The sequence below is a fragment of the Epinephelus moara genome, chromosome 6 (genome assembly GCF_006386435.1).
Source record: "Epinephelus moara isolate mb chromosome 6, YSFRI_EMoa_1.0, whole genome shotgun sequence".
NCBI classification, from domain to species: Eukaryota; Metazoa; Chordata; class Actinopteri; order Perciformes; family Serranidae; genus Epinephelus; species Epinephelus moara.
In genome coordinates this window covers 37,439,681-37,544,086 of record NC_065511.1, presented here as the reverse complement: position 1 = coordinate 37,544,086, position 104,406 = coordinate 37,439,681, and the positions used below count along the sequence as shown (strand labels likewise).

At 41.5% G+C, this 104,406-nt stretch overlaps 4 protein-coding genes across 6 annotated transcripts in view; 2 read left to right on the top strand and 2 right to left on the bottom strand.

The window, feature by feature from the left end:
- znf385d (zinc finger protein 385D) overlaps positions 1-4,592 on the top strand; it is a 128,151-nt gene extending 123,559 nt beyond the window's left edge. Inside the window, exons 7-8 of the mRNA XM_050047600.1 lie at positions 777-878; positions 3,330-4,592. Of these exons, the coding sequence (XP_049903557.1) occupies positions 777-878; positions 3,330-3,578 (351 nt within the window). The 3' untranslated portion in view covers positions 3,579-4,592. The remainder of the gene's footprint in view (positions 1-776; positions 879-3,329) is intronic.
- A 34,940-nt stretch (positions 4,593-39,532) lies between these two features.
- On the bottom strand, positions 39,533-53,350 carry rab5ab (RAB5A, member RAS oncogene family, b). 2 transcript variants are annotated; one of them, XM_050046539.1, is made up of 6 exons: positions 53,159-53,350; positions 50,971-51,197; positions 48,906-49,057; positions 45,809-45,931; positions 45,483-45,576; positions 39,533-41,430 (listed from the first exon to the last, which is right to left on the bottom strand). In XM_050046539.1, exons 2-6 carry the CDS (start codon positions 51,134-51,136, stop codon positions 41,315-41,317), a joined length of 651 nt encoding a protein of 216 aa, XP_049902496.1. In that variant the 5' UTR covers positions 51,137-51,197; positions 53,159-53,350; the 3' UTR covers positions 39,533-41,314. The 2 variants fall into 2 exon arrangements, with proteins under 2 accessions (XP_049902496.1, XP_049902495.1); XM_050046538.1 differs by having other exon boundaries at positions 53,163-53,349.
- A 1,045-nt stretch (positions 53,351-54,395) lies between these two features.
- efhb (EF-hand domain family, member B) lies at positions 54,396-80,224 on the top strand. Of its 2 annotated transcripts, XM_050046268.1 has the most exons (14): positions 54,396-54,611; positions 54,759-54,818; positions 55,881-56,024; positions 56,467-56,596; positions 56,812-56,922; positions 57,025-57,154; positions 57,288-57,368; positions 57,459-57,526; positions 57,666-57,820; positions 58,075-58,282; positions 58,427-58,651; positions 59,178-59,359; positions 60,186-60,281; positions 80,100-80,224. In XM_050046268.1, the coding sequence occupies exons 1-14, from the start codon at positions 54,537-54,539 to the stop codon at positions 80,154-80,156; spliced, it is 1,722 nt and encodes a 573-aa protein (XP_049902225.1). In that variant the 5' UTR covers positions 54,396-54,536; the 3' UTR covers positions 80,157-80,224. The 2 variants fall into 2 exon arrangements, with proteins under 2 accessions (XP_049902225.1, XP_049902222.1); XM_050046265.1 differs by lacking the exon at positions 80,100-80,224 and having other exon boundaries at positions 56,419-56,596; positions 60,186-65,104.
- Positions 65,257-72,223, bottom strand: si:dkey-82o10.4 (uncharacterized protein LOC797793 homolog). The gene is made up of 5 exons (XM_050046269.1): positions 71,673-72,223; positions 70,079-70,150; positions 69,657-69,783; positions 68,467-68,611; positions 65,257-66,141 (listed from the first exon to the last, which is right to left on the bottom strand). Exons 1-5 carry the CDS (start codon positions 72,075-72,077, stop codon positions 66,057-66,059), a joined length of 834 nt encoding a protein of 277 aa, XP_049902226.1. The 5' UTR covers positions 72,078-72,223; the 3' UTR covers positions 65,257-66,056.
- Positions 80,225-104,406: the final 24,182 nt, after the last annotated feature.

The window sequence follows — 104,406 nt, the reverse complement described above, 5'->3', positions numbered from 1 at the left end:
ACGACATACGGGGCATGAGATATGCCCATTCAAAGTTTGCAATTTCAGTCGGTTGCTATAGCGCCCCCCTTTGGCCAATTGATGTAATATTGCTTCATTGGCATCCTCCCATGACCCTCTACCACTGTGCCAAATTTCACATGGATTGACCAAGTCAGTGAGGAGAAAAATGTGGAACAGAGACACACACACAGTTTTTCGTCATAGTAAGATTGTTTTAAGTGAATGAAAAAAATAGGATGATGAAAATAAGAGTAAAGATGCTAATAGAGTAGTTGAATAGGAAAGAATACTCTGTATCTCCATGTCAAACCAACCCTTCACCTCTCCTGCACTACAGTCCCCTGCATCACTCTCAAACTTACAACAAATGATAATATGATGCAGGAGGGTTTTAGGACCAATAAAGACTATGAAACATTACTAATGCATATTCTGCTTCTCTGCTTTCAGCATGTAAATTACATTTGTGGTGGAACATGTGATGAGTAGTAACAAATGTACTTATTTTAACCCAAACCATGATCTTTTCCTAAACCTACACAAGTAGTTTTGATGCCTAAAGAAAATGAAACCTTGTGACTTTTTTAACACTGTTGGATATGCATCTGCTGGCCCACTGATAAGAGCAGTTAGCCCCATCAAAAGCATTACAGTGGTAGTGATTACAGCTAATAACAGTCATGTAATGGGCTGATGATATCTGAACTGGGCCGTACAGTGTGACTCAGGACCTGCCTGCGTCATCTGAAACTTGTTTTCTGTCTCTGTTTCAGCACATCAGCAGCCGGCGTCATAAAGACCGAGCAGCAGGTAAACCAGCCAAACCTAAATACAGCCCCTACAGCAAACCGCAGAAAGGCCAGACCAAGCAGCCGGTGAGTCACTGCACGCCTCAGTCATCTTATCAGCGACAGAAGTCCTGGTGTCAACACAACAGTCACAGTGACTCAGTTCTAATGGCCTCTTAGGAGACACACGTAGCAACCCATGAGAAACAGTTATTGTTTGATAACTGAGATTGAGTTCATTGTCACTCTCCCGTTCCAGCCGCTCTCTGCACTTTGCAGTCACATAAAAAGCACAGGCCTGTGCCCAACCTCAATATGTACCACTCTGTCTTGCTCTATTTGCATGGGAGAGAGCACTGCATGTAGATATCTGGCAGTTTAATGTTTCTTTGCTTAATAACAAAAAATCCCTCACACCTCTGCTTAAGTGTCTGTTCTGTGATAAGCCACGTTTAATCCGCTTCACGCCACCTTATTCAATAAAGTGTCAACTTTCATGACCAGATCACCTGTTACCTGGCTGTTATTAAAGATCCCTGGCAGGGAACAGCGGGATTTAATTTGAAAACTCGATATATTATTGACAAAAACGGCGTGTATCAAGGCTCCTCCGAGGCAGCACGCTGCAGGCAGAATGCAGTCTCTGGCCCAATACTATTTATAAGTAATTGTAAACGTCGGTTTTAACTTATTCGGAGAAGCTCAGCGTGTGGTCTGCCGCATCAAGGCAGAATTAGTGTCAGGCAAGTTGACAAACCGCGGAATAAGAGAAGTGAACTTCAAACACTTTCCTGGAGGTGATTGTTTAACTTTCTGGTTCTCGCTGTCCTGTGTGGCCTTCTTGCACTCCAGGAGTTAAAACAAATGTTAAAAATTGTTTTTTCGAGTGCCACATGACACAAGATTGGTAGGATGCATGAAGGAGCCATGTGGCTTCAATGTGGGAGAGATAGAGGAGAGCCCGACTTTCCATTTTGCAGACGCTCTCAGAAGACGGCATTAATCACACCCACTGTTTGCCGAGACGAAGCGCGGGGGTTACCAGTGTGGGGGAAATGACTTTTTCTGAAACCCATCATTGACTGAGTTAACGGAGAGGAGCTTCTTTGATGAGCGGAGAGTAAAGAATGCTTCCCATAGGGTTACGATGCCTGAGTCAGTGATTGATAACCCATGACAACGGCTGCCATCCTGGTGCTGTGAGACCGTAGATTTTCCATTACTGATACAGAAGATTAAGCCAGATAACTTTGGTGACCTTTTCACCCGATTAGGCTGTTTCTGTAGGTTGGGCCCTTTTTTCTGTTTGTCCTTTCTTATTCTCTCTCAATAAAAAGGACAGAACTCAATGCCCTTTGAGCAAGTCTTCTATTTCAATGTGCAAAAAAGGACTTTAACTAACACAAACACTTCTGCCAGCAGAACCTTTGTCAGATATAGAAGAGATCTGGATTCACCCTATTTTCCAAAATGCCTCATGCCCAAATTGCAGGTATATAAGTTAAGCCATTAAACAATTACATTCAATGTAAAGGGCTTTGCTGTCTATGGCTGTTTCCTGTTTAAGCTCTGGTGTCTCACAGATCACCTGCAACACTTTCAGCAATTAGCAGCTGATTTCTGGCACCTGTTTGATCCCCTGGCCCCGACTCTCACTGTGCCTGCAGGCTTCACTACAGCAGCAGTGCCCTCAGCCACCGAGCGTTCTGTTTATTCCTGTTTCTTGTAATAAATCTCATGTTTGTGACACCAGCATGCTGTCTCTGCTGATCCTGAATTGTAACAGTTGGGGAAATCAACAAAATGGATAAGCTGTGTTGACAAAGAGCAGATTGTAGGCCATCCCAGAGTCCGACGTGACATCTTCAGATTGTATTTTTAGTCTGATGAACAGTCCAAAATCAAATCATCCCATTTGAGAAGCTTAAACGATTACTCACGTATTAAAATTGTTGTTGATTAACTTTCTGTTTATCTTTGGCAAATCACTACGCACTAAAAATTCAGCCCAGTCACCAGAAGAAAATGTTGGCACCATAATGTGTCTTCAAACTGATTTAATATGTTACATTTGCACATTTCATACACACCATATCAACTTTTAAAGTGACGTAAAAAACAAGCTGAATTTGTCATCAGGAGGTGGAGGGGCACAGAGGAAAGGAAAATTCAAAATAAGAGCTCTTCTTTGTTCAGCCTATTTCTCCTAGAAATGTGTATTTGTCTGAAATAATCAGTTCTTGAGACAACAGTACGATACAAACGAAATCTTGATTGGCTGATAAATTAGGCTGCACAGTTAAGACATTTGTCTCTGTCTGTTTTCCCCTCTAACTGGGTATTTGAAGAAAAATACAATCTCTATTGGTTTTGGTATTTGTAGTGCTGAAAGGATTTCTAGCCCAGGGAAAAGCATGATTATGCTTTTGTGGCAGAATTTGCAATGTTGATTTAGATCTTTTTTCAGGATGTGTTCACATTATTTTGTCCACCCTGTGTACATGTAAACTGTACTGACTGTGTCTTGTCTTCCTACAGCTAAAGCTGTCCCTGGGTAAGGAGCGCCAGTGTCCACCTCTGACCACGCAGATCATACCTGCTCACCTGGCGGCAGTGGCAGCAGCCGCCGCCATCGGCAACACATTCACACACCGCACAAACCATGCCACTACCCACGCCCCGACCCCCACCCTCTTCCAGACACAGACCCTCACCGCTGCACTGCTCCGCCCGGCCCCCGGGCCTATCAGGACCTCCCACCCACAAGTCCTATTTGCCCCTTACTGACCTGTTTGACCCGGGCGGGTCTGCGCCGCCTGTCAAGGACCAAACCATGTGCTCCACCCTGACGAGGCCAAGGAGTCGTGACAGCATCTGCGCTCCTTCTATGCATCCAGGAACACCTTCTCACCTCTCCTCATATGGATTATCCCACATTTAAAGCTGAACCAGACTGCAGCGCAGCACTGGGCGCTTTCTCATACTGGATTTATTTCTCTAATCCCACTGAAAACCCGGGCCACAGCATAACTGCTTTCTGTGCCATCCTGCAGCCCATGACTCATTCTCAGACCCCGGACCCGGACCTACATTGTACCGCAATAATGTATAAGACTAACCCCGTGAACTATGCAGTGTCATTATTTCATGATGCAAGGCACAGTTTGAGCTAAAATATGGTAGGGATATGCTTTTTGTAAAGATACAGCGCGGCACTAAGATCATTGCTTTAGCGGAGGATTACTGTCGCTCATAATTTAAAAGGCTGTGACTGATCATAAGAGCGAGACAAGGCCCTCCTCTGTTCCTGTATGCACTTTAAGCCCCTCCTCTGTTGATGTCTACATTAGATGGCTAGGCTGTGTTAGATTGTTAGAGTACGTGTCGTGACGTGTGTTTTTGTATCTGTCCTCGCATATCTGTGTGTGTGCAAGTGTGTACTTCTGCATGTGTGCTTGTCCATGTGTGTATGAGTGTGTGTGCAGTGTGTGTAGGTGTGTGTGTGTGTGTGTGTGTGTGTTTGTGTGTGAGAAAGAGAGAGCTTCCCATCCACCATAAGCCATTCTAGTTGATATCCAGCACACATTGTCACTGACCGTGTCTCGGGCCAGAGGGACCACAAAGGCTTGTGTATATTAACTGTCAGTGTGTAAAAGGTGAACAATTTCAAATAAAAAGAGTCCTAATTTGTTACTGCTGGTGATCCTGTGTAGTTCAGCACATGCACGACTTCAAATTAATCTGGGTGGAGAAATATAAGTGGAGTGTACTGTATGGAAATACCAAAATATACTGCATAAAGATATTTATCTCTTATGAACTGCAGGATGTTCACTTTCCTGGTACAAAACACAGTTTGGTCTCAATAGCTAGTTTCAACATTCATGACAGCTGTACAGGGGGTGAATTTTATTATTCACTCATTAACATTTTATAAAGGCTCAAAATTAAGCATACTTACGTGGGATTTATACTTGTGCATTAGCTCTATGCAGACCCTACGGCCTGGCCTATGCACGTGGCCTACACCAGTGTGAGCATTTATACTTGTGTGGTGGTGTGTCTGTCACTCTGCAGTTACACCTCCAAAACATTAGTTGGTGGTGGGTTTTCTGTGAAGTGCTGTAAAGTTTAGTTGATTCAAAACACACATTAAACACACATTAAACATGACTTCATAGAGACAGTTTCAAACACAAGTACACAAATCAGCTTCACTATAACTCGCAGCATTCACAGACAAACACTTGTCTTTATCTGGACACATTTTCCCCACAAATACAACATGCTAACATTATTAGCACAAGCCTATGGCATTTTACATTGTATAAATTGGCCTAGTGGCTAGCGAACATTTCCTCTCCTTACATGAAGCCAGGGACAACAGCAACATTTAACAAAGGTAACATTAGAAAATTTGGCTCCATTACAACTCACAAGGTTCACTGACAAAACAACTGTTTTATACTAAACACGTTTTCCAAACAAACACAACATGCTAACGTTATTAGCACAAGCGTATGGCATTTTACATTGTATAAATTAGCAGAGCGAATAACAGATAGTTACTCATATGAAGCCAGGATAAATCACACACAAAACTTAAAATGCTGTTTTTGTGGAGGCTTTATTGTCTTTGCAATTTATTGTTTCTTATCTGTGAAATTAAAGTAAATAAAAGCTTCGTTTCCACTGAGGGAAATGGTTTCAGCTGACAGAAATAGACAGGGAGTTTGCATTACTGCGATGTGTAGTGACATTTCTGGGGAGGTGCCTGGGCAGAGCTTACGCCATAGGTACAGCGCAGATTCGACACATAAGTATAAATCCCGTTTTAAGTGACAGGCTGTCTGCGAGGCGTTGCTGCAGTCTGTGAGTCAGATCCGCCCCTCCCAAGGTCACCTCTGGCGCCAAAAAGCCAAGATGGTGACAGCCAAAATGCCAAACTCAAGGCTTCAAAACAGCAGTCCACAAACCAATGAGTGACCCCACAGTAGGTATGTCTGGTATTATGTACTATATATACTGATGGATGTTCACTCTCCTTGTTTGTAGCGCTGTGTGTGTGTTTTTAACACAGAGGCTAATCTACAGTAATACTGATGTAAATATTCCTGCTTGATTCTATTAAATTATTTCCAGCACCATATTGTATAGAGTGAGCAGGCAGAGCAGACGTGTCCAAAAGTGATGTGACATATTATATTTGTTATTTTACATATTTTCAGATGTCATAAGTCATTTCCTTAATTAGGTGGGCACTGTGGTTTTTAGGAAATGTCATCCAAACAGGTGTAAATAGTGCATTTGTTGGGGACTATTTTCAGCTGTGGATGAGTACACAACTGGTGCTGTGGAGGTGGGTGTGGTTAGTAGTACCAGGTGGGTTGACTGACACAGCTGCTGTGGATCTGTGAGTCCCCCAGCACAGACACACAGATTCACCACGCTGTCTAAATGCAGTACTTTTATTGAGGCAGTGTCCTTCTCCTTGGTCTTGGTCAGTCCTTCGAGGGCCAGCACACTACTGCATGACAAAGGGAGAGATGTAATGAGAGCAAACCAACAGCAGCTGTGTCAATCAACTCACCTGGTACTACTCTCATGAGCCATCCCCCCACACCTCTCCCCTGCAGCTGATCACTAACCACACCCACCTCCACAGGTGCTTTCGTGAGTATTTGGGGCAGCAGGATGGTGTATGTGGGATTGAGTCTAAATTACCTACAGTGTGTGCTCATGGTGATGAAGAAACATGTCACCCAGTGCAACAGTGTGTCTCACTGATGTGCTTTTAATAGTTTTTGAACAACAATGGAGTTCTCTGGCGCAGAGGAAGAAGATTTCAGCCTGTCCCCGTTGTCAAATACTATACTAAATACTACTATTCATACTTTGTCAGTGATTTCGGCGTCGACACTGATGCTCTGCAACATTGTTTTGTTTTTTTCTCCAAGTGAGGATTAGAATATATGCAGTTCACATAACCCGGTCAGAATCAATATATATAAACGCTTGAAGATCCACTCATTACTAAAAGTGTGTAACATATAAAAACCAAAGTGATTGTCAGAGTTGTCACAGTGAAATTTAAGGTGTGTTTATGGATTCACGTCATCAACTCATGCATTGAGTAACATTATAAGTAAATGTTCCACCTTAAAAGTCGCCGGCAGTCGGCCCAGTGAATTAAATTGTTTTTTCTGCAACTCCAGCTGCTGTGAGAGGCAGCAAAACATCCTTTCATTTTATAGTTACAGTTTACTAATAAAACTCTCCACAGTATGAACAGTGGTTACATGAGCCTCAAAACCAGACACAGCTCAGCCCTGAGCAGAGTGACCGTCCTCTACTGACCAATCAGACTGCAGTGTTCACAGCTCCACCTTTTAGTACCAGATCTGTGTGCTAGGTACCCCAACAGAGGGGGGACCAAACATGATGACGGTACGGAACGGTTCTATTGGTACCATCCACAACTTTCCACAGTGGAAACGGGAAAAAAAGCGTACTGAACTGAACTGTACAGGGCTTAAGTAACTCAAGGAGCTGGAAAGCCCTTATTTGGTGGGCAGGAGGGGTGGTGGATGAGTCCAACAAACCCTGGACTTTCACCCGGGGGCCCGTGTTTTTCTAAACCTAACCACATGCTTTTGTTGCCTAAACGTAACGTACACCAATGATATCCTGGCATTGGTAGCGGCGTCCAGGAACATCAACAGCAGACGCAGGATGATTCATAGTATGAAATAGGTAGACGTGAAAGTCCACTGACAAAGCAACGCTACGTGACGACTTTGGATGAGAACACGTTGAAGATATTTATTCTTTGGCTACAAACAATACTTGTTAGTGAGAGAAATGTGTCGCTTGTTTTGGTCTTTTCATGGGATCCGTTGACAGTAACATAACTTTAGAATATTAGCAGCCGTATCCTTCAATGATCCTGGTCTGTGGAATTTGTTTTCGGCACAGCTGAACATTCCACAGTGTTAGCAACATCGTTCAGACACTGACATCAATCTTGTTTGTATTTTCAGAACAATAAGCCAAGCGAAAATCTGTTTTCTCCCTCTTTTGGACAAGACTTCTTCGTCTTTGTTCTGTAAGTCGGTCGTAAACATTGTGCACCACACTGACTCAGGACGAACAGAACAAAGCACATCTTCAACTGGCCGACATAACCATGATGGATACATTTGTCTGCAGCCATTAATCTGTTTCTACTGAAATAAATCTGACAGAGATGCAATTTGTTGTGGTAACTACATTTAGAGGTTTTATTAAAAGGCGTACACGTGGCAGACAAACAACAGCCCATACTTTACCTTTTAGATAAAAAAAAAAAGTCACTGACATTGATGCACGCACACCCCATAAATACATCCATGACGTCTGACATCTTAAAGCCCAGATGGCTTTCTTCCATGCAGGAAATAACATCACTGACAAGCACAGGTCTGAGCGCCTTAACTCTGACTTTTTGGAAGGACCCCAATCCACCACAACACCATAACTCATACGGTACATATTAAACTCAGTTGTTCAGTCTGTGAACTTTTCCATGAACCCTAAAGCTTATTCATCCATCCCTCGTTTGTAGCACATCTACCCCAAACTCCCCGACGCATGAAAGCTGGACATCCAGCCAGATGGAGGGAGCTTCTTTCCACCGTAGCCTCTGCTCGCCCTCCAAAACCAATACAGAATCTCTGGCCACCATCTCGCTTCCATTTAATCTCACTGGAGCGCTGATCACAAACATCTGTAAGTGGGATGCGGAGCCTCTCCTCTATCTGCTGTTCAGGAGAGCTATCAGCAGAAAAACACTGCCTGACTCCTTTGCCGTCAGCGGGGAAAATGCTGTGAACAGCTGGATGTCCAACCAAGCGCGCGCTGGAATGTAGATTACGACTGAGTGTGAGTCAGAGAGGAGAAAATCTCAGCCTTTGGCTCCAGTTGATGACCTGACTGATAGTGAAATCAACTGAACCTCAACTGAAGCGTGTTTCAGGACAATGAACACAATAATGATGAAAAAACACTGACATAGAGTGTTTCTCAGCCATTTTAGAAATTCAATAACCAACGGTCAGTAAATAGAAAATGTACCTGGAAACAATCAACATAATATACTGTATAAAAATACTATCCAGTGCCGACCCTGGCACATTTGGTGTCCTGGGCGAGCTACATTTTACAGGATTACACTGAACACATCATGAGAACATTATAATTTACCTTCACCCAATACGCATTTTTACTGTATTGAGCTTGAACACAGCTGTAGTGGTTAGCACCGTTGCCTCACAGCAAGAGGGTTCCTGGTTTGAACCCAGGATGGGTGTCGAATTTGCATGTTCTCCCCATGTCAGCGTGGGTTTTCTCCAGGTACTCCGGCTTCCTCCCACAGTCCAAAGACATGCTGGTTAATTGGTGACTCTAAATTGCCTGTAGGTGTGAATGTGAGTGTGAATGGTTGTCTGTCTCTATAGCCCCTTTTACACTGCCAGATTTTCCACAAATGTTGGGCCGTTTTGCCGGCAAGCTGCGAGCATTTAGACACACAGAGGCAGATTGCCAAGTTGATTCCAGGTGCCCAATTTTCCGCCTCGTAGGGGTAGTTGTGTTGGTGGAACCCTTTTGGTTTAAAAAGAACGAGGCACCCTTCCGCAACAGGAGGGGCTGTTGATGACTTGTGGGAGGAGCTGTTGATGACGCCGCACATGCGAGCCACTGGCAGTGGATAAACAGGAAACAGCTGATAGTAGGAATTAGCGAGCAGCTAGTAGCAAGAGGGAAACGCAAACCTGACAGACACTGTAAAGATGGAATTGCGCGCCCTCCTTGTCCTCACAAACGAAGACGCCATTAACCGTCAGATGACGTGGACGGTGAAGAACTTATGAGAGAATTGACCAGCCGTTTACGTCACACGCTGAGCTACACGTTTTGTTACTTGCTCACGCCCCCCATTGCCCCGAAAAAGGCGCATTCTGTATAAACAAAAGTAGGCAGGAGGCATTTGCTGCACTCCCCAATTTTGTTTTTATACTGCCAATGCTGAAAGAAGACTGATTGGGCTTTCCTGCAAATTTGCACAATTCCTATCTAAAAAGGGCTAATGTGTCAGCCCTGCAATAGTCTGGTGACCTGTCCAGGGTGTACCCCGCCTCTCATCCAATGTCAGCTGGGATAGGCTCCAGCCCCCACAACCCTCTCTCAGTAGTGTAGTGAGAGTTGAGAGGGCCCCAGAGAGCTATTGTCTTTTTGACATGATAACGATAACGCGTTTCGGGGTTCATGTGTCGTCAGATAACTCCCCCAGATAAAAAGGCCTCTCTATTATTTAGTAGGCTTTGGTATGTACTTGTGGCCTCGTGTAATATTTCAAAATAGTAGTAATAGTATTTATAACTATAGTAAAAGATAAACATTTTGATTTTTTTTTTCTTCCCCCATTTGTGGCGCCCCCTATGGATGACTGCGCCCTTAGCATTTGCCTATACTGCCTATGATACATGCCGGCCCTGAAACTGTTGATCTATATCCAAGGTCATCAGGCTGTGGAAGTGATTCCAGCAACAGTTGATATTCTGAACAAATATAGTCAATATTTTTGCATTTATCTAATTTATACTGAAAGTCAAACAATGTAAAGTAAATACTACATAGTAAAACAAAGGAAGATGAAAAATAGAAAGAAGAAACGCGACTATACTGATGCAGAAATTTCAGATGGAGGACAGGAAGTGATAAGTCCATATGAACTCTACTGCATGAAATGGAGATAGAGGAACATGACTATGCAAAAAAAAGAAGAAAAAAAAAGGGTTGGATGAATCTGCAGGCAGCAGATATCATCAGAAAATTGAAACTCATGTTGGATTTGATCCATAGAAAACTGCAAAAAGGGCTTTTTTCCCACAGCTTTGCCCGGTGTGGACATGACCATCGTTACAAATAACCTCATCCTCCAGACCTCCTTACATTACTGATGTTACTAATGTTAGACATGAATGCAGAGATGATCTTGCTTGTAGCTAACATGAGCTAACTTTAGCTACTACCAACTAGATCAGGGGGCGGCAACCTTTACTATCATAAGAGACTTTTTTGACCAAGGATAGTAAGAAAAGGCCGACTAGAAATGCTCACATCTACGTCATCAAATAACATAGTATTTTTCTTTTCAAAGTTTAAGGACACACACAATGATATTAAAAAGAAAATGCACTAATAAGAACATGTTATTATGACTCATGATGGTGTGAATACATTGGCAGGGATTAAATGCTTGGGCAGAAATGCTTAATAATGCTTAGCTGGAGTCTAAAAATATTGATGGTAAAATCACTTCATAAAATGGCCAACACATGACAAAATCTAAACTCTGCTCATGTTTCTAAAGCCCACAAATTATAGGTTTGTTGTTGTGCTCACTGATGGCCGTTCTCCCAGTTGTAAAAACAACAGCGTCTATCATAGTTTTGTTTGTTGGATTAAAAAATGGGAACGCACTGTGTTCGTGTGCCAAAAGCCCGAAAAATGCCACAAAAATGTTAACGAGCATAGCTGAGGTTGATACAGCTGCACGGGCTGCAGTAAGCCAAATACGAGGAATGATGACTCTTGATTTGTAATATTTCTTTCATCAAGTTTAAAAAGAAAAATGTTCCAAGCAATCCATGTCGACCGAAAACAAAATCTGATTAGAGAGAACAAGTCAACTCCATGCAGACAGCACATGTCTAACATGAACATGTCAGTCTGAAGGATGGTGTGAAATTAAATAGCAATTCGGTCTGATTATCAGGCTAAAATTATAGGCTGCAGATATTTCAGATAAACATAATTCTCACTTTTTAAATGGCAGCGAATGAGTGAGGCAGAAATGGTGATAAGAAAACAGTAGACATGTGGAAAAAACCCTCTCCATTAAAACATATTTATACACATATTTATAGTTTAAGAGCCTGGGAAAACTGAAGGGGTGTGAAAGTTGTTGTTTTTTTGTTCATTTCATCTGTTTTTATGGGCAAAACCTGCATGCCATTATCAATAGACCTGATGGAGCTATAGGCAAAACACAAACTCATTATGATCCTAAAATATAAAAAGGATTCCTTGCCAGAGAGTCTGTTGTCACGGATGTCGAGTCATAATTACGTGGCATTTTTAGCTCCGGTGATCAAAAAGTGCCGTCCCAGATACAGCTGACATTTCCTCACACACACTGACGCACAAAGAGAACAATGGAACACTGGCATAAAAGCATCATATTGTTGTCTTATTATCTGACTGAGTTACAACAAGCACTGCTCAACCTGTAAAATAATAACAGTCTAATAACAACACAAAGTCTGACAAGTTATTTATGACCATTATTGGAGTTACAAGCCCCGCACTGAAGTTACAAGCCCACAGTAACATTAAAGAGCGTGTAGACATCTGTTTTTCTAATACTGGACAACACATACTTTTTTAAATTTCCAGTGGGATATTTACACATTAAAAAGTGAGTGACTTGTTAAACAGAATTACAGCAATGGTATTAATAGCTTAAAATAAAGCATTAAAGGAGCAGTGTGTAAGATTTAGAGGCATCAAGCAGTCAGGATTGCAGATTGCGACCAGCTAAATTTGTTCTGAATTTTAGAATTTCTTCAGTGTTCATTGTTCGAGAGGTTTTATCCTCACCAAAACAAATAAGCCCAGTGATTAAGGGTGCATTCAGACCTAGAGTTGTCTGCTTTGGTTCGAATCAGAGACTGTTTTGTTCCAAAGCTGTATAATTGCCTAGAGTTGGTTCGTGTTCTCACGGCAGCATTTACAAGAGGACCAGATCAAATGCCTTGTGTGAGAAAGCTGCTCTTGATTGGTCAGAATTTCCATGTGGGAAAAATCCAGGAAGTAAAGCAAACGTTGAAGAAGAGTACACTTGCAAGATAAATGTGACACTTTCTAATGTCACAATGGAGGGACAACTACGCAGGTTGATTTTAGCGCTGGTCATCGTGGACTATATTGCTGTCATTGTTCATTTTAGTCAAACCGTACAGTTTGAAAACGAGGCGCAGCTCCAACTAGAAAACAATGTTTTGATGCATTGGATGTGCTGAATGTGCATATTAAGGCAGTACAGGAGGAGGTGCACATCAATAATCCTCCAGGACTGTAACATGCTCATGTTTAACCCAAACAATGTGTCATGTGACTGCAGTTGGTTCAGGTCCAGATCGGAACACCTTCTCACCACAAACGAACCGCACCAGAGTTCATTTGTAACTGGACCGAGACCACCTCTTCAAGAAGGTCTCAGTCTGGTTGTTTTGGTGTGTTCACACCTGCCCAAATGAACTCCACTTAGGGGGCAAACAAATGTGACTTTGATTGAACCAATTCAAACAGGGCAGGTGTGAAAGCATCCTAAAACTGGTAAAAATACTGAATAGAGCAGTTTCATGAAACGATAAGGTACCGTAACAAGCTTAGGTGCAAAATCTGACAAGCTGAGCCCATCTGCAAGTCCAAAGAGAAGTCATGACTTTTGAACAGAAAAGTGTCTGTAAGAAGGACAAGACATGAGAGAAACAAACAGGTAAATAAGAGTAGCAAAGCTCCCTAAATTAGATTCCTTTGGCTTTTTCATAGACAGTTACTAGTGGTGCGTGTGGGCTCCTTATAACTACTAACTAACTAGTGTGCACTAGGGCCTGTCTTAAGCTGCGTTCACACCAAATGCGAATTCGCAAATTCGCGCGTCAAGATTACATACAAAGTCAATGCAACGACGTGATTAGACGCGACGCGTTGGACACGATAGACGCAAGATTCGCGTCCAACGCCTCATCGCTCGAGTTGAAAATATTGAACTTTTGAGGCGAATTCGCGTGACGCTGTGCCGCGAAAGCCAATCAGCGTTGAGATTCTCCCGACGTCACTGGCGTGTGTCAACGTCCAGTTGTTGACACAACAATAAACTGCTACTCACCGGAGACAGATGGTCAGATGCTCCGCAGCTGAAATGGAGCGCCTGTAGTTGGTGTCCTGCCGGGAGATCCTGGCGCCAACCCTCGCCAACAGGTCCTCAAACTGGGCCCCAGTCAGCCTGAAGTACCGCTGAAAGCGGCTATCATCCAGACAGAGTTCCTGGAGGAGGTGGTGAAACTCGCCGAGCTGGATAGGGTGAACCCAAAAACGACAGCATTTGGCCCTCCGACGCATCTGGGACTTCCAGAGCAGGTACAAAGCAGCGATGGTGGTTATGCCGAGATGGAGGAGAAACTTATCATTGCGGTGTGCGGCTACCCGGAGCTATATGATGCTACGTGTCTACTCTACAGAGACCGCAACAAAAAGGAGCAGGCTTGGGTGAAAGTCGCCGAGGAGACTGGTCTACTTGGTAGGTTCTGTAAATATGTGTCTTTAATTAGTTTGCAGAATGGTTGTACTATGAACGTTAGCACTAGCTTAGCTCCAGTTAGCACAGCCGGCTTCCCCGCTACTCGCGCGAATGACGCAATAAGGTCAATTAACAAAATGGTCCGGCGTCTAAACTCACGCGTTACGGGCGGCGCGTTACGAGCGAGTAATTCGCTTCACTCGCGCCTGGTGTGAACGCTACATTGTGCTTGTATCTTATGCCACTGTGTGTGCCCATCTATTTTTTCTGATAACTGACACATTATTTCTGATCTAGATGTTCAGGAGGTTTTAACCATGAGCAGAATTATCCGCAGAGGTCTCCTCCTCTCTAAAATAACCTGACCTGGTGATTTAAACCAGTAAAAACACAAAATAAAGCAGTTTCACATTAAAAGTCAGTGTTTTCCCTACACTGTTTGGCATGTCAGAGACGTGCCACTCAGCCAGCACTTGTTAATGTGTGTTCATGTATTTTCTCTGATATGTTAAAGTCCAGACGGTTTTTCCCTGGAGCTGAATTCCTCCTCAAAACAAACTCACCTGGTGATTGAAAGCGGTAAAAAAAAAACTGAATAAAGCAGTTTTATGGTGTTTCTCCAATGCTGCTCATCACAGAGACTGCTAATGTCGGCCGTCGTGATAATTCAAATGACCCTGTTTAAAGCCAGTGTTTGGTTTGTCCATTCTGTGCTACCATAGAAACATGGTGGTGCAACGTGGTGGACTCGGTGGATGAAGATCTGCTCCCTATGTAGATCTAAATGGCTCAACCTAAGGTTACAAAAACACAACGATTCTTATTTTTAGGTGATTATAAACTAAAGAAAACATATCATATTCCATTGCTGCCAGTATATCCTCTTAAATCCACACAGGACTTTTAAGTGAGACAGTTACATCTTGCTATAGATTCACCTCCCTGTGGTCTTTATTTCTGTAACCCTGTAAATTCATCTCACTGTATTTCCACTGTACACGGAGGTGATTTATATGCAGGCTACCTGCTTGTGCTGGCCAAATTCCAGTCCGATTCATCATTTCCTGCTCCTCTGTCACTGCAACAAGAAAGAAGTTCATTGCTTTTCATTAGTTATATCGAGTTGTATTTCATTTTTCATTTACAGACCGTCCAGAAGAGAAACCCCTTAAGGCCACAGAACTCAGGCGGGATGTTGTAACTGATACTCGACGTGAGCTGCACTGACAATGCCCTCAGGACTCCCGGCAGGGCCGTGCAGATCCAGGCAGCCCGTTTCCAAGTCCGTGTAAAAGCTTTGATTTGACATCATGATAAATGCTTCAATTAACATTCCAGTCCATTAAGGCTTTGACATTTTTACTTTATCCGGACGTTTACAAAAAGCATCGCTCGCGGGCAGCGATCTTTTTGAAACACGGTGCCGCTTGTGATTTTGACTGAACAACTGCTTTTAAAGCGCCCTGGTTTTAGTGTCCTGTGTGTTTTTTACAGAGTGCTTTTAGGCTCCAGTAACATAAGATAAAGATTTAACGAGAGAGGAGGTTTGCAGAGGAGTCACTGAAAGGTTTGCTCACCGGTTGCTCTCTGAACACCTTGGCAATTTTTTCAAGTGACTCACTGAAGCTCAAAATAGGTTTAGAGCAAAAGGTTGAAGACTTACTTAAAGGGCACACACACATGCACATAAAGCACTCACACACACAGGTACTCACAAATCTACCATCCACCCACACCCACACACACTAGATTAATGTACTTTATATTAAGTAGCAGTGTCTGTGCAGTGCAGCTGTAGATTTGTGGTGAAGATCCATTTTGAAACGGACATGAACACTGAGTCAGACAATAAGTGAGAAGGTCACTCATACTGGGCCACTGTTTTCAAATGTTTAAAGGGATCTATGATGCTTTTCCTTATTTTCTGTCATATATATAATGTTGTATTGAAGGTAAACGTATGTAGAAGTGAGCAAAAACCTCAGGATTCAGGCCATTCTCCCACCCTGTCAGAATGCCTCACCAAAAAGCAGGAGCTCCTAAAAGGAAAGCCAGGGTACCTGTGATCTGCAGGGTTAGCTTCAGCTCCTCTGCAGTCATGTTGGTTTGTGATGGGAGGTCTGGGGAAGGGGCAGGAATACCAGCAGGTCCACCAAGCTCAACTCCACCTGCAGGCTCACCAAAAACAGACCTCTTTTATTCAGCTTAGTACACAGGAGCTCTTAAACAGCTACTCCACGCCAGGTGCAATGCATCTCGTTAAGCAATGCAGCACACCTGGACAGATCTACAGTGGAAGGGAGAGGGACAGCAGTACTGTAACAAAGGAGGACAAAAAATAAAAGGAGCAGAGAGGCAACGGACAAATGTCTGACAAAAAAAAAAAAAAACGTTAGGAAACACAGGGTGTGATGGACGAAGCTGCTGATGGTGAGGAGTGAGGCAGACAAGTTTATACCTTGCAGTAATTTTCTCAATCAATCTTACTTTTCTGTAATCACCCATTGGAGGGTATTTTATCAGCCCAGGACACACATGTGACTAGCTCTGCTTTTCAAAGTAAGAAAATAAGGTCTTAACACAATATAGTATAGTATTATCACCCCCTTAAAGCGACACTTACCTTTCTGGAAATTCTACGCTCTTCTTTGTTTAGGTTAAAATGCTATTAATAGGCTGATGGCACACTGAAATGTAAAACTCCGACCAATTTGGTCAGAGTTTCCTCCTGTCCTGTCTGTCTTCCCCACGTGGAGGCCTCTGACTGACATAACCACTCTCATAGACTGATGCAGCTTCATCCTGACCTAAAAAGGGACGAGATGGTCGCAGAGTTTCTGCTGGACAGGTATTTTTAGTTTGCCTCTAATGTAACGTAGGCTATAACGTTATATATGGCAACACAGCATCCAGTTGCTGATGGCTAACGTTAGCCTACTGTAGCGTAGCCTCTGAAATATTAATGTTATCTTCCTTGTGCGTTTCCACTTACTAGTAACGTTAACACTACTATCTAACGTTAGCACTGTAACCTTATTCTAAAACTCATCAGTCATCACTGACTCCGGTTGAGTTTTAAAACTCCAGGGTTGCGTTTGACTGTCTTGGTTGTAATGTTACACTCGCTCTCCTCTTCCGTGTGTCTAACGTTACCTTGCCTACATCTATCATAGACGTAATGAGGACGTAATGGAGTAGGACTTTGGAGGGAGGCAGGAGTTGTGGATGTTCAAATTTTTTCTAAGTGCTGTGTGAAATGCAAGAAAGGTAAGAGTAGCTTAAACTTGTGTCGGTATCTGGCCAGGTTTCCCCCTCACGCTGCCAGGCACTGTTACACACTAATGGCTTCTACCTGTGTGTGAAGCCGACGTGAAAGGACGACTTTTTTCGTTGGTGTCTGACACAGAAGTCACAACCCAAGCGCCTGTATTCCATGACTTTGGAATTAGACCGAGTTGTGGATACGAGCCGGTCGCCCAGTACCTGCTTGTGTGTCCTTACCTACTTTCTCTCTGATTATACACTTAAGACAGCGTACTTACTTTATTATATTCCATTTGTGCCACTTTATCCCCTTAAATCCTGCACACTGGACTTTCAAGGTGTAAGCATTATAGAGAGGGCTCACCTCTCAGTGTTAGTTACTGTTTTTCCGGGGTGCAGAGAAAGAAGCTTTCTTTTCCTAGGTTCCTTAAAAGACACTCTACAGTATATCAGCTTTAACACTCCTCTTCACAATCTAAAAAAAACATAAAAACAACACTGAACCCATGCACAGTCCACCCCACTCTTCCAAACTCTGCATCATTGCTGCCTAAAATCAGAAAAACAAAACTGTTAACACTTGTTTCTAGGACTGGAAAAATGTGGACAAAACATCTGTAATATACAGCAAACAATACACGAGGCAGATGGTGCCTTGAACTGTGGTTGTATTCACCATCTTTACAAGAAGAGTTCATATGAATTAAAGAGTGAATGTTGTTTTCTCAGCTATTTAAGTGGAAATTTTGTAAAAGTTGAGTTGGGACATACTGTATGCTCTTTCTAAAACTGTCACAGCCAATCAAAGTTACTCTTATGATTTCCATGCAAAGGCAGAAGACGCAAAACCCTTTTTTATTGTCAGTCACCTAGCAACAGTCTTCCCACGACTACAGCCACTCAAATGCTAAGCACACTATGAACTTCCCTCTTCAAAATACAACCTGAAGGGCTCCATTTGGAAGCAGAAAATGTCAACAAAGCAGCTTTTTTTTTTTGGCAGACAGAATCATTTCAGCAAAATGTCCCAGTAAAGGAAAACACATGTCTTTAACGTATGAGCGACAGAGCCTTTTAATGGACGTACTAACTATGACTCTTGTCAGTCAGAAGTCAGGTGATGTAAATATGAAGCCAAAACGTCATGGCTCCATTTCTCTCTAACAGCCAAACACATTGCTCCTCTTTATTTACTGTTTTAGTTGGCAGGGGCTCCTGGGTTTACTGCAAAATAATCATTAAAGGGTACGATTTGGATCAAATTCAAACTTAGACAACCCACCAATATAATTGCTTCTTGCATGCGTAGGTTTAGCAGCACGAAACTACTCAGACTGCCAGACATTATGTCAGTGATCTGCTTGTAAACAGTACACAAGGTGACGTCATATCGCTCTGCTTTGCCATTGAACTTACAACTTTGAATTTATTGTCCCTCTGAAGTGTTTTGTGTAAATAAAGTTGCCTTGAATGCAATTCATGCAGCATTTAATATTAGAAAACTTTTTATTGGCACAATAAAAACAATTGTAAAAAAACTTAATGTAAAATAGATTTCAGTGCCAGTGCTGGGCACGTCGCACAGGAAGGAGCCCCCGAGGTAGACCCGGTACGTGCTGGAGGGATTACATATCTCATCTGGTCTGGGAACGCCTCAGGGTCCTCCAGGAGGAGCTGGACATCTGGAATGCTTTGCTTGGCCTGCTGCCCCTGCGACCTGGCTTCAGATAAGAAGTTGAAAATGGATGGATGGATGAATGGATGGATTTCAGTACAAATCAAACAGATAAACAATGTTTTGAAAACCATTTCACATTAGAAAAATTTTCGAGAATAACAAATTTTTAAAATAATTATACTTATCTGAGCATAACGATAAAAAGAATGTCTCTCACCACGTACGACTCGGTTCTTTTCGTTGGTACCAAAGAACCGAAAAGAATCAGATTGTTCGCTAATGTTAGGTCATTAGAAATTTAAAGGGATAGTTCAGATTTTTTGAAGTGGGGTTGTAGGGCATAGTTACACATAGACATATACAGTAGATGTCAGTCAGCACACCCCCAGTTTAGAGAAGCAGTCTGGACTCTGACATCGAAGCTGAGCAATCTAATCTAATGCTGAAGACGGGTCGGCAACAAAATGCATTTTAGCCACCTAAAGAAAGTCACACCTAAAAAACGTACAATTATTAAGTGTACACTGAATTTAGAATATTTCCACTGCTTTACGTTAATGTCAGACAGTGATTTCCAACTGGAAAATGAAGCTGTTATGTAGATCTCTTCATAGCCAGACTCCATTAAGAAAAACTGTGATTTAACATTGCTGGACACAGCGCTGCCTCAATCAGTTATTTAGTCTGTGTGACTGTGACAAGGGAATGAATGGGGAACTTAAGCTGTTAACGGCTTCCTCGTTGGAACAGGCTGTCTGCAGCAAGGTAAAGCGGTGAATATACCAACCCGGTCTCACTCCAAAGTTGTCGAATTTCGGCACTTGGGCAGTGACTTCTGGCATCAGACACCGATGAAAGAAGCTGTCCTTTAACATCGGCACAATACATGGCCAGTTGACATTATAGTTTAATGGCAGCCGGCGGCATCAGGGGGAAATGCGGCGGGACAACAACAAAGGTTAAGGTGGTGAAAGTCCTAGTGGGGTGTGCGGGAGAATTGATGGATGGGTCCAACAAACACCGACTTTCACCTGGGAGAGCAGTGTTTGCGTCCCGTAAGATTATATATCCAAACCCTGTTCTTTTTCCCTAAACCTAACCGCATGCGTTAGTTGTTGAAGGGAAAAATGCTGGCTGACATCTGCTGAATGTAATACACCAATCTGGAAATCCATCGGTTAAAAAACAAAACAAAAAAAACCCTCTTTTTTTTTCTTCCTTTACCTCTGGAGGCACAGCCCGGAGTTTTTCGACTAACAGAAGTGCAGGGGCCTCGGCGATCGCTCACGCCCTTCACTTCCGGCGGTGCCCCCAGGGAATCGCTGTGTTGTTTACAAATACTTCGGGTAGAAAACCAGAGTTTAGATATCACATTTTTCACGTCACAATATCACCGTGTAGACTAATGTTTGTTAAGTCTATAAACACAATGATTGAACAAACGTTACTATTTCTGTGTGCACGTTTTGTAAAAATAACATGGTTATCGTAGATTAGCTGGGCTAACCGTTAGCTGTTAACGTTAGCCGTTAGCGGTGTCTGTAATAACCATAGACTGTATAAAAATAAGGTAATAACTCAATAAACGGTCCGTGAATAAAATATTTTTTCCAGCGGATATCTTAGTTACAACATGATTGAGCTAGCAAAGCAGTTTTGTGTTGCTATGTGTGGTATTTATTCAGTTTTGGGAAATCACGATGTCTAGAAAGCATCAGTGGCTGCAGCTGACAGGGACAGCTAACAGCAGCAGCAAAGCTAACATCAGGACGTCATCTGTTAAAAGCCTCCCGTTGTCGGATACGACATGAAACTACTCCAGTTAGCTCAATCATGTTGTAACTAAGACATCCGCTGAGAAAAAAAAAATATTTTCATGTTGACGAAATGGCATTTTGGGTGGAGCGGTCGCTATGGACGCAGACCTTGCTGTTTCTGTAGGTACACATTTCCTGGGGACACGTCTCGGCCACGCCCCCTCCATTGTGATTGGCTAAAGCGCAGCATTGTTCAAACTCAAAGCCCGCCCCCCCCCCTCTCTAGTCGTCTTTCACACAGGGCTGCCGACAGATTCTACAATGTAAATTGCAGAATCTGTCTTGAGAGATTAGTAATACACTGACTATGGATTGAGAAGTACCCCATACAACCCCACTTCAAAAAATCCAAACTATCCCTTTAACCTGGGAGACCACTGTTTGTTTCTTGTTTCCCACCAAAAGTCAGCACTGGTCTCTTTTAACTATGACCACAATTGTCCCGTTACCATAACCACGTGTCTATAACCATGAGGACAAACATCCCCTTACCTTAACAAATAAGCAACTTTAATGAAACCTTACCTGAGTATAACCTAACTGTAACCAAGTTGTGTTTGTGCCTGGATCTACAAACCCTCAGCATAGTGTTGCCATATCATAAAACAGATTTATTTTTCCCACAGTGAAATCAGAAAACACTCATTTTTGTTGTTCTGGAGGGCAGTCACAAACAACATATTTTGTCGTTTAATTTGGAGGGCCTGTTTTTGTTGTCAGCTTGCAATGAGACACATATTGCCTGGAACAGAGCTTTGGATACTCTCATCTGTGGTCCCTGGGCTGTCAGTGTTTCATCCCAGCATTCTGGGTAAACATAAAACAGAAACACATTAACATTCACGTTACTAATAGGGCTAAGTATTGATAAAATAAGGTTGTTTCCCAGTGAACATTTCAAATTAGGGTTTCTTCTGGGTTTCATGCTTCTTCTGATCATCGTCAGTCACAAATATGTGCTCCGTGAAGGTGGAGTAAGTGGACTTGTCAGTGACGATTTGCCTTTAATCCGAACTGAATTGATGCTCCACGTCTCCCTGTACCCAAACTTTTTTGTGTTTTGTGTAAGTAGACCAAAAAACAGATATGATTTGTACCTCGGTGTGATTGAGTTTAATAACACACAGCCTGTGAAGTGTCTCACTGTCAGATGCCGGTTCGCATCTGGCTCTTGAAAACTCTGGGACTGTGCTAAGAACAGGGGTACATGAACAGTATGAGAGCAATCCAAAACATTTCAAGGACTTGTCTGACAGCTGTGTTATCACAGTGCTCATGAATATAGACAGCATTGCCTTCTCCTGTTATTGTGACTCACACTAAGCAGCTGACACAGAAAATCATTCTCGCAGTTTAACCGTTCATCTCCCTCTGATTCTGTTTGTAGTCCGCTAACTACACTAAAGCCATTGTTTTGCAAGTCACAAGTAATCCTCAAGTCTTGGCTATGAAGTCAAGAGTCGAGCCGTGAAACAAGACAGTTGAAGAAGTAGTTCAACATTGTGGGAAATACACTTGTTGGCTTCCTGGTGGAGGTTCACATGGAAGACTGATACTGCTCTGCCCACTAAAATTCCTCTCAGATATGGATTAAACCCCTAAAAACGTATCTCAGCTCATCAAAATTACATACAGTGTTTACAATTTACCATGAAATAATCCATTCATGTCTTAAATTGGCTGAGATTCAATTCTACACCTTGTCTCATTTAGTATCTGAATACAAATATGCAATTGTCACGTCTACCTCCACCAGCTGCTGCCTGCAGCTGAAGAATACCCGCTCACCTTCGACTCTGCTCATCCCCCTCTATAATGTTAGAAACATATCGGTAATAGATTAGCCTTGACCATGAGCCTTCAGCTTGGCTAGATTATCAAACAGATAATAAATAATGTGTTGGGTTGTTCCAGCTTTGAGAAGTGAAAGTGAAAGTTAACTTGAAAATACAGACACACCTGTTTCCCCTCTGATACCCCTCATTTCACTGTAATGTTATGCCGATGATATGGTAATCTCAGTGGTGTAATGTAACAAAGTAATAATTCTTCCTTATCTACTTTTATATTTCGGTCAACTTTCACTTTTACTCCAGAACAAATGTACAATAATCTTCTTTACCTCTTCTTAAAGGGAAATTTCGGTTTATTTTAACCCGTCTCCTATCGTCCTAAATTTGTTTGAAACAAATTAGGACGGGGAGATTTTCTTAGTACCAACTGAGCATGGTTTAAACACCACAGCCTACCTGAGTATTGTTGCTGACCGTGTCCATCCCTTTATGACCACAGTGTACCCATCTTCTGATGGCTACTTCCAGCAGGATAACGCACCATGTCACAAAGCTCACATCATCTCAAACTGGTTTCTTGAACATGACGATGAGTTCACTGTACTCCAATGGCCTCCACAGTTACCAGATCTCAGTCCAGTTGAGCACCTTTGATTCGCATCATGGATGTGCAGCCAACAAATCTGCAGCAGCTGTGTGATGCTATCATTTCAATATGGACCAATGAAATTTAATTCTTTTTCTTTTTGATTTTGCCTTCTCAGCTTTAATACATAAAAAATTAAAGCCAAGCTTTTTCTTTTTTTTTCTGAGCATTTTGCCTTTAATGGACAGGACAGGTAAGTGTGAAAGGGGGAGAGAGAGAAGGGGGGATGACATGTGGCAAAGGGCCACAGGCTGGATTCGAACCCGGGCCGCTGCGGCAACAGCCTTGTACATGGGGCGCCTGCTCTACCACTAAGCCACCGACGCCCCAAAGCCAAGCTTTTTCATTGGTTTTAGTCCTTGAAAACTTTCAGCCAGCTCTGTCATGAGAACAGATAAATAGTGTTTACTATATCAAAGGTAAGTCAGATGATTAATAGTGAAATATTCATCACCTCAGTCCATGTACAGTATCCAATACTGCCGAGGTTGTTTGGTGACCTCTCATTAGCATGCGTCAGAGACTGACCTGACCTCGCCGGTTATCTCCTCGCCCCATATGACGGGCACATCAATTATTGAGCCATTAATTATTGGCTCAAACAGATGTCAGTCAAGCGAGACGGACACTTTGACCCTGATGAATAACACAGAGCTATAAACACACACTGAGAGTGTCTGACCGTCCGGCCATGAGCACTCGTGTGTGAACACGTTTGAGAGGTGCTATAAATTTCAAGGACAGCGAACTGGTGTCAGGAGAGCTTCCACGACAATGACTGGCTCATATATCAGCCGTGTGATGGTGTAAATACTTACACTGCTCCATTTCACTTCAAGGAAGCACATAAGCATCCCGGTAAGAGACATTAACACATTTAATTTAAGCCATATGGAGGGAAAGTATCTGTAAAAGAGTTGGAGATACTGGATGAAAGATTTGGTGGTGCTATGCAAGGTGGTGGTGGCTGGAAGATCACAATCTCTTAATGTAACCTTCCTGGAGCCCTTCAGAGTGAAAGCTCAGCTTAGAGAGTGATTTTATCTCCTGCTCAGGCTTATTGAGCTTATTTCAGTCAGTTCACTTGGTAGAGAGCTGCACTAAAGCTCTCAGAGTTCAGCCTTTTATTCCCTCTGGGGCCTCTGACGCTGACTGCATGTGTTCATTTATCATACTTGGATTAAAGTGTGTTACGTAAAGTGGATATGCTAAATTAATGGATGCTACATTTACTGTTCAGAAACTGCAGGTGAAACTGTGTCGAAGGATAAGTCTGGTAATATTCTCTATTTTCTTAGTGTCAAAAATAGACCAAAAGTACTGTTTGTGTATCTAAAGCCTGATAAATCTTATTCCTCTGTGCCAAAAACTATTAAAACACATTAATAAGCCACAGAGATAAACTTAATCCCAGATATAATGTTCTGCTGCGAGAATACTCACACTGGAGCACAAAGTGTGTATCAGTCCACAGCTAAAAATAGATCCTAACAAACACACAAGTCACATATTTCAGTGAAGTTTGCTAAAAAATAACTTTCAGTGACTAATGTGATTTTTTTTTTTTTTTTTTTTTCACATTTGACCGAAAACTGTATAAAAATGAAATATGAAGTATTTAACTTCCAAAAGATTTTCTTCTCATCATATTATCTGTGAGTATTTTCAGTCATCCAGGTCAGGGTATATCCAGAAGGCTCATTTTGTCACCAGTGTGGAGACGCTGCTGAAATATAATTGGAAAGCTGAAACATCCCATGGAACAGATGAAAGAGGATGAATAGAATTAATTCTGGCTGGTTTTTAATATCCACTTCAAATCAATGACTGACTGTCAAACTACTGACCGGATACCATGATATCTGCCATTACAGGTGGAGAAAAACTCTGATCAGACACAAACTTATTCACATTTAGCAAGCGGCAAGATTCTCCACAAGGGGGAGCTGTTGAGTCAGATCACCTGAGAGCTCAGACACCACAAGAAAATGTCGGCATTGTATGTTTCCCCAAACTATGGATATGTTACATTGTACGTTTCATACGTATCATGACGTAGTGACGTAGTAGTAGTATATGAGCTGACTTCTTCACCGGTGTGGAAGTGATGGTGGACGGCGTGCTGAGAGGCCTGCCAAGCTGCAGACCACTGTTCGAGACCAACAAACATTGGTGTACTGTGAAATGCGCTTGAGATTCCAGCTGGGATTGTTCTTCACAGGTCCATTTTTAAATCCGCACCAAATCCATAAAGCTCATTACCCGAACTGAGCTGTTACCCATCATTATGTCTAAGTCAAAGACGTTAACAAAAGTCCTGCGACTCAACCCGCACCCACGATTAAACACATATAGGCTACAGTCACTCACATTATGCTTGGTTCTCCGTTCTTGAATTCCAAATCCAGCAGAGGAAGAGTCTCTTTCACTGGCTGCACTCGATGCTGGGACAGCGAAAACATTCCGTGCAATCACTGTTAGGTTAGGAAACATTTTCGCATGCTCCTTCCACCACTATTAATCTCAAAAGGATCTTCATTGGGTGTCTTGAACTCGACATAGGCTGCCACTTCATCCTCAGGCTGCAAAGCTTCACTGCTGGAGTCCCTCCATGTCGATGATAAATGCGATGACAGGGTCAAAGGTTCGACTTGTGTCACTAGCCATGTTTCCATCAGCCTGTTTAGATGCGCATCTAGAAGTATCGCATCGGAAAATTATGATGGAAACGCCAAAATTCGAATTAAAATACCCTGATTCACACAAACTAAAATACGCTTGCTTTAGCCGGGTTTTGGTTGATTCGAAAAATGTTGATTCAAAAAACGGGGGATGGAAACAGTTATGTTCGAATTAAGTCTGACGTAGCGCACCTCTCTCCATGGTGATATCCACACTCCGGGCCAGGAAGGCGGTAATGCATTTACAAGCTGGTTGCCAACCGCCAGAAAACGTAGAAGAAGAATGCGAGACTTGTTTTGTTTCCGGTTCTGCGGAAAACTCGTGTGAGTTCGCAGTTTTCACCAAAGTCGGTACATTTAATGGAAACACACAGGATTCGTATTTCTTTTAATGATTTTAATTATTTCCCAATGATTCGAATCACTTTTGGATGGAAACATAGCTACTGACTTCCAAAATTTAAAGAATTGACCTGTGGCTAAGCCCCGCCCTCAAACGCGATGAGCCAATCACAGTGCGTATAGCCATTCCCATACACTGGGACATTCTCTGCCTGGACGTCCATTGAAATGCATTACAGAAAGTGAGTTTTGTTCGGTTTTATGAGCTTTTTCTGAGATTTGAAGTTTAAAAATGGTCAAACGGTGTGCATGGGGTACATGCAACTCTGACACAAGGTATCCTGAGAGGCTGGGTGACGAGGTGTATTTTTTACACTTTAAACCACATCTCAACCGAGAAAAGTGTCTCCTTTGGATAAAGTTGTGTGGTAACGTTAGACCACAACATCAACTCAACGTGAATAAGATTAACAATGATGTCTACATCTGTTCTAAGGTAAGTCAACATTGTGTTTGAGGCAACATATTGTCACTTTGCTGGAAAGAAATATAAAGTTATCTTTAACATCTCTAGCTAACGTTAGCTAAAGTTAGCCTAACGTTAGCTCCTAGCTGCGTTGTTCATCATGTCACCTTGTTTGCTGGGAGTTCATTAGCCTATTTTGTTCTAGTTTTGTACTTTGGTGATCGTACATCATTTGTTAGCTGTTGTCCAAAGGGCTCTAGTTAAGCTAACGTAACTTCTGGAGCTTAGATTCATTAACTTATCTGTAATGGCAGAGATAACAAAGGTTGGCAAACGTTATGCTGAATGATTCAGTGTAAATACTGTAGCACCAAACTAACGGAGAGACACTCTTGGTAAAGGGAAATGCGAAATGCCGTGTACTGTGACACTTGCCATAGCGCCCGATCACTGAATGTTGATATATTTTGTCCAAGTCTGTGGAGGGGGGGCGTGGCTTAGCCATCGGTCAACTGCAGCTTGATAAAAGTGATTTAGATGTCAAAATATTACACATATACTGCACATCTTTTTCATTTGTTTTATTCCAAAAGGTAAAAAATATATTTTTGTTCTCATCTGCTGCCGGCCTGTGTGTAGTTCATTTTTACTCGTGCCCGTACCTGTGAATTTATATATTTATGTTGTTATCCATTACACAGTTCTTTGCTGGTTACCCGTCAGGTACCCGACCTGATGCAGGACTCTGCTGTGCCCCCAGAACTGGGTTTTTTTTTTCTAATGATAACCAAGTGGGTTTTGTTCCTAAACATAACAATACGTCAACCACAGAGTTATTGAAATGTAAATAACTTAAAGTTTCAACGTATCAGCTGCTCAGTAACGTACAAATTCACCGCATTTGTGGTTTGCAGAAATGTACAATGGCCTTGACAAACACTCCACCTGTAGGAAAGGAAAACAATAGCAGCAGCAGTTTAGAGGTATCGATGTTGCCTCCTTGCTGCAGTTCTAACACTTGCACCACCTGCAGGCAATGAGGCAACTGATTGCTGCTCTCTCCTTTGTCTGTGGTTGTGAGTTTCTACATTCACGCTTGTTCCTCCTGTTAGTGGATGTTTAATTATCAATGATACAGTTCAGCTTGTGATTGAAAAAAAAAAGAAAAGTTAGCTTTTAAATATTTTGTAAATTTAATTTATTTCCAAATCTAAACACCTGTTAACTGCAAAAACATCTTTTGGGCACCATCGGATAAAAAAAATGTGTAAATATAGTCACCAGAGCTAAATATTTGGACAAAAATAATGAATATGATTTTTAACACACCTACAATTACAATTATTTTAATTATAATTTTATTTTATTTCACTTTATTTTATTGTCCTCTGCAACCCTCATTTAACACTATCCTCCCACCCTATGACTTTCCTTGTAGGGCACATAGGGAAAATAGTAAAAGGAAATAAAAATAAAATGCAAGTACTATAAAGGCCAAAAATCACATCAGTGGAAAATAGAAAATAAATACAACAAAATCAGAAAAAAAATAAAATACAATGATATATGTGTTTAAAAAGAAAAGAGCTGTGCAGTGTTTGAAAGGAAAAGGATGTACTGTGCACAACACTGACTAAGGCATAGGAGTAGATTTTGGGTGCATTCTTACCCCTCCCCTAATAAAAAATGAAAGAAGCAGAGGACCTTTATTTCAACAACATAAATTGATGCAAAAAAGGTGCATAAAAATGACCAGAATGGAAGATATTTAATGTTTGATGCTCAAAATTTTCTGGTAGAGGACCCCAAACCCTGTGTTTTATATGTGTCCCCCCATGTTCAAATAAAACCTACACCCTTCAACCAAGGAATGTTTAAAATGTCACAGTATAAAGCATAAAGAATATTCAGTTCAAATGATGTGCGTTAATGTAACACACTGGGTCAGATGTGGAGATTTTAATGGAGTGTGTAGTGTCCATGGGGCAGGATGAGAGTTGGTGCGGGGCAATGCTGCTCATGTAATATCAAGGTATCAAATATCAAAGGATAATATTTTAAAGTACAATATAGAGGCCTTTTTTAAAATGTTATTTTTATATGCACATATAACACCATCTGACCTGTTTGCTGTCAAGGTGTGAGCCGCCGCAGAGAGCTGGGTGGATTAGACAAGCATCATCCACATAGTGATAAACCACAGGAGCTTATGAGGCAGGGCTGCTGAGGTTTGTCGCTGTGGTAACCGCTCTCTCTGCCCCTTCCTCAGCCTGCAGGCCGCGTACGTGGATGAAATATCTCAAAAGTTTGCAGAAGTGATCCCCCCGGTCATCACCGGAACACTGCACATCATAACATCACGAGGAACATAACGGAAATGTTTTTCAGCTGGGCCGAGTTATCACTGTAATGAGGCTGTCACCGTGGCGACGTCCCAGGGTTACCGGTGACAGCCAGGACAGGTGACGCATGCCGCCAGCTATGGAGATCACAGCGGGCAACAGCCGTGACTTTCAGGAGGTCTAACCTTGTGTTTTGCCTCGACATATCAAATGCAGGCAGCCAAACAGCACTCTGATGGTATCTGTCTGCTGGTGGAGACGGTTAAGGTGAATTGTTGTCTCCCTTAAATTAAAGATAATTTAAAACATTTTCACACTTCTCTATAATGATAGCTTACAATGAAAATATTGACTCAGACTCATATTTCTGAACACGATTTTTCCAAACAAAAAGTCCTCAGGAAGTCATGCATTTCATATGTCTGGCAGTGCCAACAGCTTTGTGTTTGGGATAAGTGATATGTGATAAGTGCAGTGTAAACACACCACAGCAGCAATCACTTAGAACCAAGGTTCTTGCAATACTAGATGGAATCATGTCATTTTATTGCCTGTGCAAACATGGTCAGTGACTCATTTGATGACTAATTTCCCCAGGACGTGGAACCAAGTGGACTCGCTTCTCTCCATGTTTTCCTTATTCCTGTCAGTGCACACTAGTGTGGCTTCATTACAGCAGCAGATGCACGCAAAGACTCTAACTTGTGCATTCAGGTCATCTGTAGTGCTGGGGCTCATTTGCAAATGATCCCTACATCATTTTGTTTCAGTTTGAACTACACTGTGACAAATGCGTGAGTCTCTTGTGGGTCTCTGTTAACTTTCCATTGCTGCATTATCCTTTTTGCAATTCCCTCAGCTCAAGATTTGACACGTTATGTAGCTGCTGTTGAAACTGATGTGCTGTGAAAAGTGGATATCAATCCAGCAGGTCAACATTTTAAGTGCAAATGCATCATTTTTGTAAGAGGGTGAATGAGGGATGTCATTTTGGAGGCTATTTTTGCAAACAGACTTTTTTTTTTTCCTGGAGATGGTTGAGCTGGTGGGAATACTTCAGAGGTACAGTGCACTGCTGCCCCCACATGGCAACCAGAGGGAAATGCAGTTGTACTGAACCATTAGTTTCTATAAAGGCAGCATGCATGGTTCAGTTGAGCAACTAAAATATATTTTCTTTATATGGTGATTTAAAGGCCTCATGGGGAGAATGTGACATGAAATAAAATGAATTTATCAAGTCAGAACATGCAGCAAGAAAGTCACCTGAACAGTGTCTTAAATGACAACTTGCCTGTCAACAGAATTACACTCAAGTGAACCTGCCTAGAAGTACACCCACCGGCCACTTTATTAGGTACACCTGTTCAACTGCTCTTCAACGCAAAAAGTTAATTATCACGTGGCAGCGACTCAATGCATAAAAAGTTAATTATCACGTGGCAGCGACTCAATGCATTTAGGCATGTAGACATGGAGAAGACGACCGGCTGAAGTTCAAACCGAGCATCAGAATGGGGAAGAAAGGTGATTTGAAGTTCAAACCGAGCATCAGAATGGGGAAGAAAGGTGATTTAAGTGACTTTGAACGTGGCATGGCAGGATAACACACCATGTCACAAAGCTCACATCATCTCAAACTGGTTTCTTGAACATGACAATGAGTTCACTGTACTCCAATGGCCTCCACAGTCACCAGATCTCAATCCAATAGAGCATCTTTGGGATGTGGTGGAACAGGAGATTCTCATCATGGATGTGCAGCCGACAAATCTGCAGCTACTGTGTGATGTCATCATGTCAATATAGACCAAAATCTCTGAGGAATGTTTCCAGCACCTTGTTGAATCTATGACACCAAGAATTAAGACAGTTCTGAAGGCAAAAGGGGTCCAACCAGGTACTAGTTAGGTGTACCTACTAAAGTAGCCATTAAGTGTATTTTGAGAGGCCGTTTACACTTACACGGTGATTTTGATAAACGGAGACATCTTCCTTCATTTGTGCCCTTCGTTTACACGCAAACGAAGAGTTCTCCTCTGAAAACGAGTCTTTCAAAAAACTCCGGCCAGAGTGGAGATTTTGGAAAACTCCGGTTGTGCGTTTGTATGTAAACTGAGATAAACGGAGATAAATGGAGTTATAGGCAGTTGACGTCACAGTATGCGCCGGGAATTTGCGCCTGTGTCAAAAGTGCGACCTATGTTGCTATGGTGACAATGGATACATGGAAGGCTTGAGCTTCTCGTTACACTGCCACCTACAGGTTTGGCATGCTCTTGTGTATATATACACAGGTAAGTGTAAACGAAGATCTTTTTGAAAACGGAGACGGTGAAATGTCCGTTTATGAAATAGCCGGCAACGTGTAAACGGCCTCCGAGTCAGGCCAAAAGAATCTTCGTCCGTCTCAAGAGTCTCAGTTAATTGATTGACCCAGGTGTGTGTGGTTTTTTTTTCACAGCACAGCTCCAGCAGGAAAAGCACAGGTGCTTCTGAAGACCTTAACGATGGCTCTGTTCTACTCAGGTGTCCCAAGAAACCATGAGAACGAGACAGTGAGACAGAGCACACAAAAGCAGGACCCTGAAACTGAAGCAGCTAAATACAGTTCTGTGCTTTCTGTATTCTTTGTATTTACATGGCTGCATGTTAGACTGAATTTTTAATCAACTTAATTCAGATTTTTTCTTTCGGCACGTTACACAAGTTTGCAGCTGACTGACTTCTTAAGAGTTTCTGCCCCTCAGCATTTGTTGACTACAAAACAATCTTGAGTGTAAATTGGAGCTGATAAATTGACAATAAAAAGAGATCTGGTCTGAGGTATTTATCTGAACAGGTTTTACAGAAGTGATGATTAATCAGTAGAATTCTGTCTTCAGAAAATGTCTTGCTTTTTTTACCCTGGATTTCCATTTTTGCTGGAAATGCCAAAATGCTTCAGGTCCACTTGAGACAAAGTGAGACCAGATAGTCAGTGTTTGGCACTTTCGAAACACAGTGTTGACACCCTCTAATCTACTGTTGAAGAGGAGGTTTATATACAAAGTGAGTATTATTTTCAGTGTCTTTCAAAAAGCGTATTTTCCACTTCCACCTCCAGAGCTCTGCCAGAGAGTGTGAAGGGCCAGATTTGGAGAAACAATCAACATCAATTCCAGCTATGACAGACGGCACTGAGGACTAATACGATCAGTCTCGACCACTGAGAGAATTCAGTGTGACTTATGAAATCCTTTCAAAAGTCAAAACTTTCTACACTTTAAATGTAAAAAACTCTGACACAAGTTGTTTGCAGGCCAAAATGTCAAAACACTCTCAAACATTTTGTCCCCACTTTATTCTCTGCTTTGGCTGCAGACAGTCGCTTCATGCACAGTTCAGAAATTGATTTTGTTGCCAGGGAAACTGTTGAAAGGTCGGCAAACGGCTAATTCAGTTCAAAAGACTTTGATATCTTCAGACAAACAGAGGTGGACTCCACCGTTATTGCTTTACATCCAGAGTTGTGAGCTGCAGCAGAGTCTGAGGAGTGCATCTGCTCATTCAAAGACACATCTATCCATCAGTTTCAAGATCCATCCTTCTCACACCTGAAAGTCTGAACCAAGGCTTACGTTGTGTACATATGGTCCGGTTAGATTTGGTTTCACATTGCAATTATGCGAGCTCACCGAAGAACTACATGACTGAATGTTTTCTCCCACTGACTCTTTATGTAGTCGTCTCCTCCTCCTCTTCCCATGTGCCACCATGGCTCATTTTGTTATGTTAAGTTCATAGACTTACTGAAACCTACACTGTACATTAACTACCACTTGACAATTTTACTGTTAATTTCTCACACCTGTCTGCTCCATCTGCAGCTAGCGTCACTCTCTCTGTCACTACACCACACACACACCACACACTGAGTCGCTACACTACTCAGATCACTTAATGATAGCCTGCCAAAACCTCCTGTAATTGGTCAAATAGTCTGAACTATCAAAAAAAAGTTTTCAAACCAGAAACTATAGTTTTCTTTGATCCGGACCAGATCAGATTACATACACACTAGTATTCCACTATTATCCTCCTGAGACCCTGAGTCCTAGGTTTATTCTACTTAACTTAGACCTGTTGTCTTTGTTCGTGGACACTTTTTGTGCCACCTAGTGGTAGTAAGAGCACAATACACTAATCCATGTGAAAACAAGATGGCAGCCATCTCTACCAAATCAGTTGAAATGGTAAATGGACTTGCATTTGTATAACGCTTTTCTAGTCATCCGACCACTCAAAGCGCTTTTTACACTACGAGTCACATTCACACACACGTGGCCGAGACTACCATACAATGTGCCACCTGCTACTCAGTTCTTAACTCACTCACACACCGATGGAAGCATCATCAGTAGCAGTTTGGGGTTCAGTATCTTGCTCAAGGTTACTTCGACATGCAGACTGGAGCCGGGGATTGAACCGCCGATCTTCCGATTGGTGGACGATCTGTTCTACCTTTGAGCCACAGCCGCAGTTTACAGCTGATCCCGACACAGAAGTGGACAAGGTCCAAACCCTGATCACATTTTATGGTTGAAACTTGTTAATTATGATATGGCAACAAAATTGACCAATTTTAGCAACAGCAACAAGCTAAGACGCTGTTAATTAGGAAGTACTCGTTTGAAGACATTAGGACTTTATGATGGTCTCGTTTGAGGACGTTGGGGCTTAATTATTGTTAACATGTTTAGGTTTTTATACTTATCGGATGATCCCAAATAGCTAGGAGAAAATAAAAATGCATACTAAACAAAAGTTCAGGTCTCAGGAGGAGAGTCTGAATATGACAATATCACGAATTCGATATGGGTCATGTAAACAGTATAACCTGTTAGGATATTCTAAATGGGTTCTTGGTGTGAATTAAGCATTTTCCGATTTAGACGAGTGTGTTACGCTGCTATCTTTCAGGTTTGGGAGCATTCTTTGGACATTTATATCATGTATTCGGAATATGCATCTCAAATGGAATTTTCACCATGGTTTTTAACATTGTCTGTTGGTTTGGTAATCTTAGGCTGAAAGACAAGAACAAGTTGGGAAAAGTGGTCAAGTTGTGCTGTAAGATCACCGGTGTTATTGAAGAGAGGGTCACCTTTGAAGCTCGGCCTATTGTCTCAGACTCAAACATCCCCTCCATAATAAATTTCAGATGCTTCCATCAGGGCGGAGGTTTTGCCTCCCTAAATGCAACTCCAAACAGGTTCATGAGAGCAGTGTGAGTGACCCAAGACCCAGACACTTTAAGAGCTGTCATAAATGAAAAATAAAATATGTAAAATACATCTTACTGTATGGTAGAGCAGCTCTTCAAACCTTCCAGATACTTTCTGTCCCACTTTAAAGGGCTGTTTCAAAGGGAGAGGACCATCAGCTTCACAATGACAGTTCAGCCATAGTGGGGAAGGCTTTTGCTACTGTCTGCCATAGGATGAACCCCATTCTTTCACTAAGCAGAATTAAATTTCCAGGGTTTGTTTGAGTGGTTGCACAGAGTCCGTCTGCCTTATCGACAGTGGGAAAGATCAGAGGTTAGAATCTCCCACTGGAAAGATTGTAATCGAAAACTGTGGTCGGTTTGAATGTTTCATCAAAGGCCTGTGATTTAACTCGCTGCACAAAGTAGACGGGCAGCTCTTCCAGCAGAGCAGCGTGCGACATAGTGACTCATCAGGTCCAACATTTGTTTTAAGCTTTTCTGGCAACACGCAGCGCTGCTGTGATGAAAGCAAAACGCCGTCCGACTCGTGCAGAAAGTTTCCTTGTGCATCTCTGTGGTTAGCGGTGGTTGTCAACATGAACAAAGGGCACACTGTGGGAAAGCAGAATACCACATAACTTCTGAAATGTCTGTAAATGCCATTAAACGCATTTATCGTAAAATAGTCACTGCTCCATACAATCAACTGAACTCTTTTTTTGTGATGCAGTAAGTTCCAATAGTGACCTGCAAAGGTGAAGAAATATTTGCATCATTTCCAAGCATTAAAAGGTCAGTTCACCAAATTATTTTTTAGGCTACTATGTCTTCAGTTGTGTTTACCCGTACAGATAGTCATGGTTTAGAAGTTCAAAGTTAATTTGTGTCCCCTGAGTGTCTGTTTTATGGATTTTGATCATATCATAACCTTCATCAGCAGATGGAGTTCGCCCAGTTGTTATAGAATTGAGTTTCATCTTTTCAGACTGACTTTGAGAACTTTCCATCTGCTGATGAAGATGTGATATGATCGGAGGCTCCAGGAATTTTGATTTTATTTTTCCAGGTCACGATTTAAAGGTCCACTGTGTAGGATTTAATGGCATCTAGCACCGAGGTTGCAAATTGCAACCAACTAAAACTTTGCCCACGTGCCAAACATGACGGAGAATTACGGTGGCCAATGCAGAAACGCAAATGTCCCTATCTAGAACCAGTGTTTGCTTTTCCATTCTGGGCTACTGTAGAAACATGGTGCAACATGACAATCTCCACAGCTGAGGACCTGCTCCCTTTGTAGATATAATCGGCTCATTTTAAGGTAACAAAAACACAGCAATTCTTATTTTCAGGTGATTATACACTAAAGAAAAGAAACTGATTATAATATTTAACATTTCTGCCAATAAGTTTTTTTTCATGGGGCTTATGGACTGAAAAAATGTAAGACAAACAAATCTTTTCAGAAATGGTGTCCCTCTTAAACACTGGTGGTGTGCAAAAATTTTGAGCATAACTATTCATACCATACTGAAAGTTGTTGTATAGCCTAAGCTATTTTATTGAGTTTCTTTTAGTGAAGTGCTCTGAGTGAATCTGAGTCCCCTAAACAGTTGCACGGTGTACATGTCAAGGGCTTTCATTGTGGAAGGTAAGAACAGAAGGAGTGGATCTGATGGATCTATGCATCACCTTTGTCAAGGTTAAAAGGAGTAATAAAGTTGGACATCTTGTTTCGGACTGCAGAGCCTCCCTGTTGTTGTTTGATGATACTCATAAAAGTATAGGTGCAATGTGATTGGTTGATTCCTTTATTTGCAGTGCCAAAGCTCCGACGGATCAACCTCATTCCCAAAAAACTATGCTGCTTTTTCCCCAATGAAATGTTTGCATTCTGTATGAAAGTACTCATGACAAAAGCAACAGTTTGATGAAAGCTATTGAACGCCCCCGGTGTGTGAAGGCCTTTACTCAAGATGATCCGAGGACCTCAATGTGACCAGTTTTCGGGGACCAGCTTCTTAGCTCCAACTGGTAATACCTGTCTGCTCTGAGCACAGGGACCAGCTTAAGGCTCATGTATGCTCCCTTTACGTACGAAAATGTATACGTCCATTTCAAACGATGTTACCGTCACTGCCCACATCGTCACTGCCCACATACTTCCATGCGCCCTTTACGTTGGTATGGATGTTAACCAATATATCCACCAAAAGGCAGCCCAGCGTCAAAAGTTTATGACAACAACAAACTCAAAAACAAACATGGCGACTGTGGAGGAGATATTGATAATGTACCTCTTGCATAAAAGACAAAAACAGAGGCAGCGTTATAGGAGGCGGTGGTTGGTGAGGCCGTTAAATACATCGCGACTGGAGGACGGAGAATTCTTTTCTCTAGTACTGCTGATGAGAGAAATTCAATTATTTCTTCTTCGTGTCTCACTAGAGCTACGTATCAGGTAGTGACAACACTGCCTCCATGGTTCCCGGTGGTACTGCTCCGTTTGGCCCGTATCCGTAAGCTTTATGGAAACGTGCAGAAATACAGATGAAATGAACGAGGAGCACGGACAGAAGGCTCCGTCCGTATCCGGATCTGTATTTAACGTTGAGCATAAATGGACCTTTAGAGTCCCTCTAAGAACTTTTGTCACCATTGTTATGTTGTGCATATTATTCAGAGAAACAATTGTCTTGTTTGTAGAGAGAGATGTTCCTGTTGAATTCTTTAGAATACATTTCCAATGCTTTAAAAACAAAATTCTCCACCATATTGGCGTGATGGCAAAAATCTCAAAACCTTGGCAAACCTCCAGAATAGATACCACCAGGGATAAGCTTAAACATGTTTTGTAATTTTGGTGAACTGACCCTTTAATACACAGCACTGTCTGCTCATGAGGGACACCATCAAGGCTACCGTGAAGAGCTGAAGACCGTGAGTTTAATCAGTTATTGATCCCTGTGCCGTATCTCCTCACGACTCCTCTTTCTGTCCACTGACTGTTGCCTGCAGGGTTGTGTGGGCGTCGCTGGATGAAGAGGCTGTTAATGAGGTTGTAAGGACTTTAATTGACAGGAGCAGGAGGTCATTTCTGCAGAGAGATTTGAGTCTTGGCCAAACATGTGATAAGACTGGTTGAGAGTTCAGAGGACTGTTCTACTTTGAGGATGTGGAGTGTGTGAAGTGTCAGCGTGGAACACAGCCAAGAGCTGAGAGAGGAGGCAGATGGTGGAAACACTCGAAAAACACGGGACATGGAACTGAAACAGAACTCGACTCAGAAAGTAGCGTGGTGGTCAGGAGTAGAGCTGCAGCTAACGGTTATTTTCATTAGCAATCAACCGACAACTGGTTGGAGCCTATTACATGTGACATTGGGTTAGAGGCGGGGTACACCCTTGATAGGGCTGACACATAGAGACAGACAACCATTCACACTTACATTCACACCTATGGACAATTTAGAGTCACCGATTAACCTCCATGTCTTTGGACTGTGGGAGGAAGCCGGAGTACCTGGAGGAAACCCACACTGACATGGGGAGAACATGTAGGCTCCACATGGAGGGGCTTCCCCACCCTGGGTTTGAACCAGGAACCCTCTTGCTGTGAGGTGACAATGCTAATCAATGATGCTACTCAAATGTATTTTTTTCTTGAGCACCACAAGCCGAGTGCTATCTAGCTCTGTCATATTTGAGAGAAGGTGGGCATCTCTGTGGTCACTATTAATAGCATTACTTCTGAAAAACTCAACAGCAATGTCTCTTTCATTTCTTACCGTATCCATCTACTCAGACGGGAGGCTCATGGTTGTGACAGCACGAGACGTGAAAATGAATGGCATCCTCCCCAGCTGAGCTGTAACATTAGCCAGCTCAATGGTCCTAGCAGTAGATGCATGCTTCCGTCTGCACAGTGATGCGGTTGATGGGTGTAGTTTAGCAGAGAAAAATAGACCCTACATGAAACTGCTCACAAGGTCTGTGGAATATCTTGTGAAACCAGGTCATGATTTCTAGAAAGAGACATTTCTGTGGAGTTTCTCAAATGTATTTGTTTGCCGCTCTAGCTCTATTATATTCAAGAGAAGTCAGACATCTCTGCAGCCGATATCTTTAACACTTGGCACCTCACACTAAGGCCTAGTCCACATGGACCCGTGTACTTCTGAAAGCGAAGTTTTTAGTTGGGGTAGCTAGCAACAGGAGCAGCCTCCTTCTTTGGTCGTTCAGGCGCCTCTGCTGTTGAATTAGGTCGACCAGCTGGATATGCCATCCAAAGAGAGCAGATAGCACGCTCACAAATAAAGTTAGCACCAGCATGTTTGTTTGGTGTGCCATTTCACTTGCTATTTACCGCTCTGATGTCAAACAATGGAGACAGGTAATAAAATACTGTGGTTATCCTATCTACACGCAACCGCTGGCACTGGAGTCTTCCAAAGACTTCACCCTGGACTCCGGTTTCAAAGAAACACAGGGCCCAAAAGTGCGGTTGCGTGTGGCCAAACAGCCAAATCGCATAGAATAATATACGGTTTCAGAAGTACACGGGTCCATGTGGACTAGGCCTAAAACAATCTAGGCTGATAGATGGTACTACAGGTAAGAGGAAAAATGTGTTTTGGATTTGGGGGTGAACAGTCCCTTTGACATGCTACACTAAGGTTGCAAACTTGGTAAAATGACCAGCTAAACTTTAGCATTTAGCTGAGAGAATGTACTGTGCCCAATACATCCTCATAGAACAGCAACCATGTGGCTGTAGACTCTTGGTGTTGCTTGATAAATGATTTTGTGAAATGAAGTTGTTAATTGTCTTTCTATTACTCATTGCAGCTCTAGTTAGAAATCCTCCTGAGGACTGTGAGAACCTTAATGCTCAGCTCTGCACAGATTTTGTGGCGACAGTTGTTTCAAAATCAAAGAAAAATATCTAAGATGTGGTCAAACTACTCAAGGGGTCAGACTTTCAATGAAAAACACGGATGAACTTTACTCCCATGTGATCCCACCGACATATTCAGAGCAAAAAGGCGTACAAGAGACCTCTTTATTGAATTTATTAAGTTGTATTCAGACACTCAAAACTGATCAGCCCATCACTAGTAATGCTGTTTTACATCATTAAAATTCATTGAGCTGTAAGAGAGACCACCAGTAAGGTTAATTATGCTACCTGCTTACAGCTGTAGGTTAGCAAGTCCAATACAGTCCGTCATATAAAATCGAAGGGCAGTCATTAATTAAAACATGATCAACACTGTGCAATGCAATAAAAGTTCCTTTCAAACATGACCATGGACCATTTCTGAGAAAAGTAACAAGACACCAGAAAGGGATTCTGTTAATAACACTACATATACCTAAAAAGACCACCACTGCTTAACATTTGACCAGTTTGTGACAAGGTCTAGGATGAAAATTAAAAAAAAAAAAAAAAAAGCAGACCTATATTGAACTGTACAATTGTTCGGAATCTCTAGATAATTTCCTGGTGAGCTCACAAGCCCTGCAAGCTGTGCTAAAGGAGGAAGAAGACAACATTGCAACATTGCACCCTATAACAACATTAGAGTATATTTTTTTTCCACAGACTTGTGACAATGGGTGGTAATCCAATTTTCTGTTTGTGTGCTGTCTGAACTCTAGTCTAAAAAACAACCCCCCCCCCCCCCCCCCCCCGTTTGATTGAGATCACCCAAATTGATGCAGGTTGATTACTGGCCTGGACAGAAACAGAGCGGATCAACATAGATGAGTAGAACTAGTCGTATGTTCAAGTCTTTGCAACCCACAAAGCAGGATGTTCAAGGTTCCTGTTGATTTTCTTTTCCATGTGAAGCCGTATCAGTGTCCGAATTTAACTTCTGTGATGGACTTGATGAAGAATTTTTAAACGTCAAAAGCTCATGTTGACCTGACGATGTTCCTCATGTTCCACCTCAGTGTTTTCTGCACCATGACTTTGTTCAGTATGATGTACGGCGATGTGACGAGCTCGTATTGCTCTACAGATGGTCATGTGTTATAGGAAGCCAGATGTGTATCAAGGTGGTTTTTCTTTACAATACTCTCAAAGACTTTTTTTGTGTATTTTCCAGCTATTTCAACAACTGGACAGTACCAAATTTATTTTCCGCACTTTCCATCCTTGGATGAAGACGACTTCTTGTGTAACAGATGTGAGAAGGGAGGGAGGGAGGGAGTCTTGGTTTGCGCAACAGTCCTTTCCTGGCACCGTCTCAACGCATCGATGCCTCACAACAGACGGTCCGGGAAGCCAGGCGTCTCAAGATGGGAACAATTTGGTTTTCTTCTGATTGTGAGCATAACTTAACCCGCACACAAAGAGCACTACAGGCAACACCATTCGCATCCAGTCAGCCCTGTGAAGTGACAAATGAGGCTACACCTTCTCATCAGCAGATCACACTTGGAAATTCACACACGACACAATCACACGTTCACAGGTTTCTCGCTCGCTCGTCTTTCTTAATTGGGGTTAGTCTTCCAACTGAATAAGAGATAAAAATGTGTTTTTTTAGGCGTTGTAGTGATACATGCATCCATTATACTGATATACACTTCTTAAAAAAAGTTAAAAAAAAAAAAAAGGAAAAAAAAAGAACATCAACAAAAAAAAAAAGGTATTAGAAATGCAGCTATACAGAGTCTTTTAGCTATTCCAGGGAGGTGAGGTTGACGGTCAGGTCTGACGTCAGGAAGCCAAGGAGCCCGATGTCCAGATGTTCAGTTGGGAGGGAGGAGGGGGGGAGGAAAGGAGGGGGTGGCGGGGTGTGTGGGAAGGATGAGCAGGAAGAGCTGGGTTAGTTACTGCAGCAGGGACGGCTGGTGGGCTGAGCCGTCTCCGTCAGGTCCACTCCCCGGTTCCGCCCGCTGCTGGCTCCGGCCGCCTGAGGCTCGTTCTTGGGTAGCTTCTTTGCTGCAATGACAGAGCAACAAGATCAGCGATGACATCAACACAGATAATCAGATGACCTCAGATACAGTATGATGACACCAAATTAATTCTGAGAAGAATACTGCACCCACACAATGACTATTTGTGTATGAATTACTCACCATGTTAACTTGAATTCAGGAAGAAAATTATTATTATTATTTTTTTTTAAAGATATGTTTTGGGCATTTTGCCTTTTATGGACAGGACAGCCAAGTGTGAAAGGGGAAGAGAGAGGGGGTATGACATGCAGCAAAGGGCCACAGGCCAGACTCGAACCCGGGCCGCCGCAGCAACAGCCCCACACATGGGGCGCCCGCTCCACCCACTAAGCCACCAACGCCCCAAAATTTTGTTTTTCTCACATGCCTCCTTCAAATATGCATAAGACTGTACTGACGTGATCGTAATGTTTTAGTGGAAATTAATGTGTTTGGGAAGTACTGAGCATACAACTGGACAAATGAAACTCAAATTATACTGCACAAGGTGTGTAACACCCAGTTCAGACCAAAGATTCATGACGAGACGAGTTGAAAAAGGCAACTACTTGAAATGCGCCGTTCTGCAACGTTCTAAAAACCTGCCGGTTCACACCAATGCAACTAGATGAGACGGTGTATCATCGCTATGCAACAACTCTCTGTATGTCTGCGGTTATTCTGACTTGATCAGCAGACTTCACTACGAGCCAATTGGCTGTAGAAACAGATGACGTGCTTTATAACCAGCCGCTGGCGATTTGACTAATGGAGTTGCAGGTGACACCATCAGCCAGCTTGAGTCGAGCTCAGATCGTCTAGTTCACACTGCTGCAACTTTTCTCTGTTGTGTTCTAAACCGTTGTGTCTTGTCACAAGTCATTGGTCTGAACTGGGCTTCAGAGTTTATAAATGAATGTTTTGATATAGTTTTGCTGTCTGTTCATGAAGAATGTTTTTTTTTTTCTGTCTGGATTCTACGCTCACCATGGAGGCATACAAGACAAACAAAATTATCTTCACAAATTCAACGTAACACATGGTGAGTGACTGATATAGAAATGGTCATTTTGCAGGTGAACTATTCCTTTAAGACAGGGGTGTCTAAACATTTAAGAATGGGGGCCAGATTAGATAATTCTGAAAACACCTGGGGGCCAGCTGTTTCTTTATCATACGGGTTTAAAAAAATCCCATACAAATGAGACGAAACATCTTTAAGTGGAAAAAGTAATAATCTCTCCAATGCTCCTGAAAGCGGCGGCCCCCACTGTCAACTTTATGCTTCTTTGCTACAGCCATGTCTGCTACCTAACATGTCTGCTGCTTGCTTGTTTACTGTCTACATATAGTCACGCTAAAAAAGTGCAAAGTGATCTTAATTGATTATCCAATATTGTGCTATGGGCCATACTTAGTACATTCTGAACAACAAGCAGCCGGCGGTTTAAAATCATTCTGCAGGCCGAGACTGGCCCCTGAGACGGACTTTGGACGTGCACCCTTTGAGAGTAGCTTCACACTAAATCCTTTTTAATAGTAAATTACATGTATTACACTTTTAATTGATCCTGATCCCAGTCTGAGAAAATTAAGTACTATTTTTGTCCTCTACATCCCCACAAAGACTGTGAAAACACTATGACGTTCTCCAGAACATCACACCCTGGATTCAACTGTTATCAGTCTGGATAGTACGGAGATGTAATTTTGCAAAGACAGGTCCAGACTGTCACTCTCCGTGGCCTCTGCTGCACCTTCTCAAGTCTCTTTAAGCTCAGCTAGCAGTTCGGTTGGGGTCGGGCAGGGGGTCTGCCTATTGATGTATTTTTAGGCTGATATTGATATCAATATTTGAGTTTAAAAAGTCTGATTAACTTTAAATGCAAATTGAGCTCAAGGTTTCAGATGCTGCATCCCAGTTCAGGGGCCACAGTCTTCAAAGGCCACAGTGTTCTTTAGCCAAGCTGAGGGTCCAGCTAAGTCTGTCTCTCTTCCACATATGAGATGGCCTGAAGGGCAACGTCTGACCAAGTGTACCATTACTTCAACAACAACCATCAGGAGGTTTCCATAAAGAGCGGTAAGGACCACAACACTTGAGTGAACATTATGGGCTGTGACACTTAATTTCATCGCAACAGAGTAACTGTTAAACAATGTGTCAGCTGAACAGTAAATGCTGTGTACAGGGATGTCCAATACTTCTATCATCCTACAATACAGCTGCACAGTGCACACTCCAAGTACTTGAAAAATCAATCCCATGTATTTGCTTGACAACTGAATAGCTGTGTAAAGAAGAAAAAAAATCCCTGCACCCAAGCTGTTCCTTATTGCGTTTCTTTTTTTTCCCTTAAACAAAATAACAAACCTTCTCTGTAACGTTTTTGGCCTTGCCGCTGTCTCGAGGGAATTTCTGTCCCTTTAAGAGAATATTCTTCAGTGTTTGTTGCTTCAGTGAAGCCTTCGCCTCAGTGTGTATGTTTCTGTCATCTGTATAACTTTTGTGCAGACTACATTAATAAATGACTCTTATTGCAGTGGTGTTACGATACACTAATATTGACGGTAACCGTGATAGTTAAAAAAGTAAAATATTGATATCATGTTAATAATCGACATGATAATATACATGACACAGTAACTGGCTGGCTGGTTGCTTTTTAAAGATGAATTTGACTTACAGCTTAATTATTATTAGTTTATTGAATTTTCTATAGACATTGTGATAAAACACCTAAAATGACATATCCAAATTAAAATGACTGTAGCTTCTGAACCGCTCTGACTACATGCATGCACGAGGTCTTGCCAGAAAGAAAACTCTCTGAAGTTTCTTGTGAAAGTGTCAGAAACACTCTAGGTGATACAGAGACAGAGTAATGGGCCTCTGAAGTCAGTAAAAAATGGAAGATTTTGCCTAAAATAAAATAAAAAATGTGTTTCAGGATGAATAACTGTCTGTGGCTTCATGTGAGCAGGTAAATGACACTGTGGGGCTGTAGGCACACTATCAATGAACATTTGTTACACATTTGAAGAAGACTGCTCAAAGTATGACCATTCTACAGTGTTTTTCCATGAAAAGATCCAGGCGGAGCTCCAAATGACAAGTCGGTCACTCGGCTTCAAAACAGAACTATCAGTGATCAAACAACACTCAACCAGCTTCAAACATTGTATCTTATTGAATCAGGTGTGATTATGATAGCTGATGTTGTTTATGACACAGAAACACCATAAAATATCACCAAATAAAGCCATATGAAACGTGAAAGTTGTGATCCCACTTTCTAGGCGGTATATCTCAGCCAGAAATAGTGGTAGGAGTGAGACTCTTACCTTTTATAAACCAGCTACGTGCCACTAACGGCTCCGCATAATATCGCAAGTAATCCTTTAACTTTTCCCGTCGAAAAATGGCATGACATGACTTCAACACTGACATCACCAGTTATCGCGATTTTGGACTTTTTGTGTTTAGGCTGCTCTGGTGCAAAAAACATAATAAATAAAAGAAAAATGATGTTATTTTTGAAAAGTCGAGAGCTTCCTGAATCCGGCAATACCAAACATCACATGGTTTGATGACGTAGTGCACCTGGGAGATACCATTTAACAGACGAGGGGGGGGGGGGCATCGGCGTCCTGGCGGAGTTAGAGAGGTTTGCGTATGTAAAAACGCTTACACTATAATTTTGTTTAATATTGTTTTCCCACATAGTAGTTTACAAAAGAAAAAGCGTCCAGAAGCAGATCCTCTCTTTCTCCCTCATTGAGAAATTTTGCATCTGGCCTCTGCCCCACTCATCACCGCTGCTTACGCTGGGTTTCATCAGTGACTTTAAACCCCTCAATAACAATCTGTGATACTTCCCAACATTAATTTATGAGAAGAGCCTGAATGCACCACTGTCTGTCCACAGCTGGTCAGGAGTGTGGTGTATCAGGGCTCTTACATTAGGGAGGGTGGTAAACAGATTTGTTTCATATGAATACTGTTAAAATCTTCATATAGTTAAGACTGGGGAGTATTAGATATACACTTACCAATGGCCATGAATATCTCATTGACGTTCATAGAGGTCTTTGCTGATGTTTCCATAAAAAGCAAGCTGTTATCATCTGCGTATGACTGTGCATCCTGTGAAAGAGAAACCAACATCAGGAAATCATTAATACAAATGACCTCACAGTTTGCAATGTGGGGGAAGCACAGCAGCAATGTCCCAAGTAATTGACAGGGTTAGAGTTTGTGTTATCCTGACAGCATGTTTAATAAATCATAACCAGTCTGTGAGTGTTTAATGTTAGCTTCAACAGACATTTTCTGGCTCTGCTTACATAATTAGTTAATTTATTTAAAGAACACAAACCTGGAAGTCCAGTGCTCTCTTGTTTGCGAGATCAGCCTTGTTCCCAGCCAGAGCTATTACAATATTTGGACTGGCTTGTCTCTGAAGCTCTTTAACCCAGTTCTTCGCCCGTACAAATGACTCCTGGCAAACAAAACAGGGAGGGGTGGGGGTAGGGGGAGGGGGGGTGACTCAGTTAGTGAAAAATAACAATAAGACCCATGTGACAGACAGACGAGGACAGCAGGAGCCATTTCTCTGATGTCTGGCTATGCCTTTGTTCATCTTTTCATCAAGGCCCCTTAAAGAGACACATTAAAAAGATGTTTTTGATGAAATATGACATAAAATCTGTAAAGTAAAAGCAGCATGTTGTACAGTACAGGAGGTGAGGTTATGCTATATTGCCATGCACACGTTATGCAGTGCACACAAGACAGAAAGAAAACTTAAATGTGGCCTACAGTACAAGCCTGTTCTGTGAATTGTGAAGAAAAAGGGACTTTTTGTTCGAGACCTTGTCTTTAAACGGTGTCTACTTTAACATTAACTCTTTCAGCAAGTTGAGCAGAAGTGTCAGAAGGTATTTCACTACTTTCTGTCCTTTACTTTTATTAGAAAAGTTAAGCTGAATGACAGAGGAATAGTCGTAGCTGACAGTAAAGTTGACATTCAATTCTCCTCATCCTATTTTTGTGATTCTTTCAAGTACTTTTTACAAACAGAATATAACTAAGTCCGCTGCTGCCTTAGTGGAAGCTTGTTTTTCAGTGTTAAGGCCATTTTCAGACGCAATCATCGCTGTCATTTCCAAAAGACAGTGGAAAATGGACACTTGCTGTTCAATATATATAGTCTATGTGGAGCATGAATGTAGAAGAGACCTGGATACAGTGTTGTACGCAAGACCCCGTTCAATCTTATGACAGTTGCTCAGTGGAACATGAAGCCAGAAACACTCAGTTTCCATGGCATGAAATGACCTGGATCTTCTGATTTGTGCCCACAGAGCAAGCGCACTAGAGATTTATGGCTGATGAGCACAGCCGCAAGCATGACTTCCAGTTTAGAGCTCTGCTAATTTGAATAGAGATGTTCTAGACTTTCGATAGATCTAATTCTGATAGTGAAACCAGTCATTTCGCAGGGGTTGTGACGATCAAAAAAACTGATTTACAGCTGACTCTTTCCCAAGTCTATAGGACAAAGTCTTTTTGGGCCCCATGGCATCACGTGATGGACCTGGATGGTGTTTTGAAGCCACTAAAATTGGCTTCAAAGCCCGGGAATGTTCTTGGGGGCTTGGATTAAAGGCCCAAGCCAGTCAGTGTTACTTCCTGTATTTTGGTTAACGTTCTTCCTAGTGTAGCTATGATTTCACGTCAGTATCATTAGCAACGATAGCATGGTGATTAGCAAGGATAGCGTGGCACATGAGGGGGAGGATTTTTTCTTCATTTTTATCACCTGAAAAGAGGACCCTAATAAGATGAGGGTCATCAGACCATACACACTGGAAATGGGCATTACCACAAAATTTGGTTTCATCCCAATACCAAGTCAACAGGGCCAGAATTGTAATTGAAATGTAACATTAACCAATTCTGAAGATCTGATTTGACTAAAATATTACTTTCACCCCTGTATACTTGGATATTCTTTGCCTCACCCACTCTGAAAAAACAGTCATACAACTCTGTCTCTGTCTCTGTGTCAGGAGTTTGTTTGATGCTGAGGCATTTCTCTCCTCCCCCCTTCTTTTCAGTTGCAGCTCCAAGTTCTCCTTCTCTTGTTTTTTTCCACTTTCATTAAGCCATCACTGCTATTATGTGTTGTATATAAACTAGTCAGGTGCAGACCTGCTGCGCGTGTGTGACGCATATGTTGTTTGAGTGCAGGCAACACAAAGGCAGTGGAGAAGTAAACAGCATGCACTAGATGTGTTGACGACAATGGAACGTTTTACTCTTGAAATACAAACAGGTATGATGTAGGAGAGAGGAAGTGATCCCTTTTTGGTATCGAGCCTGTTGACTCCAGGATTGATCTTCAAAATAGAAACATAGTATCTATAGTGTCAATATTTTGGTATCGATCTGACCACCTCTAATATATACTTGAGCAAGTGGCTGCTTGTTAACCTGCAGAGCCAGTGCCTCCACCCCAGCTGGAGATGTGCGATGCTCACACACATCTCATCAGCTGAGAGATCGCAGAGCATCTGAGCAGCTGGTTCTCTACGTTCCACAAGATCTCGTAGCTTTTTTGGACATATAAGAATACATAAACAACTGTTACATGCCCCAATCATATCAACACAAACACAACAGCCGTCATGAAAGTACCTTTTGCTATTTCAGTTTGAATTGGCTATCGTTCTTCAGCTCAGAGGGTGTGATTTATGCTACTGGGTTAGCCTGCTGAACGAGTGTCACTGAGCAGCGGCTCGCAATTCCTTGGCACAGTGGGTGTGTGCTAATGAATGAGTTAACTCAGTCATGGCCCAGTGTTGTGCTCATGACAGTAACTAGCTAGCTCGCATCAATGTTGATCAGTTTTGCCTCTCAGACGCAAAGAAGTTCTGTGCACGCTTGGAGGATGACGTATGAACTGCAGCTTCTAAAACAGTCATATGTCATCTTCCCGTTTTAGCAGCTAGCTTCTTCTTTTGTGTTTAACTTTGAGCACAAAAATATTTGTCAAAAAACATTTGGCGAATAGTGTGGCTAATTAACGTTGTCAGGAAATGTATCATAAAATGTCAAAATACACTGGAGTGGGGCTTCTAAGTCCAATATGTTTTCTTTGTTATCAAAAATCTATCTGCATATTTTATATATCTGTACATATTTTTGCGTGTTGTCATGTGTAACTTTGTGGAGTCAAGTGACTGATGTACTTTTTAGGTTTATACAGACAGTTTCGTGATGACCATTTATTTGTCAGTACCCCAAATTAAGGTTCTTTTTGTTGTGGCTTGAGTGCTACTAAAAAAACATCAGTTAGAGGTCCTCCCTCGATCTCTTCTTCATTCACATCAGTATTGTTCCAGCTATGGTTAGTGAAAGCAGCACTGATAACAGCAACCACATGACAGAAAGCCTGGCACCTGACTCACCTCATTTGTTATATCATACACCACAATGGCTGCCTGGGCACCTCTGTAGTACATGGGCGCCAGACTGTGGTAGCGCTCCTGACCAGCTGTGTCCCAGATTTCAAACTTGACTGTTGTGTCGTCCAAACATACCGTCTGAGTCAGGAAGGCAGCTGCAGGGGCACAAAGCACAGGAACCGGTGACAAATGGGCATGGAGCTACGGAGCTGCACAAAACGTGTTTCTGTGAAGGTAATAATTTAAGACCAACGCTGGAGGCACACACTGGAGGATTATCTGGTTGACTTGGTCCACATTTGGAAAACGGGGCTTGAGTGATATCAGACATGTTTTATACTGATAATCCACAATCTGGATGGGTGCTGAAGCATGAAGTAGGGTGGGATTCACTCTAACACTTTTTTTTTTTTTTGCTTTAATTCACTCTGGATAGATTAACTGACAGCAAAATGCTTTGTTCACTTTCAGTCAGTTACACACATTCACACCTGGAAACTGCACCACACAACTTTGCTTTTGTCTTTCTGGGGATCATACCGACGACCTTTGGGTTACAAACCTGGAAGTTGATTAAAACAAACTAGAGGTTGATGGATAGGCCAATATGATAATGACAATGATAGTTTGGAGCAGGAAAAAACTGAAGCTGTACTCACTAATCAAGCTCCTTTTTGGTTAATTAATCACAACCCTGCCCTTTTAAACTTCAGTCTGTGATGTATGTGCGTGACTGGTAGAGGCTGGGCAGCCATCAGCCATTATCAGAACCCAGTTCTGCAGCTATTGACAGTTTGTAAAATGTCCCATAGGCGCCAAGTAATCAGCAAAACTGAATAATTGGTTGACCTCTCCACCACATGATATCCAGCAGGCAGTATGTTTGCTAACGGGAAATAAGTGCAAGATTACGTCGATGACTACTGACTGTTCTAACCTCACGAAAGCTGCTGGTCATACCAGGAACTGGATACCAATGTCCAGGACTTTCATTTAATTGACCCTTCCTAAGTCCCCCCAACTTTTCGTTCTGTGCTCCAAAAACAGTTGAGCAACCTTGGCCGACTTTCCCCTGTCCTGTTACACTTAGCTAGATTTGCTACGTGATAGGCTCCTCTAAATTGAAGATACCTTGAAGAAGGTCAAAAGGTGTGGCTTGGGCACCTGTAAAAGCGACACTCGTTACATTACATCGGTGTTACAGTTTTCACAGACAAATGACGTTGTATAGTCACATCTGAAGTTAGCTAATGCTAGCAAAAAAGCTAGCTAACGTAACTGTAGCTACATCAAGACAAGTTAGCCTAATGTCTGATGACCAACATCTGCCAGATTTGCTTCCTCCTTATTCTTGAGGCAATGTTGAAGAGATTTGGAAAGAGATAGAAAGGTTAGTTGCTGACATATTTTTCAAATGACATGAATTATTAAGGCTCACGTTCTTTTGTTTATCTACATATGTACATAGCCTATGTACATAGGCTACATGGCGCCCTGAGGTAACTTTTGGTGCTATTTTTTTGGATATTCACAACATCTAGCATCCTATCCTGAACATCTTCAATCACATGAAGCTCTGAAGCTATCTAATAAATCTATCTACCTTGCGAAAGTAATTTAGGGGCAGTATTTGGACTGGTCAATTATTCCTACAGTTCTCTGTTTCTATTGGCCTTTTTCACTCTCACAATTCTCCATCACCTCTTTATTTCCCCTGTTTCTCAACTGAATCCCATATTGCTTGCCACATGCTCTTTTTGGAGTGTTAAAAAACTTTCCTACCTATTTCCTCTGCTCTTAGTAACATTTCCTAATCTCTCACACCTCAAATGATTTTATTGTTTCATTTTATAACCTATTTACTGACCAGGAACTATGACTCTTGTCACAGCTATTTGTTTGTAGATAATCTAGATATTCAAAGCTCATTTCCATGTGTGACTCACTGCAAGTCTCCCTATGACAAGAGGGTAAATAAAGGTGTGCCAGTAATATAAACCCTTGCATACAATTTAACGGGCCTGTTCATAAAAAAATGTGACAACATGGCCTTCGTGAAAATACATACCTCCGATTGTGCTCTCTTGGAATTCGTGAAACTGTCCCTTGACGAAACGAAGTACGAGACTTGACTTCCCCACGGCTGACTCTCCTAAAAGCACGAGTTTGAACTGGCAGATCTTGTTGCCTGCGTTCGGCCCATTGGGTCGTGTAGCTCCACTTCTACTTGCCATGTCACACTGCCCGGTCTCTTCCTCTGGACGCTGACGTGCTGTGAGAAACTGCAGAAAATACCTGAGCAGGAGAAGAAAGAAAGAAAATGTCACTCTCATGTAAACAGTCTAAATGATCAAAAAACAAATGTAAGAAGACAGTTTATGTTCAAGTTGAACTTTAGAGGTTTGCTGCGTGTATTAGAAAATTAAGAGTATACTTTGATCTTTTATTGTCCGAAAGTATGAATCATGACTATAACAAGCAAAGCACTATCTGATGATTTTGTTAAATTACTTAGCTGTAGCTTTTGGTGGCATACAGCAATTGGTGCATAGTTATTTCGCGGTTTAATGCTAAATAAGACAAGTATTTTTACCATGGATAAATCAGTCTAAAACATTATGGCCATGTAACAGAGAAGAAACAAACTGCACAAGCAAACTCTATTTCAACAGTTAAGTTTTATGCAAAAACCTTTTACATTCACTACAAAGTAGAGAAGTCTTGTCCAAGTGTGCAGCTCATTACTGACCTACACCACTTAATGCAGCATACCCAGTTGGTGTTGCATATGTATGCCTGTATGGTTATCTCAAGACCTTGGAATAATCCTGAAATATATTATACTATACTTTTACGTAACAGTTCCCGACAAAAACAGGACTACCTGTACTATCGGATTACATGCTTTGAAATTAACAAAAAAAAGTGAAGTCATCTGTTGGAAACTATTTTGTGTGTGCACAGATTTCTTTTTAGAATGGGGGAATGTCTAGGAATTTCAATGTAGATATATCTTTTAACACAAGCAGTCCAAACCCCGAGACCAAGATATAACTGACGACACAATAACCATGGAGGGAAATTTACTGTAGTTCACTTCACATTGAGTCAACAAGAGTTTCACATTACCAGCCGCACTTTGTTTCCTCTCCAAACAATAGCTGGTTGCTTGCCATAACTAGCTGAGCAAATACGTGTAACAGGTATGGCAAAAACATGGCGGGGTTTGGCTGATACTGTGGTGGGTCCGCCTGACAGTGACCCCAAGATTTAGGCATCTGAACTTGTGCTTTCAAAGTCCCTCGCCTGTGTCAAGTCAGCTGCAACATCTAGAAATGTCAAAAAGTTGACCAACTGGTGTGACTGTAACAACAAAACCTCAGGCAACTCCTGCTTATAGCTGTAAGTTATGTGAGGCAGAGTGTCACAAAGGAGATTAGTATCACACGGGTCTGGGCACATATGTGGGGAAATGAGTCAGGGTTGAGTTACAAACTGTCTTCTATCTGCCGGTGTGTAGATTCAAGGTGAATAATAACATCAACCTTATACACCACACAACAGCAGATTCCAGTGTAACGTAGACATTTCTCATTACCACACACCAGGAAAATACCGAGCATAAGTCCAAAAATAATTACTGTCAACTTCGTCGAAATCGCGTTACGACACAGTTAACCACAAATAACCTGTTATGTTGTTGTTGACTGGCTCGAATTAGCAGAGTAATGACTGCTAGCGTTAGCAACATAGCTACCTAGTAACTTCAAAATGTCTAGCCCAAAACCAAACTCTGCCTTTAAGGAAGCGTTAGCCTGCTCATTGTTGGTTTAAATCCTAATACACACCATGCTCACACACACCACATCTATCATTTAACTCTACATAACGTCTGAGAATGCCAAAACACAGATGATGCAGTTTTGGGTGTGTACAGCTAATGACAGCTAGCGAACCATAGCTGCATGACGTTAATTTAGTGAGCTGCCTCGTCAATCACTTGGCGAAACAGAGTCGCAGATGTTTGTTATATTAACGTAGGTTAACATAGGCAGTCTAAACATGCCGACTGATCCGCATTCATCAGCAGTACAACGTTAAGTTACTCTGCTAACTAGCTTGGCCCTTCCAGTGTCGGCTAGCTAACGTTAGCTAGCCACATAATAGACACAGGGCTGTAAGCGAACGTTGTTTAGCTGTGGCCGCATCGGGAGGAGCCCTTAGCTAGCGAGCTAACGCTAATATTAGCTACTCACCTACCAAAAAGAGGAAGCTAGTTAATGTGAATGGCGTCTCCGGGACAGTCTTTGTGGCACTTCAGTGTCTGTTCACAGTGTCTCGATCACCCAGCCAGCGACTGTAACGTTAGGTTTCATAAAGCTCCGCGATGTCCCTCTCCCACTTCTTTCAACTTCCCTTTTCGCATTGTACGAAGGATGATGACAGATCGTATGACTGGAATTGACAATCCGCCTACGTACTGATGCGACGGACCAATCACATGTTAGGATTTATTCCCAATTTTTCTGGTATGTGCCTTTCCAAAAAACTACAAGACACAGCAAGTGAAACTATTAAGAGTTTCTGCGGGGTACTGGGCCGACAAGATTAATTAATACTCCTGGGATGAAAAAAGCAGCATGTCCAGTACTACATGACGAATATTAGGGACTGTACTTAACTTATCAGAGGAGGGGTGTGACTTCCTTTTTTTGTTGACCCTCTTGGAAGCTACAAATATTATTCTTGAGCCTCCCTAATTGACCTGGAGGAAAATGTATGATCCTCTCTCCACCATAAATAACTATATTTTTATTAATATATATGCACACCAAATGTAGGCTACCTAAGTGTAACAGGGTCAATTATACAGCAGTTATATGTGTAAAAAAGTCAAATGTACACTTGTCATATTCAGTATTATAATTACACATCCATATTAAAAACAGTTTATTCAAAGGCGCAAAAATGTGGCATGTGTCTGTCCCCTAATTGGCACATGATGTGTTGAGGGACCACTAGAATTTCAAAATCTGACATTTTTTGTTTTTACAGTTTCTGGCCATAATATATATGGTGTCATTTTGGTGAGTCTTAGATAAAAACATGCATTTTAAACCTGCTAGTAGGATCTGGGGTTCAGAGGGTATTTAAAGTAAATACAAAATACGACCATTTAAAGTTGTGTCCATCCTCTAAGCCAAAATAAAAACACATGTCCTTCCCCAGTGCTTAAAATATACTTGACATGCCTCCCTATTTTACACCACCCCCTCCCTCCTCATAAATAACGAACAGTCCCTTAGTCGTATTTGTGATTAACATCATTTATCACTTAACATAACTGGGTCATACAAGTGTATTTTCATTTTATATCCCCATTAGCTTACACCATTTTATATTCACAACATATTTTAAAATAGTTTAAGAGTATCTTTAATTGAACGGTCTGACGTTGCTAGGCAACGGAACTCAAAACAGGTGCGACAGCGAGCGTCTAACTGAAGATTCTAGTGTAGCGTTAGCATAGCTACAAAGTTCTGTAAAACTTTCCCAGGTAGAAAAGACGAACGTTACAGACACAATTTAAAGACTTCACGTAACTTGGTTGTCTCTGTTGCTGCTACACGTGATATGAAGATGGATATAACTGACGGAAATACTTCGTACAAAGTGAAATATGCAGATACATGTCCAAACATACCGATGGTAAGTCAACTTTAAGATGCTAGCTAGCTAACGTTGCGTTAGCTTAATGCTACTATACTGAGTCTGAAAGCTGTCGAGCGTTTTAATAAACCTTTGTCTTTTTAATCAGTTTTACTTAATTTATTTATTTATTTATTTTCTCACCAGGCCGGTAAACGCATACCTGTGGGAGACAGGGCAAAATCCTGCCTACAAGAAGCTGCAAGGGTAGGTTCAGTTTTAAGAGTGTGTGTTAGCATTATGACAGTGGGATGTAACGTTAGTTAGCTGTTGTGTTGCATCTTCATCTCTGGAGTGCATATCTATACAATATCAGTTTTATCTCTAGGTTCTTTGGTATGACTATATAATATAAGTGGCAGACAGCTTTGTACATTTTGAAGGTGCATGTTCACTCTCATATTTGCCTTTTCAACATTTTTACTTTATTTCTTAAGACATTTTTTATTTGCAAATTCAAGGGCACACATTAAAACATACAAATGTACACTGCCATCTTCAACATTCCCCCACTCCTCACATTAAAATTCAGCTCACAGAATCTACTTGCACTTCATGGTGGAAAGATAAGATAAATAATAGAGGCAAAAATAATAATAAATAAAGCTGCAATTTGCAGTTAGTTGGTTTCTGACTTCACAAGGCAGACCAAAGTCACTTCAGCATGTTTAATGTGCCTCAAGATGGAGTGAGACCACTCACACACTTGTTTCATCATTACAATGAATGGAACATTTCAATAGTTGATTGTTCCCCTTGCCTCTTGTAATAATATTACCCCCCCAGTTTTTGCTTGTAAATATTTCTTTCATTAAATTACATTAAGACCATTAGTATTCTGTGAAACTCTTGTTATCTCACTCATTTCATACATGTCCTCTAATGTCTTCTGTTTGTATGTTTTGTTACACTCATTATTCATGACAGTGTCCAGTACATTTTTTTTGTCTACATCTCCACACCAAAGGTCAGGAAAAAAAGAAAGGAAAAGTGATAAATAAAATACTCCTTACCAAACCATCATTCTCCATGATGGCCTTGTTAGCTTGCCATGCAGCTTCTCTTGCATGGTTTCCAGGTTCCTGTCCCTTGAGCAGAACCTCTCACTTCAGTTTTTAAATGTGTTTAGCGGCCAGTATTCGTCTCCAAACTGCAAAATGTCCCTCCTATTTTTACTTTTACCTTGAAACTCCTCATTTTTGCAGTACAATAAAGAAAGAAAAAAAAAACAGTCATTGCACACTGTCCCTTAACATCGTCACTTTCCAGCCCCTGACCCCACCTGTGGTAAGGAAATTCCGCAACAGCATCCAACCAGAACCGGGATCTATCAGAGTTCACCAAGGGAAGGCAAATGATCCAGATGTTGCAAGCACCCTCGTTCATGGCATCAGCACCAAATCTTCCCTCAGTGTGAGTACCACACACAAGCACACACACCTTAATGTGGGTTAAAGGGGCAATAAGGAGGGTTTTTACTGCTCCAAATTTGATGGGTTGATTTATTTTTAGATCACTGCTAAATAAATCATTCATTACTCTGACTAGTCGTGAGATTCATGGCTTTCAAAACTAACATGTTACCTAAATTTAGGAGCAAATATTTGGCAAATGGATCAATTCAGGGGAAAATCAGTGTCAGTTTGACAGTATTTGTTTCACTGTGTAGCACATGCTAATATAAAACACTGTGCGATTAGTTTATGGCACAAGCTGACTTCGCATACAGTTTTAGCGCATACAAAATTTTGATGACACACCCAGAATATGACTTTAACTTCTCTAATTTTTTCTGTGATTCCAACAGGGCAGAAGCTTGCTAAATCCTCCGCAAAAGACCTTGTTCCAGCATAAGTTACAGGAGCTCAGTGAAGCAGTGTATGCCTCCAGTAAAAAGGCACCAGTGGGCAGGTCACACGATCAGCGTGTTGGACTTCCCATCTGCACTGACGACAAAACTACGTATGGTGTGAAAACAGTTAGAGGTATGTGTATCGTTAAATAAAATCATGACCGACACAATTTGATTTAAAAAAAAAAAAAAAAAAGACAAAGATGCTGTAACATGAACATGCAAATATTTATCTTCTCTCATCAAAAAAGTCAAACTTGTCCTCAGATTTTTAAAAAGTACTATGTTTTAGGTTTCTAAATAATTATATTTAGAGTAGAAATGTTGAGCCTCCTCTCTTGTGTCCAGGGCTGGATGTGCGTGAGATTATTAACCCCTCAAAAACAGCAGAGGAGATGGAGAAGGAAGCTCAGGAGGGACACGAGGCTTACATTCGTAGCCACAACGCCTATTTTGTTGGTAAGTAGAATGAACTACCAATAATATATTTGTTGAATTTTGTTGATAATCTTGTAATGTGATGTCTGCCTTTTACAATAAAATCACCTTGCTCTACCACAGGTGAGCGGATTGACAGAAAGTACGACTGGAGTCACTACAGTAAAGACAGCAGGTTTGGGATCCTCACACCTCATTTCAACGACGGCCGTAATCTCAGCAAATCTCTCCACTGGCTGGGGGAGACACACAAGTAAGTGCTGAAATAAGTGGGCATAAGTATTTTGTTGTTAATTTCCATAACACATTGTATTCATTCAGTGTATACCTTAACTTAAAGGAGAATAAATTGTACCTGACCCTGTGCTCATATCATTGTGCCGCAGGTTTTATAATCCAAAGGCTGTTTGGAAGAGATCTGGGAACAGGGAAAAGCTGGTGCAGCAATTTGGCATAATGAACAATGTGTAAGCTTCACATTTCTTCAGACCAATTTTGTGACCGCTGACTTTATTTTGTTAACTAATGTTTAACTCTCAATAAAATAATCTTTTTAGGAGGAAAAATACCTTGAATGTTCCACCAGATCACACCTTTGGAGTTGCCTTGCCACTGGATGAATTTGGTAGAGTTTATGTGAAAGAAATTCATTCCTGGGTTACTCATTGGAACATCAGTAGATATATTGTGTCCTGAAAAAACACATACTGGACCAGTTTTGGGGTTTAAGTCGTCAAATGACATTTCGCCTGTTTCCTGCACAGGTGTTGGTGATATAATCCACTCCACTGAGCCAGGCCAGTACGTGAGAGGCCGAGACCAGCAGCGCAGCCTGGTCAATGCAGTGAGACACCATCTCAAGAAGATCAATTTCCACAACTTCCCCTCCCTGCTGCAGGCGTTCAAACATTATGACAAGGTTTGACTTGAATGACTAAAGGGGCTGGGTGACACTTTGACACCACGTCACTTTCATCTACTGTCTGTTCAACACATCACATTTAAAGTAACCTGAAAAAATACAGTGACACTTTATTCAGTGATCAAGGAAATCAGAGCACAGACATGTCATACAGACACAATGCTACTATAATTCTCCTGTCTCAGTCTCACACACTCGAGCCTCAAGGTCGTCGAGCCTTTTCATGTATATCTGTTCATGTAAACCACCAGGCAGGCAAGGGAATGATTGACAAAGAGGACCTGCAGGCGGTGTGCCATCAGTTCCAACTGGACGTGAGCAGGCCGGTTCTGGATGACCTGATGGACTACTGTGACACGGACAAGGACGGACTGATCGACTTCCTGGAATTTGCAAACTTCCTCAACTGGAAGGACAAGATGCCAGTCAGCAGTCGAGAGCAAGGCATTTTGACAAATGGTCGGTTAAATGCACTGTAATGTATCCTATTATTTATTAAGATGTAGATCTGGGCAATATATCAATATTTTATCGATGTCTTTTTTGTCTATTGATTGATCAGAGGTTTTGTGTGGAGGCTCATTTTCTATTTGCCCCCTGCAGAGCGTCACACCAGCTCTGCTCCAGCCAACATCGGGCGGAAGCCTCCCTCAGAATCAGAGCAGCTTCCTGCCTCTCAGGCCTTAATAAAGCCTGAGGACTTGGAGCCCATTAAGCCAGGCAGCTCACTGAAGACCCTCAGGACCCTGAGGCGACCCAGGGCAGCCCCAGACCACTTCATGACCTCCTCCACCCTCATCGGATCTGTCAGTGATTCGTCCACATTGAGTAAGTCAGAAATGATACCGCGATCATGTGGAATCAGGGAGACAGCAGACTGGATATCATTTGAGTGGATGATAGCAGGCCAGCAGAGAATACTGACAGTGGTAACAGTAGATGGCATTGCTGTTCAAAGTTTAAATATTTTAACAGTAAAAGGGGATGTCAGTGGTGAAATAACAAAGAACTGCAGTAAGCAGACGTTCTCCTACACATATCTTCCTAATGACACAAGCATGACACATTTGAAATCACATTGTGGAAGACATAAAATACTGTAATTAACTTACTACATCCATTAATTCTTGTAGATGGTTAAGTCTTACTGCCTCATATTATCAAATTACCTTACATGAGTCATTATCGTATTAACTTAAACCTGCTTAAATGTCCTCTGGAGCACCTTCAGGCCCATTTGGGGATGTTTGATTGATATGCAATAGTTTTTATATGCACTAATTTATTTATATTTCACTGACTCCCATGTCCTAACAATCCTTACTTATCATGTGGTCTCTCTTACATACTGTAGACAGCCGCACCTATGGGATCCCAACTGTGCGCTCCGACCTTCCAGCTCCACGCTTAAAGAGAGTCAGTGATACTAACAACTATGGTGATACGTCCACGGCTGCAGATCTTCTGCATCCATCAGTTCATGCCCTCCGGGGCGTCCACGAAGAACACTTCTTTTGTCCTCGCACCAAGAAGGAGGTAGGCACTACGCACAATGTCAGCGTCATAGTAAGGTTTGCTGTGAGTGAATACAGTAAGGAGGGTTGACCTACAAGAGGGGTAACCATGGCAATTGCTATCCAGAGTTTGGACAGTCATAAAAAAAATAGAAATGTTACAGAATTGCTTTTTGTGGGCCTGAAAAAGCCAAAAGGTCTTGGAAAAGTGTGACCCTAAAAAAGAGGGTGGATCATGGGGAGTACCACCAGTTGGTCCAGGAGCTTCTCCTCCATGATGGATGTTTCCAGGCATATTTTAAGATGACTCAGGGGCAGTTTGACAACCTGCTGTCTATAGCTCTGGGTATCCAGCAACCGCTACCACCAGTTTCTCCTCCATTTTTTACCAACTGTAAACTTGTTGTCATGACCACCACAGAAGGCCCGCCTCTCAAATTATCCAATTGGTCAATGGGAAAAAATATGACGATAAAGAGATGATGTGGGGCGTTTTTCTGCTCCAAGTTGGAGTTTTTCAACTTGAATTCAGAGCGCTTTAGCAAAAACGCTAGGCACCTAGAGCACAGAAATGTGAGGCGCATAGCGACGCAAAAACTGCGAGCAAAAAGCTTCATTCTCATTAAAAACGATTACAAAAAGCCGCCTCCAGCTGCTAAAACTCGATCCAAGGCCTTAAAGATGGGTTTCAAAACAGATTGGTCATTAGAAGTGCCCCGCTGCTGCATGGTGGCCCCAGTGCAGTTAGATGAAAATAAAATAAAAGGGAGAAGACATAAATCTCACACCTTGTCCTTATTTTAGATGAAAATGTTAAGATACTGACACTCTCATCCTCCGCTCTACAGATTGCAGAGATCTTCAGGAATGTGGGTGTGACTATTTCTGAGGAGACGTTCGAGGAGGCCTGGAAGCTGGCGTCCATGAAGCATCCAGCCGGGGAGGTTTGTGTCGAGGTTTTCCGTAACATACTCAAGGAAATAAAAGCAATGTGATACTGGAGGGGTTTTTACCTGCACAGTGCTTCCTCATCACAGTCGATATTGCTGTCTAAACAATACCTCTGCTGTTCGGCGGAAGCTTTGTAGCTCCAAAATGTTTTAGTTTGATTATTAATCACTGAAAAGTTTTTCAAGCCACGAAGGAGTAAACATTAATCTGAAGTGCACAGCAGTTGTGCTAAACTAAGTTTTCACATGACAACCATAATGTGAAAATCTGTTTTTCACAATAACATTGTCAGTAACCTCAAATCATTTTTAAAGAGCAACAAAAAGGCATTCTAATGCAAATCACAATCTTGTTTCATTTTGTCTGCCTTTGCAAGTAGGACACTTATTTTTATACATCCAGTAATATAACAATAACTTTTTGTCAGTACGTTGTTTATATAATCTCAGCTACTGAAGATCTGAATTAACAGTTTCAACTTGCTTTCTTTGAAGTTGTGCATTTTCGCATTAATATGAGAACTCCCAAGAAACAGTGGGTTAAATTTAAATCTTTTTTATGTCAGTAGAGTCTGTTTGAAGAAGAAAGTAATGCCTGGGAATTCACTCCATGCCACAAAAATTTCATTTACACGACATTTTGATCCTACTCTGATCTTCTTCAGGTCAAAATCTGGAGTCAGTTTGTGCTGTGAAGTGACCTTACTAAATTCATCATCATCTGCACGTTATTTATTTGTGCTGTCACATACCCTACTACTATTAATTAATTCAGCTGTCCTGACCTTTTATTTTACATTGCTGCGTTATAATGATTGTGGTTATGAATTTGTTGAGACAATAAATAAGGGTTGTCATGATACCAGAATTCTAAACTTAAATACGATACTCATTTAAAAAAATAATACTTTATACCTCTTTTGACACCACGGCAAAACGAAAAAAAAAGTAATTGGCACACAAAACATGATTTATTTATTTTTTTTATTAACAACCTGCACCTAGTGCTGGTATAGAAAATATCACTGGAAACACGTCTCTAGTCACATGGTTGGTTCATTGTTCAAGAGAATGCAGTAACAGCCACGGGTTGAGGAGCAGTTGATTTTCCTCCCTGTTGTTTCATATGTGCAGTTTTGGGTTGAAAATCTGGTTGTAGTCCTGTTTTTTTTTTTAATATATTCTGCACATCTGATACTATTGAATGCATAGTTTGTATCAAAAAAAGTATTGACTCTTTCGACAACCTCACAGTAAATGCGGAGAATGAACCCCCTTTATAATGACTAACATCAGATGAATGTGTTGCATCATATAAGCAGAGTTTTGACCTATTTTTTGGATTATGTTTTTTTTGGAGTGTTGCTAATATTTGATGAATTTGCTGGAAGCCAGTTTGCAGTTCCTGGCAGAGCACCTCACCAAAAGAGGGTCACATGAAAATACATCCTGTACCTGACACACACATTTAATTATATAGACTTAATTCTTCGTAAGCATTGAGTTGCTCTCATGTGATGACATGCTTGAGAACCAGACTGCTCCATCAAGTGTACCGCCACCAGTGAGGCCAGCAGCAAACAGCTTGTTTGATGCAGTATTATTGTGTACACTTTTTAGAGTAACCATGAATGCATCATGGAGCACAAACAAACTTTCACCTGTCAGGTGTATGGGTGGGTTTTCATCTTAATTATAAACCAACCTCTTCTGATGCCAACTAGCTTCATATTTTCCTCCACAGCAGGGGGCACATCAGCATGCATGCATATAAAAACACTTATTGGTGGAACAAAGCCAAATGCTTTTAATATTATCATTAATATTTACTGTGACTGATTCAAGTTTAAGTCTGCTCTTGTTTTGAAATCACAGATTGTGTTAAATTAGTCTCAGTCTTGACTTGTATTGAGTTAAGCTGTCTTTGTTCCGGTCTGACTATTAAGACCAGTGTCCTGTCAAAACAATTTTAAAAACTCCAAACACACAGAGGAGAATCTCCCACACACAAAACAGAGTAGCATAAAAAAGTTAAAATAAGAACACAAATTAGTAAATAGATTTAAGTTGAGATAAAAATTCTAATTAAAAGTCAAACTACAACTATAGTTATTTTTGAGTTTAGGTTTTATCTTCCCCGCCCAACAAACAATACACAGTAAGACATTTGTGTTGCAGTCTAGCCAAAGTATTCTTTAGTCTCCATACACATAACACAGTAATAATAACACCATGCTTTCAGAGATAAACATGTCAGCAAACAAAAGAAATGTTTTCCATATTACATGTCTGTTTATAGAGAATCAATTCTCCTGTTAAAATGAAAAATATAATTTCATGCACAGAAGCGGCTCATTTTTCATGTCAACATTTCATCTTTCTTTTGTTGAAAGCAACATGTCATCTTTTGTTTGTACACCTAAGCTGCTGTGAAACAGTGTTAAATCTTTAATTGATTGCTTTGGACTTAAAAATAACAGCCGGTGTGACTGTTTCTGTGCCGGTGACAGACCTGAGTAAACACTGAGAGGTGCGTTCTCACAACCTATCATTTATTCTGTCAGAGTATTAGATTTGATTTCCAAGCATGTTTATCTTGTAATTCTATTAATCAACCTTGAAATGGGAAGTCTGACAGAGATAGCACAATTAATTTATGGCGTCTTGGAGCTGAGACACATGCAGACATACAGGCAGACACACAGACTTTCAAGGAGGTATGAGGGATTGTTTGCAATCTGTTTCGCTAACCAGATTAATGAAACAGGTTGGCACGCAGCCTCGACTGATGCACATGTCTGGAGATTACAGAACAGTAAAATAACTAATAAAAAAATCATTAGCTTTTTGTACATTCACCACTTGTTTTTGTTTTCTTGTTAATTTCCATTAAACTGAGTGATGCACAGGCGTGGTAAATTGTTTAATGTGCTCTCACCATATCCATGAGCATATTGACATGTGCTAAGCTAACCGCACTCATTTAATCTCATTACGACTCTGCGAGATGCTCCACTGGAACCAAAAAACCCCCACGCAAACTTCCACAGACCACATATTACTATGCAGGAAAATTAGAATAATCCTCAGCGTATTTCATTATGCATGAATTAGCGGCCGCTAATGACAGAATCCTCTCTGTTTGTCAGATATGTTGTCAACATTAATAATATTGCAGCGAGCTTAAACAGAATGGGATGACACGCAGCATTCACGAGCCTGTCAGACGTGATGTTTTTGACAAGTGACACGTTTCTGGCAGCGACCGTGGGCTCAGACACAGGCTGCGTTTGAGTTATAGTAAATGGGTGGGGAATTTTCTGCCAGGATTTGTCTGTCTTGCCTGCAGCAATGCAATACAACTATTTTCACTTGGTGTAAGACTCTTGTTGTGATCTCTCGTCGATCCATAAAGTCCTCGCTTGAACAGTAAACTGCGTCGCCGACAACCATGTACCAGAACATACGCCCCCTCCTGATTACTATGGAAAATGGATTATCTTGTTGCCCGTTGCTTCTCAAGAACCTAATACATTGACACCAATATATTTGGTCCCTTCTAAGTTTGATGTTTCACATGTGGAAAATATAGTTATATAATACAAGATCATCACCTTTAATGCTAATGCAGAGTCAGCTGTTGCATTAGCCTATTATTTATTTTTATTCTAACTAATATGGTTGACTTTCTTAAAGGTATACTATGCAGGAATTGTTGGTTGCTGTTTGTAAACAATATTGCCAGCAAAAAGCAAAGGTTAGGGTTCTTTGTATTTGCATTTCTTTTTTTTGTTTTTTTGTTTGTTTGTTTGTTTTTTGATGCTGTGTCCTCAATTTTTGTAGCTTCCTCTTGGATGTGTGCAGCTTATGATGCCGCAACTGGTCGCTATTGTTTTTTGAAGTCCTGACCTCACCAGCACGCTGTGCCCAGGAACATCTTGAACATAGAAAAAAAAGAAAACCCAGGCAAAGGCAGATACTCTGCAGATAACTAATAAATACACCACCACACACTTCTAGTGGGTGATAAGTGATGATTGAGAGGCATTACTTCTTCATTACTTCGTCTTTAACCACTTGCCAAGCAACCATAACCAGCACTGTGTCATAGCCTACTTACAAGAAATGCTGATTGCGGAGCTGATTTTATTCCAGATGTTGTTTTCTAAGTGTGTATTTGGCCAAAAATATTCTCTGTGGGACGGATGTAAAACTCTGGCAACTTCTTCTTCGTCTTTATCACAAACTGATATTTACGAAGAATGGACAGATATATGCTGGCTGTGATTGGTTGCTCCTCGTCATTTGACATGCGGTCCGCGCTTCTGCGTTCCAAAAGTTAAACTTTGTTTATCTTCAGGTGCAGCTGTCGCACCCTGAAAAACAGGTACTCCGGAAAGCATGTGCCCTGACGGCGTCGCTCTGCCGTATGAGTGCACCTGCCACACATCTACATTGAAAACTGAGTCTGAGGGTGCAAAAAAATGTGGCACGTGCACAGCCCCATAGTCTATACATTTGTTTATTGAGGAAAATCCTGCATGGTATATCTTTCAATGCACATCAAAAAGAAAATTTGCATTTGTGCCATGGTGCGCAAAGGTGCACTCTGGTGACGATACGCCTCTGGAGGTGGGGGTCAATACTTCGGGCTTATCCGGTATAGACTTCCTCTACAGTGCCCCAATCATTTCGGCTAATTTTTACATAAGGTATAAAGGTATCTGTCTATCTATCTATCTTCAGATGGACTTTTTACCTACCGTTAAGACATAATTGGTGAATGCTACTCGGACTACAAACTGAAGCCAGAACACTCGCTATAAACACAGTTGTTAATAGAGATTAGCCCCCCTTATCACCTCAGTAATTTTTGCACAGTCCCTTAGTTTATCAGAGCAGCTGAGTATTGATTATGACTGGGGGTCGGACCAGATTCCCTGTGTGAATTAAAGGGTCATGGGTACACTTTGGTGCTCTGATCAAAGCAATTTATTGATACAACATATTGGTTTAACAAACTCAACAGAGTTCATTCTTGACCTGTGAAGCAGTGGTTTGACAAAACAAAAAGTAGTCCATCAGCTTTTTCTAGTACTTTAAGATACTTCCTCAGTTGTCATGGAGATGACTCCGTTATCGTCATGATCTATAGTAAGGCGGTGACCATATACCAGCATCTGTTGTCATGGGACCAAAGTTTCAAACTTACTGTAGGTCACATGATGACAACTGAGCAAACTCCATTTGCGGAGGAAGACGATGCAATGTGGTTGAAAAGCGCAGAAAAAAGCTGGGACATGGACCTGGAGTGAGGAATTGGGGTTTTTTCCAACACACCCAGCTATTTTTAGAAAAAGACACTTTAAAGTCTTCCTCCAGTGACCTCATCACTCTGTCATACAGTGTATCTGAGCTGAAAACACCAGACACAGTTGTTCTAGCACTGTGACCTCCTACAATGGTCTGCTCACACATTTTTTTTCATACTTTGGAAAACCATTGGAGGGGGGCTTTAAAAGCATCTGAGGGTCTGAGGTAGTAGGCCGTAATGACATGGGTTAATTTATAAAGTTCAGAGGTCTTCAGGTGTCTGCACAGCATCAGTAGTATGGCTCTGGGTCCCGTTTCATGTGTTCCTCGTAGACAGCCCTTCAATCTGCTGCTCGCAGGTGTCTGTAGTCTTTTATGAATAAGTGAATCCAACCAATCACTTCTCCCCTGTTGTGTCTTGATGACTGACAAATGGCCTTGCAGCGACGAGTCAAATCACTCGGCCTGTTTCCAATGCCAGTGCCAAACAGTCGTGACCGTCCAGTCGGGAGAGGCTCCTCTCGTCAGCTCTCGGTGAAATCTGGAAGGGAAGGGGGGAGGCATATTTAACAAGAGCTACGATAGTTTACTCTCTAAACATGAACAGCTCCCCAGACTGGTGTAAATCATGCACACCCTGTGTCTCCTCTACTCAAAATTCAGAAGAGCATCCTAAATTCTCCTTAGCAGTACAAGTGTATTCAGAGTGCTGAAGGAAACTGACTAACACTCAACTCAAACTAACTACTGCATCTTGTTTCACCTTGACAACAATGAGGTGAGGCTTCTAAAAATGGCTTCCTTATCCTGCCAAACTGTCTGTTTACTAGCCTTTGGGATAACATTTGAAGTGTAACAGGCTTTCTCAGAGGGGATTTCAACACCTGAAACAATAGGAAAGAGAATCTGGCTAACTAGATAGGTGGGCATTAGGTAGAATAGCCACACCATGCAGTCCAGCATCTAACCGGATTACTGATTGGAAATGGAAAGAGGCTTTGACTGACATGCAGTGGGAGTGGAATTATTTCCCCTTCCTGTTACAGCGGAGAATCATATCAGTGGTTCTTTAGACCCAAATCAGAACAACTTAAGTGATGCAGAATTTTAAATCTCTGACAAGCGCTCAAAGGTCCTGTTTTAGAATGGAATTCATAATATTGCAGCTTCATCTAGCTGTTCACGTCATAAAACGGGTGACAGTTATTTTCCAGGACATTTACATAAAGAGCCACAGTTATGTTTGCACAATATTTGTCACCTGGTGCACGAGACGGACCAGTAGCACTGCTGAAAACAGAGCTTAACAGATATCAAGGACGAAGACGTTTGTTTCTTCTCTCACAGGTTCAGAGCCTCTTTTCCAAAGTCAGTGATCAGGCATGGAGATAGACATGACATTATGATGGAACTTTTGTCTGCTTACATGCTGTATGTGAAGCGTTTTGTTGGAATTCCATCCATCCAATTGGCGTGAATGAATATTGAAAATATAAATAGGGAAAGAGCTGGTCTAATTATTATTGTGCTTGTATAAGATTTTCTTATGGACGTCTTCTGCCCCAGTTGAGCTTCACAGTGCACTGACTGGCTGTGTGTTCATATTTGGGACTTACAGATGTATTACAGTGAATATAGCATCATGAGATTTTCTCATGCCTGGTTTTTATTTACTATTCTTGCAATCAGTACCTTTATTAAAAGGATAGTTCACCCCAAAATTTAAAAAAAATATGCATTTTTTTCTCTTACCTGTGGAACTATTAATCAATCTAGGTTATTTTGAAGTGAGTCACCAAGAGTTGGAGATGTCTGCCTTCTCTAGAATATAATGGAGCTAGCTGGCACTCGGCTTGTGGTGCTGAAAGTGCCAAAAAATACACTTGAAAAACTCAACGTCTCTTTCATGACGCAGTTTCTCAAAGGAACCTTATTTCACATAGGAACTATTTTCTGTCTACCGTACTACACCCAACAACCGTATCACCGTGCAGATGGAGGCGTGTATCTACTGCTAGCTCACCTGGCACCACTGAGATACCCAAGTTCAGCTGAAGAGGACGCTATCAATTTTCACATCTTGTGCTGTCATGAGCATGAGCCTCCTGTCTATGAGTAAATGCATGCTTCCATCTGTGCAGTGGTATGGTTAGAGATGAAAGACATTGCTGTTGAGTTTTTCAGAAGTGTTCCTTTTGTGCTTTGAGCACCATTTCGAGAAGGTAGACATCTCTACGGTTGATGTCTCAAACACTTTCTGCACCTCTCACTTAAACAATCTGGACCTGTGCATAGCACTACAGGTAAGAGGAAAAATATGTATTTTGGATTGGATTGGTGAACTGTCCCTTTAATATCTCTTACTTTAAGTGTATTAGTGGCAGTCCTCCAGTGAAATAAATATGTCTCTTTCACCGTTTTCCCCAGTGAGGCATTAAACATTAGATGAACTCTCATCCACCCACACGACACTTTGGAACATTCTCCGAAATTATCCTTTCCCCATATATTAAAAGGAAAAAAAAAATAGTACCTCGCCACCATCAGCTTTGTGGCTCTGTTACCCACCCAACAAAAACAGACATGCCATATGTTGGAAGGCCTGCAGGTAACTTTGAGCTTTTGCCAACATATAATTAAGTCTCTAAGTAAATATTTGTACCTTTTAATTGTGAGGCAAACAGAGATTCTGGCACCTAACATCTGAGCAAATTAATGATCAAAAATGAGCTTTGAGCAAAAAGAGTCCGCACACACTGCATGAAATATATTTGAACATGTCAAAGCTGAATGAGGGAAGATTTGATTGTAATCCATACTTTTGGATGTATGGCATGTCTCTGCAAATGACAATCTGAGTTCTTACTCATAGACTGCTGTCACTATTTTCTTCTCTGGGTTGCCATCTTCACTCGAGGCCACTTTGAAGATCTTCGTGCCCTCGGGGTCATCAGGGCCTTCATATGTTGACAGGAACCAAAACCTCATGACGATGAAGCAGTACTTTCTACCTACAAGTAAAGAGAAAGAAACCACAGACCATGTAATGGACGAGTACTAAAAGCTTCACTTTAAACCTGCATACAATCACATCTGGGAGCTGGCAGGTTTACATCTACATCCTCTATAAGTGATCTCTTTCTCAGCCGCAGTTAGAGTTAAGTGCCTTGCTAAAGGACACAAATTCTAAAACATGGATGCTTCACACACGTCTTCATCATCTCCGACAGCAGATTAGATCTATACTATCAGCACTTTTTCAAAATGTCTCCCCTTTTGAGTAATGGCCAGAATTGTGTTTTTGCAGAGCATTATGATGTCACAGCGAAATTGACCTTTGATCTTCTGGATCTAAAATGTCATCATCACGTTATCCTATTGGACATTTGTGTGAAATGTTGTCATAATTAATGCAGAAATTCTTGAGTTATGGCTATAAACGTGTCTTGTGAGGTGACAGTGAGCCTGACCACCAAACTCTTATCAGTTCATCCTTGAGTCCAAGTGGACGCTTGTGCCAAATTCCAAGAAATCACCTCAAAGCCTTCCTGAGATATCGCGTTTATGAAAATGGGACAGATTTAAAACCTGAAAACAAAACACCTCCAGCCATGGCTGTTGCTAGCGCGGAGGAATAACAAAACAAATCTGACGTAAAATATTAAATTAATCTCTTCTCTCTTTCGCTCTGGCTGTTTGACATAAAACGCATAACTTCCGGTGCGCCAGCGCAGTAAAGTTGCCACAGTTGCCTGAAACTAAAACTCCGCTTTACTGAGAAATACCCTTAATTTATATGTAAAAGTCCGGCACCCCAGCTTTAACAGAGAAAGAGATTCCACCTCTGAAACTGAGATTATGAGTCCACAAAATCTTTCTTGACAGGACAGCATGGACAGTAATATGATCTTTGACTAACCGCATCTAGTTCAAGAACTATACTGTAACTTGGCAGCAGAGCAGTTTAACTGGTTTGCTCAGGTTGTGAAAGGCATCACCTGACCAGAATAAGGACCCTGGTAGACCATTCAGTGTTGTCAGCCACACAAAACTCACCGTATCTATCAAAGACGACCGACACGTCTTCCGGCAGCATGAATATGATGTCATCCATTGTGACAGCTAGATGTTGTCTCTGAGCATCAGTGAGAGACTTGCACCTCGTCTTCACATAATCTATCATCTGAAATTGCAAAAGAGATCATCAAAACCAAAATACTGATTAGGCTGATCAATCATTATCACCACAAATTGACTATTTGTAAGCGCGAAACCCTGTGCAATGACTTTGGCCCTGCATTTCTTAAAGGTTTATTACATTATACTGTACTCTGCTGTGCTGATGTTCAATTTTAAAATGACTACGATACCCAAAATGAGAAGTCTAATTTATCAGTACATGTATGTTTTCACGGCAGGAGTAAAACATTTACTTTTCATTTGAATATATCTCAGTTTGTGAGTGCATGATCTGTTACCTCATTGGACACAATCCCCACTAGCTTGTGGTATCTGCCACTGGACATCATGTTGGAGACGTGGATCAAAGCCTGGGATGGATGATGGACAACAAGGTGATTCATTTTTATTTTGTGGGTTGGACATGTTAACTGTAACTTTTGTCTTTGTCTTAAACTGCTGATAGTTGGAAAAACTAATTAGTAAGTGTCTCACATTCAGACATGGGTCCTTGTAGTAGTTTGTTCTGGAGCTTTTAATCATATCCATCAGCAGTTTGCCCAGTCGTCATGTCACTGACGTTCGAATTTCCATTTAGCATTTAAGGACTTGAGCCTCAGCTTTGAGCCACAGAGCGTTCAGCAATAATGCAAATTTGACGACGAGGATATCTCCATCTGCTGATGAAGATCATGCCACATGATTGAAAGCTCCAGAACAGCTACTAAATAGACCTTGAGGTGAGACTGCTTTCTCAACAGGAATTAGGAACTGTACTTAACATATCAGAGTGAAGGTTATGACCCTCCCCAGCCCTACAGATATTATTCCTTGAGCCTCTCAGAGTGACCGGGGGAAAATGCATCCTCCCTCCACCATAAATAACCATATTTCACAATTTCTAGCTGTGATGAATGTGATTTTATTAATTTTTTTTAAAGTAAACATGCCTTTCAAACACACTTGCAGGTTTTGGAGTTCTGAAGGTACCATAAAACTTCAGTTAATAGCCCATATTCTGACTATATAACAGCTTCAGAGGAAGGTCACCACTTGTTTTTCATCATGCCTGTAAATCTGAATGTGTAGCATTTCCACATTGACACAAGTTTAAACATTTATGTTTGAATGTGTGATGTAAACAGCTACCTAATGTTAGCACAAGTGGGTAGTCAACAATCCGGTTTTATACATCAAAAGAGCTCCTGAAAATATAAACTGCTTGGCAACCAGACCAGGCGTCTAATCGAGACAGGCCTTTATTTGTCAAAGTGTATAGCGACACAGGGCTTGTAAAAGGGACTGGGCGTTTAATTGAAGTTTTCCGGTATTTAATAAGTGCAAAATACAACCCTTTAAAAAGTGAAATGTCCCTCCCCTACGACGGATCAAAAACAACTCCATCCCTAGTGCTTAAAAAACTATTTGAAGTGCTTGCCCCATTTTGCACCACCCCCTCTCATGAGTAACGAACAGTCCCTTATGTAGTTTTGTATTGATGGAGTTAAATATAGTTAAGGGGCATTTGAGAGCTTTGCAGTTGTGATACATTAACTTAAGGGTTTGAGGGTGTTTTCATCTCTTTATGTTACAAGCTTATTATAAATTCCTTCCTCATCTATCCTATGTTTGACCTCTATATGAACCCTCCAGTAGCCAGGTCAAAACATCACTTACGTGTCATTCAAATCTGCAGTATCACAGAGAGGCTTTCAAACCATTTGCCACATAAACTTAAGAATAAACTTAAGAAAGAAAGAGCCCACAGTAGTCTACTGATTTGGAGATGCGAGGCCTTCCATCGGCCACACATGGACTACAGTTACCCAGCTGTTTATCCCTGATGCAGCAGGGGTTAGTGGAGGACCTGTTGGTGCTTCTGTAAGTAGTTACCTGCTTCACTCCTCTCTCAAACTCCGCTGAGCTCATGTCTATCTCAAAGTACAGATTGATGAGATAGATGATGACTTTGCACCGGATCCATGTGATCGGGTCCGGGACGCCGACTACAGAGACACCGGGTTGACCACCGGAGCTCCCCGGCGGCCCGTCGGCTCCAGGCTGAGAGCTGAACAGTCTGTGTTTCTGACCTACGAACACGAACCTCCGCCGGCACAGTCCCCGGCTCTGTGCTCCGGGCACCCCGGTAAAAGGACGCACACTCATCCCCGCCAATTGCTGGTGCGCGGCCGGCTGCTTGCTGCAGGTCATGCCCTTCTTCCAGGCGCAGACCCCGGGTGAAGCTGCTGCGAGGCCGCCGAGCTCCCGGCATGCAGCGAGGCTGCTGATCCGCTGCATCACAGCGAGGAGGGCGCAGCGTTACCGGCGGCGTTTGGACCACGGTTCATGGGCTGAAGCAGCCTCCATTGTCATTGTTGCCTTTGGTAACCTTATGCAACTCACCCCATGCTGTACCCATAATCCTTATCGTGGACACGACGTAAACACACATGACTGCTGCCTTCAGGTACTGTTGGAAATGTAGAAACAATCACATGGAGCACTTTATCTGAGGCTCTTTCACTTTTTTCTGCTGATGATTTATTATTATTAAGTAGCAAATAAACAAAATAATCATACAGTAGTAGACGGACATAAAAAACAGGTTACTAAAGGAAGCATGAAAACTGAAAACAACATATAATGATTTGATTTACATATCCAAAAAGGAGTAGGAGGGAGGAAGTACAAACTTATTTACTCTCACCCCTTCTTCATGAATTAATAATTATATTAATAAATTATGAAGCTCCCCATCAGAATAAAGCTGCACAATAATTAATTCTCCTAGACCTATTCTTATATATTAAATGAATTACCAATAATATTTGTCTTACAGCGAGATATGAAATAATTAAAAACATACTTAGAAAATAAAAATTCTTATATAGATACCTTATTCAAAAAATAATCTCTATGCAGTTATCTTGATTAATATCTGTATCAAGTTTTTTTTAATTGATAAATCATACTGTTTGTATTTAACAGATTGAATTTGAAAACCGGAAGGACACGTTTTATTTGTACATTTGGCATTTGACAGTAGGCCTAAACAAAAATAGATTATGTGATATACAGTATGTGGAGGCTGTCAGCATTGACATGTTAACTCATATTCTACAACATAATATTTACCAATGACAGCAAAGCCAAATATTTACCAGAACAAGTAGGCCAAACACATATCCTCCTGAGACCCTGTATCCTTTCTTTATACAGTATGAAGCCATCAAATTTTGGGTTTACTTGACCGTAGACTTCGTTCTACTTAACTTAGACCTGTTGTCCGAGTTCATGGACACTTTTTTGTGCAGTCTAGTTGCAGTAAGAGCACAACTAATCCATGTAAAAACAAGATGGCTGACATCTCTGTCAAGTCAGTTTACAGCTGATCCAGACACTGTTTGTAGTTTGATTTCAACAAATTTGACCAATTTCAGCAACAGTAACAAGCTAAGACATTATTAATTAGGAAGTATTGTCTCGTTTGAGGACACTGGGGCTTAATTATTGTTGCCATGTTTAGTTTTTTCACATGTATCTGGTCCTATTGATCCCAAATAGCCAGGAGAAATTAAAAATGCATACTAAACAAAAGTTCAGGTCTCAGGTCCCCCTTATTAGTTCCCACGCGTTTGCATTTTAATCACTAACAAGCTTCATGGGTTGTGTACCATTAATTCTTCTGCAGTATGGATCTAAAATGAAATCAGACAAAAGCTTTTAAAAGACATTATCTGACTGATTAAATGTTCCTGTCTTCATGATTGAGTTAAGTCGAACTTACAGGGAGCACTTGAAGGCAGCAAAGTGACTTTACTGACAGAATCCAGTAGAGGGAGATAAATATCCATATATGTGCCTCGTGTAGTGTGTGTGTGTGTGTGTGTGTGTGTGTGTGTGTGAGAGAGAGAGAGAGAGAGAGACAAAGTATGAGGAAACTAGAAAACAAACAAACTTTGAGTGTGTCTGTGCGTGCATCTATTATTAACACAATAAAGGAGAACATCTAAAAAGCCAGTGAAAGTGCCTACACACACACACACACACACACACACACACACACACACACACACACAGAACCAGTTGTTCCTACGGGCCAGCAGTTTCCGCCTAGTCTTTGTTTTCTGCGCAGGTGCCCAAAATGATTGTGCGAAAATGTGAAATTTGATCAGCAGACCAAAACATCATTAAGTCCCCGCTGTTCTCGGTGATTACAGGTCAGCGCCGCTTCCCCGTCGCTCGTCTTTTCCTCCGCAGCGCGCGCTCGCACGCACGCACGCGGCAGACACCTGCGCGCGGCCCCGCCCACCTGAAGTTCTCCCAACTAATTTTATTTATCAATAATTAGCAGCGCAGCACTTGGTTATTTGAAATTGCGCTCAGACACGGAAACCTTTCCGGGATGTATCATAGTAATTATGTGTGTCAGTTGAGAATGCTTTTTACATCTGCGAGTCGAATGGAGCAGAATATTAACGACTTCCACACTGGATGAGATTAATTGTTGGAGAATCTGCAGATAAACACACAGGTGAAGAAGAGTTAGAGTCCAGGCTGCTGTTTAACACACCATAATCAAGACGTTTAACCAGGACAGAGAGAGGAGGAGGAAAGAAGAAAGATGGAGTAAGACAAAGAAACAAGAAAAGAAACTTACAAATGTGAGATACTTGGACACATCTTAATTAACTATGTGAATAATTAACATGTGAGATGTCTCATGAAATCAAATTGTAACACACACACCAGACACATTTATGTAGATTTTTGCAACCCAGAGAAACTAGTCCACAACATCAAGTTTGAACCTGCAGTCAAACTTCAATACGTCGACCACAAACACCAGTTAAACCAGCTCAGAACCAGCCTGCAAGGTCAGTTACTACCAGTAGGGCTGCAGCTACAGGCCACTGAGGTCACATCCTCTCTCTCTGGAAATTTGGTCATTTTACAAATCCTAGGAGGAGTTGACACTCTCTATAGAGTTTTAATGAGTGACTCTGTTATTCCTTTGTGTTAATATCTTTGAATATGACTGTATTTAGGCAAAACACTGATATAAAATGAAGGAATTTCAGTTTTTACCCCCAATTTATATTCCTTGCTGGTTGAAAAATTCATTAAAGCAGCAGATAAAAGTAACAGAAGATATCATTTGACACTTAATTAAATAAATGACGTGAAAAAAGCCTTCAAATTTACAATATTTTGGAAGGTGTCATTAGGAGGAAATTGGATTCATGACTCTGCTGCCTTGACTTTCTTACCAGCGTTATAGTGCTTATACTACAGGCTGTGGAGGTTTACCTGCTGCTGGGACACTCCTGCTGAGAGTGTCTTATTCATGGACGCGCTTCAGTGTCATGGAGATGGTGTGTGTGAGCTGTAACGTCGCAGTCTTCATTGAGCTCTTTCCTCTGTTGTGCCACTGAAAGGCACTGTTGTCCACAGCTGAGCTCCTGGGCAACACGATGAAGACGTCGCGTTGCACAAACCTCCAGAGTGTTTAAAGGCAGGTCACTGGTGGAGCGGAGTTCAAATATGAAGCCCTTTATTGATAATGATGAAATCTGAAAATTGGACTTGGATGCACAGTATATACTGGCATCTGTGTCATGTGGGAAAATCAGATGAAACTTCTCACATGTTTAAATGTTGTAGGTTGCAAAGACAGTTAACAGGATATAAAAGCAGAGACATGTTTCAGCTCTACAGAATGTATTTAAAATGACTCCCTACTTAATACAGAGTGCACAACATTGACTGTGTCCCTATTCTGAGTGAGAAATGTGTTCTCTGAATTACAGTTGTGTGACACTTCACCTGTCAGTGATGACAAAAGTGTCCTGAAATCTCAATTTACGACTCACTATAAACTATAGAGTGTCTGTTATGTAGTGAATGAGGGATTGACTTTGAACGCAGCCTGTGTTTCTTTTTTTCATATTTTCCTCCAATTTTTGTTTTTTAATGTAAATTATTGCGAGGGGTTTGCTCTGAAAATATAATCCAGAAAGACAACGAGTAACCTGTGTCACGGGGTCAAAAGCAAACAGTCATTTCATTATTTTAAGCGTCAGACGCCACAAAAGGTTGAGAAACGTAACAACGTCCTGATAACATACATGATATAAAAGTGATTCATGTATTTCATGTCTTTATCCACACCTTGTTTGTTCTGATTCCAACTTTACATCTTTTCAAAATGTTCCACAGTGAAGCGATAATGGCCTCAAAAGAGCAGATTTTAGTTTTTGTTTTTGTCTTTCTTCATTATCAGCTTTATAAAATAACTTGCTCAACTTTCCGCTGGAAAGGATGGCATGTTAAATCTGAAAATATGTTGTTTTTGTAAATTTGAATTTAATCTGGGCTACAGGTATTGGATTTTTGTGTCTGCTGGCAGGGAGCCACACACAATAGCAGGCACAGGTGTTGACCAAAAAAAAAAAAAAAAGGATAGAGAGTGAGAGAAGAGAGAAAAGGGAAAAGGCAGAAAGTGATTTGAATTATCATTGTAGAATTCATTTGGCATCTCTGCCACAGGAAGAGCTTTAAATAGAGCCACAAAGTTTTATGTAAAATTGATGCATGGATATTTCCAAAATTTATGTTTCTACATTTCTTTTCTGTTTTTTTTTTTCTTCCTGCCGAAGCTTTCACTAACTCTCCATTTCAAAATGCAAACGCTTGTTGATCGAGAGTACAGATATCTTTGACTTGAGCGTGGGGTAATGAGAGAAATTAGCACAAATGCTCTAAGTAATAGTTCCTGATTTTTTTCACTCACAAATTATTTTTCAACTTGTTTTTGGATCTATGCATAAATTAAAAAATCTGCTGAAATTTATTATTCATCTGAGATGTGATTAATATGCAAAATTATGCAAATTAAGATGCAATTAGGCTCCAATTCTCTAGTGGAATTTTCCATTATAATTTAATACAAAGTAACAGAGTAATTGGTGTCACGTGTAATTACGGTTACTCAAGTGCACTTTCAGGCATGCAAATGATTCGCTATATGTTGGTTATCCTATGCAAATGTACCATGTGGTGTTTTAACAAGTTGAGGAAAACAGAATGGGTGCGTGGTTACCCAGTGGGGTTGGAACAAGGTAAAGACACTGGGGTGTATTTTTTTAAATGAGAGGAGTTGGAAAACTTTCAGCGCTCAGATTATCACCAGTTAACACTTCCAGTCACTCTTTCTGAATTTTTGTGGAGAGGCACAGACTTTCATCTGTCACCAATCAATTAATGAGAGAAAACTGTTTTGGATGTGACTCGGGACTTGAGGGAAAGGAGGCGGCTTCCAACACAAAACTGTTGCTTCAGTTGACACAATTCACAGGAAGTATCAGAGCACCTCCACCTCCGCCCCTCCTCGATTCACTCGGAGCTTTCTGTGTCTTCATTACACCCGTGCCCCGTTTGATCAATGACACTGCAAATGTCACAAGCAATCACAAAACATTATGCGCGGGGGACAATTACGCCTCAGCCCGGCGTGACAAACTTTGCATTCTGCGGCCGGGCGGAGAGAAGAAAAGCGATTATGTAATTGATATCTATTTAGATAGAATGAAAGTCCTGTAAACGCTCGGAGGGAAAAATGTCTCACAGAGCAATTCCTTCTTGGGAGGCAAATTGATTTTAAATTGTTACATGGCTGGTTACATGTCCTGACATCTTGCTTTGCTCTCCGACACACACACACACTGAAACACACACACTCCCTGGCATTAAAAACATACACAGAGATACACTCACTTGTACACACATACTCATGCAGACACACACCCTCTGCTATCTGTCTTGTTCATGATCAACGCTCTGAACAAAGACATCCTCCCTCCCTCCCTCCTCGTGCACCCCCCTCACCCATCTTCTCTCTCTCTCTCCGCCTCCACTCTGTGTGCCTGCCTGCTTGCACAACTCTCTCAAAGAACATAATCCCTCAACAAAATGGAAACACAAAGGAAACTTGAGCTCAATCCTATAAACGCGCGGACACAGCAGACAATGCCTCCTCCCACCCGTTTCCCCCCTATCCCCGTCCCCCTGCCTCCCCAACAGCCATAAATGCCCCGTGGCACAGATCAGGCTTTATCAACCCTCCCTTCCTCCTCCTCCTCCTCCTACATCCATCCATCCCTCCTTCCCTCCCCGATTAGTACCCCACCACCACCACCTCTACCCCGCCCGTCTCGCTCCTGCCGCCAGCGTCTCCCATACCTCCACACGGACCGTTCTCATGCAGCAGGAGGGTGGAAGGCCGTTTGATGATTTGGCTCCTGTTTGCGGACATTTTTTTTGTCAGTTGTTACGTGCCTTTGATTTGAGACGTGTTGTGAGCAGATATGTACGCAGAGGTGGCGAACAGGTAGATGTTCATGAGAGAGAATCAAGTAAAGCAGCAGTTTGACTACCTGCAAGTCGATCCCGTGAATCCAAGTTGCTCACCTTGATTTTGCATTTTCTTTGGTGTTAAAAGCCCTCTGGTTGCTTGTCAGTGCAGCCACTGTGTCCAACACTTCTTTTTCTTTAGACGTTTTTTTGCTGATGACATTCAAGTGTCTATAGATGACGCACAGCTCCGATGATAACCAACAAGTCCTCCTAACTAAACGACAAAGTACGTTGTTTGTCCATGCCACAGATGTATAAAGAGAACTGGACACAGCTTTGGCGGCGGAACTCCATTCATTCATATGAAGGTTGCTGCTGCCTATAAAATTACCCCCATGATCGGCACTGCTTTCACAATGTGTGGCCCACAGAGCAGGTGCAATAGAGACTTCCCTCAGACAAGCTTGCCACTTTCAGTTTAGCACTCTGTTAACTTGAATGGGGACATGATGATTCAACTGTACTGCTCTTCTAGACTTTCCAAATGTTCTTGGATTGTGTAAATCAAATCTGATAGTGAAAAGAGTCATTTTGCAGAGGTTATGACTTTTTAAAAAATGTACCAACTGATTCACAGATTTCTCTTTCACAATGTAAGTCTATGGGAAAAAGCTGCTTCAAAGTTTGGCACACTTCATGGGGGCCTGGTCCATGTCCTCTAGACTGACACATAGAAGTGTTTCCTGACGACACTATCAGCAAAGCATCTTTCAAGGCATCTTTGTTGTCAGTTTGCAATATTTAACACATGGTTAAGGTTTGGAAGCAACATGGCCATGCTTAACAGTCGGATGTTTTGTTGACCCATTCATCCACCCCAAGGTGCTCTCTACACAGATTTTGAGGCACCAGAACGTCACCTTCCTTTGATCCATCATAATTGCTGCAGCCACTAAAGGGCTTTGAAACCAACCCAATCACCAGGAAAAAATGTTTGTATTGTACATTTCTGCAAACTTTGGATACTTTACACTATTTTTTTGCGGATACGCAACACTGTGGTAAAGGCCTGGCTAGGTTTAGGCACAAAATACACTTAGTTACATTTTGGAAAGATCCTGTCTGGGTTAAAACATCCACATTTGGTGGCACAAAAGTTGCTGGAGAAGTAGGGACAGGTTGGTGAAATACACTCCAAGTCGGTGGCTTAAACACTGCTGGGAAACACCTCAATGTGTCCGTAAAAAAACACCCAGTGTCAGTAAAAAACACGCCAATCTGTGCCACAAACACTGCAGTGGGAACATTGCAAAGGGTCGCCAAAAAAATATTGGTTTTGTTGTTTGTTGGCCTCGAACAGTAGTCCTCAGTGGTCTGCAGGTTGGTAGCCATCCATTGATATGCAACGTATGAAATGTACCAGTGTTACGTATCTGTGGTTTGCAGAAACAAACATTTTCTTCTGACGACATGTCTGTTAAAGCATGTCATTTTTGGGAACTTACTGACACAACTTACATCGTTGTTCTCGTTGGGAGGACAGTCTCATGATAAGGCACTTGTTTTTTTTAAATCCCAAACAGTTTACTGTTAACACAATGCATCACTTCCTGTGACAGTTTACCCAGTAAAGACGTGGGCGACATGTTAAGTGAACGTAACCTAAAATCTGTCATGAGCTCGCCTGAAAGTTCGCCCGCCATTGTCCCACAATGGACAGCGAAAAAGAGCAACAAGACAAACTAGTCTGCATGAGGATGTGTGTTTGTTACTTTAAAATCAAACATGCTTCAGTTTAATCAGACTTCACAACACTGCACAGTCAGTGTGTGCCCAAAATATGAAATTACATGATGCATACAGGAAAGATACTGAAGAAACTGAAGATGGCTTGTGGCTTTGGTAATGTAGGTCAGTGTCAGTTTCCACCTTTGACTTAACTGTTTTGCTCCCGTTTCTTATTAGAGCTCATCCAAACCAGCACATGAGCACCAGCTGACGCCCAGTGTTCCCCCCCCCTGAGAGTGATTCCTGCCTGTAGCCGCAGCAGTGCCGGAGAGGGAGCCCCCTGGAGGTGGAAGTGAGGTGGGTGAGGTATGATCTTCTCTAATCTGGTTGTCGGTGGGAGGAGGGGATGTTGGGGAGTTGTTTGGCACTGGTACCGGGACTCTCTGTGACTGTGTGGTCTTCGGAGAACCACTTACCGCCCCCGTGCTCTCCTCCAGTTCCAGGCTCGGGAAGGTGAGGCAGGGCCCCCCCCTCCTCACCCCCCAGCCTGCTGATTAAATCAACCCTACGCAGGGCAAAGCGCGATAACAGAGGCAAAGTAGGCCGCCTTCACTCGCTGTCACAGGAAGAGGAAGTGCCCTGGTGTACCTTCACCTGTGCCTGGCGCCTCGCTGGTGCTGCGCTACAACCCGTTGCACAGCTGGAGACGAGACAGCGAGCGTGTTAGATCAGAGAGCAGCAAGGCTCACGTGTTGCGTTTCCTGCTACTGCGACTGTGTCGAGTGACCGTCTGAGGCCTCAGAACAAAAGAGACACAGAGAAGACAGCTCATTTCTGTCTCAACTGAAATTACTAACCACTGTTTGAAAGTATCAGGATGATTCTGTGTTCATTACACTGAAATAACACTTACAGTAGTGAGTCTAAAACTGTAATTTACATCCTGCCTCACTGAAAATATTCCCTCCTCAAAAGAACAAAGTAACATTCACACACCGTGAATGTGTGGATAACTTCATTTTGATTAAGAAAGAAAAAAGTCAGGTAAGTTGTTCTCACATGCGGCTCAATAATTAAATCAATTTGGAAATTTAGCAACTGAAGTAGTGGAAAGAAAAACAGGTTTGGATTATTATATACATTTCCCTACGTTTAACATGCCAATGAGCAAATCCCACAAACATCAGAGATCTGGGATGGCGAGTCCTTCTCTATAAATTCTATAAATGTCTGGTCTCTTTTCATGGATTACTGTCATTTGCCATCCGCTATTGTGAGCGCCTGCCAGACTGGCTTGCCATTTCTGGGCCTGTGTTTCCAACCTTGATATATTTGCCAAATGAATATTTGAAGCTGTAATTAAATTTATCCCACCTCTACACCTTCTGTAAGACGGCCACCTTGCACATTTCTCACATGCCATATTTCAGCTATTTTTTGTGTGAAAAAAAAAAAAAAACGCAGCTTGTTGCCATTTTTTAATGATTTGGAATGAGGATATTTTTACTGGAATAAATCTGATTTCAGGACATTCATAATGGTCCTGCTTCCGTATTCAGACATAAATACGGATCGTGTGGCGAGAGGAGCCTTCAGAGCTGTCACCGGCTTCATAAACAAACTTCATAAAATGTCTGTAAATATGATTAAAAAAATTAGGGGATGAAATTATTGCAGAATTTAATGCATTAAGCAAAGATCAGGCGCAGCTCCTGACAAACAAGTTACTATTTCCAGACAGCCACGAGAGAAGGCTTGAAATCAGCATAAATGTGTCCACATGCAGGAACACAACTCTTCTCATTAACATATTAACATGTCTGCGGTGGATGTTTTTGTTTTTTCCTCACATCTTTTAAAGGTAAATCCAAAAAGTTGATGGCTTATTTGTGTGACGGAGGGTACAAGTGAGCTGGAGGAAAGGTGATGTTTTATTAAAAGAGGATGCTTAGACTATTGTTCACCCTGAGACAAGAGGCCTTGATGCACGCATGAAACAAACAAAGCATTTGATTAATTCATGATAAGGAAGAATGCACCCTCAACTCTATTTTTTTTGGTGTCAGGGACACTTCAAAATCCAAAGCACATTTTGAAGCTAATTTACAAAATGTAACGTGATTATTTATGTCTAAAACTGCGTCACTTCAGACTGTATACCCAAAGGATTTAGATTAGAGATAACTATAAAATGATATATATTGTTTTCATTGCATATTTGTATATTTTAAGAGTAACTTCCACTTGTTTCAGTCAGTGAATGTCTTGAGTTTGGAGTGAAACTCTCTGCACACTCAGTTGTCTTGTCCATCCTCTTTTTCCCCATCAGAGGATCTAATGACTGACGTGTCCCATCGTCGCCCTCCCTCTGAATCCTGTTAGTTACACTTTAAAGGAGCCCACTCCACATAATTAAAATCTCCAAGCCTCCCAATAATTACCACTGGTTCCCCTGCACTTTTGAATTGCACTTGTGGTGACATAATTCATTAGTGTTTGTCCAAAGAAATGATTTAGAGTCTTTAAAGTGCTCCTCCATGCAGAATAGCTATTAAAGCAGCCATATGCACATATGCTTGGAGCGTTAAACGGTTTGTTGAAGTCAGCCGGGGTACAAGCGATGATAAACATAAATTATGACTAATACACTGCACCAGTGGCTTTTTCGAAAATAAAAAATTACTGACACAGGGAAACCACTTTGGATTCGCCGGCGCAGCGCCGCGGCCCCCCCTCATCTGTGTGTGCTGAAGCGAGGATGTAGGAAGCACAACACAAATGGCTCGGGCATCACCTTGAATATTCAGATGGGTAAGCTAATCGTTTATGCCTGGATACACCATTGTGATTACCTGGCTCCTTTGGCATCACTTCTGAGCTCTCTCAAGGCGATGCAGAGTGCCTTTTGTTTTCATTTAGTTCCATTAAAAAGTTTAGGCCACACAATGAGACTCTATCGCAGAAGTTCACGCCATGAATTTAGACCAATAAATGTTGTTTCTCTTCCTTTAACAACCTGTGATTACTGCGCAAAGTGCAAACCAGTCTCCGGTTTTTGTGACAAACACCCTAAATGAGGGATGTGTCTCGAATGACAAAAGGGAAAGATGATTTTACCACCTAGCAGCTGGTGCAAATGAGCAAAATTTCAGTGACTTTTACACCAACGCTGTCACTTTATGCATGTTACTATGTGTGGCTCTTTGATATCTGTCCTACAAAAGCACATAAAAACATAAACATCTTATTAAAAATCTAAAATCATCTTCATTTCAACTTTCTGATTTTTTTTTAATAACTAAAAAACAGACCATTAACAGCAGTCAATACAGACTCTAATGTTGATAAGGATTGCTCGATTAATCACAAAAAGTGGATCAACAGAACATTTATCAGCAGTTAATTTGCTAATCGAATACTTGTTTGTCATTTTTCAAGCATAAATATGAATTATTCTTGCTTCTCAAATGTAAGAATGTAAGAATGGTGCTGCTTTTCTTTGTCATATGTGATAGTTAGCTGATTATTTGGGGGTTTTGGAGCATTGGTCAAACAAAACAAGTGATCTGAAGACGTCATCTAAGGCTCCAGGAAAGGACATTTTAGACACAACAATTAATCGATTAATCGAGACACTGTTAGTTGTTAAAGGAGCCTTTCTTTTGCTTGTTTTTTTCCTCCTTCTGTTGCAGTACTTGTTCAGCAAACTGCTGCTGAATTTGGTTTTCATTAATATTAATGTTGACCCGTCTTGCAGCTCCAGCACACACACCTACACTGTGAAAAGCCTCCAGTTCATGGTGAACAGGGCCTGATGTATTACCATACACCCTACATTCATCACTTTGTTTCCCCTTTTGTGTTTCTCCTTTTTTAAGGGAACTGCAGGAATTATTAGCGGCTTAGCACCGAGAGGCCCCTAAGTAGCTCTCGGGGTGTAAGCCTCTCTCCCAAGTCAAGGCCAACAGCACTCTGAGCCCCCGGCCCCTTTCAGTGATAATGTACATGTCAGCAGGGACATGCAATGATCCCTCACTTCTCCATGCTAAATGATCATTTTCTTTCTTACACTCTGTCTTTCATTCAAGTAAATCCACTCCCCTAAAAAAAACTCCCAGAAAATATTAACATGCTGTCGAACAATAGTCCTCCGAAAGCATGAATCAGCAGATGATTCCCAATTCCATGCACACAACAGGGGATTGTATTGAGGCTACGTGTGTGTGTGTGTGTGTGTGTGTGTGTTAGGGTGGGTGGAGGGGAGCCTCTGTTAGCACCGACGTTCCCATCCAACAAAATTCCAAACCCCCGGCATCAGTACAGAGCTTATGATCTGTGGGAAAGCCGAGGCGAGTTGCGGAGCGGCGGAGCACCTCGCCCGAGTCTCCAGACGGCCTGATTTGGGAACGCCGTGAAATCCGTGGCACCTCTCCTGGCTTCCTGGCTGAACGGCTGCCATATCTTGTGATGGACTGAGGCAGGAGAGAGCGAAGCAGCCAGGGATGAATACGGCTTAATCTTTACCCAGGCCACATGTGTGTGCATGATAACATGGTTGCTTTCTTCCTGTGCAGGGTTATTCTCCGCCAGCTGCCAGGTTAGCTGCCTCGCACAGCCGTGTTTCGCTGCGATATTTGCCCGCTGTAAAAAGAACTATTGCACCTAAGGTGGGGGCTAATGCATGTTTTTGGAATTGGCGGTAATTCCTGACACATTTCGAGAGACAGATAGGGTGTCTTATAGCAAATGACAATATATGTAAAGACACCTAGCCCCCCCACCCTTTTAGTTCCTAATATTTTATTTGTGAGGAGCCTCCTTACGCTGGGGATAGAGGTTATTTTTATAATTAAATGGCGGCGTTGTGATCAAAAGCAGCTAGACATGCAGTAAAATACCTAAACACACATTTAACGTCGGGTCGTAGGTCTGCAGACATAAGGAAGAGGCTATTTTTGAGACATAACGTCACACCAAGTTCCTTCACACATCAAATATGGATCTAAATGTGTTAAATGCGCTAAATAGTCACTAATATTCAAATTTTTATTTTGTTAAATTTAAAGGCAACATTAATGAACACTAATGCAGCTTTATCCTCCATTCTTTACCATTCAGTGTCTGAATTTATGTGTGTGTGTGTGTGTATGTGTGTGTGTGTGCTACATGCAGGTGTTCTTTACGCCATACATTTTCCCATCATCTACATAGGCTTTAATGCATTCACTCCAGCAGCTTGGTGTAAATTTCCCTCCTTTCTCTCCTTCTCGCATCAACTTTCTCCCCCTCCGCTCATCTGCCCGGCTACACAAAGCCCATTTATTATGATTGCATTACCATAAATGATTTTATAACATCTGCTTGTCAATAATTATCGTACAAATTCCCGTGCCCTCTGACCCGTGCTCTGAATGAACCCCAGGTGTAAGGCACTGTCGGGCTAATGAGTAGCGCCACGCTAGCACATTGTCCCCACGTCAGTGCACACAGCCACCCAGCCACTTCAATTAGAGGCTGGCACACGCCTTAATATTAGCCGAAAATTGAGGAATCATGCGCTAATTGAAAACATTGCATTCAAGAAGAGAGAGGCTGTAGGCAAATGGTGGGGATATTTGATCTAATGTTCAGGAGGATGCACAAATGGTTGTTTCTCCTCTGCAAGGAGAATATAGAGCGTGTGCGCTAAATGTTACCACACCAGCGGCAATAATGTGGACGACAGCAGGTGGAACAAATTTACTATTTCTTAAGGAGACGTGTTACGACTCTCAGGGGTACAAGTATACCTGAGCAAAAATTAAAGGTCACTAATTCCAAATTAAGGCGTATTACGGAGGGAAACACAACAAAAATGTCCTTACATCGGCTCACAGCTACACTGAAGTGTGGTACAGACTTTAAAGTGCTGATATAATGCTTATAAATGTTGGGGAGGATAAATTTAAGTGTTAAAGTTTGAATTATGTCTTGACAGATAAATAACTGGTTTACTGCGTCTTTACTATATTTCAATCATGTATGCACCTGTCTAACAAGTGTGCTTTACATTATATAAATTGTACTTTTCAAAAATGATAAAAGAGAATAAACTGTCAAGTTTGAGATAATGATGCACGTTTATATATATATACATATTTAAAAAGATAAGTAATAATCATACGAGAGATTTATTTAATCATAGATAGGATGCAGTGGACACTGAAATAGCAGCAAAATTAATGACATTTGATGCAGAGAAGGCACAAATTGGTGTATAAAAATTCCCCAGAGTATCGGAAATTAAGCATTTTATGCTCAAAATTTTGTGGCGGATGCCCCCCAGACCCCCAATTCCACATATGTGCCCCCTCAATGTTGAAATAAAACCTACACCCTTGCATTCAAATATGTTTTCAAATGACCAATTTAACAAAATTTGTTCTTTGATGCATCTTTAAGGGGCTTAGCATAAAATGCAAAAGTAATATTTACAAATCAAGTAACAGTCACTGTGTAAAAAAGAACAGTATTAAATGAAATTAACTACTTCCTGAAGTACGATACAAACTCTTGTATCTCTCAGACCACACCAAACACATCATCCTCAAATATAACGATAGCAACTATCTAATAACAAAATTAAAACAAACACACAGTACAATCACTTTAATGCCACGCGCTCACATTACAAACCATTATTCAAGTGCTCAAAGACACTGAAGTGCATCAATCTATTTTACAAGTCTGTTTCTCCCTGAACAGCAGTCGAGTTGCTCTATAGCAGACACAACTGCAGTGTCAGATGCAGTCCTAATTGAAAAGTTAATTAACTTTTTGAAGTCATCAGCTGTCATTCCCGCAAATCAGACTCCAGCCTGGCCCCATGAGACCAACTTTATATCAGTCTTAATGGCTGGGGACCCACTGCCTGGCTACATGGGAACATTTGGTCATTGAAAGTACCATTTATAGAGTATTGTTTAATTAAAGTCAAATTAAGAGAACTGTATGCAGAATTTAATTTCTGGTATGAATTATTGTCGAAAACAGAGTGCAACTCAGATAATCAAACTTTTCATTATCCTCTCCTCCCTCCTGAGGTGCCTCCGCTGGTTCTTTGTTGACAACTCCCAAAGCATAAATGAGAGGAAGCTACCCACAATGCATTGCATATCTGCACGTTTACTCTCATACATCAACTTCCTTCTGTCTGACTTTTTTGTTTTTAACAAACAAAAGCTTCTGCTTGGAGTCACGTCTGGAGCAGATAACTGTCTGAAAAGTGTTTCTATCAGTGTGATATTTGAAATTCCACAGATACTTTGAGGACCGCAGTGAAAAAATAAATGTTATGTCAGAGACAGTTTGTCCACCAGTGATATCTGATTATAGAATATGCCCAGGTAAACAAAAAGAAAAGAAAAACAAAATTGTAAAAGCATTAATTTTGAAATGTAACCTACCTGCCTTGGACATAGAAATCAAATCAATAGCTCTCTTTTATTAAGATTGTTTTTTGATATTTTGTGCATTTTTTGCAACGTGCCTAGTTTTGTAGAAGTGTAGATATTTTTTAAAGCAAGAGCGTTCTTGTAAAGTGCGAAAAGTGAGGACGTTTTTGAGAACTGGCAACAGAGCATTTTTAGAAAGTGAGGACATTTTCAAGAACTGAGAATGTTTTTGAAAAGAGAAGACACATTTGAGAACTGACAACAAGCTGTAGAAACTGAAGACACTTTTGAAAGTGAGAGCATCTTTGGAAATTGAGGACATTTTCAAGAACTGAGGATGTTTTCAAGACACTTTTGAAAGCGAAAGCTTTTTTGGAAAATAAGGACGTTTTAGAAAAGTTATTACGAAGTGGGGATGTTTTCAAAATGTGAAGACATTTCGGGCAAGCCAGGATGAAAAATTAGTACATTTTTGAGAAGTGAGGACGTTTCGAGAGCTTGAGCATTTTGGAAAGTGAGGACATTTTAAAGAAGTGAGGACATTTTTCCGATGAAGACATTTTTGTAGGCTGGATCATTTTTTAAAAGTGAGGACATTTTCAAGAAGTGGAAACATCTTTGAAAAGAGAAGACATTTTTAAACAGACAGCGCAGTCTTTCTTTCTCCTTTCCCCCCAAGCTGCCTGTTTCATGCTGACTTCTCATTTCAGGCCAGCGTTGTCAAATTCAGCAGGGCACAAGTTAAAATCCAGCCATCATTCTACCGTCTCATTTTAGAGCTTCTGTGGAGACGGATCCTCCCGTGTTGTTTCTGGGGGTCAGCACAGGTTTAATTGATTCTCCTTCTCCCTCCGTCTCTTATTAAGGCCACAGCGCCTCTCCATGGGAACTGCTAATTGGCCCTCCCCTGTGGCCACTTGGAGAAGCAGGCAGACGTGGCCCGGTAGACACTTCTGCTGGTCCACAGGGACGACGGCGGATAAGAGATTCACGCCGACTCCGCGGCTCTGTGGATCTGCTTCTTCAGGGACGACAGTCTGATGTCTCCCTCCTTCACCATCTGGACACCAGATTTACTGACGAACCGATTGAGACCTGAGAGACTCAACGTGATTTTTAGCAGATAACACCTCTGTATTTTCAGACTGGTGTGTGTGTGTATGTGTGTGTTTCATTGTACTTCTATCTTTGTGAGGACCAAGTTGAGACTTCAGGAGTGATTTTTGGAAACTGAAGATAATCTTGGAAAGTGAGGACATATTTGGGAAGTGAAGACATTTTTTTAATACAAGACTTTTGAAAAGTGAGAATGTTTTTTAAAGGTTAAGGATTTTTTGAAAAGTGTTTTTTTTTTTTTTAAGTCTGGAAATATTCAAATAAGGAGGACATTTTTGGAAAGTAAGGGCATTTCTGAAAGTGTGGACATTTTTGAAAAGTGAGAACATTATCAGAAAGTGAGGATGTTTTTGAAAGGTTAAGAAATTTTTGAAAAGTGCACATCTTTTGTTTGTTTGTTTTTAAAGTTAGGACCTTTTTCAAAAGTCTGGAAATATTCAAACAAGGAGGACATTTTTGGAAAGTAAGGGCATTTATGAAAGTGTGGACATTTTTTAAAAAGTGAGAATATTATCAGAAAGTGAGGATGTTTTTGAAAAGTGAAGACATTATTTGAAAAATGAATGTCATTTTTTTGAAAGTTAGGACCTTTTTGAAAAGTTGGGAATATTCAAACGAGCAGGACGTCTTTGGAAAGTGAGAATGTTTTTGAAAGTTACAGACATTATCGAAAGGTTAAGACATTTTTGAAAAGTGGATGTAAATTTTTGAAAGTTACGACTTTTGAAAAAGTTGGGAATATCCAAACGAGGACGACATCTTTTTTGAAAAGTGAGACTTTCTTGGAAAATTGAGGACCTTTTTAAAAGTGACGACAATTTTGGAAAGTGAGAAAATTATCAAAAGTGAGGATGTTTTGGGCAGTTTAAGACGTTTTTGAAAGGTTAAGATATTTTTGAAAAGTTGTAAAATATTAAAAAAAGTGAGGACATTTTTAGAGGGCACGGTTGTTGTTTTTTCTTAAAGTGAGAAAAAAATTTTCTTAGAAAAGTACAAACATTTTTGCAAGTTCAACACATTTTCTGAAAATGAGGTCATTTCAGTGCAGAACTAAAAAAAAAGTGAGCACAAAGTTCAGTCAGGTTGAAGTTTGGGGCTAGAGAAAGCATTATGTCAGTGAACGTCCTTGCAAGTCAAGAAGTACAATCGTGATGTGAAAGAGAACAACAGAGACAGAGAGACGTAGCGAGAAAGTGTGGGAGTACATGGGATGATTTAAAGGTCGTGTGTGTTGTGGGCATGGCGTGTGCCTGTTTGTGCGTGCATGTAGGTGTGTGACAGTGTGTGTGTTTGCAAGAGAGTTAATCCAGTGCGTATGAACGTTCGTCATTTAGAGTAGGAATTGTGACTATGGGGTGTTTGTGTGTACCTGTCAGGTTAGTGCATGCTTGTGTGCACGTGGCAAATACAAACCCCCAAAACTCAAGTGTCTGCAAGTGTATTTGACACTTGTGTGTGCTTGCCTGCCCAAGTGTGATAGGACATTAGCATGTGTGTGTGTGTTTGTGTAACTGACCTTGATGTGTGTTCCTCAGAAGTGAGGATGAGCAGATAGGCAGCAGACTCTCACCTCAGTTGTTCTTATTTTCTCGCTTCCCTTCAACCACAAAGACACAGAACATGTTCCGTTTATTCCCTATCAAAATGTGCATCCTGTCTGCGCTCAATATAAACCCAGCCCGTTTCCTCGAATATGACATTTAAATCTCTTCAGGTAAACTTCTGTAAGAGAGCTGGAAGGCAGTGAAGGATTTTTTTTTCTCGCCTCTGGTCAAACTGATTCTCATTTCACACTTTTTTTTTTTTTTTTTTTTTTTTTATCAACCTGAGCAACAATGCAACAGTGAGAACAGAGAACAGTTTCAAAAGCACATGTTGAGATATTCTCACGGTGCTGAAAGGCTGAGGATGCATAATTTTACAGTTACTTGAATAATATCAAAACATTCACACCATTGTGACTCAACTTGTGCCCGCGGCCAAAACTTTGTCTTTGAGTCTCTTTGTTGTGGCGCATGTTTTTAATGAAATGCCCCAAATTTACCTGAAGCACTTGTCACCACTTTTTCAGTTTCGTTTTTTGTACACCATCAAACGGAAATCAGCCGAGAATAAAGGTTTCCACTGTCTGCTTTTACATCTTCGAAACATCTTTAATAATAAACAAAGCCTTACAGTTAATTGTGGTTTAAATATCAACGTGAACACCGTCAGAGCAAAAGGTTCCTCTGCAGAAATTGTTTCAAAAGATATTGAGCAAGGAAACATCCTGTGCAAAAAAATCATATCAAAACTCACCAGTCATAATGGCTGTAAAACCACAGCAAAGTTACAACTGTGCAGGAAGAGTGGAATTGAAAATGAATCAGGCGTGAAGTTTCTCAGCGTGAGGACAGAGAAATCACAGTGGATTCCAGAGAGAGCCCGGGAGTCAGGATTAGCGTTTGAAGGCTAAATGGTGTTATCGGTTCTGATTAAGGAGCATGTACGTGGTACTCGCTCCACCTCTGAGACAGCCATGGATGTCAATAGGGCTAATTGGCTCATTAGACCAGGTATTTAACTGTGCTATAATCACTCTGTGTCATCACTTAAGCCCTGGTGGAGCATGAGGGGCTCTGGCGATTGAATACCCCCCTAACCTCTGAAATAATTTGAGATGTGAGAGGCTTGTCTGACAGGAGGAGCGCAGGGCGGCTCATGATATCTTCTGCCGTGTGGATTTTCACTTTTCCTTTTTTGGGGAGGAATTTTTATTTCTCCAGCAAACATATGAAAAAATAATCTACTTTGTGAAAGAGCTTCATTTTGTCAGACTTTATTTGATGGTCTGGTTTTGGAATCACCATGGATAGTATGCTGAACATGATATCCAGTCCACCTGGATCCAGTTCAGCCACATGACTTTTTCTTTTAGTGATAGGTAAAAGTGTTTCAGTGAATCTCTAAAACCACAAACAGAGCTGAGGGTTATTTAAACCTACAAAGACTAGATACCACACATACAACAATGGATTTCCCCCCCAAATTCCCCGAGTGTTTGAATCTTGACAGTCATGAGAGAGCACATTTTGTACAGCATAGTAATTACAATGGACAGGGCTGAACGACAGGTGCAGTGTGATTAGAGATCTGGCACAACAAGCCCCCAAATTTTGCGGGAACAAAGATTGTTGCATGTGACTTTGAGATGGACATCTGTAGTAAAAAAAAAAGAAAAAGAGAAAGAAATGACATTTACAATTCATATTTTGGTTTGCATGGAAAGAGAAGAAAGAAAAACAGGTAAAGGGAGGTGGACGACACGGACTGGAGTCTAGAGAACTGACAGTGTGTAAAAACTTTGTGTGTTGTTTGAGTGGCAGAGTGAATAACAAACTATTTTCAATTCAATTTAATTCGTAAAGCCCAATAGTCACAATTTGTCTCAGAGGGCTTTACAACATACAACATCCCTCTGTCTTATTTTCTGTTTTTGCTGACTGATTTCAGACTAGTTCACATTCTACCCCACACACACATGATGTGTATGGTCCCAAGTCCAGTCCTAAAAATGACATGATTGTCAAGAGTAACTGAGTACAGCTTCATTATCTCCATCAAGGAGGTCATGCTTTCAGTGCGGTTTGAGCTTTTGTCTGTTTGTCTGCAACCACTGGCCTGATTTTTATCACGTTTTGTGGAAGGGTGTAAGACAAAGAAACTTTGGAGACGATCTAAGTCATGGGGTGGACACACTGCATGTATAACTTTCATTAAACTTGCAATATAACCACACAGCTCTCACCTCAGATGTCACAAGCAAACATGGAGGAGCTGAAATGTCGGCTAGCAGTGCATTGCTAAAGCTGCATTCACACTACGAGCGACAAAGCAACAGCTCAACCAGCTACATTACTGCAGAGTTAATGTAGTTATGTCGTCACGGGCTTGTGTGTCTGCTACTTGACACAAAGCACATCGACTGGATCTCATCTAAAGCAGTGATTCCCAACTGGTCCAGTGACGGGTCCAGATTTCTCTTCCGTCATTAGTTCAAGGTCCACACAGTTCAGTGTATTCAGTGTCATACTTGTATTTGTCCATGTCACTGAGCTAGTTAGGTGTCTCTGTCATGTAGCTGTCCGTTAGTCACTCACTCTACAGTTTTTTTACAAACTTGACATGTTCGCGAGTCATTTGCGGTCCATTCAGAATGGACCCAGGACCCACTTTTGAACCAGGACCCACCAGTTGGGAACCACTGCTCTAAAGTTTGGTTTTGAAAAAAAAAAAAAATCCCATTTTATTGTCACATTTCGTCACCCCATTTGCACCGCAATTCACATAAAGCTAGCACATTGTCAGCTAAATAACACAGTACCACAGCTAGAAACAAAACATATGACTGGCTGATGCTTCATGGTATCATTGACGTGGTGACAAAAGTTGAGACCAGCTCAATTTCTATTTGTATTGTGTCACGCTCATCTGCAAAAACAAGTGCCGGGCGTAACTTTGTAGCTTCGTGTCACTGACTTCCTTTGAAAATGACAAGGTGTGAACACAGCATAACAACAGCAGCAGTGTTGACAGAGCTACAAGTGTCATTGGGGTTAGCTCATACTCACAGCGGCCACCTGGGGAGGAACCAGAGGGTATGTGTTCTAGTTCCCGACCCACAGTGGCAGGCAGGATGGCGTTATCAGTGGGAACCGTCACATGAGCGCTGCCGGCATTTGGCCTTGCTGGAGGTCTGTGCTCTCCAAGTGCCCTTCTAGTTTATATTGTACCCTAAACACATCACAGTTAATACATTTAATAAAATACTTTAGGAAAGCAGTAGCCAATGTGAAACATGGATGCTACTAAATGACATATTTTGGAATCTGATTCACAGATACTGAATTGGTTGGAAGGTGACAATCTTCTATCTATCGTCTAGTTGACTACAGATTTGTAGGTGAGGTAAAAACACGACTGTTATTTCTATAAACTGAAGCAAATGAACAAATTCTTTTCGGAAGTAGTTTCTATGGCTTTAAATTTGTTCGCAAGACATTAGGGGTGGCTGTGTCTCAGGGTTGTCCACTAATCGTTAGATTGGCGGTTCGATCCAGTCCACATGTCTAAATATCCTTGGGGAAGATACTGAACCCTAAATTGCATCCGATGTCTGCTCCATCAGTGTGTGAGTGTGTGTGAATGCTTACTGAGTAGCAGGTGGTTCCATGTACGGTAGCCTCGGCCACCAGTGTGTAAATGTGTGCGTAAATGGTTGAATGTGTCATGTAGTGTTAAAGTGCTTTGAGTGGTTGGAACATTAGAAAAGCACTATACAATCACAGTCCATTTACATTATTAGATTGCTTGTTAATTGATAGCGCATTATTCTGCTGCGTGCGTTGGTGTTCTCTCTCTGTAAGGGTCTGTTCAGGTCGACAGCACTTTGGATCAGGTCTAATCATCCTCGGCCTGCTTCGGTTCGTGTCTCTTTTTAAGAAAAAATAATAAATACACGTCAGGTTCGGCTAAGTTTTCCATGGGTCTGTTTCAAATTGGGTCCGAAGTCACACTCCCAGCAGCATGCGTACAGCTAATTCACAAACTTGGACACAGTTAAAAGCAGTTTGAGTTGGGGTGTCCCCTGGCCCAGTGGTTAACATGCATACCATATGACTGTAACGCCCCCAGTTGGATTCCAGGCATGACCTTTTGTTGCTCATCATATTCCTCTCTTTTCTCTTTTCCCATGTGTCCTGTCTATATCTACACTTTCGTAATTTTGGTGCAGCCATTGAAGAACTTCTGTCACCAAAATTGTAATTGTCCCAACAACTGTAGTGTGTGTCCACCCATTATTTCCTATAGAAGCAGATGACGCGGTTTGGGGGAATTGGGAACACCAAAAAAATAAGATTTTATCACAAAAGTTTTCTGGGTGGAAGGATTTCCTTCAAGGCTTTAAGTATTCCTTGAAATCTGTAGTCCGCATGTATCAGAATTTGCGTCATCAAAGTCAAATGAAACCAGAACTGCAGCACATCTAAAATTATGCAGTAAAAAAAAAAAAAATCAGAAAAGTTGAGACCAAGCACATCTTCCCACTTTGTTTGTTTTTCCCGTTTGCACAGTTCCACACATCCGTTGCAAGCTCGTGCCATCACTGCCGTGGTCTTTGCTTAAAGGAGGGGGGGGGGGGGGGGTGGGGGGTGGGGGGTTGGTGTCCTGAGGGCCTGTGGAATCTGGCATGGTGCTGACCACGCCGCCGTTTCCTCTGAAAGGAATGTCTGGTGTGGCATCAGTCACTGCTGGCATTCTGGAGATGGTCTGCCAGTCCCTCATCATTGTGCCACTGCTGCACAAACACACACACACAGAAACATAAACGCGTCACACTCAGCTCCCACCCTGTGCATGGCAGTGATAGGCAGAGGACGAAGAGCGCACATCCTTATCGACGCCAATCCAGATGAACCTACAGACACGCTTCCCCAACACCCCAGACCCACTCGCTGCACAGTTGGCCACCATTAGCCTTCTTTTAGCTATGACAGTCCTAAGGCTAAGGGGAGGGGGTGCACCATTGCCAAGGTGCTCCCCTGATTTGCTACATTTCCCAGGGCTACGGGGCCTCTAGGCTTACTGGCCCATGGAGACATAAGCCCCGGCCTCCCTGGAGGCTCTCGGCCAACCCAGACGCTTGGCATGGGCCGAACCGCCCAATGGGAGCCATCCAAGAGCCGTGGATGGCTATGATATGTTTCCACCGAGGGCAATTTCAATCATGTGGAATTTCGATGAATGAAAGGAATGTGTTTCGCTGGGGGTGGACTGAGCGAGAGCAAGTCAGGCTGCTGCTTTCACACATTACCCCGTCTCATAGGAGATATAAGAGGGTATCCGTCATAGAAATGAGAGTGAATTTAGGGCTAAAACATTAGGATTTAGAAAAAAATGACCCAATATAAAATCCATTAAAGGTTCATTCACCTGAATTACAATAAGAAAAAAATCTCACTTACGTGTAGTTAAAAATGCTCTATGCAACTTGATTGCTGAGTCTTATTCTCAGATTGTTAAATACCAGAGCTATGACCTGGTTGTCGCACCGAACCACCAATCCAGAGCGTTAGTATTTGATGTCCTGGGAATGAGACTTAACAATCAGCTATATTTCTCGTTGCGTTACACGCAGCACTTTTAAAGGAGCAGTGTGTAAGATTTAGGGAGATTTAGTGGTGTCTAGCAGTGAAGATTGCAGATTTCAACCAGCTGAAACTTTCCCAAATTAAATACCTTTAGTGTTCGAATTATCCACAGAGGTCTCTTCCTCGCCAAAATAAATGGATCACGTGATAAAATCCAGTTAAAGAACACTTCATAAAGCTGTTTCATGTCAAAAACTGGGGCCTCTAACTATAGTGGCTGACTTGAAAACTAGGCTATACTATAGAAACATGGCAATGCAACATGACAATCTCCATATACAAGGAACCACTCCCTATGTTGATATAAACAGCTCATTTTAAGGTAAGGAAAGCACAACAATTCTTATTTTCTGATGATTATACACTCAAGAAAACATACTTATTACATTATATTCCATTTCTGCCAGTATATCCCCCTAAATCCTACACACTGGACCTTTAATGGAATATAGCATTTTAAACAGTTAAACAGCAACATTTGTCTTCAAACAGTGTCCTCTTCACGGGTCATTCAGAGGCCTGTACGACAAAGCAGGTTCAACAAACCCAGGATATCTTCTCATTATCTGGCTTCACTAACCCTAACATTGGCCGTCTGGACACCCAGTATCACAAAGCTGGTTATCAGCTCGCAACTCTGAGTTTTCCTCTCCGAGTTCATGTGAAACAGGCAGTATCATCAGAACCATAAATAAAGCACTTCATATGATATAAGATGAAACAGTGACACTAATTACCTCAAGTGATTTTCTGTTTTTGGGAGAGCAAGAGGTCATATTCATCAGAGTGAAATGTAAACGATAGTGTTACAGTAAAATAGAAAGATGTACAAATTTTAAAAGTAGGCCAACACTTGAAATAGGTAACATGTAGGTATTAATATGACTTAAGTGTAGAGTGAATATTTAGTTGGATGATGGAGAAACTACTCTGAATATGTCACATAAAAACACTTAAAAGTAAAACCAGACTGTTTCTGCTACCAAAGTAAAGAGTGGAAAAGTAGTTAATGACTAATGAGGTCGATCTGACCGTATTCTATTTTTAATCAAGAAAGCCAATTAACAATGTGGGGATTATTTTTCTAATAGAAAACAATTTCATTTCTACTTCCACTGCTCGTCACACAGGTGTCATCTGTTATTCTGAGCTGCAGTGATGGAATCAGAGTGTAAAATTGGCCACGCTGTCAGATATCACTCCGGGGGATAAAATAAACTTTGCATAAGTTAAAATGCAGCTAAAATAATCAATTTGGGTTTAGTTATGTAAATGATCGCTCCGTTTGTTTAAAGCTCTCTTTTAAAACCAGAGTGAAAACAGAAAGCTTGGAACAATAAAATGATTCTACTCACCTGTAAGAATATAAATTCTTTTTACCTGATACTCAGGAATTTTGTTCATGTCGGCGTCCTTTTCTTCCAGTGATCTGATTGGTCAGTGTTTGGTTGTTGACAGGTTGCGAGTAAACCAATTTTATAGTACTGCAAACCCAGAGTTACAGCTTGTTTCCATTTACGTATGTGACTGGTGTCCGTAGATGATGCCTCTAGTGTCCAATTCAAGGAAGTGCATTTCTTTACAGACGATAAAGACGTGGTAGAAACTACCTGTACCCATGGAGGAGAGGCTAGTTTTGTCAGTAGTTTGGAATATGCACTTGGAATATTACCAGGACAAAAACAGGACCTGCAAGGTACGTGGCATGTTTTGTGAAATATTTACTTAAAAGACGTTTGAACAGCTGAACGATTCATAACAACGATCTGACTGTATATAATATATAACCGTATTTTAGCTGAATAACATTACTCAGATTCACAACGTGTTAAAACTAGATAAACAAGTTATTTTTATTAAACAAACTCACTTGACAGTGACACAGGCAACTGAATTGAAGAAAATAGTCGGTTAGCAAGTTAGCAGCCTGTTAGCTAAGCTAGCACACTGTCATATGGTCTCTCTGAAATCTACCGCAAAATTTCAATTTTTTATTTTTTTTTTGCTTGAGGCAAATTCCAGACCAAAATATTACAGAGGGGAGAAGTTTCACAGGTAGAGATTCCCATAGGAATGGATGGACTTCTGTTTGCCTCATCTCCGTACACATTCGTAAGTGGAAACGAGGCGTTAACCCTGAAGTTACCTTGCGAACTCCAAATCCTGCTTCGTGGTACAGGCCTCTGAACAACTACTGTATTACTTAAGTAGAAAGTAGTTCCGACGAAAACCATTGATAGTGTGTTTATGGTGCCATAATATAACTCAGCATCTTTGAGTATGAATTATTTGCTTTTTCAATTAAAATAACATCAAATCTTCAAATCAGTTAATGCATTCACATCTCATTAGGCCATCTGAATCAGGTGCCAAACACCACACATAACAACATTAATGCAAAACTCTGATTATGTTCATTGACCTTTTTTTTTTTTAAAAAAAAAAAATGTTCCTTCAGAGTTCATGCAAGCTGACAACAGTATGATTACTATGGGGAAGATTTTTTTACAGTAAAAAAAATACACAATATTAATTGATGGTGTAAGTTCAGCGTTTGCAACGAAAGTTACGGAAGCTACATAGGGGAGAGTCTTGAAGGAGCACGGCAAACTGCAAAACGAGAGCCATGCCACAGACTGAGACAGCGGACTACTTTTTGGTAGCCTTGGTACTTTGTCTACTTGTATTTTAAAGGTAGGATCTGGAGGATTTTCAAACAAAACAAAATATAGACATATACAAATGAAATCCTGCTTAATCATCACTTATGGGCTTCTACTCATGTGTGGTTCCTGCTTAATCATCACTTATGGGCTTCTACTCATGTGTGGTGGTGACTCTGTTTGCAGAGCTCCTGCCCTTAAACTGTATTTGGATGTTTTTGTGAGCTCGGACCGCTTCTGGGCGGAGATTTCCCCAGCCAATGAGAGAGCGCAGGTGCCGTGCCCGAGCGTGTCCGAGCGTGCACCAGCGCGAGCCTTGCCTGAACCTCTTCTGTGAAGCCTTCTTCCGTACCTCCAGGCTCCGTACACCCGGGAGAGTTGAGCCTGATAGGAGGGGCCAAATTTGAATGTGTGTTTACAAACAGCAACTGGAAAATCCTCCAGACCCTACCTTTAAAAATATTTGCATGAATATTTATACAGATTTAATTCCTGGTTTATCAGATTTTGAAAAACACAATTGAGATCCCTTCAAAATAGGCAACAATGTGAGTTACAGCACAGAATTTTCCCTCAAATTCTTTAATGTGTGAGTCTGACTTCCAGCCGTACTGTTCACATTGTCTGTCTGGAGAAATATCAGATAATGACGAGGACACAGCTCAATGCTGCTGTTGTTAAAAGACAACAAACATAATCAACTACTAATAAAATTTGTGTATTGTTACATTTGTTTTAAAAGAAAAACTAGTTCATTAATAGTCAAATCCACAATGTAAGAGCTCACACAGCCAGCTGTGGTTTGTAAAGATGCTAGCAGCTCGTCTACCCCTGTTGATCACGAGCCTCACCTTGCAAATTACTTCCCTTATAATACTGTGTGTGTTATCATTGGATTCAATCGTCCAGTATGAACACAACTGCAGAAATGCTGCACAAAAATATGATGGACTTTTGGTTTGTGGATGCTGCATCAATGTTTCTGCTCTGTATATGTGTTATGAACCTTAAATGTTATCAATAATTTGGGTTTTACAATTCAGGACTGTCATAATGTCAAACACATTAATAAAAGATGGCACACAGTGAAACACACCCCCAATCAAAGGGTTAAAGGCACACTGATGAAGGATTACGGTAATTTTTAATGTAGACGTGTTGTTTTTTTAATTCGCTCTGACTGCTCTGCCTTGATGGTTTTGATTAATACGGCCAGGAAATGTTTGTGAGCAAGACATATACTGCGATTCATCTGCAAAATAATCCAATCATTACCAACTAATGACAGGGGGGGTGAAAAATGATGCGAGCCCGCAGCGGCTCCCCAACATGCATCAGGGCCCCACCGACGCAGAGCATTGGAGGCCCCACCTGTCACAGCGATGCAGTAATTGCATTGTGGGCTCTCTCCTCTCCTCAGCTCGCGCTCCTCTCTTCCCCATCCACCGCCGTTCAGCTGCGAAGACAATGCTCGTCTTAATGAAGCCGTCTGACGAGGTGGCAATTACAGACTTCTGTCACTGTCACCGGGGGCAATCGGGGAGGAGGTGGAAGGGGGGGGCGGAGGATATCTCACCCCTGAGGGCTTCTCCACACCCGCTGTGTTACGCTGGATGGCAGGGTGGCTAAGCTGCTGTCAAAGGCAACTCGAGAGTGCGAGCTGGATTAGAGCTTTACTGTATGAATGATTGTTAGAAATGAAGTGATGCATCGCAGCAGTGTGGAGATGTCTCCGGATTGACGGATGATCCAGTGACACTTCCATGCACACTTGAGAGTGAAGCAATGCTTTCATGTGCAGTAAAAGAAATCACCAACTGGTTGATTTTTGGGTGAAACTTTTTGTAAAGGTATATTATGCAGGAATCGTCGGTTACTGGAAGTAGAATCCAAACCCAGATTCACTTTTGTTTTGGAACGAGTTTTGTCTGGTGTTTGCCTTGCTGTGTTTGCATTTTTTATCGGCATTGTGTCTACGATTTTCGTGGCTTCCTCTTGGATGCATGCAGCTTTTAGGGTCTAGCACCTGGTCGCTATAAGTCCAGGCCTCACCCACGCACTGTGCACAGAAACATCCCAAACACAGCAAGATAGAAAGTTAATAAGACAATACAGGCAAAGGGGAGGTTCTCTGCAGATAGATACACCGCCACACATTTCCACTGGGTCAAAGTGATGACTGAGAAGATTACTTATGTATGAGTCAATACATAAACCAGCAGAGTTCTCTCAAGCATGTGTTAAACGGAAGAGAACATGTCAACGTTGCACAGATTTTACACATGAAGATCAGTTTATTTAATTGCAACAAAAAGAAGGCAAAGACTTTAAAAGGAGTAGGCTATTGTTGTTTAATGGCTCTTGTAAATCACATACTTTCATGAAGATGCAGTAAGAAATTGCTGGAGTATCAGCTCAGTTACCACAAGAAAATATTGGCATTGTTTCTGCAAACCACACATACGTTAAATACGCATGTTACATACATATCATATTGAAGTTTTTAAGGTGATGTAGGCTGCTGTGTCACCTTTAGGCGAGACCATTGTTTGAGATCAACAAACAAGAAAACCAGGTGTATTTTAGCAAGTCAACGTTGTGTTTCCAGTGACTTTTTAGGCCCAAAAAACATTTGTTTTCATCATTGTTTTTGCTGCCAGGATTGTGCTCAAAAGTCACATATTTTAAGCCAAAGCATGATCTTTTTCTTTTCTCTGTGCCTAAACCTATCCACATGGTAACCACAGCATTGTAAATGTGTACAGTTTCAATGTTTTTGCTATATAATAATGTGCCAATGTAACGTATCAGCAGAAACGTACAATGTCAACATCTATTCTGGCAGTTGGGTCGGCAGTATTCATTTAAATCCCAACACATTCTCACCCCGACCACGGTTGTTGTCAAGTTCTGCCTTTTACATGCATTGTCCTCTTCCAAGACACACATTCGTTTTCACAGGAAATTTAACATTTACATAAAGTCTCTTTCAAAATAAACGCACTACGTTGATACTTTGGGTTTAGGCAACAAAAGCATGTGGTTAGGTTTAGGAAAAAAACAGGGTTTGGCTGTAGAATCTTAGTGGACGTTTGTTGGACCCATCCACCACCAATCCCACCTGCCCAACTTGGACTTTTGATGCCTAAACTTTCGTCCTTGTCCTGCTGCATTTCCCCCTGACGCCACCTGGCACCATTAAACCATAACAGCAACCAGCCGTGAATAATGTCAGCATTAAAAGACGCCTTTTTTTGTTGGTTGCTGACGCCACAAGTCACTGCCCAAGCACTGGATTTCGATGACATCGGAGTGAGATCGGGCTCTAAATCCAGTGGAAGCCATGCAGATATATTTGGCTTTATTTTGCTCAAGTCTTGAGATATGTGTTTGAGATTTTTGCCTCCACCTCAATACAGTGGGAGTGAATGGACTATTTCTTTAATGTAAAACCTCTGGAAAGAGATGTTGCTGTTAGATTTTTTTTAATTCTTAAATTTTCAATGGTGTGCACACCACAAATAAAAGCCCATTCACCTGTGTTGTATTGGCCTGACAGCTGAAATCACACACAGATCATTTGTGTAAATTGGGTGAACTGACCCTTAAATTCGATACTTGCTGTTGGTTCAGGGTCCGACATGGTTGGACTCACATGTAACACCGTGATGCATTGACTTACATTGTTGTTTTTGATCTGGTAATTGGTCCAGCGGTCACATTTTCAGCATTTGTTCCACCTTATCCAGTCACATTCAGTGGATGAATGCAGTAGCTCGCTTTGTTCACAGCTTCGGTAACAGAATTAAAACAGTTTTAACAGTGTGCATTAAACTGTGCTCTCAATTCGTGCACAGGTGCCGTCAGAGCTTAGCCACCCAACAACGAATTAAACTCACCTGACCTGCTGTGTCTCCACTTGCACAGCAACAGACATTAAGAACACAATTAGGTTAGCCAAGCTTTGCTTAAACATGTATGCAGAATTAGAAATTCTTCTGGTTGCAGTGGTATCAAAAAGTCATGGTGGCTAAAAGGGAAATGTGCATAAGAGGCTTAAAGGCATTCCAATTCTTAATGGTGATGTGATGGATGCACCAGTACAAAATGGCAATGCAGGCCTGGATAAATGGTTCAGTACAGATATAGCCTTGTTAAAAGATAGACACAAGCAGCCTCTATGTTCCACGTTAATGGGAACAACTGGAGAAAGAGTTTTACTGAATTCGTCACAACAGTTAACGTGGAGAAAATATGATGGAACTTTCTATTTAAAATACTGTGATATGGAAATGTTGCTCTATAAAGTCAAGGTTGATTAAGCAACGTCAAATCACAATTCATGTGTTTATTTTTAATAATGTCTTGTGAGAAGTTATTCATTTCAACAACAGTTTTTCTGCAGTTACATCCATGCAGACTCTTCTAAACAGCATGTGTTTCTCATGTCCATGATTATGTGGTGAACATACATTATAAGGAATTAGTTTGCATAATTTAAACCTCTCTGCTAAACATGCTGTACACCTAACAGCAACATCCGTGTGCTTACAGTAACATTTCCCACACAGCAGTTTAACACTGCTGCGTCTTTAAAGTGACTCTTGCTTGGACCAAAAGTTAACTGAATCAGTGTCTTAATATGCGTCAATGTTTTGACGTCTCCAGTGAAGCTGAAACTTCAGCCTTGTTTGCAAAGTAGTTCAGTCCACACACACACTTTGAAAAACACACATACACACTCTTCCTTTCAATCCGACACAGGTGTGCCCTGGTGCCTACAGATGTTGCCATGGTTACATCATGCCTACCTGCCCTATATAATTATGTGGGATACCATGACACGGTTCTTCAACGAAACAAAGTCGTGTAATACATCCTCCATCCCTCCCTTTTACATCGTTATTGGAAAAGGCATCACTGTCTCCTTTTAATCTGCTTTACGTTGCAAAGAAACAGCAGTAAACAACAGAGTAACTATGTGTATTTTTTGTCCAATATATTTTTCTCTTTCTTTCGTTTCTTTTGTCCGCTTTTTAAAAAAGAAATGTTGCTACAAATATGCACATTTCCAGGTAAACTGTACATACCCTTAATACATGTGCTGTAAGAGAAGTTGGCAGGTTGTTCAGTATCTTTGGTACTGTGTCCCTGGTACTGGGGTTTGACCAATATGGATCTCTGAAGGCTGATACGTGTGGCTGATATTAATATCTTTGACTGTGACAACTTTACTGCCAAAATACTCCCAGACATCTGTGTTTACCTTCACAGATTTATTCTCATCAGGGTGCAAGCTGTCATTCCTAGCAAACGTCGATTTTGTCAACTGAAGTGACAAATGTCGCTAGCATATTTTAGCAACTGTAGCTGGGTAGCTAATTAAAGCTAACTCCAGGAGACTCCTGCTAATTTTCATGGTTCCAGGTAACCTGTTCTAAAGCAGGAGCCATGTGAAAAGATTTTATAGCTATAAACATGATATCATGCGAAAGCTTGGCCAGGTTTGCTCTAGTTTAAATCTATCCAAACCATAGACCGCGGAACCGGGGGGGCCAGGGGGGCCATGGCCCGGGTAACTTTTGTACTCTGACATAGAGGGCTGCATTGGGACCCGGCGGGACCCAACGCAAATAGTAATAGTCATTTTGATCCACACTCCACCAGTTGGTGGCGGTAATGGGCCAATTCGCTGTTTGCCAACCGCCATTAAACAGTAGAAGAAGAAGAAAAAGAAGAAGAAGAAGAAGATGTATTCTAGCGACAGGATGTCAACACAGGAACTTGGTGCACATGCATGAGCGTTTCCACTCCATATTTATTCATAAATGGACGAATATGCCCTGAAACAGCTTTCATACCAATTTGCCGCTTGCTCCACCTGTCTGTCTGTCTGTCTGTCTGTCTGTCTGTCTGTCAGCTCCATCTGTCATGAGACAAACATGAAAGAAGATATGCAGTTTATTGTGTTTCACCGGCGACGAGCTGTCATTACGAGCGACTATTACGCACGTTTGCGCACTCTTTATAACTCACTGTGTGAACCTATGTTGCATAATAAAGATTTGCCTCCTCGTAATTTTTAACCGCTCCCTCAGTAACTTCATCCTGGCGCCGGGCTTGCCTTAACCTCAATCACTGC

What these genes read in the sequence shown, in the direction of transcription:
- si:dkey-82o10.4 (XM_050046269.1), bottom strand. Translation starts at nt 72,077, where the DNA reads ATGCAGCGGATCAGCAGCCTCGCTGCATGCCGGGAGCTCGGCGGCCTC. An exon ending in GGTCGTCTTTGATAGATACG is followed by an intron (nt 68,612 to 69,656) that starts GTGAGTTTTGTG and finishes CTTTACTTGTAG; the next exon opens with GTAGAAAGTACTGCTTCATC. An exon ending in ATAGTGACAGCAGTCTATGA is followed by an intron (nt 66,142 to 68,466) that starts GTAAGAACTCAG and finishes CTTCCCTTCCAG; the next exon opens with ATTTCACCGAGAGCTGACGA.
- rab5ab (XM_050046539.1), bottom strand. Translation starts at nt 51,136, where the DNA reads ATGGCAAGTAGAAGTGGAGCTACACGACCCAATGGGCCGAACGCAGGC. An exon ending in TGTATGATATAACAAATGAG is followed by an intron (nt 45,932 to 48,905) that starts GTGAGTCAGGTG and finishes TTTGTTTGCCAG; the next exon opens with GAGTCATTTGTACGGGCGAA. An exon ending in TGAGATATTCATGGCCATTG is followed by an intron (nt 41,431 to 45,482) that starts GTAAGTGTATAT and finishes CTGTCATTGCAG; the next exon opens with CAAAGAAGCTACCCAAGAAC.
- efhb (XM_050046265.1), top strand. Translation starts at nt 54,537, where the DNA reads ATGAAGATGGATATAACTGACGGAAATACTTCGTACAAAGTGAAATAT. An exon ending in CCACAACGCCTATTTTGTTG is followed by an intron (nt 56,923 to 57,024) that starts GTAAGTAGAATG and finishes GCTCTACCACAG; the next exon opens with GTGAGCGGATTGACAGAAAG. An exon ending in GTCCTCGCACCAAGAAGGAG is followed by an intron (nt 59,360 to 60,185) that starts GTAGGCACTACG and finishes TCCGCTCTACAG; the next exon opens with ATTGCAGAGATCTTCAGGAA.